The sequence below is a fragment of the Hyperoodon ampullatus genome, assembly GCF_949752795.1.
Source record: "Hyperoodon ampullatus genome assembly, chromosome: 4".
Lineage (NCBI taxonomy): Eukaryota > Metazoa > Chordata > Mammalia > Artiodactyla > Ziphiidae > Hyperoodon > Hyperoodon ampullatus.
Window position 1 is genome coordinate 152838814 of NC_136917.1, and position 144179 is coordinate 152982992.

General features: G+C 34.3%; 1 pseudogene across 1 annotated transcript; it reads left to right on the forward strand.

The window, feature by feature from the left end:
• The first annotated feature begins 21664 nt into the window (after nt 1–21664).
• LOC307051326 (casein kinase II subunit beta-like) lies at nt 21665–100224 on the forward strand (annotated as a pseudogene). Its single transcript has 2 exons — nt 21665–21711; nt 99594–100224. The product of its transcript is annotated as a casein kinase II subunit beta-like (transcript).
• Nucleotides 100225–144179: the final 43955 nt, after the last annotated feature.

Sequence of the window (144179 nt, forward strand, 5' to 3'; positions counted from 1 at the left end):
AGGCACATTAATCTGCATTTTTACCAGGTTAAGCCACAATAACTTAACAGATCCATATACAAACTTGCACTGAGCAGCACATTTTTCACACATGCTCTTTTTCTTACAATAGAATCCAGTCATTGTGAAGGGCAGTAGCTCAATGCTTTTCTTTTTATTGCTCTATCATAACTGTTCAACCTTATCAAGGACAAGTCAATTTTTTTTTTTTTTTTTTTGCGGTATACGGACTTCTCACTGTCTTGGCCTCTCCCGTTGCAGAGCACAGGCTCCGGACGCGCAGGCTCAGTGACCATGGTTCACGGGCCCAGCCGCTCCGCGGCATGTGGAATCTTCCCAGACCGGGGCACGAACCCGCGTCCCCTGCATCGGCAGGCGGACTCTCAGCCACTGCGCCACCAGGGAAGCCCCAATTTATTTTTAAATGTTGAAAGTAGGGTGGCATATGTCACTGGCCCTCTGATATTTTGTGAAGCCCTAGTAATATTTTGTTCTTTTTGTTCTCATATTTAGATTTATGTAAGAAATGAATAGACCTGGAATCAAGGGAAATTTTAAACTAGCTTATAATATTTTCAGTGCTTATAAAAATATACAACGAAACCTGAGATTTTGTCATTTTAAAATAGAACACCAGGCAAGCTTTGACAGACATATTTCAGGTGTGCCATGCCATTCTTCTGAAGTGAGCCATCAACTTTATGTCGACCTAATATTACTCCTAATCACTAATAATCCTTGTATGACATATCATATCAATGTAACACAAAGTGAACTAAAGCACGTGCTTGTACCTACAGAGTCTTAAAAAATGAAATAAAAGTGTGAGGTTTGACCCTGGGGTAAGCCTCTTGAGTATGAGTTGTCAAAGGAAAATTTTTTTTTAATTGTTTCAAAAGACACACAGCAGGCTTATTTTTCTCTCTGTAGTATTTTGACAGTGGTTATAAAATGTTTGATATTTAAAATTTTGTATTTACAAAATAAACTAGGGGATAAATTTAATTTTAATGCAGTGATAAACATAAGGCATAGAGTATTCATTAAAATGGCAGGGTTTTGTTTGCATATAACTACTTACCTTTAAAATAGCAGTATTCCACAAATATATCTATATGTATTTATTGAGGGCCAGATAATTATATTTTTGTCCTAATTTAAATATAAGAGACATCTTTTCCCTTCCAGTTGCTGACAATTCAGACTCAATTGTGCATTTGAAGGTAGGAGAGCTGAGGCATTCATATTTTCATGCCCAATAATTCTTTCATATAAAATTTTAAAATATTGCACATAAAGGAAATAGCAAGGCAAGATTAATACTAATAGAGAGGAGAGACTACATTCAGTGAAGTCTTCACAAAAAATAGCATATGATTTTAGAAGGAATTTTAAATAAGAGATGAGAAAAATACATGTAATAAGGTACATGTTATCAGTCTGTGCAGCAGTTCAAGACATGCCACTCCAAAACATGCTGCATTAGTTTACTGATTATTTTGAGCGAAAAGCATTTGAGAAAAACAGCAAATGCAGGGAAAGTCTTTCTCTGAACTCCTGTTATTGGTCCAAAGACAAATCCCCTAAAGGAACCAGATTGTCACAAGTCCCCTCTCCAGGTGTTTCATCAACCGGGAAAGATTGATACTTATCACAGAAGAGGAGACTAAAAGTTGATCCCACACCCAGACAAATTTTATCACAAACGCTTATATCTCCTGTCTATCCTTCTAAAGGCCCCTTTATCTTTCCTAAAAGTGGTATATTCTCTCCTAAGTTGCTTCCATCTCCCCTCCTGCTCCCCTATTAAGATGGTACATAAGCTCTCCCATGTTTCTGCTTTTTGGGGGGTATTCACTTTTCTTCTGTAACGCCCTTGTGCATGTGATATTAAAAATTAATAAACGTATGTATCTTTTCTCCTGTTAGTCTGCCTCTTATCAGTTTATTTCATAGAGACAGCTGTTGAACCTAGGAGGGTAGAAAGAAAGTCTTTCCTCCCCTACATCAGCTAGGGCTGCCATAACAAAATACCACAGACAGGTAGCATAAACAACAGGAATTTATTTTCTCAGAGTTCAGAAGGCTGAAAGACCACAGTCAAGGTGCTGGCAGCATTGGTGTCTCTCCTTGGCATGAAGACAGCCACCTCCTTGCTGTGTCCTCACATAGCCTTTTCTTTGTGTGCCTGTACCCCTGGCATCTCTTCCTCTTCTTATAAGAACATAGTCTTATTAGATTAGGGTCCCACCCTATGATCTCTTTTAACCTTAATTACCTCTTTAAAGACACTATTCCAAATAGTGTCACATTCTACGGTAATAGGGATTAGGGTTTCAACATATGAATTTTGGGGGGTGACATAATTCATATGTTGAAACCCTAACAATACATTATAAAGAAATGGACAAAGAAGGATAGTAATGAACTTGGAAAGTTAGGCAGTGATAATGTATATAAAATGGGAAAGATGTAGAGGAATATAAGAATGATATTATTTTACACAGTTTGGTTATAATGTTTTCTGTTTTGCCAAGGTGTGTATGTGCGTGTATACATGTCCATGTCCTTTGCATTTTTTAAAAATCAGAAACAAGAGCTGAATTTTTATCAAATGACCTTTCATTCATGTAATATGAGGTTTCTTTTCTAGATTGCCTATTTTCTTAGTAGTTATAGATATAAATTTAACTATTCACTGAATTTCATTTAATATTTCACTCAACATGTCATCATCTGCATTTATAGGTGCTTTCATTTTTATAATTGTTGGTTTTATTTTTATGATAAATACTACTTCACAAAACACACTAAATCATTTTCCATCTGCTATTATCAAAAATAGTTTACATAAACTGGCAATTGCTTCCTTTACCTATGACTGCATAAAAAATCACCACAGCCTGAAGTGACTTAGAACAACAATTTACTATTTCTCATAATGTTGTGGGTTGTCAGTATGGATAGGTCTTGTGTTGATCATGCCTGACGTTGCTCATATGGCCATAGTCACACGATGACTTCACTAGGATTTGAGTGTCTCAGATAGCCTGATTCACAGGTCTGGCAGTTGAGACTGATTGTTGGCTATGGTACCTCTGTTCATGTCCATCTTCCAGGAGACTCTTAAATTCATCTCCAAATGAATTCTGTTTTCAACCAGGCAATTAGTGACAAATACAATTCTTTGTCTTCTCTCAAAAAACTTACAGTCCAGTTTGGGATAATTATATGTATTTAGATAAATTGTTTTATATGTTATGATAGAAGGATGCATGGTAATATTTTAGCAAAGATAAGAATTTATTTTTTAACTGTTTCATAAAGAAGGCACATTTAAAATGAATTATGAATAATGAGTAGGTTTTCAACAAAGAAACAATGGACATAAAATTAGTTTTTTTGCTTCTTTCCTCTTAAATTTTAGCTTTTCTTGTCATTCTATCATTGGCCTACTTATTTCTATTTCTGAATTCCTTATAATAGGAGCAATTATTGGAATTCAAAACTATAAACCAGTGCTAAAAGCTAATTTTATGTATATACAGACATATAAAGAGGTGAGCTTATGGGCAGAGGGATTGTTTTCCAGCCAGGACCTGCCTATTAAATATAGATACAATGATATCTATACCAAATCATACTCCAGAATGTAATAACCTCCACTAGATTTCTGTAAACTTTAGAGTACTTACAGAGTGAATAACCTTACTTGCACTAACTTATTCTTTCATGTTACTTTCTTACTATCTGATATGTGGCTTTTGTGTGTTGCTTTTTTTTAAATTATTGATGTCTGGGTGTCAACCCATCTTGAGCCTTTTATTTAAAAGAGTCATTGTTCAATTAATTTCCATAAGTTTGTATTTTGCTTAACATTATTTCAAATTATAAATACCTAATCATGGTTTTGAATACTAAACAAAGTATTTCAGGTAATAAGTAAACTTTAAAGGTTGCCAGATGCACAGCCAATATGATTAAATTAAGTATATTTCTGAATAGTAGCATCAAACAATTTAAAAGTAAAATTTTAAACACCATTAATAACATCAAAATAATAAAATCAGCAGAATACATTTGAGATGATTTCTATAACCTCTACAATAAAGAGTACAAAACATTGCTATAAAAACATTAAAGAAGTTCTAAATAATTAAACAGATACTAAATTTGTGAAAACATTGTAAAAATATCGATTTTCCTCACATTCTTATATAGTCACTAAAATCTCAATGAAAATGTCTAAGATTTTTTTAACTTTTGTATAAAGTGAGAAGGTGATTCTAAGATTTAGTTTGAAATGCAAAGAACCTACAATAGTCAATATATTCTTGAGGAGGAATAAAATTGGAGGACATACATCCCAGATTTGACAAATTACTGAAAAAGCTAGTTATTAGCATCATAGTGTACTGGCATAAGAATAGACAAACAATATCAATAGTACTAAAATAGATCTATATATTTGTGCACTTGACTTATATCGAAGATTAAACAGGTGAAATTATGTTGAAGCAATAAATTAATGAAAGATAATTAAATCAAGTAATTTTATCTCTATAATGGTAAAAAATAAATAAAACTTGACAACTATCTTATAGCATTCAATGAAATTGACAAAACTTAGTTCATAGGCATAATTGTGAAAAGAAATCTAAAGTCTCTATAAGAAAACACAGAGGGATATCTATATGACCCTGCAATAGGTAAAGATCTCTACTATAGGAATCAAAAACACTGAAGAACTAGTCATAAAACAAAAAAATTAAAAATTGGCTTTATAATAAAGATTTTTTTCCTTTGTCAAGAAACCTCATGAAGGAAGTGAAAACACCAAAGAAATAGTAGAAGAAAATACATATTTGCTGTATGTATGAGCTGTAGGACTCATATTCAGAATACAGAAAAGACTTCTCCAAATCAATAAGGAAAAAAATTAAAATAATGGGAAATGTCCCTTGAAAAGAATTTTCATATAAATTATATTTAAATAGCTAATAAGCATAATAAATATAGTCAACATCACTATTCATCAGGAAAACACAAATTAAAAATACAAAGAAATACTGTTACATAAATACAAACTAAAAGGACAAATAAATACAGCTACTAGGACAACTATAATTAACTAAGAAAGAAAGAAATTACCAAATGTGTGGAATAGGTGGAAAAATTGAATACATGGCTGGTACGGATGTAAAATTATAAAACTGCTTCAGGATAGCTGGCCATTTCCATTATTTCCACTCTTAAATGTATACACAAGAGAAGTGAGTCTACACAAAGACAACAATATTTATAACATATTTATTCATAATAATAAGCATCTGGGAAAAACCCATATGCTTAACAATAAAGAATGGATAAATTGTGGTAAATATTATGAAGGAATATTAAGAGAAGTACAGAAGAATACACTTCGAATATATACAACATGAATAAACCTAACAGACATAATACTGAGTGAAATCAACTCAAGACAAAAGTAGTAACTGCTATATGATTCCATTTATGACAAGTTCTAGGATAGTCAAATCTAATTGATGAGGAGAGAATTCAGAATAGTAGTTAAATCTAGGGGCTAGTTTAGACTGAGAAAGGGCAAGGAAGTGCCTTCATGGGTGCTGAAACAGTTCTGTATCTTGTTCTAGGTGGTGATTACATGGGAGAATACACATGTAAACATCATCATGCTGTATTTGTAGATTTAGTTCACTTCATTCATTTTACCATATGTATTTTGCCCCTTGATTTTCATAAGACAAGTAAATACTTACATATATGGAAAATGTATCTCAGGCAACTACTGTTATAAACAAACTCATTTTTTATCCTAAGAAATGTAATATTCAAAAAGAAGAAATAGTCTGATTTCTTCATTATCAAAACAATAAATCCTTATTCTTGTCCTTAACAATTGATATAAAATAGGTTCATCTTGTTGCTAATAATCAATTTGGAGATAATATTATATAATAGAAATTGTATCGTGTATAGTCTCCTAGAGAATTTGCTATATGAATGCTGGCAGAAGGGTGGACTTAAGTATGTAAAAAATATGAAGAAAATAATCAAGAGTATTTCCACAACGATATTTGAACACTAAAGAGTAGCCAGATGATCTAGAACTTTAAGTAGTTATGCCAATTCAAAGTTATGTTCAAAGAGAAATACACAGTTAAGTAAGTCAAGTTCATTATCAGAAAATGGCCTGTCTGTTCAGACATAATATGTAGTTTCACACATTTTTGTTTCACCTTTTGAAAATTTCTGTCATTAATAGAGTCTTCTCAAAAAGCTTTAATCCATTGTGAGATTCTTTTCCTGATAAAAAGAGTATTATAATTACAAACTTTGATGTGGAAATTAAAAAAGCACATGACAGACATAGTTGCAAAGTATGTCTTCTAATTAGTCATTAGGGATGCTTTGGCTAATACTTCCTCACTAATGGTCTGTCTTTCTACAAAGTTTCAGACTTTATGGAAGGAACTCTTCACCATAATGAGAACCTGCCAGCACATTAGTAGTACTTACCCTATCCTTTTAGAAGTTCATAATTAACACATATATTGTCCTCTACATTTCATTGTTTCATTCTTTATGTAATATTAAAGAAACCCAAAGGATAATTATTTTACTTATAATTTTTTTTAACTAGGGAAACTGGGGGTCACAGAGGTCAAAAATTCAGGATTACAGTTAAAAGGAAGTGGCAGTAAGGCTTGAAATCGTTTAGATTATGTTTCCAGAAGCTAAGTTTTATGGGAATGAGAAGATATTGTTGCTAATTTTTCTCAAATCATTATGGAATTTTAAAAGACAGTCTTTTATATCAATTTTCCACCATAAGCCTGTGAATCAGATCTCACCATGCTGAGCGAAAGAATTGATTTAGGGTCAAAAGTCACAGATTGGATGTGACCTACATTTTTCATGAGTTCTTTAGTTACTGTCTCATTTATTGTGATCATCTACCATGAAAGATATTAAATCTGTTCTTGAAGTACTAACGATAACCCCTGAAAGATGCTGTTATAATTTAAGCAGTGTTTTGATATTCATAGAAGGAATAAGTGATATGTAGCAAGGGAAGAAAGGCACCTTCACTGTGAAGGATCTTACTTATTGTCTCAAACTACATTATTTAAGAGACAAGACTATAAATCACACAGAGGGAGTCTAATGAAATTTACCAATCCACATTTTTTTTGAGCACTTGACTTAACTATATTGAGGTTGATTCTGAAATATAAAGAATTTACTATCTAGTACACCGATTAATAAAAAAATCATAGTCTAATGATGACGATTAAATACTGAATGTAAAAAGAAGAAATACAGTGTTATTTTGAGTAAGGTGATAGAGATGTTAAGAAAAAATCAAATGGAAATAATTAATGATTTTTTACTCTTCCATAACAGTGAAATTGTGCTAAGTACTTAAATACCAACATTAACGAAGTTTTCTTTCACCAAATTAAAGATTTTTCAAAGATATTGATAGTGACAAAACACTAAAATAATAATAGTAATAATAATAATCTTAATATTATTTCAATGTCAAATAAAACACAATATTATTAATTTAAAATCATGGTCAACTACTAATGTATGTCTTATTCTCCATGTTTCTATATCTTATTACCTGAACATGAAATAAACATTTAATATTTAATGCAAGACAAAAATTGGTATTTTGGACTTAAGGAACAAAAGCTAAGACATGAAAATTTAAAACCCTGTATACTATTAGAACTTAGTATTAAGACATTAATTGATTTGACTTTATTTATATGATTCTTTTATTTCCAAAAAGCCAAAAATTAAATTAAGAAAATATTTTAATTGAATGTAATCATAAATATATATGAATATATTGAATTATTTATAACTTGAATTGAAAGGAACATCATAAATTACTTAAATATATATTCTTGTCTGTCTGAATAAGCTTTTGCAAAAAACTATACTTCATGTATTTAGCTGTATTCTTTTCTTAAAGGGGTTTATTTTTAAAAACGTATTTTCACAGTGTTTGAATTTTCTCTCCAATTGTTTTACATCTATCTCACTTATCTTGAAGAATATTGGGAACAAGTCAAAACTGGAAATGCTTTATACTTTTTCATTACACATTTATATTTACCTTATACATTATTCACTAATTCTACACAATGAAGTCTATTAAAGTGACATGAACAGGGTACAAACATCTGTCAACTTACTTGGGTGATAGATATCATTCCTGCACTACTTCTGGGAGCTTTTATACCCCAGCCCTTCTAAATCAATCTCTCTCTCAACTGTCTGTCTTTCATTCTCTTTTGCACATATAACACATAAAATTCTTAATCTTCCCTTCCATTCACACATAAATTTGATCAACAAACGTAGTTGCACCTTTTGCATATTAAAAAAATCTTAATAAGATCATTGTATTTGCATGTGCTTTCATAAGCTTAACCTTAATTTTCATGAAGCAAATTTTAAAATGTAAAAAGCATTTTAAAAACTCAAAAATGGGAAAATATAAGAACTTTCTCTAAAGGGATCTGTTTATTTTTTTAATAACTGGATCTTTGTAATAGCTGTTTAATTTTCTGCTAAGCACTTATTATGATTTGTATTTACTTACCTTTAATATTGTTTTTCCTATTTTCTCCCAGAATTGTGAGCTCAATGAGAGCAGGATTCTTTTTTTGGCTTTTTAATCACCATAATTCCATTATCTAGAACAGTGACTGACAAATAGTAGGAACTTAGGAAATCAGTGACCAGATAACAGGAGATAGCTAATAATTATTTGTTGAATAATAAATAAGTAAACACACAAATAAATCTAAAATTAGAACTGGAATTCCTACTAAAATATAATCTATAGAAACTAAGGAACTCTCTTTTTAAAATTGTCTAGAGTAACATTGAAAATTTAGAATTAGAAAGACCTATCTTTTTTTTCAGTCATTACAAATCTGAACTGATATTCTGAAATAAATATGAATCTATCACTTACATATTCTTAAACTTGCTGAAGTTAATTTAAAGAGCATTCTGTGTTTTGCTCTAATTTGAAATGAATCATGCTACTGGAAATAACAACTAATCTTTATTAAAATAAAATTATTTAAATTAAATTTCTATTGTTTCACTACTTATGTTTGTAAATAATAATTGTGAGTAAAATCACATGCAAATTTATTATATCAATAAAAATTCCATTCTTCTTAGATAAAGGATAGAAAAGTATCTAGATTGAAAATTCACTGAATTGAGACTTATAACAAGGATTAATGTTTTACTTCTGCATTCCCAATGTTTTATGCTCCTTCTAATACTAAATTAGAGTGACTGGAGTATTAAACTACCAATTGGGACACCTTAATTCCAGCTATAAATTCCCACAGTTTATTCACAAATCTGTAACAGAAATAAACAAAAAAAGTTCTCCCTAAATATAAAAAAGGGAAAGATACTATAGTAGCTATGAATATACGTATTCTTAAGTTACACTTTATTTTATCAATACTATAGTATATATCATTTGACATTAATATGCTATATTTATAATGACATTGTTTTACAACATTCTTAAAATATAGGGTTTCACTTTTTCAATTCCTTATTCTTAATCATCAATAAGGTATTAAATTAGATGCTGGAGTAAAATGTCAAAACATCCTAAACACTTTAGAAGGAGATAATTTTGTTATAGTTGCAAAACTAGTCTCTTTAATGCATCATATTAGGTTCTGACATTTCAATCTATTACAAGAATCCTTTGTTGACTGGATTTATCTCTTTAAATCCAATTTATCTCCATCTAACTGCTACTTTTCTTGACACATAACATGATTTACCTGGATATTAGAGATAAAGTCTAATAATATATCTTCACTTGCTTAAATATTTGCTACATGATATTAAATTTTCCTTTATTACTTTGGAAAAAAACATTATATAAAATTTTATACTGAGTGAGTAAGGAAAAGATTCATAGTAAGTACCTAATATATTTTCCTTTCCCTTCATATTTTACAATTTTAGTTACCCTCCTCACTAAGTTTCCCAAAAATCACATGGTTCATTTAGTACTATCAAGTTTTCACTTTTCAAAATACAGAACATTATTTAAGTAATCACTAAAAGAAGGAAGAAGTAAAAATAGAAACTATTAAAAGTATTTGTCTCTAGGAAATTGGGCTACTTTCAGGGAATGGTGAAGTAGGGGATTATTGCTTTCATTATAAATTGATTTTGGCTTTATAACTTTAAAAATCTGGTAAAAATTCTACTTACAATAACAATTATAAAAATACTAATTCTCAAATATCTGCAATTCAAAAGCATTTTAAAATTTTGTATTATGTGGCTCATGGAAACAGACTATGAAAAACATGTGCAAAAATAAAATGAACAGAATTATTTTAGAAAGGCATAAATGCTAAGAAAGCAATAAAACAGCACATATTCCTGAGAGTGATAAAGGATCAGGAGTTCAATGGTCAAGAAAAACTTAACAACAGTTCTCTATTTCCTCCTTCCCTGGACTTTGCTAACCAGAATTCTACTCTCTACTTCTATGAGTTTGATTATTTTAGGTACCTTATGTAAGTAGAATCATGCAGTATTTGTCCTTTTGTGACCAGCTTACCTCACTTACCATAATGTCCTCCAGGTTCATTCATGCTGTCACATGTGGCAGAATTTCCTTCTTTTTTAAACCTGAATAGCTTGATTCATGAAAGATGAATAAGTTCTAGAGATCTGTTGTACAACAAGTTGCCTATAGTTCACAATACTGTCTTGTGCACTTAAAAATTTGTTAAGTGGGTAGATCTCACATTGTGTCCTTACCACACTTAAAAAAAAAAAAGAAAGAAAAGAAACGAAAGAAAGACATGTTGGAAAGGTGAAATGGAGCAGATACATGAATGAGGGAGTCAGCCTTCAGAAGATCTGGTGGCAGAATATTCCATAAGAAGGAAAGAGAAAATATATATTTAAAGTGGAATAATAAAAAGACAAGTGACTATGGGAAAAGGGGAAATGAAAGTGAGAACAGAGAAGTAAACCAGGTCGGACTGGGCCTTGGAAGATGTGTTTAAAACTTAATCTCTTTGAGAATTCTAATAGGGTTATAATTCCAATGGGAATTGAATGTAGTGTTTGAAAAATGAGAATGATGTTACCTAATACATATATTAAAAATACAAAAATATTCTCAAAAAAATGAAGAAAAATTCTAGAGGAAAAAAAATTGTACATAGACGTGATTGATTACTTCGTGGGTCTTTGTAGATTTCACCAGCCAGAAATTTTCAAGGATGCTCTATAAATGGGGTTCTATTAATTACATCTTTCCAATCTTGGATGGTGTCCTTGGTTGATCATCTTATTCCTGGATGGTGACATTGAATTCCTAAATAAAGTCTGTCACTCTATTAAGGGCATTTAGTTATTGTCAAAATAATTGTGAATAATTCCTCACATCTAACCCAAGCTCCAATAAAGTTTCTAGATAAAACAAAAAATGTCTGAGTTCGGAGCTGCTTTCCAGACCATTAAAAAAAAGTATGAATCATTAATATAATTTTTTTTCTAAGATTCCCTCAGAGATAAATGACACATAGTAAATTGTTCCAAATGACATAAACCTAACTAAGAAAATAGAAGAAAGTGAGAAACGACTTGAGTTGAGAGTCAGGGGCTAAATAGCAGAATAACACTTTGGAATCCAACTCTAGAGCTGTAGATGCAAATGATGGAGAATAATCTCAATGCTGAACTAAGAGATTTGAAAATCGTTCCCAAGATAGAAGGGTACATTCCATCTGTCATGTTTTGTGCTTCCTGTTCATAGTATATTGTGAAGAGAGAGAGAGAAGAGGAGAGAGAGAAAGAGAGAGAGAGAGAGAGAAGAAGGAAGGAAGGAAAGAAAGAAAGAAAGAAAGGGGATGGGAAGGGTAAGAATGGGAAGGGATGAGAAGGAGGGAAGGAAGGAAGGAAGTTAAAAAAATAAATTAAATAAAGAGAAAATGGGCACAGTATTTTTCTTCAAGAATTAGTCTTCCTGATTAAAGGAAAAATTTAAAGTATGTATTTAAGATTTATCCTAAGATAAGAACAGCGAATTACCTGGAAGTATAAGGTTTTGGAGTAAATATTTGAATTTTTTTACTTTTCTGTAAGTTCTTGAAAAGTTTCACCTCACTTCTATTCATATACTAATACACCAATTCATGTTAATTAAAAAGAACAACAGTAAATATAGTAAGAGTGAGTTTCACCAGAACTTTAACTAAAATTAGGACGTAAGCTCATAAGTTAAAATGTAGATATTTGTCTATGATATCACTATCTGAAATTTTACTGCTGAATATGTGTGCTTTAAACTGACTATAACTCTACTAAAAAAATAATTGGAGGCTTGGATTTGTGAAATTTCCCACAAAGAGAATGCTCTGATTCTTTCATAAATTTTCATTATCTGCTCCTTCACGCTGCTCTGTTCTACCTGGCTGTCTCCAACCATTACACAATTTTTCAGGCCCAGTTTAAAATACATCTCCCCTGTAGTAATCATTTAGTTCCATTGCTTTCATAGTAGACAACTATAAATTAATATACCCTCTTTCCTTAAATATATTTATATCATTTTACCTTATACTGTAATCATCATTGGCATGTTTTTCTAAACCCCACCTTCCTTCCTAGTGCACACAGATCTGAACCAGGTCAAATAACAAGGTTCTTTGTGGTAGATGATACCACTGATATAGTTGGATGAAAGCTGTAGGTTTCCTCTCTCCCCTAAACATTACCAGGTGGATGCTAAAATTAAAGCAAGTACCAGAAAAAAATCCACAACCACACACACTTATATTTATGGGTAAAAAGACACAAAAACTCGTACAATATTTTCTTAAAGATTCAGTAAATTCCTAGCTTTCTAGCCTTTATCCACCTTCATTCAACTTATGTAGGGTTTGTTTCTGAGAGAAGTAAAATTATTTTAGTGTAAGATGAAATTAATTTCAAGTGGCAAAATCCTCTGAATCTAAGCCCTAGGACAATAACACCACTCAAAAGTGTGTATTATATTAGGTTTTTCTGTAAATTCAAAGTCAGATATGTTATAATATTTCTAAGAAATCAGTATATCTTGAACATCATTTATTAAAACAAATAAAAAAGTATTTCTTGTAAAATTTTATTCTGATTAATAAATCTCTAATATTCATCTAGGAAATCTAGAATTTCTGTAGCATAGATACAACTGACACTTTTCCTCTCTTCCTCTCTGACCCTCACCCCACACTTACATTCAGCTTTCATTATTGAATAGGACACTTAAAAGTAATACATTTTGCATGTTGATTAAAATTCACTAATAGATTTATCTATAATTTAATTGCATTTCTGCTAGAATACTTGAAAATAAATTTTAGATAGCATATTTCACAAACATCATATATAAAATTTCTTCAAGTCAGTATTGTACAAATTTATGATTGTAAAATCCTACAATTTTAGGATTGTATTAGTTTACAAAATATTTGTTGTCTCTTCACTATGAGAGGACTTACATTCTTATATCATTAACTCCAGGCTTGACTATTGTACTTACACTGAATTTGACCAATAAAATATGAACAGAAGAGGGATGAAGCACTTCCAAGGAAAATCTTTAAGAACCTTTGATGGTTCCATCATTTTATCTTTTCCATTTCCCATGAAAACAGAAATACATTTAACTGGGACTGGTCATATAACTCAGTTCCTTTAATAAAAATGAGAAGAACATCCACAGGCAAACCATCATGAACATGTCACAATAATAGGAAATGCATCATTTTTATTTCCTTTTTTGTATGTGTCCCTGAAACTTTGTGGTTTATAACTTAAGCATAACTTAGCTAAGGCTGACCAATGTGAACACACAATTTTTTGTTTATTTGTTTGTTTTGCATATATATTGCTCCAAAAAAAAGCAATGTTACTTTTCAAATTTTAGGTGCTTAATAATTATTTTTTCCTATGACTGAGTTTTGCTGACATGTATTAAGTACAAACTTGCCATAGAATATTTAAATAAATTGTTTTTCTCTATTTTGGTATTTAGGTTAAAACACAGTTACTCATATCTCTCAAACCTTATTATATCCCTAAGGAGTGTGTGGATGCATAGATAGATAGAGCAGCTCTATTTTGAAAATTGAATTAAAATCTCTGAAAGAGGGACCAGCTATTTGCATATTCATCAACCTTACTCAGATAAGTATAATGCACACCAAAGTTGTAGAACTGTTGTTAAATGCGATGACACTTAAATCTTTTAACCATTCATGAACATAAAAATACAATGTGCCAGAAATAATTTTAGTTACTTGCCATGAAGAGCAAAGACAATTAAAATGTATATGCAATGTATAGGTGTTTTTTATTCAGGACTATTTATCAAATATATATAATTTTTTGTACATGTAATTTTATATATAAATTTCAAAATTTATGCAATCTATATATAAAATTTTAGAATCTATAAGTAAATTCTGGTATTCTCCACATTAATGCATTTATCACTTGAATCTTTCAGAATGGTTTGTCAGAGTTTCTCTTCCATATCCTTTTTTTTCACTTGGAGTCATTTTCATTTTTTTTAACTAAAAATTACAGATTATTTAAGAAAAAGATTTGTCTTCTCATTAGGGAGAAAAAATAAAGATTTATTAATTGCAAATTCCTCCTAATAAACATGTGGGGAAATTTACATTTTACAAGGAGATATCAATGTTTTTCCTTCTCTTTTTTAACTGTCCACTACTACTGTCCAAATAAGAATGACATATTAATTAAGAAAAATCAAGATGTTACCTATGAATCTCACATTTTGATAAAGATTGCCGTTCTTTTGATTACATTCCTCCTCAGCTTACCATTAACTAATCATTCACCTTCTCTCTTAACCAGATATGACATGTTATGGAGATACTACTACAAAGAAATGACACAATTTAGAAGAAAATGCTGGATAGGTTTTAGGATGGGTTCTGCTGCTAACAACAACAAAAATGTTATATACGTTTGAAAAATTGTCAAAATAGCAAAAATTGTCAGGTCAAGATTTGAGTAAAATAAGAAAGCCACAGAGGTAACATACAAAAAGATAACATACAAAATATGCAGTAGATTTTTTTTTTTTTTTTTTTTTTGCAGTACATGGGCCTCTCACTGTTGTGGCCTCTCCCATTGCAGAGCACAGGCTCTGGACGTGCAGGCTCAGCGGCCATGGCTCACGGGCCCAGCTGCTCCGCAGCATGTGAGATCTTCCAGACTGGGGCACGAACCCGTATCCCCTGCATCGGCAGGGAGACTCTCAACCACTGCACCACCAGGGAAGCCCAGCAGTAGATTTTTAAAATTATATTGAGATATATCACAAAACACTTTAGACCAAGGTTCCTCAACCTTGGCACTATTAACATTTTGGATCAAATAAGGTTTGGTTGATGGGAAGGTTGTTCTCTATATTGCAGGATAGTTCGCAGCATCCTGGTTTCTACCTACTAAATGTCAATAGAAAAAATCCTGTTGTGACCAAAAAAAAAAAAATGTCCCTTTGAGGGCAAATTAGCCCTCATTTAAAAACCAGTGCTCTAGGTCAGTAAATAAAATTGAGGTTAAAAAAATGTTTTTTAATTTCTGGAAATACATAACCTACAAAAATTGACACAAGAAGAAAATGAAAACTTAAACAATCCTTTACTCATAGTAACAGATTAAATAGTACTGAAGCCACTATCCTCATCCACAAAAATTCTCCCCCCAAAATAATATTTCTAGATGGACCATTGCATAGAGGATTTCTACTGTGCCAACAGAGCTAGGCTGATGCTGTCTTTTTCCAGAATTCTCTTTCCTACATAATTACAGGTTAGCATGGACCAAATGAAGCACTTTGCAAGAAATTTGGAAGGGAGATCTATGTAGCAGACGCATTACTTTTACATAAGGAAGGTTTTTTTGTTTGTTTTTGTTTCTTTGCTTTTATGACTTCCAAATGGGCTGTGAAACTTGCAGCAAAAAAAAATGATGAGTTCACAACACTAATTTTCCTGCCCAAATATCTTATAAGGGAGATGACTACCATAAAATAAAACCTCATCTTCTATAGACATAGTGCTCATATTTATAAAAATCATACCTGCATTAAAGAGTGTTTTTCCTATGTTTTCCTCTATGAGTTTTATAATGTCTGGTCTTAAATTTAGGTTTTTAATCCATTTGGAGGGTATATTTGTGTATGATGTTAGGAGTGTTCTAATTTCATTCTTTTACATGTAGCTGTCCAGTTTTCCCAACACCACTTATTGAAGAGGCTGTCTTTTCTCCATTGTATGTTCTTGCCTCCTTTGTCATAATTAGGCAACCATATGTGTGTGGGTCTATCTCTGGTGTTTCTATCCTGTTCCATTGATCTATATTTCTGTTTTTGTGCCTGTACATATTGTCTTAATTACTGTAGCTTTGTAGTATAGTTTGAAGTTGGGGAGCCTGATTCCTCCAGCTCCACTTTTCTTTCCAGTATTGTTCTGGCTATTCAGGGTCTTTTGTGTTTCCATACGAATGTGGTACTGATAAACCCAGTGGCAGGGCAGGAATAAAGATATAGATATAGGGAATGGAGTTGAAGACACAGGGTGGAGGGGGAAGCTGGGGTGAAGTGAGAGTAGCATTGACATATATACACTGACAAATGTAAAATATTTAGCTAGTGGGAAGCAGCAGCATAACACAGGGAGATAAGCTCAGTGCTTTGTGACAACCTAGAGGGGTGGGATAGGGAGGATGGGAGGGAGGCTCACGATGGAGGGGATATGGGGATATATGTATGTATATGGCTGATGTACTTTGTTGTACAACAGAAACTAACACAGTATTGTGAAGCAATTATACTCCAATAAAGATCTATAAAAAAATCATACCTAAATTATAAGATTACAGAATTGAATTCTCAAGCTTGCAAGGCTTCTTATGATAAATTTAGGGTATTGATTGGGAAGGATTGGGGTCCTAAATATTAGGATAGAGGCATATGGAAAAATTCCAAATAAGATTGGAAAGTTGAACCTTTAAACTCTGCTAAACTGCCTTTCTTTTTGAATTATCTCTTCAACCTCTTGTTTTAAAGAGATTAGTTTCCTCTTGTTTGAAGAAACTATAATTTCCTCCCCACTGAGACAGTTCTCTTGCAAGAAGAGACTGCTTATCCTCTCCATATCCTATCTCCAACAATTCTTAATGTTCCTAGATCTATAACCAGAGTCAAGTTCCAACAGGACCCAGAAGGTAATGTACAAAGTGTGACATGGAAAGTATTACACATACCAAAAATTTTTCACAATGATTTTAACATTCTACATTTACCAAAACCTAGGTAAACAAGTGAGAATTAATCCTAAGGTTGTTAGATTAAGGTAGAAGAAATACAAATTTGGCTCAGGCTGAGTAGAGCGATAAAGTCTCACTTAGCCAAGATTCTGGATTCAATATGTTAAATCAAGAAGATAGGAGTAGCTTTAACATTTTCCTTTGCAAATGACTAAAATCTGAGACCAAAAAGTGCTTACATTTAATTAAATCAAATGCTAGAAATTCCCTGTCATATTACTGAGGGATATAACCAAAGTCTTAGTGAGATTGGAACTGTAGAATGTATTTATGATGTCATATTTCTTTGTCTCCTAATGTACCCCTCAGGTGGACCAGAATACACTCCCTTCATTAAGTCTGGAAGAAATAGATTCATGGGGAGTCCCCAGTGTCCTTAATGAGCTCCTTTGTGATTACATATTTTTTTCTTTTTAAATATTTATTTATTTAGCTACATCGGGTCTTATTTGGGGCAGGTGGGACCTTCACTGCGCCCTGAGGGATCTTTCATTGTGGTGCATGAGCTCTTCATTATGACGGGCAGGCTTCTCTCTAGTTGTGGATCACAGGCTCCAGAGCACACAGGCTCAGTAGATGTGATGTGCAGGCTTCTCTCTAGTTGTAGCTCATGGGCTCCACAGTGCACAGGCCCTGCAATTTTCAGCACGTGGGCTATCTAGTTGTGGTGCATGGGCTCTGGAGCATGTGGACTCAGTAGTTGCAACACACAGGCTCAGTGGCCCTGTGGCATGTGGGATCTTAGTTCTCCAACCAGGGGTGGAACCTGCATTCTTAACCATTGAACCACCAGGGAAGTCCCTGTGATTACTTTCTATTCAGAAATATAAGCAGAAACTACTGTCATGGATCTGGGCTCCCAGAAATCAATGGGGATAATGGAATTCCAGGGTGGCAGGTGGCAAATAGAGGCACTTAATCCCCAGAGACAAAATAGTAATGGTAACTCCATTGCAGAGCAGAGCTGAAGCAGGAATCAGAATGTCTATGCTGCAAAGATTTTGGTGTTGAATAGTTCATCAGTATGTACCTAGAACTGAAATAAATGAGTAGTCTGTTAAATTTGTAAAAGTAAAGATTCCCAAATGTGTTAACCGTGATCTGTTTTAGAACACAATACAGTAACAGATATCCCTCAACCAGTTTACAGTAACCAGAGTCATTTTAATGAAAAGAAGACTGAGTCCTCTTGAGGAAAGACCTAGCTATATAGCCCAAAATGGATATTGTTAATATTTCTCCTAGCTTTTCCCCAAAGACCTGCAAATATTTACCATGGTTACTATGAACTGGTGAAGGTGAAATCATCAGACTTTTCAAGGACATTTGACATTGACTCTGACCTCTCACTGATGCCTGGAGATAAAAATAAAACTGTAATGTACTAGTCAGAAAAGAGGCTTATGAAGGTCAGATAATCAATGGATTGTGTCCATTTCATAGTAGACCCAATGGACACCTAAACCCACACCATGACTATCTTCTGAGTTCCAAAATACATAATCAGATAGCACATGCTCATCAGCGGACTTGGTTCTTTAACCAGTGGAAAGGGCATTGTTATGGTACGGAAAGCCTAGTGAAAACCCCTAGATCTCCCTTTACATATAAAATATAAAACCAGAAACAACACCGCATCCCAAGAGGGATTTCAGAGATTAATGTCACTATCAAGCCCCTAAAAATGCTGGAGTTTATTCCTACCACAGCTAATTCAACTTACTTATTTTGCTTGTGCAGAGGACAGATGTAAATAACCATTATGAAATGAGATTATTGAAAATATAACCATGCAGTGACTCCAATTGCATCTGCTAATCTAGAAGTAGTTTCATTGCTGGAGCAAATCATTACATCTCCTGTCAACTGATAGGCAATGATAGATGTGGACAATGCTTTTCTTCTCTAAACTTTTGAGCAAAAGGTAGTTTGCTTTCAGCAGATAGAGCCAGAAACACAATTGTACTATTCTAGCTCAGGGGTATATCAACTGTTAAGCTTTCTGTCATAGTCTAGTCTGTAATGACCTGAAACACCTCTCAATTCAAAAGGATGTCATGTTTATACATTACATTTATGACGTGAATGATTTTGCATCTGATGAACAGGAAGTATCAGCAACTCTAGAGACTTAGGTAAGACATGCATGTTAGAATTTGGGAATGCATCCCGCAAAATTCAGGGACTTGCCACCTTGGTGACATTTCTAGGAGCTCCACCTCATAGGAATGTTGAAATATCCCTTCCAAGATGAGAGATAAATTGCTGCATCTTGTCCCTCTACTATTGAGAAAAGTTTTAACAGTCTATGGGTCTCTTTAGATTTGGGATGCCACATATATCTCACTTTGCTGTATTATTCTTGCCCATTTATTTAGTATAAAAAAAAAAAAAAGCTGCCAGTTTTGAGTGAGACTAAGTTTCTGCAAAATGTCCATCTGCCAAGAAAGCTGTTCTGCTGCTTGGACCATATGACTCGACGGATCCAATTTTGCTTTAAGTGTTTATGGCAGAAAACAAATGTTGTATTGAACATTTTGCAGGCTGGTATAAATGGTTCATAATATGGAGTTTTGGAATTTTAGAGAAAGCTATAACAGTTCCTACATATAACTTTCCTTCTGAGACATCACTTCTTTTTGATACCTTGCCTTAGCAGAGATGAAGTGCCTTAACACAGGGCAGCCAGTTATCATAAAGCCTGAGATGATCATCATGAACTGGATTTATCTCAAGGAAACCAATTACTGCTAAGAAAGTACACACATACAAAAATTCAAATTTACAAAGTTCTATACAGGATGGAGGCTGACTTTTACAAATAATACTTTAATTTTTTTGGTTAAAGGAAAATCATTTTTATATTCAAATGCATATAAGTCTTAAGCAACTTACAGAATTTATCTTTGGAGTAAAAATGATTTTGGGAGCAAGACAATCACCTCAAAGAAGAGAAGCAAAGATTAAAGAATTGGGAGCCTCTGTAATCAAGGCAGGCTCTGCCTCCCAGATACCCTGCTCCTGAGCTGTGTCCTTTCCCAATAAAGCCTGCTGCCTGACATCACCAGCCTCTGTGCAGAAAAAAAAAAAAAATTGGTTTATTTGTTTTGTTTTGTTTAAGTAAATCAATAAATGACATATTGTCTTGAATCAGGAGGGAAGGGGGCAGGGCACAACCTTTAAAAGAATGATATAGCCATAGGACATGACAAAAACTGTTTAGAACCAACCAGGTCCAAGATGGCAGAAGATTTGACTCCCAGGGGACCTTGGGCTTCATTATATGCTCATTGTAATATATTAGCATGCTAAATGACACACCCACCAGCACCATGACAGTTACGAGGCTAACTATAAAAGACCAAAAAGTGGGTGTTGGCCCAATTCCTGGAAATCCCCACCCCTTCCCCAAATAGTTGGAATGATCCTCCTACTCATTAGCCTATGAAATTACTCACCCCCATGAAAACTGACAACCCTGTACCCTGGGGCCTCTTACCTTCAGAGATGGCCCACACTCTGTCTGTGGAGTATGTATCTCAATGAATAAACCTTCTTTCACTTTACTATAGCCCCCTCTTGAATTCTTTCCTGTGTGAAGCCAAGAACCCACACTTGGCAGCCGTCCCAGGGACTCACCTGAGACCTGGGACGTGACCATCTTCTCGCACTCCACTTTATCTCCTGCAAGTCTGAATTGAAATAATAAATATTATATTAGCTTTCTTCTAAAGGGATATTTATATTTTCTTTAGTTTATGATAAGCCTAGAATGTGTGGTAACTTGGAATAAGGAAAAAAAAAAAAAGATTTGAACACAAAAGGCTGTGATGAACTACAAGGGGATGATTGGGTTCTATGGATAAACTGAGGAAGATAAGGACGCCAAAGATTCCACAGTTAAGTCATTTGCTGTTTTGTGTTTGGTTATGAGTTCTCTCCTGTGTGGTCAGGTCACTGGAAGTTGCTGTTCTCTTGCTCTCTGTACATCCCCAGCTAGACCAGTGCCTGCTTCACCTACACCCTGCTCACATGACTGACCTTCCTACATACTGTCCCCAGGTCCCAGCTAGAGATTGTTCTTATCAAAGAGGAGGTGAGGGGCATGTCCGCTGCTAGTTTCCCTGGTAACCACTGAGCTAACCTGACTTCAATTCCCCCTATAACTGGCAATCTCCTCTTCCCCCCAGGAGCAAAGACTGGCACCATGTCCTGCCCGCCATCTGCTGCACATGGTGGGGTGTTGCTTCAGAAGTATAAGATCCCACTATCCATTAAACCATTGATGTCTCTGTCACTGACTCCGGGCTCTATCTTTGTCTTGAAGTTGGGCAACTACAGGCCTTGAAGGCCAGTGGGGTGCAACCCAACACCTCCTTAATGCCCATATCTTGTTTACTGCATACAATCAAAGTTGTTATTGACAATTTAGAGAGTAATGTAAAGGACACATTAGTGGTAGGATGTCAGCAGTTGCAAAAAATAAGCCTCAAGTTTGGTGATTTCAGATTGAGCTGGAATAGAACACCCTTGGAAAGTTTAAAGTATATTTATAATAATAAAACCAACAACAATAGTGGTAGTTGTAATGATATAAACAATGATAATGACTGCCAACATTAATGCACACTCTCTGACTCAGGTATTGTTGAAGTGCTTTACCTGGATTATCACTTAATTATCACTATAATATATGAGGTAAAACTATTGTTCCCTCTGTTTTCAGTGAAGAATTTGAGTCACCAAAAAATTTAAGAAACTTGCCAAAGATCAAACTTCTTACAAATGAAAGTCACAGAGAGTCAGATTTGGTAGACTTAGCTAATCACCCTTACACTAGTATACTCTCCATTCACAGAAATGAGGGGAGAAGGTATTTAGCCTTTGATTTATATTAATTGATAGAGTAATTCTAGAACACTGAGCTTCTTTGGGTTATGAATGCTATATTTGTGTTTATTTTGTATTAGTTTCCTACCTTTTAAGATTATTTTTCATTTTATTTATGTGAGACACAAATGTGCCATGAAATAAATGTCACTAGAAATATATTTCTCATACTGTCAACTGGTTGTCAAGTCACGTACTTATGACTGATTAAAACTGAGCAAGTACTATTATGTAAACAGATGTTTCATCCTCCATAAGACTGGTGATTTATGAAATACATTTTGTAATAAGTTAAGAAGACTGTAGAAATATCACTTCCCCATAAAAGAAACAAAAGAATCAATTTATTACACAGAAAGTGGGTAATGTGGAAATTGGCTTCTGTGACAACCCATTGAACAAACAATCATGAGCAACCACAATAAAATGTAATTTCCTTTACCTTAAATTCTTTAAAGTTAGCAGTTAAAGCTGGATTCTCATATATGCCATTCCATATCTTCCGAGCAAATGATTTTGTGTGTCAAATATCTGTAGCAAGGAAAATTCATGAGCTGATATTTTAAGGGTGAAGAAAACAATGAAAAGTTGCACTGGTGTTCCTTTGCTTCAAACTTATAACTGCACAATGTTAATTTATTTTTCAGTTTTGTGTGAGCTCATGTAGTGGCAGGAAAGCATAATATAATCAAGACAGCAGGGAAGCGTCTCTCTACAACTAGAATGATTTACATTTGTCCATTATGTAAATGATTCTTCACCATTTTCCTATTTGCCTATTTGAAGTAGCGTCAGAGTGAATTTCCATGTGCACTTATGAAAGTGTTTTCAAGGTCTTTCTACAATGATAAAAAAATACTAATTTTTTCATTAATATTAAGATAAGTTACTGGTATATTTCTATCAGAAATAATAAATTGGTCAAATGTGTTCTTATTTTCTTTATTTATCTTGTATATGATTTATCCTGCAAAACTAAGTCTGTTAATAGATTTATTTCATAACCTGAATTAGCCATGATTATAGTTTTAGTAGTTGGAGGTCATTAAATACTTTTTATAATGTTTTTATAATAATTAGTAAATCCTCTAAATTTTTCACTTAAAAGGGTGTGAAAACTATGTGTTAAATAAGAACAAAAATAAAATAAAAATATTATCACATCTATGACAGATATCTTTAATCAATAAGTTCTAGAAATTTATCAAATAGAAAGTTTCCAGCCTCTGCAAGTTTTGAATTATATCCTTCTGGTTTTATTCTCTTGTAAGATAAATATAGTTGAATGAATTTTGCTGTAAATATGAAAAATATTTTCAACCCCAGAAGTTAAAGTGCATTTTAAAATGAATGCTTTTCAACATATTTCATTTAACAGTCAACTTTACTTTTGACTCAATGAATGCCATATATTTTTTATTCCTGAAATTTAGTTCATTTTATAGCAGTTGCACAAGTAGTCACTCACTCAGTCAGTGCAATTAATAACATACAGCAGGCAAGTAGTAAAAGTGTTTAAACCATTTATTTTCTTTAGTGCAGACTTGGGGAGGTTTGCTATGGCACAGATTTTTCACTAGTAAGCAAGTTTCTGTTGAGTAGTGTATATGACATTTTTTTCTGAGTTTATTGTCCAAGGAATAGTCTAAGCTCACAGCTCCATCCTCCTCAATGAATACTTCTCCCAAATTGCTCATCTACTTTTATGCTTTAACTATCACATTTGTGGCCACAAACCTCATATTAACAACCAGTGCTCTAATTTTTTGTTTCTCTAATCATCTATTCAAAGCTACCTTCAAGGTATCTCCACTTTTAGTTTCTCCCAACCACACAAATTTAATAGTCATAAACAAAAAGCTGTCTTTCTATTGCTCTTGTGACTCTTCTTTCCCTAGACTTTTCTTTTGCATCTGTAGATCATGCCCAGTCTGTCCTCTGCCCAGACTTGGAGGCTTCATTTCTACTTCAGTGTCCACTTACGTCCAGTACCTTCCATTGCTCTACTCTTGGCTTGTGTTCTTGCTTTAATTTGTTTCATAAAATGCCTTTGTTTTGTAGTACCTCTGTCATCAAACTAAATCCCTTAGGCATCTAAGACTTTTCCGTAACTAGCAGAATGAGTTCTTTTCAGAGTCATGCTTATTTCTTATAACTATGCAAATCAACACCTTTAGTTAAGTCATCTTTATCAATACTACTTCTCCCCTTGTATCTCCTTCTACACACACACACACAGACACACACACACACACACACTTTATTCATATTGGCAACTGTTCCTTTCCTCATTTTATGCCTCACATGGGCAACCGTTTCTAATATGCTCAATTAATTCAAACCATATATTTTACTCTAAAGGTTGCCTAAGAATTTTCTTGCAAATTCTGAATTGCTTATGCTTAAATATTTCAATACTTGATATTCTCTTTTTACTACCTCATCCACTGTGTGATGCATGGTGACCTAGAATTTAAGGAAAAATTCTAGAAGGAATTTCTAGAGGGTGGATGTTTTCTTTCACTTCAATTTTAATTAAATACATTGACATTATTTTAACACAATGGCACTTGTTTAAAAATGTTTCCTTATTTATAAATTAGTTAGATATAATAGTAAAGGTCGTAAAAACCAATTGTAATAAAATTATAAACTTCAGGATTTCTATGGGGACCTAATGCAAAATGTAATTCAGAAGAGGAGATATGAAAGCAGATTCTGTAGGAATTCTCTGAGTTCAAATATGTCATCGTAGATTTTCACTCTGCTTCCAAATGACACAAGCGTGATTTAAAGTAAACCTCTTTAAAATTTTATCATTTAAATTTGTGAATTGATTATCCATTCCAGGTTTTTAGTGTTTTTTAAAGACGTGGGTGGGATGCAGGCATTACTTCTTGCACCAGTTTGGCTTCATACCACTAGATTTAAGCATTTAACAGTTGGAAGCCTCTTACATGTTCATTTGTAGAAAATGAACTAGGGAGGATGGTTTCACAGTGACTCTCCTGCCTTCTCTCTGCTCCAAGTGGAACATCTGCTGGAGGTATGTGCATTCTTTCTGCAAAGACATGATGTCCTTGTACCCATTTTCAATTTCTTAATGATTGTCAGTGAGAACTGGTGAAGCGTGAAGTAGAGAGTGCAAGTTTGGTTGTCAGGAACAGCAGTGATCTGTGCTAGATAGGAAGGTTAGATAGGAAGATACAGGTTAGATAGGAAGAACAGAGTTGATGTACTAAAAACTATGCTGGATTGAGGTCCTCTGGAAACCAAATCAGAGACATTTATTTGCATGAGATGTATCAGACAGTGCTCTTAGTCACAATTGTCATAAAGGAAAGGAAACAATGAGAGTTTGAACGTTGATGTAGTTGAAATAGAGGTTTCATTCACTCCTATGAGAAGCTCTAGAGTTTGTATGGCCAAATAGAGTACAAGATCAAAATGAAAATTTGCAATAATGACACAGTCAGAAAATTAAAAAGAGGAAAGAAAGAAATAATGAATGAAAGGGAGAAAGATTGACAAGAGACTAGTGAATAGCTGTAAAACTAATCAAATTGAAATGGAAAAAAAAATTTAAATGAATAAAAAATCATAAATATGAAAAATAAATTAAAAATCATAAACTGTATATCTTGGCAGAGCATAACAGGAAATATCTCATAAAACTTTATGCACTGCACTAAATTTGGGTATCTTCACATAGTAAAAATTTATTTTAGTATTAACATAAAATTTCATGTTGTAAAGCCTCCTAAATAACCATCAACAAGATATAAGGACACATTTTTAACAGAATTAACTTATAAGTTTTGATGCCTGGATTTAGGAATAGTAAAATAAATACTGGGTTTTGATAAGCTCAGTGGAACACCAGGATATTTGAGAAGATAAAAAATTATTAACTTTAGTCATGAATTAAATCAATCAATACATAAAATATCTACTACAACATTAATAACACTTAAATAAAACTGATTTTTTTCAGGCAGTATAGACATTTCTTCTTTCTTATTTTCCCTATTTTGCAACTTTTTGCTCTTTTTCAATTTTTTAAACTTCTTCTCTTGTTTTTTTCCATCTGCCTCTTTCTAATGTTTATTATTGAAGCTAGATTTATGGATGTCAAAGGAACATATTAAAAACCACAAAATTTAGTAATAATGACTCTTCTGAAAATATGAAGTAAAGGCCAAATGCTGTTGAGTGACATGTAGATGGAAACTCAAGAAAAAAATAATATTTATTATAAAATTAAACTTATCATCAAATTTGTCAACATGTAAATGGTGTTAGAGATGATTTTCTGTCAGTTTCTCTATATCAGTAGAAAAGTCAACAAGTGCAGAAAAATAAACAAGCAAAAACGATGACCTTCCACATGCTATCTGCACTCTCAATATTTTTGTACTTATTTGACATAGCAAACTCTTAATGAAATGCCTGCTAGGGTAAGGAATGGTGCCGGGGCAGATCATTGTAACACTCTGCTGGTAAATAACATTGCTCCCCTCCTAATTCTAAGAATCATTCAGTTTCTCTAAGGAAATATATATATTTTGTTGTTGTTATTGTTTGTGGGAGGAGGATGAGATGTCAATTTTGAAGCCATGGAAAAGAAGGAAAGATGTAAAGATAAAAAGTGGAAAGACTAATTCCAGAACTGATCTTCAAAATTGCCTGAGAGAAATAATCTATATTGTCAGAAATCAGGATAGTGATTTCCTTGGGGAGTTGCTACTAGAAGCAAAGATGAAGGAGGCTCCTAGACTAAAATGTTTAACAAAATTAGTGTACCCCCTAAAACAGTAGCTCATTTTTAATGCTTCAAGAATACTTAAAATAATTTTTAAATGATTAATGTAAACTATGGAAATAGCACACAAAATAAGTACAAAACTAATCATGGTAACTCATACCTGTTTTTTTTCTTTTGTTGTTGTTGTTTTTTGTTTTTTTCGGCTGTGCCATGCGGCTGTCAGGATTTTAGTTCCCTGATCAGGGGTTGAACCCAGGCCCCCTGCAGTGGAAGTCCAGAGTCCTAACCACTGGAACACCAGGGAATTTCCTCATGTCTGTATATTCTAATCATGTGATAGAGAAGATTCTAAGGTATTCCCCTAAGATCCCTGCACCATAGTGTAAATGACTTATATAATCTCCTTCTCTTGAGTGTGGGTGTAGTCTGGAATATAATGGGATTTCACTTCTGTGATTAGTTTACTAATAAGCTGACTGTGTGTTACGCAAAAGGGAGATTATTCTTGTGTGGCTGACCTAATTATGTAAGCTTTTAAAAGAAGGTGAAACATCAGAGATGGAAGAACACAAATGAATATGGGAATTCCATCAATAGTCTATCGTAGAAATCAATTAATGAAATTTATTTTGAGTTCATAGATTTTTATTTTATTGCATTTTCTCTTTAAAATTTTAATCTAATTATTATTATTAATTATTATAGGTACAATTCTCTTATTTTATTAATTTCAACTCTTACCTTTCTAATTTTCTCTCTTCTACTTTCTTTGGGTTTAATTTGATTTTCTTCTTCCAGAATCTTAAGGGAATAATTTAAGTCATTATATTCATAATTCTTTTTTTTCCTAATATAAATACTTAAAGACACATTTCTCAAGACTGTTTTTGCTGTATTGCACAAATTTTGATCTACTGTGTTTCCATATTTACTCATTAAAATATTTTCTATATTCCTGAGTATTTTTTTGTCCTAAGTGTTATTTGTGGGTAAATTGTTTAGTTTCCATACATTTGAATATTTTAATATGTCCCTTTTTATGAATTACTAATTTAATTATGTTGTATAAGTGGACTCATACAATATGTCATATTTGTGGATATCTTTTTATATCTGGAATAAAATTTACAAGGTTTTTCTATATTGTAGCATGTATCATTACTTAAGTCTTAAAATGAATAATATTTCATTGTATGGATATAACACATTTTATTTGCTCATTTATCAGTTGATGGACATTTAGATTATTTCTACTTTTTGTCTATTAATAAACCATGCTGCTGTGAAAAAATGAAGAGAAGTTATGGTAGACATATGTTTTTATTATTCATAGGTATATACATATGAAAATACCTAGGAGGGGAATTTCTGGATTATATGGTAACTCTATTTTTAACATTTTGAGAAACAGCTGAACTATTTCCAATGGAGTCTATATCATTTTACATTCCTACCACCAATTTCTCAACATCCTGGCCAGCTAGTTTGATGATCTGTCCTTTTGACTTTAGTCATCCTAGTAGGTACTAAATAGTGAATATACTGTGAATATCCTACTATATCAGTATCAGAGATGATCATGTGCTGTGTGTCATTTAATCTATTAATAGAGTATATTATATCAATAGTTTTTATGTGTAAAATTGCCAATGCATTCTCTGGATGAGCCCATTTAACTGTATATAATTATTTTTATATATTGTTGGATTCAATTTTCCAAGTATTTTTTGAACATTCTTTGTCTATATTCATTAAGAATATTGGTCTATAGATTGTTCTTATAATGTCCTTATACTAGATGGAAAATAGCCACCTGTCTTATTTCTATAGCAAGGAAACATTTTTTCACACTAATTCATGAACTCATTCTGTTCTATCATGATACATGCAGAAATAATGCAAATTTATATTAGCATAGGAAAATTAATCATCATTATCATGAGGTGTTTCTTTTCAATGAAAGAGAAGCATGTAATTTCCATGTGAAGATGCACATTTAATGGGATCAGCTGTATGGTGATGGACAGAAACTACATTTTTGGTGGTGAGCACATTGAAAAGTATGCAGAAGTAGATAATATCATGTTGTACACATGGAACTTATATAATGTCATAAACTGACATTACCTCAATAAAAAACAAATCTAAAAAAAGCACACTTAAGAAGAAAATTATGGTCTTGTTTTATGGTGCTTTTAAAAATGATTTTCCTCCTTCAGTGTTTATACTTCAAATCTAATAAATTTAAGATGTATATATAGGGTAGTGTTATATCTCATATGTGGTTGGCCCATAAATATTATTTAAAATATGCACAGTTTTACATTAGGGTATTATTTCCTGACCTGTCAACTAACGTTTATAAATAACTGATTCTGACATTCTGTACATTGTAATATAAATGAGCATGGGGTACAATATCAACCTCTTACCATAACTAATCATTAACACTCAAGAATGTTTTATGTTGGAGTGGAAAAAAAGTTGACTATCATTGAATGGAAAACAGAAACATGATTATACTTAGAAAATAAAGGCAGTAAATGGTTCATTTGCTCTCTTTCCATTTGCAGAATTGTAATAAAAATGCCAACTAGATTGATATTTAGGCAAAAGTACATTGCAATGAAGTTAAGATTACAAGAGGAGCTGCATTAATATACAACATTCTTGTTTGAGCCTACTTTTCTACTTCAATTTCAAGAGTACTTGGGTATTTTAATTTCAGTTATAGAAACCCATTTAGCTACTGATTTAAAGAGAACTCTCTTTTCTATAAAATAAATGTTAACACTTCTAAGTTATTCCATTTTACCATGTTTTCTTAGATTTTAATCTTAATATTTAAAAAAAATCACAACACTTGAAAGAAGTTACAGTCCTGTATATCACACAGAGTACTGAATGCCTTCTAGTTCACACATTATTAAGCTGCTGTAGCAGCAGCTGCATAGGATTTAGCACAACATATGGTGTTGATTCTTTCTCTTTTTTAATGAAAATCTGATTTATAAATCTCTTGCAACAAACTGGTGATGAAATGTTTAGCAAAGCTATAACACATATTACTTGATATTTAAAAATGGCACCTTTTTTTCTCATGAGCAAAATGATGACAGACTTATGAAGGTATGCTAAAAGAGGAGCAGAAATAAAATGGAAGGAAAGAATGAGAAAAAATGTAGAATTACAAGAAATAACTAATACTTCCTAAAATGAGTCTCATAAAATAATGTTATTTTTATTGGTTAAATAATTATTTGAGTTGTAATTTTAGAGTTTTTAAAAAATTTAAACGTAGTAAGGATGTAGTAGGGTGTTTTGTGTGTTTTATTGAAGGAGGGTAGAGAGGTAGTACAGCAGCTAAAGAAAAACTACACTATTTCAGGATGTGTTAGAATGCTATGTAAGACATTTCAAATAAATGTTCTTAATATGAACAATATCAATTTTTAAAATATAGAAAAATTGTATTAGCAATTAAAATAAAATGAAAAGTGTCACACAGGCTCTAGCTATACATATTCCAAGAAACAAACCTTGATGAAGATTGCCTTTCTTATTTATCAGTTCCTATTTTTCTATGCCCATGGCACTTATTCTTTCTAGAAATTAACTAGTGACTTGATATCATCTCATGTAAGAAATGATTCTGATTAAAATATTTTCCTTATATTCTTGAAGATTCCATGTTATGGTACCTGGAATCTTTCCACTTAAATGTGGGACCACTTAAAACATCTTCCAATGAAAATATATTTATCAAGAGGAGATTTAAGAGGGGAGAAAATCATCCTTTACATCTAAAGTGATATAATGCAGGTGTTTTAAGGAAAAATAGATTTTCCTTATACATACATATATGCAGAGAAGCTTGATTCTCAAACTAAGTTCTAAACCTCATTAAAACACAAAACTAATATTTTGTTTATTAAGATGCTATCATAAGCTATACTAGCAGCTGTTCTCACAAACAACACTTACATCATCACCAGTGGTGGTATCTTATTTTTAAATGTCACTGGTAGATTACAGACTGGGAATTACATGTGTTTTTTAATAACCATTTACTTAGTGCCAAGTATTCATATGTTCATGCAGTCTGAGCTTGAGAATATTGGAAATGACAGTTTCTATTTTCAGGCTAATCTTTTCTCTCTGTTGACCAAGTAACCTTTCCAGTCTTCACTTCCTCTTTATTCAGAATAAGTCCCCATCCCCCAATTCCTGCCAAAAGAGAGCCTTCATATTCTGGAATAATCTTCCTCACCCTAATTTAGATGTGTCAAACCATGTCTGAGTACTAGAGTGAGCGTGATTCAGCCACAAGCTGGTAACTCCACTAAGACTAGTGAAGTCAATATCAGACCCCTAAGAAATAAAGCATTTAGGGCTAGCAAAGAAGAGATTTTTGAAAAGAAAAATACTAATATCTATTGCTGACTAGTGAATTTTTATTTATTTTATTTATAATAAACAGCTTAGATCTTATTATGCCAATTGATCTTATTAAGCCAATTAATAATGCTGGTACAATATTTATAGGTGTTTCTAACAGAATTCATTTTCTGTATAAATGGCCAGTCACTATTCTTGTTCTCATTATTACTACCGTTATGCACATCCTCACTGAACACAAATAATTTACAGTAATCTGTGATCTCTCTAGAAAAGGAAATGGCATTAAGGGAAATCACAGATCGGCAGAGAGGAAATTACTTAAATATTAAATTAAATCTTGACAGCAAGCTTTCAGAGGCAGCAAAAAATCTGTGTTGATGATACAAAGCAAATGCACTTAACACCTTTCCTCATCTGTAGTATTGCAATAGATACTATACAGATCTAATACAGACCTAGATAACAGATCTAATGATCTGTCACATGAAACACCTGCTCCAAAGTTTCTATTCTCCGAACTCCTAAAAACATGAGTTCTACAACCCAAGCCAGTAGGTAGATTTTTGCCCCTTTTTTTTTTCTTCTCTCACAGTGCTTAAGAGTCTTTCTACTTCAGTTGTCTGTAACTCCAGAGTAGTTTAAGTTATTCAACTTTTTCTGAATTTCATTTTAGTGCATCTCAAGAGGTTGACATTGATCAGACTCAGAGAATCTATCTTTTAATTCAAAGACTGGGTAAAAATCTGTAAATGCCTGTGCGTGAATGCATAGTTAGGGTCAATATTACTTTTTCAGTTCCCATATCTTTACACTGCACCTGACCTGTTGTACTGATAAACACAATCAGGTATTCTAGTTTGAGAAAAATGTAAGGACCACTTCACATGCATCTCTGGGGAACTAACTATTGGAACTGTCCTCAAATTTATCCTGCTGAGGCCAAAGTTTTCTTATCTATAAAATACTCTTCAGGGACTTCCTTGGGGGTCCAGTGGTGAAGACCCATGCTTCCACTTCAGGGAGAACAGGTTCAATCCCTGGTCAGGGAAAAAAGATCCTGTATGCCATGACATGCAGCCAAAAATAATAATAACAAAATACTATTCATTTTATTCATTACTTAATTAAAAAAATAATGGAGGAAGCAGTAAAAGTCCTCAATTTCAGAGGGTGAGAAAGTTTGGAGATAGAGAGCTGTGAAGTTCTTTTAATTAATCCAGCACAGAAAGACTGATTTACCTAGAAATACCATTTGCTTAGTTTTCATGAAGTGCTTACTTTTGTGTCTATGACCCTTTCTTCCAACCCCAGGCCCTCTTTGCCCCCCTGTTATTTTTTGTTTTTGTTTTTGTTTTTGTTTTTGTTTTGCGGTATGCGGGCCTCTCACTGTTGTGGCCTCTCCCGTTGTGGAGCACAGGCTCCGGACGCGCAGGCTCAGCAGCCATGGCTCACAGGCCTAGCCGCTCCACGGCACGAGGGATCTTCCTGGACCGGGGCACGAACCCATGTCCCCTGCATCGACAGGTGGACTCTCAACCACTGCGCCACAAGGGGAGCCCTTTGCCCCTCTTTGACAGATGAGTCCTCTTCACTTGGTTCTGAATTCCAAGGCCAGGACAGTCTAGATGGGATTTCTCTCACCTGAATATGAAAGTGATGATGACTCATATTGGACCTAACTCAGTATACAAGAAGACACCGCTGGTAGGATCTATGTTTGGCCATAGTTTGGCACCTCTGGTAGAACAATACTCAGTAGTCATCCAGATTGCACTGACCATTGTGCAGGATTTTTGTTCCAGAAAGTTGGAAAACTTACAGCAACAGTAGGCTGCTGGCCATCTTCTTCAGATTTACCAGTCAAAGTAACTATGTGCAAATCAACTGGGACAGAGTTGAAAAAAGATATAAAGAAAGCAGGAAGACCTGATTCAGAAATGAGCAAATAAAGCAGCACCTGAAATCAGTGATATAATTGAAGCAGCAACAGAATTTATCAAACAGGACATTGTGATGTTCAGTGGATTTTTTGCCTCTTAAGGCCATGAATGTTCTGTCACAGTGGATTCAACCTGAGAGGAGAAGGGGTGGTCACATGATGATGTCCCTACAGTTCCAGACACCAGATTCTCCAGGGTGTGAAGAAAAAAGTAGTTGGGCAAAATGGAACTCACAATTTACTGTTTGTCTTCTGACAAATCCTGCAGCACAGCCAAAAAATAAATAAAGTGAATCCACTTTAAAAAATATGTATGTTTGCAATAAACTGAAAGGATTGTAATGCCCTTTTGTGGAAGGTCTTAGAAATAATAGAATTATTGAATCTATTAAGTAGATTCTACTGATATAAAATAATAATAATGGGGGAAAAATCACTGCTGTTCTAGTCTCTGTGACATAATGAGTGCAGGTTGTATCTCCCAAATCTTACCATTCTGTTTATCTTGCAGGGCCAGAATACGGTGCCGCCCTTTGAATTCTCTGCTTCCCAGCACAGAAAACACTGGTAAAGAACAGGCAAGGTAGCTGGACATTTAAGCCACTCTCAACTACAGATTATTCTTGAAGGAGAATCTTTTAAGGAACTGAGATTTTGGTTTTACATAGATAGTAATGAATGTATACAACTGAATTTTACAGTTATTTTTTTTAATTTTTATTTATTTATTTTTGGCTGTGTTGGGTCTTCGTTTCTGTGCGAGGGCTTTCTCTGGTTACGGCGAGCGGGGGCCACTCTTCATCACGGTGCGCGGGCCTCTCACTGTCGCGGCCTCTTTTGTTGCGGAGCACAGGCTCCAGACGTGCAGGCTCAGTAGTTGTGGCTCACAAGCCCAGTTGCTCTGCAGGATGTGGGATCTTCCCAGACCAGGGCTCGAACCTGTGTCCGCTGCATTGGCAGGCAGATTCTCAAGCACTGCGCCACCAGGGAAGCCCCTCTACAGTTATTTTTAAACAGTTGTATAAATGTTTCCTTAACTGAGAGATGACTAATTTTAGTTTTTCTGTTTTCACTTGTATTCATTACAATGTTTTTTAAATTATAAGCCTTGAATCAATATACTTATGTGAGTATTGATAAGAGTAATCATTTCTAAGCTTGTTTGTCTCATGCCATAATATGTACACATATTTCAAGATATTGAATTTATAGAAAATATATAGAAAAATATATGGAAGTGAATATTTAGAGAAAAAATCCCTAATGGTCACACCTCGTCAAATTATAAGATATGACAATTTCCCCTAACTATTGTCAATACAAATGCTATTAATGCATTTGTATATGCAATGAAACTTTTGAAAATTCATGTAGGAAAATTATATCAGACAGCTCACAGATTAGATTGTACAAATATTGAGTACATTAATGATTATTCATTAAAAACAATCCTAGGTAAAAACAGTAATAAGATGTCAGTATTAAGCCAATCCTTTGAAGTAAAACGTAATGGCATATAGGGTGTTAATAGATATTAGAGACATAAATTAAAGTGATTGGGCTAACTAAGGCTATAATGCCACACTAGCAATTCAGATTATTATGAGTGTTTTGTAGTGCCAGCCTGGGAATGCTCAAGGAAGTATATTCCAAACTTCCTTAATGATAAATGTCACCAGACTAGATAGCTAAACGTAATGATTACCAGACCTCTGCCCCAAGAGATTCTCATTCAGTAGATTGTATTGTGACATTGTTATCAATAGTGTATCTGTAGTCCTCCTGGGGACTCTTCAGGCAAGCTTGAAAATCACCAAGGCTAAGAGAAGGTCTGTGACCTTGGCACACTCTGAGCCTTTTAATCTTCCTCATTTGTACTTAAAGTTTGTGAAATAAGTTATAATTGTCAGATTATATAAACTATTTGTTTTATTTTACATTTGCTCACTTGGTCTTATTTGTGACTAACAACTCTGTGAACTACTTGATATATATTTCATATATTCTTTACTTGGATTTAAGAATGCACATGCATTCTCAAACTTAATGTGCATAAGGATCACTTGGACAAATCATTAAAATGCAAATGCATGCTCTGCCACATAGATTTCGATTCATTTGGTCTCTGGTGGGACCTAGGAATTCACATTTGAAATAAGCACTCCTGCTGATTCTGATGAAAGTGCTGTACAGATTACATATTCAGAAATCCCACTGTAGAGGACTGATGAATTAAAATCACAGTAACTGTTGGAAACCCACCTAAATCTAAACAAACACTATGGAAATACTTCTGTGTGTGGAGCTTCCTACCAGCTGCCAGCGTATTACCTGAATCTTACTATAAATGGTGCACTTGAATGTCATAAGACATTATCTTTATTCATTGGAATTATTTTGAGATTCATTCTATTTAAAAAACACTACAAGGACAGAACTTCTAGGTGATTTAATTAAGACAAAACTTCTATTATTTGTTATTTAGGTAAACTTTTTTTTTAATTTCTAAGTAAAAACTTGTTTGCAATTGTAATTATACTTTTTACCAATATATCAAAAACTCCACAAAGAAACTGGTATTATATTTTCCTACAGGAAATCTTGCAGTTTTGCAGTTCACATTTTTAGTTAGGTAAAATACAACTTTCATTACTATGCACAATGAGAATAGAGAATTTAGATTCATGTGAGAATTTAAATGTTTCTGATCCTTTCTGCAATAAAATGTTATGTACATGCTTTAAGACAGTTGAATTACCATGCTTCTCACTAATGGTGGAGTAAAATTTTACATGAATGTGTTATAATACTTCTGAATCTCATTAAATATTACATTCATAGAATTTTATTTCAGAACAATAGCTATCATCTTTTAATTGTTATGACCCTAAAACACACCAAATGCATTTCACTTGGTCAAATTTGCATTGTAACTTATTTTAAATGTTTAATCTTAGACATCTGATTTATTAGAACGGCTGATTCAAAAATAGAATGTGTCTGGCTTGCAGAAGAATGAAACTGTCAATCTTATAATGATTAAAATAATGGATTAACAAATGTGCTAGCCATATAAACAGTGGCTTTTTATATTGGTTTATCAGTGTTTTAAATTAGGTAAAATTTGTCAATGTGATCAGCTTTATGTTTTTTACTTTCAGATGATATAGTCCAATTTAATGAGGAACAATAACACTGGCTTTCTCACAGAGTTATTACCACAATGCAATCCGCAATGTATATTAGCAATTTGTATAATCAGTCCTTGTGTGTGTGTGTGTGTGTGTGTATGAAAGTGCACATATGCCTGTGTGCACACAGAGTACATGTTTATTTATAACATTGATATTTTAAAACACAGTTATATTTATCTGTGTGAACATATTTTATTTCTATTTTGAACAGTGCTAATAATTCAACCATGCTACTGACCATCTATTTCTGATCTGCTAAATAATTATTTTAAACAGAAGTCATGTTCCTTTATCCTGGTTGGTTTTCCTCATCAAAACTGTGTGTAGAAGAATAATATCTTGATGAAAAAAAAGAAGAAAGACTGTACAGTTTAACCCTAATTTGAGAGAGATAGCTTTATATCTTCATCCCTGACATCAAAAGAGGAGGTATCATAACATTTTAAAGCTTGAGCTTTTTTTTTTTTTTTTTTTGCTGTACGCGGGCCTCTCACTGCTGTGGCCTCTCCCGTTGCGGATCACAGGCTCCGGACGTGCAGGCTCAGTGGCCATGGCTCACGGGCCCAGCTGCTCCGCAGCATGTGGGATCTTCCCGGACCGGGGCACGAGCCCGTGTCCCCTGCATCGGCAGGTGGACTCTCAACCACTGTGCCACCAGGGAAGCCCCAAAGCTTGAGCTTTTTATTTGACCGAGATTAGAAAATAAGGAACTCTGGATTTTGTACTTGTTTACCTGAAAATGTCAAATTTAATACAACTCAAAAGATGTATTATATTCTAGTTTACTTGTCATATGCCATTGTTATAGTCAAATGTTCTCTTTTTTCCAAGAAGATAAAGTTTTCCTTTTTGAATATTATTTTTTAACTTTTCATTTTATATTGGAGTATAGTTTTTTGTTTTGTTTTGGTTTGGTTTTTTGCCACACCATGTGGCTTGTGGGATTTTATTTCTCTGACCAGGGATTGAACCCAGACTCTTGTCAGTGAAAGTGCAGAGCCCTGGGCTTCCCTGGTGGTGCAGTGGTTGAGAGTCCACCTGCTGATGCAGGGGACACGGGTTCATGCCCAGATCTGAGAAGATCCCACATGCCATGGAGCAGCTGGGCCCATGAGCCATGGCTGCTGAGCCTGTGCATCCGGAACCTGTGCTCCGCAACAGGAGAGGCCACAACAGTGAGAGGCCCACGTACTGCAAAAAAAAAAAAAAAAAAAAAAAAGAAAGAAAAAAAAGAAAAAGAAAGTGCAGAGCCCTAATCACTGGACAGCGAGGGAATTCCCTGGAGTATAATTGATTAACAATGTTATGTTAGTTTCAGGTGTACAGCAAAGTGGGTCAGTTATATGTATACATGTATCTATTCATTTTCAAATTCTTTTCCCTTTTAGGTTGTTACATAATATTGAGCAGATTTCCCTGTGCTATACAGTAGGTCCTTGTTGGTTATCCATTTAAAATACAGCAGTGTGTACATGTCAATCCCACGCTCCCTAACCATTTCTTCCCCCCAACTTTCCCCCCTGGTAACCATAAGTTCATTCTCTAAGTCTGTGAGTCTGTTTCTATTTTGTAAATAAGTTCATTTGCCTCATTTGTTTTTAGATTTCACATATAAGGTATATCATACAATATTTCTCTTCCTCTGTCTGACTTACTTCACTCAGTATGACAATCTCTAGGTCCATCCATGTTGTTGCAAATGGCATGATTTCATTCTTTTTAATGGCTGAGTAATATTCCATTGTATATATGTACCACATCTTCTTTATCTATTCCTCTGTTGATGGACATTTAGGTTGCTTCCATGTCTTGGCTATTGCAAATAGTGTTGCAATGAACATTAGGGTGCATGTATCCTTTCAGACCATGTTCTTCTCTGAATATATGCCCAGGAGTGAGATTGCAGGATCATATGGTAGCTCTATTTTTAATTTTTTAAGGAAACTTCATACTGTTTTCCATAGTGACTGTACCAATTAACATTCCCACCAAAAGTGTAGGAAGGTTCCCTTCTCTCCACACCCTCTCCAGCAATTATTGTTTGTGGATTTTAAAATTTGTATGGAGACACAAAAGACCCTGAATAGCCAAAGCAATCTAGAGAAAGAAAAACGGTGCTGGAAGAATCAGGCTCCCTGACTTCAGATTATACTACAAATCTATAGTCATCAAAACAATATTGTATATACCCTGAGAAAACCATAATTCAAAAAGAGTCATGTACCACAATGTTCATTGCAGCACTATTTACAATAGTCAGGACATGGAAGCAACCTAAGTGTCCATCAACAGATGAATGAATAAAGAAGATGTGGCACATATATACAATGGAATATTACACAGCCATAAAAAGAAACAAAATTGAGTTATTTGTAGTGAGGTGGATGGACCTAAGTCTGTCATGCAGAGTGAAGTAAGTCAGCAAGAGAAAAACAAATACCGTATGCTAACACATATATATGGAATCTAAAAAAAAAAAAAAAAAAGGTTATGAAGAACCTAGGGGCAGGACAGGAATAAAGATGCAGACATAGAGAATGGACTTGAGGACACAGGGAGGGGGAAGAGTAAGATGGAATGAAGTGAGAGAGTGGCATGGACATATATACACTACCAAATGTAAAATAGATTGCTAGTGGGAAGCAGCGGCATGGCACAGGGAGATCAGCTCGGGGCTTTGTGACCACCTAGCGGGGTGGGATAGAGAGGGTGGGAGAGAGACGCAAGAGGGAGGAGATATGGGGATATATATATATATATATATGTATAGCTGATTCACTTTGTTATAAAGCAGAAACTAACACAACATTGTAAAGCAATTATACTCCAATAAAGATGTTAAAAAAATAATATTGTACTGGAACAAAAATAGAAATATAAGGCAATGGAATAAGATAGAAAGCCCAGAAATAAATCCACACACCTATGGTCAATTAATCTACGACAAAGGAGGCAAGACTATACAATGGGGGAAAGACAGTGTCTTCAATAAATGGTGCTGGGAAAACTGGACAGCTACATGCTAAAAAAGTGAAATTAGAACATTCTTTAATGCCATACACAAAAATAAGGTCAAAATAGATTAAAGACTAAATGTGTGACCATAAACTATAAAACTCTTAAAGGAAAACATAGGCAGAACACTCTCTGGCATAAATTGCAGCAATATCTTTTACGATCTGTCTCCCAGAGTAATGGAAATAAAAACAAAAATAAAGAAATGAGACCTAATTAAATTCAAAAATTTTTGCACAGCAAAGGAAACCATAAACAAAATGAAAAGACAACCCACAGAATGGAAGAAAATATTTGCAAATGATGTGACCAACAAGGTATTAGTCTGAAAAATTTACAAACAGCTCATGTGGTTTAATATCATCAAAACAAACAATCCAAACAAAAAATGGACAGAAGACCTAAATAGATGTTTCTCCAAAGAAGATATACAGATGACCAAGAGGCACATGAAAAGATATTCAACATTGCTTGTTATGAGAGAAATGCAGATCAAAACTATCAATACAGTGAGATATTACCTCACACCAGTCAAAATGGCTATCATCAAAAAATCCACAAACAATAAATACTGGTAAATATTATTTTTATTTTGTATTATAAGTAATTTTTGTTTTGTTTTGTTTTGTTTTGTTTTTGCGGTACACTGGCCTCTCACTGTTGTGGTCTCTCCCATTGCGGAGCACAGGCTCCGGACGTGCAGGCTCAGTGGCCATGGCTCACGGGCCCAGCTGCTCCACGGCATGTGGGATCTTCCGGGACTGGGGTACGATGTCTCCTGCATCGGCAGGCGGACTCTCAACCACTGCACCACCAGGGAAGCCCTAAGTAATTGTTTTTAATAGCTAAGAATTAATACATTTATAACAATGTCTTAAAAACAGAGAAAATCACAATTTGTGGGAAATTAAAGCCAAAATAGAGCTATTTATTTCTCAAATATAAAATTGAAAAATGATTATTATTACAAGTATTCAAGTGTGGCATGAGCAGTGTTTAAAATGATTTATAGACTTGTATTTCATCTAATATAGGATATCATTCTAGATACTTATTTGTCCAGGGAATTAGTTAAACAAATGTCCCTAACCTATTTAAATTTGTCATCTCAATTGAAGACAGGGCTCAAGAAGTGAATTGGTGGACTCAAACACATGCACATACTTTGTGGCCGTCCTATTATTAGAAGCTGAAAGGTAATTAGAAATCACAGAGGTGGCAGCAGCTCGAAGGGGACAGGTTAGAAAGACAAGGAGAAAAATTACGGTCTAATTTTTTTAAAAAGGGATGTGTGTTTAAACCCAATTGAGTTATTTAATGAGTAGATTTAGAGAAAGGATGGTACCCTGTCACACCATTTTAGCGTACTGAATAGCTCAAGGGGAAAACGTTGCTAGGAAGCTTTAATTAATTTCCTTCATCTAATCCTCTGTTAACACTAAACAAGCCTCTGTCACATGCATCATATGAATTCCAAGGACAAAGTAAAAGTCATTTAAAAGTAGTCATATCCCAATAAGGTTATTAAGAGACCATTTCTAAGTTCCTCATTAAAGTTAATGCATTTAACACTAATACTGTTCAAAATCCATACTACAGTCCAGCAATTTCATAAAATATTGATTGCTTTGGTGTGTCCTTATATACTAATGTATTATAATTTTAAGTAACTTAGTGAGGCAAAAGTCCAGGTTATTTAGTTTCAGCTTGTTGTGAAAGATTGCAACTCCTGTAACAGCTTTAAATTACAATAGCTCAAGCCTCTGGGTATATCAGTTTCTGTATCTAAAATTGAGTGCCAGCATCACAGCCTCTGTATTTTGTCTAGAGCTTTTCTTTCTCAGGGTTATACAAAGCAATACGAGATTAATGGGGTAACATATTAAAAAGTTTTATGAATGATAAATATTATCCCTATTTTTCTGTAGGAGAAATGGAGTCATATGTAGGTTAAGTAACCATTAAAACTGTTATAGAAAAGGATCCATTTATGCTGCATTTAACTGCATTCCAAGCACTTATTCTTTGCTAATCTCCTTAACTGTCACTTTGAGTGCCAAAGGTGAGGTAAGGGTATGTATCCTGTATAAACATATGCAAATTTTGAATCATTTAAGCTGTCTTTTCAAATATTGATCAATATATCAAGTTTGATGATCAAAAACCAGAATTTTGCTTACTCTTTGCCAAAAGGCCCCTTTTAGTGAGATTTTCTTTAATGTAATGAGGCGGGGTTGGGGAGAGGCATAGCTTTGCATATAAATGTATTTCCCATTAGTAAACTTACTTCCCCAAACATCTAGTACTATCCTCTCAATTGAAAAGCTGGTGTAGAAAGAGTGTCAAAGTCCATGCTGGAGAGTAAAATACTTCCCCACTGAAAACTGTAGAGCAGGTCTGAAGGGAATGACAACATCTCTCGCTATCTTAAGGAAATTCTTTTATTTTTTCCTGTCAAAATGCAGCTTAATTCAGTATGAAGATTATGTATAGTGGCTTGTTGCATAAGGTCCTACAACGTTTTTTGCATAATGGTAATAAAGTGTTTTAATGATACATTTTTCCATTAAGACTTTGGAAGAATATATTGTTGGCATAATGGGTAGAATGAGAGAGTATCTTACAGTGTACGGCAAGAGGAGTTGGGAAAGTTAAAATAAAAGAAATAAAAATATCATTATATATTATTTTACATGAAATAAAATTTAATTAATAACAATAATTTGTAAAGTGATGAGCATAGCAAAACATGAATGTGAGTGAAATGAAACTAATATCAGAGACTAAAGAGAAATCTTCATAGATTCACTCTTCTGTAGAAATTGAAGACAGATAAAGGGAAAAGGGCATGGGGAGAATCAAGTTTTTAATTTTCATACAAAACATTAAAAATCCATTGATATCAGATAAGTTCTTTGTATTTAGACCTCCAATGTGAGTGGTGGGAACTATTTCAATGTCCCTAAATTCTTTCTCAATGAATTTCAGATTTCCTCTACATATACTGAAGAGAAATGTCATGAATTTTTTAAAGAAATTAGCTCAAATGGAAAATAAGAAGAAATGGAGAAGAAAGAGAAGACAGAGGAGGTGAAGGATGAAGAGAAGAAGAACAAGGGAAAGCATATCATTAACATCTATGAAAACATATGGTCAAGAGAAAAATATACTCCCCCTACAAAGAACTGGGGAGATCAGTGTCTGGCCCTCTTTCTGCCAGTTTACTTTGTAATTGTTTTTTCCAATTTACCTTAGGCTAGCCATGTATTTCCTCCTTACTTTACATATGCATGGAAATTGCACATTTTCTAGGACTGGACTGAAACAAGTTGTGTCTTGAACATGTGGCAAATTTCCTACTCTCTTCTAAGCAAAGTCAAAATATGCCAAGAAAATATACCACAGGGAGGTATAACACAACACATGGTAAGATGCATTTGGAAGCAAGCAAAGAAGACTTTCCTAACAGATGAAAAACTTTCTAGAACCCAGGCCTCCTGAAAAAGAAAGTTCAACATGAATATAAAGAGAGGAAGAGACTGTTATGGAATGAGCTTAAAAGAGTAGGAAGGGATCATATCAAGAAAAAAAAAACTGAAATTATTCTTAGTTTGCGATTTTATTAAGTAGAAAAGAGAAACTGTGGAAATACCTTACATGTGATAACTGTAGGATGAGTTCGTGTTTCTGTAAACTGTTTCCTTTGCAATGTGAATACTGGATTGGAAAGCAAGAAAAAAAAAAGGAATTCACATCAACAGGTTAAGGGTCATTTCAGCAGTTAACAGAAAGATAGTGGCAGCTGGAAAGAGGTGACAGTAGAAATGGAGAAAATAAATAATGTAGGAGGGAGAATAAAAAATTTTTGGTGCTTTGTGACAGATGGGCAAAGGTGTCTTGCATGATAACTGTATTAATGGAATGTCGATCCATTTACTAAGAAAGAGATTCAGGAATAGGAGAGATTTTGATGAAATAATATCACAAGTTAAGTTTGGGACAAGTAAAATTTGAGTGGAGCTCTCCAATTGTCTGCAAGATATTATCAAGTAGAAAAAATAAGATTTCTGGGCTATAAAGAAAGTGTGTGAGTACAATGGGCTTATAGACAAGAAGAGGTACTGGATAAATTGGGTTTAAAAGCTTGACCATTTACAAACAATTTTCCTAATCAAAGGATTATACCTCAGCTTCTTCATCTGCAAAAGTGGAATTGCAGTGGCACCTCTTGACATTGATCTTAGAGGATTATTGTGGAAATTCAATGAGATATTATATGCAAGACACTTGTCATACATCTAGAGTTTTATACATATTCACAAATGTTAGCTATTATTGTCATCACTATCATCACCATTTAAATATCTGGGAATGTATGACTCTCTTAAGAGGAGAGATGTCTCGAGATTAAATGAGCAACCTCAGCATTGGAATACAGTTAGAGGAGGAGAATCCAGAACACAAAACTGAGTAATATGGGCAGCATTGGAAGTACATATGTAACTATGAAAATGTTGTGCAATAAATATGAAAAAATTTCAGAGTCGAAAGAAAATGGGGGTTGAAAAATGTCCACTTTATTTAATGATAAGGACATATTAAATACACTTGCAAAGCAAATAAAAATATATAAATGTATCATTAGCATGCCTAAGGCATTAAATTTTTGGAGAGTAGCTATGCATAAGTAGCCACCAGTAGTAGATAGCTAATATTAGCACAATTTTTTTTGTGCATAGCAGATGGCAGAATTCTGGGAATTGAAGAGAACAAAAGGAGAAGAAAAAGAGAGAAGCTGACAAATTTATCAATTAATTAATTGGAGAAATAATCTTTCCATTTTTTTGGAGGAGAGCAAGCTTAGGGTTATAAGAGAGGCATATGGTCAAATAATCCTTTAGATATGCAAGTATTGACAATGGCTTTCTCCAGTGGAGTAGAGATGAGTAATATGATCTCTCTATGAACTGGTAGGACTAAGAAAAATTTCTGTTGAAAGTTGGAACAACTTATTTGGTCAATGATCCATATTGTGTCATACATGGAAATGCTGTAAAATATCAGCCAGATATCAATCATAAAGATCCAACATCATTCCTTAAAGAGAGACATTTTACAATGACTCAATCTTGGAATATTTATTCCTCCATATTTCAGAGACCATCTCTCCTTCAAAAAGAATCCTCCTCATCAGCAGTTGTTCATGTTTGTCTCATCAAATTAACCAAAATCCTGCTTATTAGCAAACCTTGCATAAATTATCATATTATTTCTCTCCTTTTCTTCATTAACAAACATCTTGAGAAAACTTCCTACTTTTAATTTCTTCTACTCTTTCTTTTTCACCTTTGTTAATTTTTCTCCATTTGCCTCTTAAATGTGAACATTCCAGTAGATTTTTTTTTCTAGCTTATAGTCTCTCCTCATTCTACATATTCTCATGCAGCAATTTGTTCTTCAGACATGTTTTCAGTCTGGATGATATGCAGACACATTCAGCTCAGACTCAAATCCAACTGCTAACATTTTTAGTTCCAAACCAGGAGGTAGGAGGCTGACAGTGCAAATAAGTGGAAAGTCAGACAAGTAAACTGCCTCTGAAGCCAAGGCTTCCCTGAAGGCCTATGATGGTATATTTATCCCAGATCCCAAGGTTGAATAGTCTTAATGGGAATAGGAGACAATATTTTGTGCTGACACAAGATGGTCAGCTGGAATCGATATTTTGGATGAAACTGGGACTTTGAAAGGGTTATATCTTTATGGAAAAATCAGCAGGAAATAAAAAGTGCATTTGTTTACATGACAGAAATCTTCTAAAATGGCCTGAATGCTAGAAGGAGAATACAAGGCAAGCTCTCATGAAAAATCATATACTGTAAGTCTACTATTTTGTAGGATTTGGGTTTTAAATTTACATTATTCATAGAGTCAAGGAAATGCAAACTCAAAAAGTTAAAGATATGACTAATTGCTATCACTCCAGAAACTTAATAGAAACAAAAGAAAATATTTTCCAGATTAGCCATTCTGATTGGTATAAAGTGTTATTTTGCCTTTTCCCCAACATCTAGGGAAGTTAAGCACCTTTTCATATATGTATTGGTTATTTGGATATCTTTGTTTGTAAAAGGCCTGTTCAAGTGTTTTGTTCATTTTTTCTATGATTTATTCATAGAAATTTATTTGAATAAATTCAAATTTATTCAATTTCTTAGTAAATATTTATGTGTGTCTTACAAATATATGAATTGAAAATATATCTTCCCATGCTGAAGCTTGCCTTTTTAGACTCTTAAAGGTGTCTCTTGATAAGTAGAATGTCTTTATTTTATGTAGGTAAACTTGTATTTTTTTTCCTCTATGCTTAGTGGTTTCTGAATTTAAGAAATCTTTCACACTCAACAGAATAGGTAAAATTAAAAGAAAAACAGTATCAGTGTTGGCAATTTTATGGAACAACTGAACATCTAGCGTTCATTGACCCAACTGCTTTGGAAAACTGTCAGTATTGTACTAAAACTGAAAAATATTATTCCATATTACCCAACAATTCCACTGTTAGAAAAGTAATTTATTTATAGAAATTACTATACATATTTACCTAAAACCTTGAACAAAACTATTGGTATCAACACTGCATATAATGTAGCCAAAAAATGGAAACAACCTTAATGTCCATCAATAATAGAATGAATACACAGAGTTTGCTACAGTCACACAATGGAATGATAAGGAATAAACTGGGTACACACATAGTAGTTCAATAAATTATTATTATTATTATTATTTTGTCTTGAGTATGCTAAGACTCTATTGAAAAGGTCTAATAATTTCACTTTGGATATATCTTGACATTGATTATTATGACTACATTTACTTGGCAGCTTTAGATATTTCTTTATTTCAATAAACAGTTACAGGAGTACACAGGTTTGAGAATATTTTTGTTGTTGTTTTTGATTTATTTTTTAAACACTATGGGAAATACTTATGTATTTTTATACATACAGAGAAAAGAGCAACTGATAAGAGAACTGAAAATGTAGAAGAGAGAAAGTCCTAAATATAGGGCAATATTTCAGTACTGAAACAGATGGAAGAAGATAGAATCCAATGCAGAGACAGTTGATATAACCTTGCAAAAGAAATGAGCACCCAGGCTTTGGAACTGAGGAAAAGGAAGCATGTAGTTGAGTTTCTGAATAAAAACTACAATGTGATTGACAAAGAAAATACCTATCTGGTGTCTTCTGACCCTAATAATTCTAGTGAAGTACAAGGCAAGGTCAAGAGCTGAGAAAGAGGATAGCAGTGACATAGAGGTTACTCTATATTGATGACATCTTGCAATAGATAATTCGTGGGAAGCTTTAAGGTATGAGGAATTTGAGCAGAAGGGTAGTTCAAATGATTGGTGAGGGTTTAATAGAGAGCTGTGATCAAAAAACAAGTCTCGAATCAGATTGAATTGGTTTGAAACCCACTTCTACCACTTCTGTATTTTGTGACTTTGAGTGTCAGATTATTCATCTGTAAAATGAGAGTAAAAAAAATGGATATTCCTATAGGATTACTATGAAGATACAAATAAATAATAATAGGTAAAATGATAGACACACTATCTTAATTAGTTACTTGCATTTTTTTTTTTTTTTGGTTAGTCAGTGGATCTATAGTGACAGGATAAGAAAGTAGAGAGATTAATAGAGTAGGAAAATGACAATGAGTCAAGACTCATGATATATTCACCTTTATTTTTATAGATCAAAAGTCAGTGAAGTAAGGAGTGAAGGAGATAAAGGGGTAAATGGTTTTAGTAAAACAAAAAGAAGTAGATTAGCAGTCATCATTTAAGATATGGCAAAATTATGCTTGATGTCAATGTGTAAAATGTAAAAAAAAAAAATTACTAGAGAATGGAAAATTGTAAAGATTCTTAGTGGATTCAGGATGTCTTCACCTACATACCTACTCACTTTTTAACCAACCTCTATGTGTGCTTTGCACCTAACCCTCAAATGACTTTGCTTTGCTAAGATCTGATATCTAATTTTATTTGGTCTAGCAACAACATTCAATACAGTTGAACTTTTTCCTTTTTAAAATACTCACATTTCTTGACTGGCCTCCAAGTTTGTACATGTTTTTCACAGTCCTCCTACATCCTTGTCTGCTCCATCACTATCTTCTATGAAATTATGGCTGCCTTTCCAATGATCCCAAATACTGAATTTGGGTGTCTTCAGTGTATAGGTTGTATAGTTTACTTAGTTCTGGGGAAAAAGTGTGAATTGAGAACAGGAGAGCACAAATCTATATGCAGAGCCAATTTAATATTCAGAGTTGCTTAGAATGGAAGAGTCTATCTTTCTCTACCATGATGCTGGCTGCTTGAATCAGTAAGAATAGCCATCCATCTCCATGGCTTCCTCTTTCCCATGGTAGGGAGAATAATCATGATTTACTCTTTTTGTAGTCTCCATCACAGTCCTTACTAAAGTGTTCTAAATAATCCATATGTATTTCCCCTAGAACTCCTTAGCCCTAAGCTTCTTGCATTATTCTTTTCAGGCCATTGACCTCATGACAGAGTTCTCTACCACAGCACAGAATTTAGAGTATTTCCACACATCAGACATACATATTGGATAACTAAGTGTATTGCTTGTGTCTTTGCCTATTAGGAGTATTTTCCATCACCAAAACCCTGGTCAGCCCAGGGAGAGAGGGGTCACTGCAATGAAATAGTAGTTAATTTTCCATAGTGGCACTAGAACATGCCAAACTTTCAACCAGGCCTTCGTCTTTTCCACCTCTATCTATACAACTTCTGGTTGTAGAGAATCCTTTAAAACTCTGCCTAGCATCCTTACCTACCTCAGATATATTTATTACCATCAGATCTGCTGGATTATATACCTAAGTGGTAGGCTGCAATATCATGTAGCACCCTCTCTATGCTTCACTCAAATCAAGTAACCTTCTAAAATACCACATAAAAACACCAGAACAGTAACCACAAGCCCTCTAAAATTCAAGCGGTCCACTAAAAACCACACCTCATTTTTTATAAGCTGGAAATTCAAAGTATAACAAGTATTATAAATTAGGAGAATTTCCTCTAATATCACAGAACACTAGACACATAAACGTCACAGATAACTGCAGATCGATGAATCTTTGAAACTTTATCTCTCACCCTCTGGTTTGCCTGTGTCTTAGTAGATAAGACTACATGCTACTTATTGCTTCCCTGGTCTAATGAGTATATCACTAATATAGTGAATCAGCATGTTGTTTTCTGGAATATCAAAATGGTCTAGGTCCTAGAACTACAGAGCAAGAGACTTAACAGTGTCTGATGAAAGTTAAAGGTTTGAAAACTGAGTGGTAGAAGTAGGAAAATTCTTATCAACAGTCTTATGCCTCAAGAGATGAAATTCTCATCACTCCATCAGATAAATGAGTAAGAATAAAAATGTTGTCCAAAGGTGAGTGAAATCTAGAATGAATGGTAAAGGAAGTATAAGATAAATATCAACTTTGATTCTAGGATCACCTGTAACTTCAAGAAATATATTGACATTGACCTCTACTCTGAGGGATTGTACTTGCTCCTTCTTTCTTGAGATAGAATTAAGGGCCTCTTTTACTAATAACAAATTTGTATATCATAAGAGTGTATGCTATGTAATTGGCATGAAGGTTAAACTGTTACAGAACGAGTCAATACACCACTTATAGTTACTTGGGTCTCATTCATTTCTCTCACTTCCAGAGTGAAGGCAATGATTTTAAAATACTGGCTCCAGTGACTGCCTCTCATCTCTGAACACTGTAAATTTTCCCTGGGTGCCAAAGGACCAGGGATGGATATTAGACATGACCACCTGTGTGCCCTCCAAGGCATGAGCTACAGCAGCTACAGCATCCAGTCCACCTGAGCTGGACTCATGTCCAACTGCAAATTCCTGCCTTCCTAGTGGTCCAGTTTAGGTGAATTAATGCCTCACAAAGATTTTGATTACAAGAGACAGGAGGTGGAAAGCAACTAACAGAAATGACTTTCCTTTCTTCCTTCAAGGAACTGCTCTATGTGGTGCTGTGTAATCTCATGGAGATGTTCCATAACTGAGCAATCGTACTTGTTTTTTTGAAACTATGTTCAGTTTGATAAAACATGACATTTTATTTCCTATCCCTCTTTTTCTACACTTTTGCTTTCAGTTGATTACCACTCCTCCAATAATAATTGAATATGTAAGATTTTCCTCATGTTCTGCTTTCTAGGAAACCAAGGCTAAAACATGATGCTTATCAGACAGGTGGATAAGATAAAACTGAGGGCAAAGTAGAAACTATTTAAGCATTTTATAATCCTATGATTATCTGAGGCACAGAATTTGTGCCTTTAGTTACACTTACATTCCAAGCCCCACAATATTATTGAGACTATAGGCCATACCTAAAACAGCAGAACTATGAGTCTTTACTACAGGAAAGACTTTTATAATTATGTTTTCCAAAAACAGTTTTTCTAGTGTGAACAGATGCAACAAATTAATTTTTCTTCTTGTAAATCTATAAAAATATTGCAAATAACCTGTCAGTTATGACCTTTAGAATGATATTGACCTTTTAATCTCATAATGGTGAAAAAGTGATAAAGTAGAGCTGCACATAAATTATATTTCAACCCCACCCACCCATGAGAATTCATAAAACAATAAGCAGAAAAATACAGAGTTGTTCAGTACAATCACATACCAGGATTAATAGACATTGGGAGTGTTTAATGGACAATTAATTATTTTTCACATCCAGAAAAGAAACATGTGTGTGAGAATCTTGCTGCTCTCATCTGTATATAAAATAGGTTTTTACACAATGTTTGACAAAATGCAGACCTAAGTTCAAAAGGTCTGTACTACTGTTAGAATGAATGTGAAGAAGACAGTGTTATAATGAGAAATATATGAAACAGTGAAAAGTTCATGCCTACTTAAAGGCAACCTTATATTACATTGAAGTTTATGTACCAGTACTAATGAAAAGGGGCAATAAAAGAGGTTATTTTATGCTAAATTAAAGAAGAGATGTATATCAGAGACTCTTTCTTGTTAATGCTTTAACAGAGGATCACCAAAATGATCTCTCTTTCAAGAGAATACCTGCATTACACATAGTCAGCAACTGGATACCTGTGTATCTATGCTAAAGCTCCAGACATGTTTCCTTCAAGTTCTCTGACAAGGATAGAGGCTCCAAAGCCACCTGTTTGAGCTACTAAACCTCCTTTATGTCACACCAGGTTCAAGGCTCTTGATCAAGTAGTCAGTTACTTCTGGAAGGTAAAGGAATTGTGCAACGATATAAAGGGTGCTTATACCTTTCTGCTCCCAGTCTCTTAAACTTCAGAATTTTTTTTTTTTTTTTTTTTTTTTGCCACACCACGTAGCATATGGAATCTTCCCCAACCAGGGATTGAATTCGCAACCCCTGTACTAGAAGTGTGGAGTATCAACCACTAGACAACCAGGGAAGTCCCCAACTTCAGAATTAAAGCCTTGTTCCAACCCACAGTCCTGTCTCTAGCATAGTTGACTCGATTCATAGATATTTTAACCAGTGAGTCAGGGAATTTTTAAGAAATAGCCTTATAAACTTTGGGGTAAAAGACCTGGAATCAATGAGATATGTGGTGTTAAGTCTTTTCTGGATGGAAAGGTAGGTAGGGGCAACTCAATTTGAACTCTTGGCCATGTTAGAGTGTGATAAGGAAATAGGTGAGCCAGACAACTAGAAAGGAGCCCTGTAATATAAATAAAATAATCTAATGTGATAGCAATGAACTGCTTTACTCTTATAAAAATGACAAACTGTAACTTAGGCCCACTCTAACCTAAACAGAACACATCATTAAAGACAATTAATGTTCTTTGCTAACTCCTATTTCTTCTGTTGGCTTTTCACATTTCCCAGTCTCAAGCTGCATAGTCATGCAGAGCCTGATTCCTACACCAGCCGCTAACAGAAAAGAGGAGCCAGTGGGCTCAGTCATTTTTAATTCCCAAACATGTTTAACAAGAATGAATGGTATATTTAATTATTTACATTTAAACCATTACTATGTTTTTTGAGAAAAATATATCAAATAAAATGCAAAGAAAAATTAAGAGAATATGGAAACTGCAGTCAAGTTTAAAACATTTTCCTATTGAGGTAAGTCCAATTACAATTACAAAATAAAAGAAAAATTTCAAAAGCAAAGTTTCAAATTTACCCGTAGAATAAAATTTGGAACCCTGCATATGTATGTCACCTCTAACTTTAATGAGTATGGGTGTTTTCTGACTCATGCGTTCCATGTATTAATAATGGATAAATGCAAAATTATAAGCAGTACCAAATAAGCAAAACTGCTAGGATACATTTAAATCTCTTAAGTATTTATAAAGGAATTGTTATAGTAATTTCATTAATTGAAAGTCAATTTATCCATACTCCCACCAAAAGAATTTTCAACAATATCAAAAGACTATGAGTTTGAATTAGGATTTTTAAACTATTGTGCTATGACAAAGTTAACTCATAGTGTGTAATCCAGGAAGTTCATTGCTTCTATGAAATATTTCTTGCCTACAGCTCCCACATTATAATGAGAACTACAATTGCAATATTCCTCTTACTTATCCCTTTTCATCTATACATGCTTTTTTTTTCCCTTAGAAAGTGATGACTTCTTCTGCTTGCCTAATCTTTTAGTTTGTTTAATTTGATATGAATGTATCTTTCCTTATTAGATTGTTCTAAAAGACTATATTTTATGTTACATTTCCAAATTGTGTGTGTGTGTGTGTGTGTGTGTCCTCAATTATCTGCATAGTTTCTAAGGCCAGTAAACAAACCCTTGAGGCATCATCTGACCCAAATTCTAGAAACACCTCATTGTCGTTTGATGGATCATAATATTTTACACCAATGACTATAGGTTGTTTTGTTGTATATGTTTTTTTTGTGTGTGTGATACACGGGCTTCTCACTGTTGTGGCCTCTCCCATTGCAGAGCACAGGCTCCGGACGTGCAGGCTCAGCGGCCATGGCTCACGGGTCCAGCTGCTCTGCGGCATGTGGGATCTTCCCGAACTGGGGCACGAACCCGTGTCCCCTGCATCGGCAGGCGGACTCTCAACCACTGCATCACCAGGGAAGCCCTGTTGTATACGTTTTATTTGTTATATACATTATGTGAAGTATGATAATGATTATAAGAAGGCATGAGAATTCTTTTATTAAATGGACTTTTCCAAATGTCATCATTAATAAATCAATCTATAGATTTAACACAATCTAAGTTAATACTGCAGAAAAATATTTATTATTTTTGTAGCAATTGACAAGTGAGTTTAAATATTTTATGAAAATGCAGAGGACCTGGAAAAGCCCAAATGATTTTCAAAGAGAAATAAAAAAGTTGGAACACATGTACTACCTGATTTCAAGATTTACTCTAAACATACTTTATCACATTGGTATGGTATTGGTGTAAGTATAGAAATATAGATTAATGTAACAGAATATCAAGAAATAGATACACTCATACATGGTTAATTAATTTTCAACAAAAATGCCAGTGAAGAAAGGGATGTATTTAGAACAAATCCTTTTGGAACAAGTAGATATCCATATGAAACAATAGGTAAATAACCTCAACTTTTACCTTAATAAAACAGAAAATTAGTTCAGAATGGATCATAGACCTAAACAGTAAAAACTAGGAATAACAAGTAACTTTCTAAACTGGATAAGCTACTGCTAATATTTTATGTAATGGTAAAATTATAAAATTTACTCTTATGTTTGGGCACAAGAAGGTTTTTCCACTCTCACTAATTCTTTTCAAAAATGAACTAGAAATACTAGTTGGTGGAATTAGGCAAGGGAAAGAAATAAAGACTCTGTAGATTGGATAGAAAGAAATACAACTCTCTTCATTCACAGCTAACCTGTTTGAATATCTTAAGGAATCTATTTAAAAAGCTACTAGAGCTTGCAAATTTGTTTAGCAAGGAAACAGAGTATAATATTAATATACAAAAGTCAATTGTTTTTCTATATACTAACAAGGAAAAATTGGAAATTTGGTATTAAAAATACCATTTAGAGTAGCATCAACAAACAAGAATACTTTGTGATACATTTGATAAAATATATGTAAGTGCTGAGGACTAGAAATTATGAAACATTGTTGAGATAAACTAGAGAAAACTAAAATAAATGGAGAAACAATATTATGAAGTTATCTCCAACTTACTCTATAGACTTAATGCAGTCTTTTTACAAAGAAATAATCAAACTGATTCTAAAATTTATATATAAATACAAAAAATCTAAGATAGCTAAAACCATTTTGGAAGAGAACATACCCTACATAATTTCAAGATTTATTATAAAGCTACTATAATTAAAATAGTGTAGTATTAACATAAGGATAAACAAACAGAATAGGGAGTCTAGTTATAAACTCATAGATATATGGTCAAAAATGCTGATATCGTTCAGGGAGCAAAAGATGATGCTCTAGCACATGTGATGATGGAAGATAGGAAAATGCAAAACACACATAAAATAGGAACTACTTTGAAGCTGGTATGATATTAACATACATTTTTGAAAGTGAGCTTTTCAGATCTTTATGTAGGTGTCAGTGTGGCAGGCTGGAGGGATTCGTAGGAAGAGAAGCACATGAAAGACATCGAGTAACAGAAGAGTTAAAATAAGCTGTCTTTCCAAAAGGAACAATACTCTGTGTCAGACCAAAGGCACTAAAGGCATGGTTTGATTATTTCACAACTTTGCATAGGATTGATACTCTGTAAATGTTAAAAGCTTTAGGAAGAAATCAGATAAGCAGTGTTGCAAATACTATACCAATCCACAATTTACTGACTACAAGCTCTGTGTTTGTGGAAGTGTGTGTGTGTGTGTGTGTGTGTGTGTGATTGAGAGAGAGAGACTATCTCTGATACTCCCTTCTAGTTACTTAGAAGACATCTTAGAAACTTTGGGTCATCTTTTAGGAGTATATATACTGTGGCATTGGCAGCTAGAGGGTAATGTGAAAAAGAGGTCTGAAAGATAAAGTTTTCTCCTGAGAGCTAACATTTTCAGAACAAATCCGGCAGCTGAGAAATATTCACTCTCCAGACCTCAGAAGATAGTTAAAATCAGTAATCTCAGAGTGGTCAAAGAAAACAAATACCAAAGGCTGACTCAGAACCCAAACACTTGTGACTCTCTTCAAATAACTCTTGGGTGATATTTTTATTTAAATCAATGTTTACAGATTTTGTCAAGTACACTCAAGCACTTTTTCAATAAATAATTGGAAAATTATTTATTTTCAATGTAAATGAACAAAAATAGTCCAATCCAAGATAAAAATAGAAAAAAATAAACATGATTTGAATCAAATCTATATATTCTTTAGTACCTGGCATGTATAGTATATATAGTTCAGATTGTTTATTCTTATTCATATATTTTGTTTTATTTTATTTCACTGAATTCTGAAAACAATCACTCTGCTCTTTATCAATAAGTATTTTCCATTTAATAGGAGAAGGAATGATGAATTTCTAAATATAATCTTATTTATCTGCATGTTCCCTACTCTTAAAAGAAAGGAGTTTGTCATTTTTCCACTCACGTTATGTATTCAGGTTTAAGAACACAACAGAGAGGGTACTGAGAATAAATATTTAAGAATATTTATAAGATTTCTAGTAAGTTTGATATTCTTGGAAAAATAAATTTTTATACCAAATGGCATAGCTTGAATTCTTAAGTGGAAGAACAATGAGAATTTGAAGTGTTGTTATATTTGTTCAAGGACATTGCTCTTAAAAATTGGAGAAACAGTATTTAGTGTAATTGTTAAGAGCACAGATTTGAGGTCAGACTATTTGGGTAAAATAAATACATCTGCCTTTTATTGGTTGTGTTTACTTGAGCAAGCTATTTAATGTCTCTGGGTCTTTGTTCCTCATCTGTAAAATGGAGATAATATATTCATATCTGTTGTCAAGAATAAATAAATACATGAGAAACACTTCGAATTCAGCCTTATCTACATTAAACTACTGTGTGTTAGTGATTATATTTAGTCTATTTTCCTATCCAGTGATAAAAACTTTCATTTCACACTTAAATTCCTAGGGGCATTTTATAACAACTAGAATCCACAATAAAAACAAAAAAGTTCTCGACACAATTATGTTCACTTTCGCAACATGCTTTCCATATGTATGCGTTTCCCCCTTGATTGATCTACATTCTATAGTTGTTTAACCTACTTTACTGAGATTTCTCCCTGATGATATTGTCCTCTCAAATTTCATTTCAGACATTCCTTCCTTCATCCTAAAGCCCAACTAAATCCCCTGATATAAATGATCATCTCTCCATCTTAAGTCCCATAATAATTATCACCTCAGTTGTAGCAAAGATTGCATTCTGCTTTGACTTTTTTTCATCCTCATCCAGATCTTAAATAACTTATCTATGAGCTTTGAGTTGAATCATTCTCCATCACATGTATAACTTGAGCTTTTTCTTTGTTGTTTCATAGGTAATTTTTAAATTATAAAACTAATGATTTTAGAATATTCAATGTAACTTATACTTTATATGTATATGTATATGTAATACCTTATGTAATGTATAGTTAGAATTCAGATTCAATTATTTTCCAAATACTTTTATTTGTGGATATCTATATAAACATTTGCCCTTGCTCTGTTTTCTAATTTTAACTTTATAAAAAGGTAGTATTTTTCCTCTGTATTTACCAGTGGTTTTACAATATTTTAAAATGTATTTTTCTCACATAGTGCTCATCCATAATATTATAAACATTGGGTATTGCATTAATATGACTAAGTTGCTGTAACTTAGTTTATTAACAAGAATATATTACAAGAAGTATACTGTCCAATTAGTTTTCTATTTTAATAATTTACAAACCTGAAAATGGATAATAGTGAATAATAAAAATGTCATACAAATTAGTAAGACTTCTCTCTAATTATATAACTATATGATATATTCTAAATCTTTGGGCCTTAAACACACGATAAATCTAAAAACCCTTATAATTTAACTAAGATACATAATAACAAAAACAACAGCAAAGACAAACATTCCTATAGTTCCTACTATTTATCACACAAATTAAGAACTTTACTAATGCATCTATTTGAAGGCAAACAAAAGCTTAACACTGACTATTTCTAGTTCTATTAAATGTGATTATTTCTCCTTATACTTTTTTGTTTTGTGCAATAATTTTGTTAATAAATATGTTACTTTGGGGCTGAAAATTTTTGCATTTATGCCTTTTTTCTTTATTTTATTTTAAGAAGTTACTTTTTGTTTTTCCAAATAATTGTATCAGAGTGTGTTTTTCATAATTCTGATATTCAGTGGAGGAGACTCTCATACACAAATGTTTTTTTAATGATTTTATCTTAAAAAATCTTACAGGATTTTTAAAATTTGAAATACAGGTATTTATTTCTAACTTAACCTCAAGAGAAAGTCAAAATAACTGCAACTATAAGATATAAGAAATAGGTATACATGAAATGAAAGAGAAAAAGAAATTCTTAAAATCAGCAACTATCAAAAAATCTTATATATTTACTATATACCATTTTCAACATATATATAATCATATGCCTCATTTTATGGAAAAAGTTGGCAATATTATATATAGTAAAAATGTAAAAGCATCAGCAAGTTCAATGTGAGTCTTCTTTATTTATAGAAAAATTTCAATGAAATGTTTTCTATCTCATGATCTATCCCTTTAAAGAGGTTCTCTGGTTCCACCTTATCCCCACTCCCATCTGTACATGTGTGTGTATTTGAAAAAGTTTTAGATTTTTATTTGGAAGAAATTAAAATGGTGTGATGTGTCTCTCTAATGTGGGTCTCGTTTTCCAGACTTTTGTATACTTCAGTCTGAATGCAAGAAATAAGGTCACTGGTGTTATACTTTAAGGGTTTGGGGGCTTATTTTTGGATAACTGTGAGACTGGGACCATTTCCACATTAGCAGTGACTTGAAAATTATTCCACTGGGTAACAGACATATTCAAAAACCACAATCAATAAAATTAATATTTTAGATATGATCATAATAAAATATTATTAATAAGTCATTAGGTTTTGGGGGAAATATTTTATGTGTATTTTGTTAATAAACAAAATATAACATACATTCACTTTTAAGTGAATAACCAGTAGCTCAAAGTACTGCCAGTATTGCAGTTTTGAAAGAAGAATTTCCCTTCACCAAATAAATGTTAGTCCCGGTATATTTCCTGAAACAATCTAACTTTTTATTTTCCAAGTTAGGTTTTTAGCCTATGAACTTCAGCATATTTTTGAATGTTTTTCTTTTTTTTTTAATTTTATTTATTTTATTTATTTATTTTTGGCTGCATTGGGTCTTCGTTGCTGTACGTGAGCTTTCTCCAGTTGTGAGGAGTGGGGGCTACTCTTCCTTGTGGTGCACAGACTTCTCATTGCGGTGGCTTCTCTTGTTGCGGAGCATGGGCTCTAGGCACGCGAGCTTCAGTAGTTGTGGCTTGCGGGCTCTAGAATGCAGGCTCAGTAGTTGTGGCGCATGGGCTTTGTTGCTCCATGGCATGTGGAATCTTCCTGGACCAGGGCTTGAACCTGTGTCCCCTGCATTGGCAGGCAGATTCTTAACCACTGCGCCACCAGGGAAGCCCAAATGTTTCTAATAATGGTGTACCATGAACTAATTCAACACCGATCATTTTCACATACTGAATTTTGTTGTTTAAAGCAATAAAAGCCACTTAACCACAAGGACATCCTTTATTGAGAAATAGGATACCACTTAGAAATGCAACACAATAGTTGCAGAATATATATTATCTAATATTCACTGTGCTCACTGTGAGACAGACTTGAGCTAGTAATAAAGCAACCTATTTTAGTAATTTTCATTTACTTAAGGGTCATTTAGTCCAAACTAAATATAAATTATCATTAATTCATTCAACAATATTTATGGAACACTGATTTAGGGTCAGGCCCTTCTCCAAGCTATGGAATTTCTATAAGTTTCCAAAAGACATCAGTCCTACACTCATGGAGCTCAGTCCTATAAATCTTAATTACATTAAAAAGTCTTTTGTAAAGAACTTTTGTTGTTGTTTCTAAAACAGACTCAATTCAAAGAATTAAAGATAAATTATATACTCATATAAAATTTCAGGTTGATTTAAGTTAAGAAAAGAAAAACAAGAGAGAGAAAGTATATCTTTCAAATTTCAAAAACAAAATTATCCATTTCTCATTAAAGCATTTACCTTGTGTAAAATAAGGATGCTTCAGCTTTTTCTCTCACTTCCATAGGAAGGGATTTCTCTTCTTTTAAGACAGAATTTCCTTTTTTTACTAAAAAGAATCTATTCTTATATTTTTTACCAGATTTTCACAGCACCAGGACCCGGGGTAATCAAAGTCATTCACCAGAATGACCGTGCATTGTAACAAGGCCTTCTACTGCTGTCATCTGTCAAGAATGGAATCATTTTTTTAATGTAGAGAAGCCAGGAAGAAATAAAATGAAATGTCTGCCCTTTAACATTTCAGAACTGGGAAACTGATTCACTCTGCCCTATTCCAGTTAAATGTAATAGATGTATTTTTGTACTTGTTCAAACCACAGAGCTTCTGATGAACATTCTTTTAAAATACTCCTATAGATAGAATATATTCTTCCTCTCTGTTTATTTTCTTTGGAATGGCAGCTGCCTCAAGTTAATGAGATTGAGACCATTTCTCTGAGGATCAGGTGCTAGTTCAGTGAGATTAATGAACAGTATGAAAGCTTAGTTTGATATTTGAAAAACTTATTTATTTATTTATTTATGACCACTACTCATGGAATTCTGCTCCATAACCAGCGAATTCTATTTCCCCAGGCCTGATTCAGGGTAACGTGTAGACTTTAAAATATGACCAATACTATATTTGTTCTAATTTTCCCAATATTCAACTCTAATAACACTGGGCTTTTGTTCATTTCAATAGCTAATTCTAGCAATAAAAGGTTATTTTTCTTTATTTACTATTTTAGACCCTCAATAATTATCCTCCTATTCTGTCAATTTGTTATAATTTCATCATGATGATATTTTGACATCCTTGACTCTCTAGTAGAATCAGTAGATTTTTAACAACATTTATTATTTGTTCAGAGATTTAGAGTTCATTCTTTTGCGTTATCTGTCTTATCACAGTGCCTGAGTGAAAAATGATGGTGATGGTTTCTATAAATACACATTCTCAGTTGAAGGAAACATTTTTTCTAATTCTTTCCTATGGTCATTAAAAATATTTTGAAAGTAAATATTAAATATTTTCAATACCAGTTAAAGTTAAAGTATTATATCTCTGTGTATCTATTAATATTGTAATTGCATCGTAGTAGGCTGAAAAATGTCTCCCCGCAAAATATTCACATACTAATCCCTGGAACCTGTGAATGTTAACTTATATTGCAAAAAAACAGGGATATTTGCAGATGTGATTAAATTGAGATCTTAAGATAGAAAATTATGTTGGATTATCCTAAATGCCATCACATGTATCCTTATAAAAGGGTCTCAGATTTTACACAGATGGGGGAGAAGGCAACGTGAAGATGGAGCAGAGAGATACTTAAAGACACTGGAATGATGAGGCCACATTTGACGGGATGCCTGCAGCCACCAGAAACTGGAAAAGTCAAGGAAAAAATTCTCCATTAGAGCCTCTAGGTGGACCACGGCTCTGCCGCCACTATGACTCAGATTAAGTAATACTGACAGAACTGTGAGAGAATAAATGGAACACATTTTGCTTGTTTTAAGCCAAGTATCTGCTGAATTGTTACAGAAACTTTTTATGACTTGGAAAAATATTCTTATGTTATCTTCTTGATTGAGGGCTTAACTAATTTATTTCTTAGTTTTTAGTTGATTCTTGAAACATCAATGTCTTTCTGAGAACTATTTTTATCATATTATATATTCATCAGCTCATAATCCATATGGTTGCCATTTAAGCAAATTTAGTGAGATTTTTCTTAGTGCCCATATTCTATGTGTGTAAAACATTATAGATGTTTGAACAGATTCAATGTTATTCATATCGTAGACACATATATTATAGGTTAATATATAGAGGGGTATGGATAGATAATTTTTAATATCAAGTAAAACCAAGTTTTATTATGATATAATTCCTTCTTTATTTTTTCCTCTTAGTTTTTTGCTTGCTTTTCTATATTTGAACAAAACTGTTTTCTATTGACTTATTACTTATACATGTCATACAGTTTGTAATGATTTCCTGTGAATTTAAAATATACATTGTTATGTCTTTAATTAATATACCATTAGTTAACCAGTTTCTACCTATAAGTGATATGTTGTTTCACCTGTCATATAAGGTATTTAAAACTGGCCTTAAAATGCCCTAAGACCAGCATCACTGTTTTTTTAGCTTAAGAATTTTGTCTTGTGGTGGAAATAAAGGGGAAGCATCAGGATACATATACTTGTCCCACCCACGTGGCTGTGTTCCCCTCTCGAGTCTGCATCACTAATAAGCATTTCTAGTTGATCTTTCAGACCTTTACCGTGAGAGGCCAATGGGGTTCATGAAGAAAGAGTCCTCCAGGGCATGCAGACTCTCCCAGTTTCTTCAGTGCAGGGTTGTTTCACATGGCATTCCCAGCCTGCAATTAAGCTTCCTCAAGGGTCTGTCCTTCTAGCTAAATTCTTCGTACCAGTGTCCTGCTGTGTCTACCAATTTTGTTTACTTTTGTGTTGTTTTAAGAACGTGTTTTATCTGTATGTAACAGTACTGTAGTGAAGAGATAAATTGGACTCCAGGTTAGATCTGTTTCTTTGCTTTTCATTGCTTTTGATATTATATCATACATAATGGCCTGCCTCAAGGAACACTGCCCCTCTGCCTGAATGTTAAACTAAACTGCCTTTGTTCAGCTCACAGGGAGCCAATCTGATCCTGCCCACTTGTGAATGGCTGCAGATAAGAAGAAATTAACATATCACCTCCTATTTTGCAAGATAAATGGCCTTTTTACTTTACTTCTTCACCTCCTCTCCCTCTCTGTTCTATAAAAGAAACTGGCATCCAGACCCCAATAAGATAGTTTTCTGGGGACCCTAGTCCGCCATCTTCTCGGTCTGCCGGCTTTCTGAATGAAATCGCTCTTCCTTGCCTCACCACTTCCTGCCCCGATTTATTGGCCTGTCGTGTGGCGAGCAGAGCGAGCTTGGATTCGGTAACACTATTGCATTATTTGGAACATTAGTTACCTCTTAGATGTCATTTTCTAAGAAAGACAGCTTCACATCTGACTCTGACAAATTGTAAATTCTTAAGTATGTCTTAACTGCTAGAATTTTCTATTTTCTATTTCTTATTCCACTTTTTAGAGTATTTCCCTAATTCACATGTGTGTTATATTGTCCAAGTTTTACACATCTGTGATGTTTCTCTGCTCTTGTTTATCATAATTTTTACTGATACAAAGCAAACCCCTTGATTTTAAAATCATTTTTACTGTAAATTCTATTTTGACTGAGATTTATATTGAAAATCTTGTTTTAATCTTGCTTAAAATTTCCAGATCTATAAATGGAGATACTTTTAAATATCTTAAATTTAGGTTTTGATTTGTCTACTATAAATAATATAGTGATTAATGATAGAATTTTAAGTAGTCAGTCTAGGAAAATTTGTCTTAATGCAAGCTTTATATCAATTCACAGTTATTATGATCCATAATATACTTCATCTTATATCTGGTTTTCATTTAAATTCTTTTGCTTTTTCCCTTGTTTCTGCATTTTCTTGTATTCCAATTTAAAAACTTTTCTAGAAATAGCTTGTGTTTTATACTTATGGTTCTTATTTTTCTCTAATACTTAAAAATGTCTATCCTCTCTTTATAAATGGTACATGTGAAACCGAGCAGGGCCCTTTTGAGGCTCCCAGGCACGGAGGTCTCTTTTTTGTCCCCTATTTCTTGTTGGCGAGACTCCAGCCTCCATGACCTTCCCTGAGTTCCAAAGGGAAGATTCAAACAGTTGCTAATCAAGGGAGGAGCAGTCAAGAAACCACTTGAGTCGAGATTAAAGGGAGCAGAGAAGCTCATGGAGATTAGGAGACCAACCACTGAGACCCTGCACACACCCTAGTCTTGTCAACAACCCCACCCTTGGGAAGCGTTGTTATAAAACTCATCAAATCCTCCTGGGTGGGGACACACAGTTTTTTGAGGCAGAAGCCCACTGTGTCCCCCTGTGCCTGGCAAAGTTATAAAGTTATCTTCTTCTATCTCATCCAAAACTCCATCTCCAGGGTTTGATTCGGCACTGGTGTACAGAGAAGCTGAGCTTTCGACATCACAGGTAACTGAAATGACCATATCTAATGTAAAACAACTTTAACTGCAGCATAAACATCTATGTATATACCCCTGGTTAATCAAACAAATAACAAAAATATCAATATGCATAACTTCTCCTGTAACATAACAATACATTTTGCATGGAATTTCTTGATCCTTCTCCCCTCCCTACGTATAAACCCAAGGGTTGGTCATACGATCTAAAATATCTCTTTTTTTATAAGTTTTTATAGAGACAAACAAAAACTGCAAACAACATGAACATTCTTAAATGGCAAAAATGCTGAATAAATGATAGTACATATAAAAACAGAAATTTTACCGTTTTTTATGTGACATGTATATCCGTCCTCACATGATATCCTGACTGTTGTTTAAGTGGGAAATGCAGGTTTCAGGGTACTGTTCATGGTTTGCTTCCATTTTTTATAGAAATAAACAGCAAACACATCTACATATGTGTTTGTGTGTATGTATGTTTTTGTATGGGTACGTGGTATTGAAGCCGAATCCAGCCTCTGTACCCTGACACCGAATTGAATCTCAGAGACAGAGTTTTGGATGAAGTAGAAAAGAATAGCTTTATTACTTTGCCAGGCAAAGGGGGACACAGCAGTATAACGTCCTCAAAACTGTGTGTCCAAAAAGGGAGGGGGAGTTGTGAGGAGTTTTATAGTCAAGGGGGCAGGGTTGCTGATAAGGATCTGGCTGTGCATTCCTTCAATCCAAATTTCATCTGGCATCAGGTGGTGATGGGCAAACTGTTACCTTCTCCGGAATAAAGAGTGCTTCATCAAGTAGTTAACATCTTCCATTTGGTAAGGGTTTTAGTTCTGCAGAAGAGCTCAAAGATATTGTTAAGAATATCCTTTGTTGGGGGTGGGGCGGGACAAGGACCCTGCCCCTCAAGGCTGTACAATTGTTTCTTGACTGCTCCTCCCTTGTCTCTGCATGCCCCCCTCTCCTGATTAGCAACTGTTTGAACCTGGCCTTTTGCGCCCAGGAGCCCCATAGGGTCCTGCTGGGTTTCAGTATCTTTTTAAATTCATGAGGAAAGATGTAATAAGTTATATATTTAAAAAAATACCTCATTGCTTGAAGGAGCTAGAAAATGTTTTATTTCTGTGATTGCATTGAACTTGTATTATTTTGCAATACAAATATTTAGTACTTAAATTGCATTACATTCCAAAGCAGTGTTGTCAAAAAGTATTTATGTTTTAGTCAGTTTTCTCCAGAAAAACAGAGCCTGTAGCAGATATAAAGATATACAGAGAGAATTTTTTTATGAAGGTGATGTGATTATGGAGGCGGAGAAGTTCCGTGATATGCAGTTGGCTTGCTGGAGGCCCAGAACACTGGTGACGTAGTTCCTCTTCAAACCCAAAGGCTAAGTGGAGGGGAGTCAATGGCGTAGGTCCCATTCAGAGTCTGAAGGCCTGAGAACCGAAAGAATTGATATCTAAGGGCAGAAGAGGTGCCTCCTGGCTCCAACAGAGAGTAAATTCACCCTTCCTCTGCCTTCTTGTTCTATTCAGGCCCTCAGTGGATTGCGTGACGCCCCCCTGCATTGGTGAGAGTCATCTTCTTGACTCAGTCTACTGATTCAGATGCTAATCTCTTCCAGAAACATCCTCACAGACATACCCAGAAATAATGTTTCACCAGTTATCTGGGCATCCCTTAGCCCAGTCAAGCAAGTTGACACATAAAATTATCTATCACAATTTAGCATGAGCTGTGTTTTGGTATTTACATATATATGTACATACAGATGTAGTTTTTTTATATATAAATTTATTCTCAGTTTTAGTGAGCTTATCTACGTGATTAACTTTTTCTGAAAAAAAAAAGTATGTAGTTTATTTTTTAATTTTTATATTTCTTCAATATATTTTGTTTTTTTATACTTGCATAATTAGTTACAGAGCTGTTTTTGCAATAACTTTTTTTGACCACACTTTCACATGTCACTATATTGTTTTGGAGAATGGGGTCATCTCTCAATACATGTTTTATTACTTCATCGATAATAAAGAAAATGTGACTGTTTTAAAGTGTAAATATTCCTTTTCTCTAGAAGTTTGTAGGAATTTATTATTATTATGTTTGTTCATTAATTTTGTCGGAATGTTTCAGATGAAAGCACCATCAATCTTAACAGGGTTTTTTGGTTTTTTTTTTAATTCAGTGAAATGTTCTACTATTTATTTATCTAAATACTTTTTTCTCTTATATTCTCTCTATCCCTTAGTAGAATATATGTTACTAAGGTTGCATATGCATTTATTTTAAATTCCTAAGCTCCATTAAAGAAAAGTTTCATATTCATATTTTGCAGGAATGCTATCTCCTCAAACATTACTAAGCATATTTATTGTTATTTGTGTTTATTTTTCCATTAATTTCTTTCCTTAATAGATAGTCCTTGGGGCTTCCGTGGTGGTGCAGTGGTTGAGAGTCCATCTGCCGATGCAGGGGACACGGGTTCGTGCCCTGGTCTGGGAAGATCCCACATGCCGCGGAGCGGCTGGGTCCGTGAGCCATGGCCGCTGAGCCTGCGCGTCCGGAGCCTGTGCTCCGCAACGGGAGAGGCCACAACAGTGAGAGGCCCACATACCGCAAAAAAAAAAAAAAAATAGATAGTTCTTTCATTAGCTCCAGCCAGTGTTCCTCTTCTATGTTCCCCTCAGATATTTGGTCATTATGGATTTTTCTGTGTATATTTATAACAGTAGTTAGCATTGATCAATATTCGTAGTTTAAGTGGCTTCTTTTTATTCACTCAGCACAACACTAAATATTTTTCTTTTCCAAACAGCAGATGCACTTTTACTTTATGTGATTTCTAGCTGTGGTTGTAATTATGAACTTGAGTCTGATCTGGTTTTTCTGTTGAACAGGAAGAAATAGCTTTTTCTATGGTGATGACCAGAAGTTTTCCTGAGCACACCTCTCAGCTTCTCTTTCCAGCTTCAACACTCTTGGAACCTGCCATACTTGATCTCTTTGGAGAGGTATTCTGGGACAAATCCTCTAGATACAGAAAACGTTAAGAGGTAACTGGCACAGAATTAACAACTTTCATACTTGGCTACAAGACAGTCTTCTCTAGTTTCCCAGATATTTCTTCACCTGATGCATTTAAGGACGTTTGAAATTACACTATTTTGAAGTGTCTTAATTTTGCTTATATTGGGTTGTGGAAGTTTCAGATTAGGTTTATCCTCTCAAGGCAATCTGATCTTATTGGCTCTGTATCCTTCAGAAATAACTGAATAATTTATTCTTACTAGGGACTTCTCTTGGTTTTTCAGGACCTCCAAGTCTTTAACTGCTTACTTACTATATTTTGTGATTATTCTATAATCTCAATGGGATTTTTGAAGGAAGAACAGATTAAAACATGCCCTTAGTCAGCCATTTTGAACCCCCAAGTCTCGCTTTTTTTTTAGGTAATATTATCACAGTGAGGGAACAGAAAAAACAGTTAATAACAATCAGAGTTTAATACAGAGTACGGTTCTGTGAGTTATACATGGACTTATATAAACAGCTGTTGAAATCTAATCCCTATTAGAAGGAAATGCACATTCTTTTTTTTTTCTTTTTTTGTGGTACGGGGGCCTCTCACTGTTGTGGCCTCTCCTGTTGTGGAGCACAGGCTCTGGACGCGCAGGCTCAGCGGCCATGGCTCACAGGCCCAGCCGCTCCGCAGCACGTGGGATCTTCCCGGACCGGGGCATGAACCCGTGTCCCCTGCATCAGCAGGTGGACTCTCAACCACTGCGCCACCAGGGAAGCCCCCCACATTCTTAAATGTGATATTTTAACTTCATTATGATTAATTTTAATAAAATTACATACAGTTTTCTGGAATCCAGTTTATCATTAATTAAAATGAAAGGTATGATTAATACATCCACATTAAAAGTGTTTTTAAAAATTAAGCAAGAAAAAATACACTAATAAAGTAAATGTGAATTTTATTAGTAAATAAGGAAAGTTAATTGGTTTGAAATAATTAGAAATAGACATATCCTAGATTTAAATTGGGTGTAGAATAGAAATCCCACAGATAATGTAACTTTAATTCAAAAGGTGAGTTTTACAAATCATAACTTGAGTGTGGGTGGAAAATCACTTCAGTTTCTTTTTAAAGTGTGCATTCCTGGTCCTTATTTCCAGATCATAACTTGAGTGTGGGTGGAAAATCACTTCGGTTTCTTTTTAAAGTGTGCATTCCTGGTCCTCATTTCCAAATATCCTAATGAGATTCACAAGAAACTAAATTCCTAACAAGAATCCCCAGGTAATTCTAATGAGAGACACTGTTCCAAGACAGTATGTACTCATTTTACCACTCAATTAAAGAGCTCAACAGAAATAGTTAATCAGATTTGATAATGTTGCAGCAATGCTAACTATAACAGTAATAGTAATAATAACAATTACAAGAGTAAACATATTAATAGCTTTATAGTTGTCAGTCTCATATGAACTTTCTTTTAATGGTTTCTACTAATCCTTATAAAAATCTGATTTCCTACAAATTAAGTTCATATTCCTGATAAATAATTTAGTCTAAGAAAAGAGAAGCTATTTGTCTGATGTCCTGTAAGTAGCAAGCATCAGCACTCCCTGACAGCAGAGACTTCTCCCATAATCCTCCCTGCTAGACACTTCTATTTAAAATCATATTTTAATAGTGCAAGCTGAAAACAACATATATTTATATAATTACTATGTACCATGTTAATGTATCACATGACTAATAGAAAGACACCTTTCTGATGTTGATTCCTCCCATACAAGAACAAGGTATTTACTTCCATTAGTCATATCTTTTTTTAAGACTCTCCATAATGCTTCAATATTTTATCAATTGAATTTCTAAAATTTATTGAATGAGTTATTTCTAAATATGTAAATTTTTGTTCTATTGCAACGGAGTTTATTTTTTTCTTTCTATGATGTTTCTTATCAATTTTTATTAGGAGAAGTAATTTTGATATATGATTAGATCACCAATTTAACACATTGCTTATTTTAATTTTTTTGTTACATTATTAAAATTTTCTAGGTAATGTATCTGTAAATTGTTAAAATTTTACACCACTTATGACTCTCATATAATCATATGATAATTGAAAAAATGCATATTAATCAAGAACTGTGTCAAGCACTGCATTGAGTGTTGGAGTGAAAAAAACAAAAAGCAAAACCTTGCCTCATTAAACTTACAATTTACTGGTAATCTCAGGCATTTGCCAAATAACCATACAGAAATATAATTCCAAATTGAATAGGTTCCATTAAGAAAATACAGAAATTTTTTTTTCAATAACTTTATTATTTTATTTATTTATTTTTGGCTGTGTTGGGTCTTCGTTGCAGCATGCAGGCTTTCTCTAGTTGTGGCGAGTGGGGGCTACTCTTTGTTGCAGTGCGAGGGCTTCTCATTGTAGTGGCTTCTCTTGTTGTGGAGCACAGGCTTTAGGCACGCAGGCTTCAGTAGTCGTGGCTTGTGGGCTCTAGAATGCAGGCTCAGTATTTGTGGTCCACAGGTTTATTTGTTCTGCATGTGGGATCTTCCTGAACCAGGGCTTGAACCCCTGTCCCCTGCATTGGCAGGCAGATTCTTAACCACTGCACCACCAGGGAAGCCCAAGAAAATACAGAAAGCTTTTAATGTATGCCACGGGGCATGTGATTAGCAGTTCAGATTTTAGAGAAATGCTGCAGTTAACTAGAAGTGTTACAGAATATTATTTTACATGGGTGGCACTATTTGAAAGTTCCAGACATGAGGGAAGACAGGGCACAATGGAGAGCCTAGGGCCTGGTGACTGAGGCAGAGACCACAAAGGGGGATGAGATAGGAGAGTGTATTATCAACTGCTGTATAAGAAATTACCCCCTTATTTAATGGTTTCTAACAATAAAAATGTATTTTCTAACAGTTCTTGGGAGTCAGGGATCAGAGTGTGACTTAGTTAAGTGCCTCTGTCTAACATCAATACTGAAATTATAGTCTGTAGGCCACCTGGGGCTCTGGTCACACCTATAGACTCAAAGTGAAGCGGGATAAATCCAGTTACAAGTCCATTCATGTGGTTGTTGGCAAGTTTCTGTCCCTCGACACATGAGCCTCCTACAGGGCTGCTCGAGAAGGTGGCCTAACATGGTGATCAAATCCAAGAAAGCATGAGAGAAAGCAGCCAAGATGGAAGCCAGTCTTTTTACAGCCTAATTTTGGAAATGACAAGTCACCCCTTCTGCTATTCTATGTTACAAACGACTCCATAAGTCCAGCTTCCACCACTCACAGCCCCTCCCTCCCCGACCAACACCACCACACATACGCATGCACACTCCATCCTTACGATCTTCTCCATCTCACTGTCTATTGCTTCTGTGCCCAGGGTGACCATAAGCTGCGGCTGAACCATAAAAATCTTCACGTATGCACAACCTGACAGTGCTTTGCAAAACGCCCATACTGTGCCCCTCTTACTCCTTGAGTAAGTCTGATGACTTCTTTGTTTGAGCCGTTATAGGACCTCATTTGGCACATTCCTTTGCACAACCTGAAAGTATGTGGGAGTTAATGCCCTAAGGGATAAACCTTGAACAGTAGGATTCAGTAATTTGTGGGTAAATTTATTCCTATTTATCCCTTCCAATAGAAGGACCCCAAATGAAACTAGTATGGATTTTTTAGAGTAATCATGGTGTTCTGGAATTTGTCTTACTTAGTGGTAGGTAGTTCAATAATCTATACTTGTATTGTCTGTCCCTTCCTCCTTGCCACTTTGTCTTTCACTTCTGCTCCCTAGAAATGAACATAACTCCTCTGACTCAGGCTCAGCTTTCTGAAAAGACTAAGCTACCAGTTTGTACTTAGAATGCTAATCTTCAAGGTGGAATTTCGAAACTGAATTTTACCCTCAACTGAAAGCAATAGGAACACCATGTAACAGCACAATCATTAAAGATTTTATGTGTCATTTGGATTAAGTATAGGTGGAAGGTGAAGAGTTCAGATTTATAATGGCTAAGGCACTTGAGCAGTATGACAGCAAAAAATTATAAGGACTGTGAAGTGGGTTGGCTTTTTATAAACTGCTAACCATAAGAATGTACTGTAAACTTTTGTTATTTTAACCCAAATTTTAGTATAAAAATATGTGACCTTCAAAAATTAGAAGTTTTGCATTCCTATATTCCTTATGTAGAGTTTCCAGGTTTCATTATTTGCTATATATCCTTTATCTCTCACCCTCGGTCTACCTAAACATACACTCACAACAATACATATTTTGATTACATATTTATCAATTATTTAAAACTGAGTTTCTGATACTTCACACAAATATTTTAGCTTGTATTTCATTTTTTAAAAAAGATATTTTATCTAATTGTAATGTAATTATCACACCCAGAAAATTTAAGCCTGATATAAAAAAATGATCTTTAATATGTATGTCATGTTTTTAATATAACAAAAATACAAAAAGAAAGGTAAAAAACTTACAAAATGATATAATTTGAAGAAATTAGGAAGAAGTAACAGATAATGAGGACAGAAAAAATCATCCATTTGAAAGATAATTGGTATTTCTAGACACCTTAACAGTGAGAAGAAAAGGATTTTTAAATAACATATTTTTTTTTCTGAAAGGAAATTCATAAAAGAAGGAAATAACTGAATTTGAAGCCTACAAGAACACACTGGGAAATGATACAGATAATTGACACCAAGACATATCCATTTTAAGTTGTAGAACTTCAAGAATAAAAAAAATAAGTTAAGCAACGAGGCAGAAAAAAGCAATATGATTTCATGAGGTGAAATTCAAACTGGGCACAGATCTCTTGTGAGTGCCATTCAGAGACAGAAGATAAAGGAGCCATTAGCATTTTCTTCAGGTAAATAAAATATGACCCTATATTATACCTAGTTAAGGTTTTGTTCAACTATGAAACCAGAACATGTACATTGTCAAACCTGAAAAGCTAAAAACTAAGACCTAACACCCACTGGTCTTTCTTGAAGACAAAATCCAACCAGACAAAAAACTCATAGAGAAGGAAGCGAAGGACTAATGTGATGTTTCTTCACAGAAGACAGAAAAGTTATGTCTGAAAACTTCTGAGAGAAATTGTGAAATAAAAATTTTCTACCCAGCCTTTTTTTTTTTTTAAACTGGATAAAAGCAACACTCAAACACTCACAAACATGCAGAAACTCAGACACCTGCAAATGGCTTTCACAAATATTAAAAACAAAGAGGGAAAAAAACTAGACAATTAAATCCAATGAACTAAGACATAAATGTGAAAAAGTTACTCATGACTGGAGAAGCTTTGACAAAGAAACTGGTGGTCCTGCTGAATTATGGTGAGGACCCAAACATGTTCACTACAAAGGAAAACTAAGAAATGTAAGACTTCAGTACATTTGAATTGATATTGATATAATAACAGGAAATATCAGAAACATTCTGGCATTTTTTATGCTTATTATAATTGTTAGAATATTTCTAAAACAGCTGTGGATGAAGTGATGTAGATCCTAAAGCAATCTCTATTTGACCTTATATCGTGAAAGGACTTTAGTCTATTTTAAAATATAATTTATATAAAACATTTGTGGAATTTAAGGCTATAGCAGAAAAATTTAAGTAACAGAAATGATGAAAGTTGGAAGAGAATGGGTGGAAATGTGGGAGGAAAGGTAGGTGATCTAATTCTCTGATCTTTCAAGAAGGATTCAATCCCAATTCAAATTATGCATCTTTTTATATGTATAAAAAGATAATGCTCCAAACTCTTAAATTTTCTTCACAGTCTACTTTCTTTTAACTACAAAGTAATATTTAGAAGAAACTTATATCTGAAAAACATACATTTGTATCTAAAATTCACCATGCCTTTCACTATCATTTCAGCTTCCTTTAGTACTTCAAATCCAAGTATAACTATTTTATTAATATAGCATGCATCTCATAGCAACTCGCTAAGAAAGAACAGTTTAAAAAAAGGTATATGTGAATACATTATTGAGGAGGTGATCTCAGGGAACAATGGTGAAAAATAATAGAAGGGAAACAGAACTGAAGGTAGGGCCAAAAGAAAGGTATTCTGAATATTTCCATCACTAGGGGCTGCTACTTCCATGATTCCAAGGGACTGCCTGAGAAGCAGTGTGAAGTGTATTTCAGGACCAAGGAGCAAAAAGAAAAATCATTGATCCATCAGTTCCCATTGTATGTTTTTCAAAGATTTACTCCATAATATGTTGCATATGTAAGGCAGCCAGGTTGTATTTAGAATGATTAAATATCCTGGTATTCCTGGGACTGAGGGGTTCCAGAGAGCCTTTTCGTGTTAAAAATAGGAAAGACCAGGAAATACTGAAACGAGTTGGTCTAGTCACCTTTGGTTATACCTTACCTCATGCCTTAGAGTCAACAGAGAAACCACATGGTGAGGGGCAAAAGTCATCTGTTGTGACTTGAGGCAAGACTCTTCTATGCTGAAGAACAGTTCCCTTCAGTGGTGACTGGAATAAAAGTGAGTAAAACAGCTCCTACAGTGGTATATAGAAACAGTCCACCATTTGTAACACTAAGATATCATATTCCTCCAGTAGTTCTATCTCTCATGTCACAAAATGGGTCCTGCCTTGTTGGGAGAAAAATTTACCATCACTTCTTCTCTAAGAGAGGGGAAGTACGAGTACCATCCATCATGGAGACCATTTAAAATTAGTATCCATCCACAATCTTTGAATGGACTCAAGGCAAGAGGATTAGTGAAAAAGCAACAGTCTACACTGTTTTAAGTGGCTCAGGAATCTAGGTGACTTATACATGCAGCTGGTTGGATCCTTTCATAACTGTTTGGCCTAATCCTGAATGTATCATTTTCATTATATAGTCAAATTCTGCTGTGCCTGCTTGACTTTATGGCTTAATTATATGATTATGCCCAGTTGATGATGAGTAGCTCTGGTCATAGGATCACCTGAAATCCTAGTCATGTTTAAATAGAACATAGTGGCATGTGAGAAGCTCTTACTCAAACTAAGAGTAATTTACTGCCACAGAAACCAAGACTTTGTCCCTTAACTTCAATTAGGCTCTCTAATTAGGATATGATGTTTTAACATAATATTTCATTCCTCTCAGATTTCCTATCTTTGGTTGTAGGACCAGATGGTTTCACTGGTTAATTCTACCAAATATTATAAGAAGTCATACCATTCCTTCTCAAACTTCTCCAAAACATAGATGAGGAAAGAATACTTTCAAACTCATCTTACAAGGCCATCATTACCTGATACCAAAGCCAGACAAGGATATACAAAAAAAATTAAATTACAGGTCAATAATCTGTGATGAACATATATGCAAAATTACCCAAAAAAATATTAGTAAATCAAATTCAACAGTACCTTAAAAGGATCATACACCATGATCAAGTGGGCTTTGTTTCTGGGATGCACGGATGGGTCAACACTTGCAAATTAATCAATCTGCTTCACCACATTACAAAATAAAGGATAAAATCCTGTGATTATCTTAACAGATGCAGAAAAAGCATTTGACAAATTCAAAATCTTTTCATAATAATAAAAAAAAAACTCTTAACAAAGTGGATATAGAAGAAATTTATCTCAACGTAATAAAGGCCCTATAGAACAAGCCCACAGATAACATCATAATCAGTGATGAAAAGCTGAAAGCCAATGCTCTAAGATCTGGAACATGACAAGAATGCCTGTTCTCACTATTATTTAACACAGTACTGGCAGTCCTAGCCAGAGCAATTAGTCTAGAAAAAGAAATAAAAAGCATTCAAATCAGAAAATAATAAGTTAAATTGTCTCTGCTTGCAGATGATATGATATAATATTTATAATAGACTTCACCAAAAGACTTTTATAACTAATAAACAGTTTCAGTAAAGTTGCAAGATACAAAATCAATATACAAAGGTCAGTTGTGTTTCTATACACTAATAATACCTATCAGAAAGATAAATTAAGAAAACAATCTCATTTACAATTGCATCAAAAAGAATAAAATACTTGGTAATAGGTTTGATCAAGGAGGTGAAGGATTTGTACACTCAAGAATTGTTCCAGATTGAACGTTGAGCATCTTTTCATGTACCTGTTGGCCATTTGTGTGTCTTCTTAGGAAAATGTCTACTTAGTTCTTCTACTTATTTTTTAGTTGGATTATTTTGTATTGAGTTGTATGAGTTCCTTATATATTTTGGACATTAACCCTTTACTCCATATATGGTTTGCAAAAATTTTCTCCCGTTCTGTAGGTAACCTTTTCCTTTTGTTGATTGTTTCTTTAGCTGTGCAGAAGCTTTTTAGTTTGATATAGTCCCACTTGTTGATTTCTGCTTTTGTTGCTTGTGTTTTTGGTGTCAAATCCAAAAAATCATTACCAAGACGAATGTTAAGGATCTTTCCCTATGTGTTTTCTTCCAGATGTCTTATAGTTCAGGTTATATGTTGAAGTGTCTAATCCATTTTCAGTTAATTTTTATGAGGAGTATAAGATATAGGTACAATTTCATTTTTCTCCACGTGGTTATCCAGTTTTCCAGACACCATTTGTTGAAGAGAGTATTCTTTTCCTAGCAAAATAAGGTATCAAAGAGGTATCATCACTTCTGTCATTATTGCAACTTTATTCAGAATAACCAAGAGATGAAAAAACTGAAGTGTCCATCAATGGATGAATAAATAAGATGTAAAATATATATGTATGTATATGGATAATTATATTATAATTAATATATATATATATATATATATATATATATATATATATAATTCAGCCATGAGAAAAAATGAAATTCTGCAATTTACAGCAACATGGATGGACCCTGATTTATTATGCTAAATGAGCCAAGTCAGACAGAGAAAGATTAAATGCTGTATGATATTACTTATTTGTGGATTCTAACAAAGATAAACTTGTGAAAACAGAGAGTAGAATAGTGATTACCAGGGTCTGAAGGTTGGGGGATTGGGGAGATGTTATTTAAGGATACAAACTTACAACTAGTAGATAAATAAGTCCTGGAGTTCTAATGTAGAGCATAGTAATTATAGTCACCAATACTGTATTATGAACTTCAAATTTACCAGGAGACTAGATCTTAATTGTTCTCATCACAAAAAATAAGTTATAATTATATGACACATTAAAGGTGTTAGGTAACACTATGGTGGTAATCATATTGCAATATATAAATGCATCAAATCAACACACTGTACACCTTAAAATTACACAGTGTTATATGTCAATTGTATCTCAATTAAAAAAAGAAAAATAAAGTAATTGGTTGAATAATTTAGTTATCAGAATTGATGTATGTGTAACTTTACCACCTCAACGTGAAGCCCTGATTTCTTTCTAGTCTAAGCTTCAGAATTCAGTTTTACAGTTGTAAATTAGAAATGAGGATTTTGAAAAGTCTACACATAAATCCATGTAGATACATATAACATGTGCACACACACACACATCATACTTTGTATATTTATTTTGAATAGAAAATGGAATAAACAGGTGAGTAGCTTCAAAGTTGAAGATTTATTCATTTTTAGAAATGTTTAGGTAATTTTAGTCAGTTTGATATAAATATCAATATACTATATGTTGGCTGCCATTGGTCTAAAAATCTACCAGATCTCCCAGCTCCATGCTACTAATAATATCTAGTACTGTTGTGAGCTGAATTGTGTCCCCCTGAAAGATATATTGAAGTTCTGAACCCAGGCACCTGTGAATGTGACCTTATTTGGAAACGGGGTCTCTGCGATTTAACCAAGTTAAGGTAAGGTCGTATTGGATTGAGGTGGGCCCTAAGTCCAATGACTAGTGTCCTTATAAGGAGAAAGAGACACAGAGAGGTAGACACGCAGGGTAAAGGGCCATGTGATGGTGGAGACAGAGGTTGGAGGGATGAAACTTCGAGTCAAGGCACGCCAAGTGTTTGCCAGTGATCATTAAAAGTTAGGGAGAGGCAATGAAGGATTCTTCCCGAGAGTCTCCAGAGGGAGCCTGGTACTGCTGACACATCAATTCCAGACTTCTAGCCACCAGAACTCTGAGAAAATAAATTTCTTTTGCTTTAAGTCATATACTTGTAGTATTTTGCTATAGCAGCCCTAGGATATTAATACACATACTATATACAGTAGTAGATAGTAGATTGGCCAGTGATATTCCAACTGGGTAAACATTTCTTTGACATGTTCTTACACAGATGGGCATTCAACATACCTTAATGACTTGCAATTTATAATTTTGCTTCTGTGACAGACCCATGATATGAACTTTGGAACAACAACAACAACAAAAAGTACTGTGTGAAGGAACAGTATTGTTTCTCCTGAGAGACAATTAGAAACTGGTTTCAGACAGGCTGGAAGTGGAGAATGCAAATTTCCTGTTAAAAATCAGTGGAATAAAAGCGTTTTATTTCAATCTTATCTTTTCAACCCCTGGCAAATGCCCAAAAGAACAAAAGAATAGTAGAAAATTCAAGATTTAATATAATAGAAAAAAATTTTTCAAGGTACAAATATAATTATACTAGCCAAAAAATGTGAAATATTAACCTAAACAAGAGTGCATGATATTTATTTTCACAAACTTCCTCAGTCTCCAAGATATTTCTACATTTCCAAAAAATTAAGTATCTTATTCTTCATAATCACCACAAAGTGACAGTTAAGACATCAAGAGTTATAGGAAGGCTCTGGGTACTGTGGAATATATCCTGTTGGGACCCAGATATTTGCAACAGAAAAGCAGATACCTGGCAAATAAAAAATAAATAAATAATAAAAATAAATAAAACCATCTGTACACTTTCTTTCCTAGCCTGAAAGTTGTTTCACTGAAGGCTGAATAGTGGAGAGAAGGAAAGGCATTGCCATAGACTAAATGTTAGTGCCCCCATTCATATGTTAAAACTTAATTTACAGTGGGATGTCACTTAGAGGTGGGGCCTTTGGTTGGTGATCAGGTCATAGGGGCAGATCCCTCATGAATGAATGACACCAAACCTGCTGGCACCTGATCTTGAATTTCCCAGCCTCCAGAAGTGTGAGAAAGAAGTTTCTGTTGTTTATAAGTCACCCAGTCTATGGTAATTTGTTATAGCAGCCTGAATGGGCTAAGACAGGAATAGAGGCAATCCATGATTTTATAAGTTGAGGGGTGCTCTGGATACTCTAGCTTACAAAATGATGGGCTCTCAATATTACACTTTCCTTTCTGCACTTTCTTCTGTACTTTTGAGGGATAAACCTGCAAGCCACATATTTCAGACAACCTAGCTTTCTGAATTTCTCTTGATTTCTGCCAATTGGAGGCACTAAATGGAATTTAGAAGGAAGAAAAAAGAAACAGAATATTACTTTGCTATTTCAGTTTTTCAGCACCTAGGGGCTATGAGAGTAGTAGTACCATAACGACAAAAGAAGGCATCTTGCTCATGTTCTTCTTGGCATGGAACCTCTATTCTAGGAGAAGAGTATGCAGGGGTGGAGGCAAAGAAATGCAGACCAGATCTGCAATATACAAAATTTATTGAATTAAATGCTCGCGAAATGGGTGAATTTTATAATATTTAACCTATATTTTATAAAACTGTTTTTTTAAAGGTGATTTTAGGCAGCAGTGAATGTCAGCAACTTTGAGAGTAATTTAGCAGCAATGGGAGAGTGGGCTCCTGGTTTTTGCTTAATAGCAAAATACATTTCTAACAGTAGCAGACACAGACAGAGAGCTTACCCCTCATACTGTCAGCAGCTCTGGGGCGAAAATGGTCACATGAGTTGTAGTCTAAGGCAGTGACAGTTTCTTGAGCTATGAAGAACAGCCCTCCTCTTCCCTTAACACCTTTAGCCATTCCATCACTCTAGTCACCAGTGATCAGCTATAAATTTCCCCATCCTTAAATACTGAATGGTTTTCACATCCACCAAATGTATGCTGAATACCAAAGAAGATTTTTCTGTCACCCAAGCAATTTGTTGAGGAAAAGTTTGGAGTCAACACCTCTGAATCCACGCCCCAGATAGTCTCAGTTACCACAGTTGTCAGCATCTCTGGCAAGCAGCAAAACTAATTCAAAGATGGATCATACTTAGAAAGAAAATGATATGTGCTCTGTGCACAAAACATTTTTCTTTAAATCAGTAAACGGCCATTTCTGATGAAAAGATGGTTACAGTAAAACAAAGGAATGAATGAAATGCTTCTCATTATTCTCACAGAATTTATAGATAATTTCATCTTTATAAATAATAAATGAAATTTGAACAATGAGAAAAAAGTATTCCAAAGAGACTTTATAGGATGTCCAAAGAATATAGAATTGAGTTTCAAAATGTCACAATATGACAAAAAATGAAAAGCCAGTGTAGAGACTAAATGCCCATTATAGGCGGAAAAAGTTAGATGTTTATAAGTAGTTATGAGGGTGACTCAGAGAGAAAGAAAGAGAGGGAGGGAGAGAGGTGGAGCGGGGAGAGAGAAAAAGGAATGTAAACATGATCACAGAAGGAACGTTAGACTTTAAAAAGGTATATCTAACATGCATTATTGATATTTTTGAGAAGAACTAAGCAAATGAAAATATAGAAGGAGTCTAAAGTATATTTTTTTCAACATTTTTCTGAAATAAAGACAAGTTGAATGTGTAGACTGAAGGGGCTCATAGATTTCCAAGAAATAATGAAACCTAACATTCATACATACCATTCCAAATCAAAGCATATTCTGGTAAGGATGTTAAAATTCAGGTACAAAGAAAGAATCCTAGGAGTAGGAGGGGAAAATATCATGCCCCCTACTAGTGTGAAATATCAAGATGGATTCGACATCTTCATAGTAATATTCATGCAAGGAGACAGTTTGATCAGTATCTAAAATATACTGAGAGGAAGAATATGTGATGCAAGAATTTTATAATCAGCCAAGTAATCCTTTGATTTTAAGGAGAATTTTTGAGTAAAAAGGAAAAGGGTGCACGAAGTTATGCCATTTATGAATAACAAGGTCTGAAACTCCTAGGGGACAATGCTAGGCAGTGATAAAGAAAGAAAAGAGACAAAATGGAACTGAAATCAACTGATTAGGTGATGAGAACTAAAGGATATATTTTTAATTGACAGAGTAGACACCCATGCCAACCCACCTCCACCTGCCCAAATATGTTAAGATTAATTTTTATTTAATGAAAGTGACAGAAACGTGAGATGGTCACATGATCAGAGCAAAGGTAACGGGAATATTCAGCCAGCCTCCTTTGGGTTGCAGAGTCTGTTAATTTTGACTCTGTTCCCATGTGAGGACTCTTGTCAATACGCAAAGTTCATTTTTTCTAAGCTCAAAGCTTTTTCAGAATCAAGTCACTAACACCATTCAGAAAGAACTTTAAGCAGCATCTATGTCCTTCCTGTGAAATATTTATGAGCAACTTGGATTCTGACTTTCCTGTCAAACCCACCAAAACCTAGTCTACATTCTCTTTTAAGGACATGATGGATGTTGGAAATGGAAATCCTGTTTATCCCCAGCACACATCCATCTTTCTATTTTTGTTCTATTTCTATAGATGATAGATAGAGAATAGAGATATAGTTAATTTCTCACCGAGCTTATTAAAAAATCTATTTTCTTACATGAAGTTACTTATATTATTTAATTTGATTTCCCCAATACTGTTAATAGTTGACATCATAATTCCCATTTTACAGCATAGAAATTTCAATTCCATTAGGTTAAGTCAATTTGTTCTAAATTACACAGAAATTCAGTTTTGTGTCTGATATTAGAAGAATCCCTTTGTACTTCCACACCACCCCTTACTGTAGTTGTAAAATTCACCTATTGGCAATCAGATATGATAAATGATCATATGATTCCAGAGAATAAATTACAAGCGTTAAACTTAAAAATAATGGTTAGATAGTTCCCTATCCCCACATCTTTAATGACAGAAATCACAGATCTTGTTCATGAGGATCACAGTTTTTGAAGTAAAATACTGGATTTTTATTTCTATTGCTATGACAGTATTATTACAGTAATACCAAAACAAGAAAAAGACAATACACAAAAAGAAAACTACAGACCAATTTCCATCATAAAATAAATGTAGAAATCCTTAGCAAAATATTAATAAATAGAATTAGAAGCATATAAAAATAATTATATAGCATTGCCAATTGATATTCATTCTCAGCATGTAAAGCCAGTTCAATATTCAAGAATTATCAATGTGATTTACCCAATCCTAAAAAAAAAATTGCATGGTCATATAATTCAATGCAAAAAAAGGGTTTGACAAATTTCACAACCATTCATGTTGTGAAAACAACAAACAAATAAAAAGCTCACAGAAAAATAAGAATAGAGAGTAACTTCTTCCATTTGATAAACAACCTCTATGGAAATCAAAAACAAAAAGAAAACCAAAACCCAAAATCCCAAAGTTAACATTATACTTAATGATGAAAGACTGAATTATTTCCCTCCTCAAGATCAGGAACAAGGCAAGGATATTCACTCTCACCACACTCATTTAACATAGTATGAGGTGTTCTAGCAAGTTCAGTAAGGCAAGAAAAATAATTAAAAGACAGATATGTAGGTAAGAAAGAAATGAAATTGTCTCTATTCACAGATGATATGATTATATACAAACTGAAGCCTAGGAATACACATATACTCAAAAAAATATCCTTTTAGAATTAATAAGGTAAGCAAGGATACAGGATATAAAATAAACATAAAATATTAATTGTAAACCTATTTGCTAGGAATTAGCTATGGGTTATTTGATCAAATATGTTTCATGCAAACTGCCTAAGAACATCAAAACAATTAGTCAGACCCAAAATTCAATCTGAGTTAGCATTCATATTCAAAGATTTGAATTCAAAGGTAAGTTCATAGACCAAATATCATATTTTTATTTGTTTTGAAGTGTCCATCTGCCCATATGAAAAAAGCTACTACAACAGTTTGGCAGGCAGTTTAAAGAACCAAAAAAACTACTCTGTGCAGGTCAGGTTCACAGGCAAACGGTTGTTGACTTGGAAAGCACAAAAAGTAATAATCACAGCGTGTGATACTTTACCGAGTAGCCAGCCAAAAGTGTCTGTCTAAATAGTCAAAAATTTCAGCTGTCATAAGAATCCTTTGAGAAAACATTATAAATACCTATCAAATTTCAACTATCAGTGGCCAACATTTTTAAAAACAGCATAAATATCTAATAAAACGTTATAGAAAAGTTATAATAATCCTGAGGTACCCATAATTTATATCCTGGCACATTTAAAATGTCCCTTTTGTTTAAAAATGGGCTTTAAAGATATCAATAGTTTTACTTGTGTATTTTATAAATATTTGTGTGCTAGTCAATAGTCTGATTTTTAATTGTTTAAAGCAAATCCAATGTCACAAAGAGCTACTTTAGTCATGCCTTGCAGGAGTTCAAGGGGAATATCCTCTATCTTCACCCCTCTGTCCCTCCCCTACCTTCAACTCTTCTCCTCACAGGTCTCTGCCTGGGAAAGGCGGACCTTTGCTGCTCCTTTTCTTGGAAGAGTGGCTGTTGAAAGGAGTTAAATATGGCTCTTGGGTAAGTAAGTCTGGGTTAGAGGACCATGAAGAAGGGTCAGCAAGAGGACAAGCTCCCTTGGTGTCCAGAACTTGTAGAATACCCTGCAATTGAGTGGACCACCAGCTGAGCTCCTTGAAGTGAGAGCTACAGGCTGGCAGGGAGAAGGGTGACCCCAGTGTCAACCAAGAAAAGTTAGATGTGGCTGCACTTCAGAGAGCTCACCAACCAGGTGATGGTCACCAATAACAGCAGGAGGATGTTCCCAGTGCTGAAGTTGAGTATGTCTGTCCTGGACCCGAACACCATGTGTTGTTTCAGCTTGGAATTTGTGATAGAGAGCAACCACTTCTGGAAGTGTGTGAACAGAGAGTAGATGCCTGGGGGGTCAGTCCAAGCCATATGTGCATATTGAACTCCTTACATAAATAAAAACTCTAAATTCATATAGTATGAGTTGAGGGTCTACAGGGGATGATTACCAGCCACGGCATTCTCAAGACTCAAGGCATATCTGTCAAGGCTTATCAGAAAGAGATTATGGTTCTTAAAACTAAATACAACTGATTTGCAAGGGCTTGCTGTGGTGCAAAAAGAAACAGGGATCACAAAGATAAGATGGAAGAACACAGAGACAAACAGCAACCTGGGTATTACTAATGGAAGTAGCTTATCCCTGGACTCAGTTCCTTCTATCTGCTGTCAACCCCCATCCTCAGTTTGGAGGTCCTGTCTCACTTTTCTCCACCCATGGTTGTGAAAAATGCTCTATGCTGAGGAACCACAGTTCACCCATCCCTATCCCTGTCCTCAAAGTTGTGCCTAGGCCCCCTTCCCACTTGGAGAAGCTCATACTTAGCCCATACACTCATTGGAAAAATTCTCCAACCTATTCTGATAATTCATTTGCAAGTTGTCCATGATCTGATCCCATGAACTTAGCCCAGCCTCAGCATGTGTGTGCATACTATCATGTTACTCCTGAGCACAACAAGACTGCATCAGTGCCTCAACCTGTGGTCAGCTAGCAGGGCACCTTCACACCAGGGTCTCAGGCAGCATAGCTGCCTAAAGGGCTGGGAGTCCAGTCCTTCCCAGTGAACACTATCTTACCCAAAAATCTCAGGTCCCTTCTCCTCAGGATTCTCACTCTTTAAGAACCATGTCATGGCCACAGATATTCCTGACAGCCAATATCACACCTTGGCTTCATAACCTCATGGATATCCCCGTCAACACCTTCCATGTAAACCAAAGCCTTTCCTTAAAATATACACTATTTTTTTTTTTTATGTCTACCAGTGTTGATTTGATCTAGGTACAAAATGACAGTCTCATGGGTCAAGAAAGAAAAAAAAATCTTATTAACTTCACTTTAAAATATGAAAAGGAATATATGTTCTGCTGTTCATCAAAAAAATAACCCCGCCCATCATCTGCAACACAAGTGTAGTCCTATGTTGTGTTTATATGCTACAGATGAATTTAAGTATGGAAACAAAATTCAGTTGGACTATTAAATCACCATTACTTGATCATAATAAAATTTTGTTTGCTAAGATCCAGAACCTTATTTTTTTGTGTCTCATACAGCATATAGAAGGTTTGACACACTAGAATTAATAAACTCAAATCGTCTTATTTAGTGAAATAAAAAGCATAATTTCAATTGCATTCCTAGTTGCTTCAGAGTAGTTTTCAGGTCCCTTTTGTGACAGCTATAATACTTATAGTTAAGCTGTTAAGGACAAAATAATAAATTCATAGTTGAGGAAAACAGACTTTAATTGAAATGGAAATTTCACTGTTCTGCCCACTAGAATGTGTTTATTTTGAGCATATGTAATTGCCTCTTGTATTGTTAAACCTACAATGGCAATATTTTTCTTCTGAAAAAAATAGCCAAAGACAATCAGCAAAACATTTTCTGCAAAATAAAGGAAATATGCAAAAAAAAAAAAAAAGAAACAACAACAACAAAAATCTAAATACAGTTCTAAAAAGATCTAGTGAGAGGATTCAGTACTAGAAATTAGTGAAAAATATAATCCACTAAAATTTTCCAAAGTTACATAGCTCAGCATTCACTCCAGGAAAAAATAAATTTTAGGATGGAGAACTCTTATTACATATGTATATTTTTTAAAAACCTAATGAATGATTTAAATGACTTTTCTTATTAATTATCTCCTCAATCTGCCTCTTAAAGACAGATTAAAATGCAGTAATTTTTCCTTAATTTTTTTAAATTAATAGACTATTTATAGAGACTATTTTTAGTTTAATGAAAAAAGTAAATGTAAAATACAGATTTCCCAATTGCGCCCTTGATTGTGTTTAGCATTTTTTGTCTGGACTATAAAAGTCTCTGACTTAGTAAACTTCCCTTTTTAATCCATCCATTGTTAAAACTGTAAAAGAAATCTTTTTAAAAAGAAAATCTTATCTCCTGTCATATCTGTGTGGTAAACTAGAGTTGAAATATTGAAAAATATACCAATCCATTAGTGAACATCCCTGACTCTACCACTTACATAAAGACTTCACTGTGGTCATTGTTCTCACATGCAATGGGAATCACCTGAGAGCCTGTTCAACCCTGGGTTGCTGATTCAGGTTGTGAAACAATGGGTCTGGGTAGGTCTTGAGAATCTGCATTGCTGACAAGTTCCCAATTGATGCTGATACTCCTGGTCCCAGAGCCAAAGTGTGAGAACTACTGCCTTATAATTTTCCTATTTCTGATACGTCTTCTCTTCTTCCTTCTGTAAGTGTTTTGGTTTTTTATTGCTGCATTAAAAAATTCTGATATTTAATGACAAAAAATTAGTTTATTTAGCTCCCAAATCTGAATTCCTTTATGTCTCTTCTAAAAGAAAACTTTTTCTTCTCTACTTCCTCAGCCAGTATATTTCTATCAGCTTTCTGTCTATAATATCTTATTATCTTGTCCACTGTTCTTCCACTCCTGTTCCCTTTGTATTGTAAGTTTGTATCATTTTAGTACTGAATATCATTGTATTGGGATGTCTGAAAAAAAGATAAAACAAACTTGTTAGGATCATCATTTTGGGTAAACATATCTTTATGATTATATCATATCTAAATCTATAAATATAACTGTAGCATAAAAAGAGAAAAACATGAGGATGGATAACAAAAAATCTTCATATTTATATTTAGGAACTGGTTATAAGAGAAAAGTGACCAACAGGAACAATCAGAGAAAATTTGGAGTTTGTATTTACATTAAAATCAAGAGAAGAGAGAAAGGAGTAATAACAAAATAAGAATAGAAAAGTGATGAGCTGGTTAGTATCTTCATGTATTATTTTGGCAAGAAGCTATAATTTTAAAACAAAATTTTTAAGGCTACATGTCTTGCCCCTTAGGAAATATTTTCCTCTCTTCATGTAATACAAGGAGTAGAATTATCTGGAGAAACTCAAGGAGCTCACTCTGGGAGAAAGGGACAGTGAGTCCACTGGGACGAGGGTCTCCCATTTCCTTGCTCAGCTCCTCCTATGGGAAGTGTGGCTTTATTTCATGACAAGAATATCTATAAAAATCCTTTGGGCCCCAAAATATCTCTGGATGCTGGGAAACTCATTTGTCCAAATAACTCCTGTAAGTGGTTGGCACCTAGACTTCTTGACACCAAGCAGTCTGTTTATCCCAAAGTGACAAACTTTCAAGTTTGAACTATAAAAAGGAAGAGTAACTAGGGGTGGGTCTTTCCAATGAAAATCAGACTGACCATATTGGCCCACCAGCTTTACCATACATCTCTCCCTGTGGTAGTGGGGGAAGGAAGACGTGTTCTCTTTTTTTTTTTAATTGTGATAAAATATATATAACACCAGAACTTTTTCATCTTCCCCAATTGAAACTCTGTAACATTAGATATAACTCACCAGTCCCCCTCCCTGTTTCCTCTGACAAGCTCCATTTTACTTTCTGCCTTTATGAATTTGACTACTGTAGATACTTCATATAAGTGGGATAATATAATAATTATCTTTTTTGTAACTGGCTTATTTCACTGAGCATAATGTTTTCAAGGTCATCCACGCTGTGACATGAGTCAAAATTTCATTCTTTTTTTAAGATTGAATAATATTTCATTGTATATATGCCTTGTTTATTCAGTTATCTGTTGATGGGCACATAGGTTGATTCCACCATTTGGTTATTGTGAATGATGCTGCTATGAACATAGGTGTACTGATATCTTTTTGAATCTCAGCTTTCAATTCTTTGGGGTATATGCTCAAATGTGAAATTGCTATAAAATATAATAATTCTATGTTTACAATTTTGAGGAAGAGTTATACAATTTTCCACAGCAGCTGCATCATTTTACATTCTCACCAGCAATGCACAAGGGTTAAACTTTCTACACATCCTCACCAACACTTGTTATTTTCTGTTTTTGTTTCTGTGTTTTTTTTTTTGTTTTGTTTTTTATTATAGCCATCCTAAATGGTACAGAATGGTACCTCACAGTGGTATTTATTGATTTAGCCTCCTTTACATTGGCAGTCATTTCTTTATGCAAGTTTTCATTTCTTCAGTAAAGCTTATTTCTTAACCCATGTTATGTAACATTGAGAAATTTATCCCAAAGCTGGTGCATGATAGGTAGCAACAAAAGAGAGCACTGCTTTTTATTACAAGTGGAGACCTAGAAAGACCCACTTTGCACACAATACCTGTGACAAAGGGACCTACCTATAGGTCACATCAGAACTATCTAGTAAGAAAATGAAAAAGTTTTTGACTTTTAAGAACCAACTTTTAGAGAGGACCTTCAAGATGGTGGAGTAGTAAGATGTGGAGATCACCTTCGTTTCCACAATACATCAGAAATACATCTACATGTGGAACAACTCCTACGGAACACCTACCGAACACTGCCAGAAGACCTCAGAGTTTCCAAAAGGCAAGAAACACTCCACGTACCTGGGTAGGGCAAAAGAAAAAAGAAAAAACAGAGACAAAAGAATAGGGATGTGACTTGTACCTCTAGGAGGGAACTGTGAAGGAGGAAAATTTCCCACATTCTAAGGAGCCCCTTCACTAGCAGAAACAGGGTGGGGGGTGGGCAGGAAGGAAGCTTAGGAGCCACAGAAGAGAGTGCAGCAACAGGGGTGCAGAGGGCAAAGCAGAAAGTTTCCCGCAGAGAGGATTGGTGCCAACCAGCACTCACCAGCCCGAGAGGCTTGTCTGCTCACCTGCTGGGGTGGGTGGAGGCTGGGAGCTGAGGATCAGGCTTTGGAGGTCACAGCCCAACGAGAGGACTGGGGTTGGCTGCATAAAGACAGCCTGAAGGGGGCTAGTGTGCCACAACTAGCTGGGAAGTAGTCAGGGGAAAAGTCTGTACCTTCCAAAGAGGAAAGAGACCATTGTATTGGGGTGTGCGAGGAGAGGGGATTCCTTCTGCATGTACCCACAGAAGGCAGAGAACTGCCTCAGCAACCTCTAGAGATGAGCATGATCCTTGGCTATCAGCTCGGACCCCAGAAATGGGCATGAAACGTTAATGCTGCTGCCTCTGCCACCAAGAATCCTGTGTGCAAGCAGTTCATTACCCAAACACCCCCACCACCCTGGGAACTTGTGCAGCACACCACAGCTAGGGTCCCGAGATCCAGGGACAACTTCCCCGGGAGAAAACATGGAAAGCCTCAGGCTGTTGCAATGTCAAGCTGGCCTCTGCCGCTTCAGGCTCACAGCGCATTCCAATTATGACTACCATACCCCTCCCTCTCTTACGCCTGAGAGAGCAAGAAAGACCTAATCAACTGCCGCTATAACCCCTTCCTGTCTAGGTGGGGAAAAGTCACCTGAGGGCAACCTACATGCAGAGGCGGGGCCAAAACCAAACCTGAACCCCAGGACCTCTGCAAACAAAGAAGAGAAAGGGAAATTTCTGCAGCCTCAGGAGCAGTGGATTAAACCCACACAATCAACTTGATGAATGCTGCATCTGTGGAATACCTAAATAGACAAGAAATGTTCCCAAAATTGAGGCAGTGGACTTTGGGAGCAAGTGTAGACTTGGGGATTGCTGTCTGTGACTGACTTGTTTCTGATTTTTATGTCTATCTTAGTTTAGTTTTTAGTGCTTGTTAACATTGGTGGATTTGTTTATTGGTTTGCTTGCTCTCTTCTTTTTTATATTTTTTATATTTTTATTTTGATTTTTTTTAACTTTTTTTATATATATATATTTTCTTCCTTTTCTTCTAAGCCATGTGGCTGACAGGGTCTTGGTGCTCTGGCCAGATATCAGGCCTGAGCCTCCAAGGTAGGAGAGTAAAGTTCAGGACATCAGACGGCCAGAGACCTCCACGCCCCACATAATATCAATCGGTGATAGCTCTACCAGAGATCTCCATCTCAACACTAAGACCCAGCTCCACCCTATGGCCAGGAAGCTCCAGAGCTGGATGCCCCATGCCAAACAACTAGAAAGACAGGAACACAACCCCACCCATTAGCAGACAGGCTGCCTGAAAATCATACTAAGTTCACAGACACCCCCAAAACACTCCACCAGACGTGGACCTTCCCACCAGAAAGACAAGATCCAGCCCCAACCACCAAAACACAGGCACCAGTCCCCTCCACTAGGAAGCCTACAGAAGGCACTGAGCTAACTGCATCCACAGGGAGCCAAAACCAAAATCAATGGGAACTATGAACTTGCAGCCTGCAAAAAGGAGACCCCAAACTCAGTAAGTTAAACAAAATGAGAAGACAGAGAAACATACAGCAGATGAAGGAGCAAGGTAAAAACACACCAAACAAATGAAGAGAAATGGACAGTCTACTTGAAAAAAATGCAGAATAATGATAGTAAAGATGATCTACAATCTTGGAAATACAATGGAGAAAATACAAGAAATATTTAACAAGGACCTAGAAGAACTAAGGAGCAAACAAACAATGATGAACAATACAATAAGTGAAATTTAAAATTCTCTGTTCTTCTGCTTCAGTTATTCTGCTATTGATTCCTTCTAGAGAATTTTAAATTTCACTTATTGTATTGTTCATCATTGTTTGTTTGACCTGGAGAATAAAATAGTGGAAATAACTGCCAAAGAGCAGAATAAAGAAATAAGAATGAAAATAATTGAGGACAGGCTCAGAGATTTCTGGGACAATATTAAACATACCAACATTCGAATTATGGGGTCCCAGAGGAGCAAGAGAAAAAGAAAGGGCCTGAGAAAATATTTGAAGTGATTAGAGTGGGAAACTTCTCTAACATGGGAAAGGAAACAGCTAATCAAGTCCAGGAAGCACAGAGAGTACCATACAGGATAAATCCAGGGAGAAATAAGCCAAGACACATGTTAATCAAACTATCAAAAAGTAAATACAAAGAAAAAATATTAAAAGCAGCAAGGGAAAAGCAACAAATAACATACAATGTAATCCCCAAAAAGTTAACAGCTGATTTTTCAGAAGAAACTCTGCAAGACAGAAGTGAGTACCAAGACAAATTTAAAGTGGCCAAAGGGAGAAACCTACAACCAAGATTACTCCATCCAGCAAAGATCTTATTCAGATTCAGTGGAGAAATTAAAACCTTTACAGACAAGCAAAAGCTAAGAGAATTCAGCACCACCAAAACAGCCTTACAACAAATGCTAAATGAACTTCTCTAGGTATGAAACACTAGAGAAGGAAAGACCTACAAACACAAATCCCCCAAAATTAAGAAAATGGTAATAGGAATATACATATTGATACTTACCTTAAATGTAAATGGATTTAATGCTCCAACCAAAACACATAGACTGGCTGAATGGATACAGAAACAAGACCTATATATATACTGTCTACAAGAGACCCACTTCAGATATAGTGACACCTACAGACTAAACGTGAGGGGATGGAAAAAGATTTTCCATGCAAATGGAATTCAAAAGAAAGCTGGAGTAGCAATTCTTATATCAGAAAAACTGATTTTAAAATAAAAGCTATTACAAGAGACAAAGAAGGACACTACATAATCACCAAGGGATCAGTCCAAGAAGAAAATGTAAAAATGATAAATATTTATGCACCCAATATAGGAGCACCTCAATACATAAGGCAAATGCTAATAGCCATAAATGAGGAAATCAACAGTAACACAATAATAGTAGGGGACTTTAACACCCCACTGTCCTTTGGATGATCACCAAAGGACAGATCATCCAAAATGAAAATAAGTATAGAAACACAAGCTTTAAATGACACATTAGACAAAATGGACTTAATTGATATTTATAAGACATTCCAACAAAAAACAACAGAATACACACTCTTCTCAAATGCTCATGGAATATTCTCCAAGACAGATCATATCTTGGGTCACATATTAAGCCTTGGTAAATTTAAGGAAATTGAAATTGTATCAAGTATCTTTTTCAACAACTACACTATGAGGCTAAATTATCAATTACAGGAAACACACTCTGAAAAATACAAATACATGGAGGCTAAACAACATGCTACTAAATAAACAAAAGATCACTGAAAAATCCAAGAGGAAATTAAAACATACCTACAAACAAATGACATTGAAAACACAATGACCCAAAGCCAATGGGATGCAGCAAAAGCATTTCTAAGAGGGAAGTTTATAGCAATACAAATCTACCTCAAGAAACAAGAAAAATCTCAAATAAAAAACCTAACCTTACACCTAAAGCCATTAGAGAAAGAAGAACAAAAAAACTCCAAAGTTAGAAAAAGGAAAGAAATCATAAAGATCAGATCAGAAATAAATGAAAAAGAAATGAAGGAAACAATAGCAAAGATCAATAAAACTAAAAGCTTGTTGTTTGAGAAGATAAGAAATATTTAGTTTTTTGTCCAATACTGACAAATTTTCGTCTTTTGCTAACTTGCTCTGCATCTAGAAATATTTATTTTGGAAAATATTCGCAAACTTCTTTTGCCCAGAATGAAAAACTTTAAAGTTTAAGATGGATTATACAAAAGAACACATGCTTTTCTTTTCAAAGGAGAGTGATTTTAAGAGCTTATAATTACTTAGTAAAGCTTTTCTGAAGATCAAATGCTTTTTAAATGCCCCTTTTTTGGTAATTTCTAAATTAATTGGAAGCATGTAAAATTGTTCTAAATTAATGATAAAAAAATCAACTTCAAATTTTTTAACTTGCTCTTTAAGTTTTATATTAACAAATTGTAGTTCATGATATACCTTAAAATATTCTGATAAAGTATCCAGATTAAGTTCATCCAAAGAAGAGATACTGTATTTCTACATTTGTTTGTGACAATTGGAGTGAAGACTGTATTAAATTAATAATGATACTTTGACAGTGTAAAGGTGCAAATGTACATGAAAGTAATATTTTGCCAATGATGAGAAGATGTATTTTATACTAGACCTGACTTAAGGCTTTTGCACAGGATATTTCTTTGTCTGGAAATGGCTTTCCACATATAATCTCCTGGCTTAGTCCTTCAATTTCATTCCTCATGGAGGCCACACCTGACCACTCCACATCAACTGCCCCAATGTACTATGAAAACACTTGCTCTGTTAGATTTTTTTCATAACATGAATTTTTATCTGCTATGTTTATTCTTTTATTTTCCAAATTGTTTACTGATTGCCTCCCTTGCCCCTGCCAGAATTCAAGTTCCTCAAGTGCAAGAACTCAAGTTTTTCTTGCTAGTTGACCAGTCCCCAAGACCTAGAATCATTTTTGGAAAATAGGAGCCCAGTACATATGTGTCAAAAAAACACTCAATGACCTAGGAGGAATTTCAGGAAGACTTTTGTTGTAAAAATCACATAAAAATACATAATGCCTATAAAACAGCAATAACTAATTAGATGGGAAGAACAGGCTGGAATGAAAAAGGAATAATGAGCCAAAAATGGGTTTAGGTGAGATTAAAAAATACCGCTAAGAAAGTAAAAAACACAATCTAAAAATTACGGCCACACCAGAGGTCATAAGACTACAAGAAACATTAATATGATTATAAATGTCACAAAAATAATCGTTTTTTGGTTAAATTCCTGAATCAAAAGCAAAGTATAAAGTCTTAGTTTTAAAGATGAGATAACTACATGTACACAGAGAGAAACAAATTACCCAAATATTTGATAAAAATGTTAAAAAAATAATTATATACAAAAAATATTTAAAAAGTGATGAAGAATGAAAGAAATGTCAATTGATATTTACAAACATACCAGTCTAAATTAGGGATATGATTAGTCTGAAACCATTGAGTGTCAGGAAAAAATGATAAGAAGGTAAAAGAGAAGTTAATAAGAAATCAATGATAGTATGAAAAAGGAAAAAATTTCAACATAAAAAGAAGATAATAAAAAAAGGATATTGAGGTCATTTAAGTACTAAACAGTAGGCTGTTCTTTCTATGTAACTATGTTCTCACTCTATCCACTTTCTGTCTCCTATTTTTCCAACATACTTTGGACATTTTAAAATAAATTGCAACACACTTGAAAACAGATAAATTATAAGGGTTTACATCACATTTTCTTACCACAATGTTATAAAACTAGTAATTATAACAAAATGTGATAAAATATTTTGAAGTTAAAACACACATTTCTGAAAGTTTGTGTAAATAGGAAAATAAAAGCTGAGTTTTTAGATTTCTTATAAATATCAAAGTAAATTATGCACCTCAAAACTCAAGCACAGGGGATGAGTCAACATGGTGGTGTGGGAACATGCACAGTTAATGTCTCCCCACAACTAGGGTGCCTGCTGGCCGCTGGTAGGGGACTTTGACCTGCAAGGAGACAGAAGGAACCCCAGAGTGAACCAGTGGGATGTAGGTGGACCAAGGAGGGAGAAGTGGAGCCCAGACAGGATTGGCGTCCCTTGGGCTGGGGAGCTTGCTGCATTCCCAAATCAATTCCCCCTCCCTCCAAAGCCCCATCCAGGCCACGTGGATCCTGGGGACATAGGAGGGAGGCCACAGAGATCAGGAGTGGCAAGCAGGAGGGGCCATCCAGGAGAATCAGGAGAGGAGCAGAGGATGATTACCCTGCTCACTCGGGCACAGGGAGCCTGCTGAGCACCCAGGCTGGTCCCCTGCCCTCCAAGACCCCCATTTCCCCCTACCACATTGGTCCTGGGGCATAGGAGAGAGGCCTGGGAGATCAGAGAGACAGGCAGGAGGGGCCCTCCCAGACCCCAAACCAGAGGAGCAGGAGAGGAGAGGAGGGCATTTGCTCTGCCCACTCGAGCACGGGAAGCCTGCTGGGCTCCCAGGTGAGGTACCCTGCCCTCTGAGACCAGGAGTGGGTGGCACGCCTGGGTCCCTACTGTTCCTTGAGTATAAGCCCCACCCCCCACAGCACTCAGGACCTTTTCCAGCCTTTGGGTCCTGAGCATTGGCCCCATCCGCCACCCAAACCTCACCCTTGCTTAAGCCCCACTCTCCACAGCCAAGGCCTTCCTTCCCCCACCCTTTTTTTTTTTTTTCCTTTTCCCTCCTCCTCTTTTCTACTATTGGGTACAGATGTACATTCCAGTTGTTGATTCATATATATTTTTATTTTTACATTCTTTCTAATAAATCTGTTAATTTCCTAGTTTAATTTTATTTTTTACTTTGTTACTGTTTTTTTTTTTTTTTGTGCTGCCACACGTGGCTTGTGGGATCTTGATTCATGACCCATGGGTCAGGTGGAAGCTCCTGCAGTGGGAGCTCCGAGTCTGAACCACTGGACTAACAGAGAACCTCAGACCCCAGGGAATATTCATCAGAGTGAGTTCTCCTGGAGGTCCTCATCTCAGCACAAAGACCAACTCTACTCAATAGCTTACAAACTAGTGTTGGAAGCCTCAGGCCAAACAACCAGTAAAAGAGGAACACAACCTATTCATTAAAAACAAAAAAAAAATGAGACAGCAAAAAAATATGTCACAGTTGAATGAGCAAGGTAAAAACCTACAAGACTGAGCAAATGAAAAGGAAATAAGCAATCTACCTGAAAAAGAATTCAGAGTAATGATAGTAAAGATGATCCAGAATCTCAGAAATAGAATGGAAGCACAGATTGAGAAAATACAAGAAATGTTTAACAAAGACCTAGAAGAACTAAAGAACAAACAAACAGAGATGAACAACACAATAACTGAAATGAAAAATACACTGGAAGGAATCAGTAAAAGAATAGTGGAGGCAGAAGAATGAATAAGTGAGCTGGAAGACAAAATGGTGGAAATAACTGAGGAGGAGAAAAATAAAGAAAAAAGAATGAAAAGAATTGAAGACAACCTCAGAGACCACTGAGACAATACTAAATGCACCAACATTCAAATTATAGGCATCCCAGAAGAAGAAGAGAAAAAGAAATGGTCTAAGAAAATATATGAAGAGATTATAGTGGAAAACTTCCTTAACATGGGAAAGGAAAGAGTCACCCAAATCCAGGAAGCAAAGAGAATCCCAATACAGGATAAAACCTAGGAAAAATACACCAGTACATATATTAATCAAATTAACAAAAATTAAATGCAAAGAAAAATATTAAAAACAGCAAGAGAAAAACAAACAAACAAAAAAACATACAAAGAAATCCTCATAAGGTTATCAGCTGATTTTTCAGTGGAAACTCTGCAAGCCAGGAGGGAGTGGCAGGATATACTTAAAGTGATGAAAGAAAAAAAACCTACAACCAAGATTACTGTACCCAGCAAGGATCTAATTCAGGTTTGATAGAGAAGTCAAAAGCTTTCCAGACAAACCAAAGCTAAGAGAATTCAGCACCATGAAACCAGTTTATAACAAATGCTAAAGAAACTCCTCTAAGCAGGAAACACAAAGAGAAGAAAAAGACCCACAAAAACAAACCAAAAACAGTTAAGAAAATGGTAATAGGAACATACACATAGATAATAAACTTGAAAGTAAATAAACTAAATGCCCCAACCAAAGGACACAGACTGGCTGAATGGATACAAAAAAAGACCCATATATATGCTTTTGTAAATCAATTGTAAATCAGTTACAGGAAAAAACCTGTAAAAAACACAGAAAAAAACGGGGGTTAAACAGTGCTCTTCTAAATAACCAAGAGATCACTGAAGAAATCAAAGAAATAAAAAATACATAGAAACAAATGACAATGAAAGCAAGGTGAGCCAAAACCTATGGGGCCCAGCAAAAGCAGTTCTAAGAGGGAAGTTTACAGCAATTCAATCTCACCTCAAGAAACAAGAAAAAACTCGCATAAACAGTCTAATCCTACTTTTAAGACAACTAAAGAAAGAAGAGCAAAGAAAACCCAAAGTCAGAAGAAGGAAAGAAATCATAAAGATCAGAGCAGAAATAAATGAAATAGAAATGAAGAAAACAATAGCAAAGTTAAATAAAACTAAAAGCTGGTTCTTTAAGAAAATAAACATAATTGATAAACCCTTAGCCAGACTCATCAAGAAAAAGAGGGAGGAGACATAAATCAATAAAACTAGAAATGAAAAAGGAGAAATCACAACTGACACTGCAGAAATACAAAGGATTATAAGAGACTACTACAAACAACCATATGCCAATAAAATGGACAACCATGAAGAAATGGACAAATTCTTCGAAAGGTACAATTTTCCAAAACTAAACCAGGAAGAATTAGAAAATATGTACAACCCTATCACAAGTAATGAAATTGAAACCATAATTAAAAATCTTCCAACAGGGCTTCCCTGGTGGCGCAGTGGTTGGGAGTCCACCTGCCGGTGCAGGGGACGCGGGTTTGTGCCCCGGTCCAGGAGGATCCCACGTGCCGTGGAGCGGCTGGGTCCATGAGCCATGGCCACTGAGCCTGCATATCCGGAGCCTGTGCTCTGCAATGGGAGAGGCCACAACAGTGAGAGGCCCGCGTACCACAAAAAAAAAAAAAAAAAAATCTTCCAACAAAAATATGTCCAGGACCAGATGGCTTCTCAGGTGAATTCTATCAAACATTTACAGAAGAGCACATTTAGAGAAGAAGAAACGCCGATCCTTCTCAAACTCTTCCAAAAAATTGCCGAGGGAGAAACACTCCCAAATTCATTCTACAAAGCCACCAGCACCCTGATAACAAAACCAGAAAAAGATATCACACAAAATTAAAACTACAGGCCAATATCACTGATGAACAGAGATGTAAAAATCCTGAACAAAACACTAGCAAACAGAATCCAGCAGCACATTAAAAGGATCACACACCATGATCAAGTGGGATTTATCCCAGGGATGCAAGGATTCTTCAATATGTGCAAATCAATCAATGTGATACACTACATTAACAATTTAAGGAATAAAAACAATATGATCATCTCCGTAGATGCAGAAAAAGCTTTTGACAAAATTCAACACTGATTTATTATAAAAAACTCTCCAGAAAGTGGGCATAGAGGGAACCTACTTCAACATAATAAAGTCCATATATGACAAACCCACAGCAAGCATCATACTCAATGGTGAAAAACTGAAAGCATTTCCACTAGGATCAACAAAAAGAGAAGGATGTCCACTCTTGCCACTCCTATTCAACATAGTTTTGGAAGTCCTAACCATGGCAATCAGAGAAAAAAAAAGAAATAAAAGGAATACAAATTGGATAAATAAGGATTAAAACCATCATTATTTGCTGATGACATGATACTATACATAGAAAATCCTAAAGATACCACTAGAAAACTATTAGAACTAATCAATGAATTTGATAAAGTTGCAGGATACAAAATTAATGTACAGAAATCTCTGGCATTCCTATACACCACAACAAAACATCAGAAAGAGAAATTAAGGAAACACTCCCATTTACCATTGCAGCAAAAAGAATAAAATACCTAGGAATAAACCTGCCTAAGGAGGCGAAAGACTTGTACTCAGAAAACTATAAAACACTGATGAAAGAAATCAAAGATGACATAAAACAGATGGAGAAATATACCATGTTCTTGGATTGGAAGAATCAATATTGTGAAAATGACTATATAGCCTAAAGCAATCTACAGATTCAGTGTAATCCCTATCAAACTACCAATGGCATTCTTCACAGAATTGGAACAAAAAATCTTACAATTCATATGGAAACACAAAAGACCCTGAATAGCCAAAGCAATCTTGAGGAAAAAAAAAAAAAAAAATGGATTTGGAGGAGTCAGGCTCCCTGACTTCAAACTATACCACAAAGCTACAGTAATCAAGACAGTAAGGTACTAGCACAAAAACAAATATAGATCAATGGTACAGGACAGAATGACCAGAGATAAATCCATGCACATATTGGCACCTGTTTTATGACAAAGGGGGCCAGAACATACAATGGAGAAAAGACAGCCTCTTCAATAAGTGGTGCTGGGAAAACTGGACAACTACATGTAAAAGAATGAAATTAAAACATTACCTAACACCATATACAAAAATAAACTCCAAATGGATTAATGATTTCAATGTAAGACCAGACACTATTAAACTTTTGGAGGAAAACATAGGAAAATCACTCTTTGACATAAACCATGGGAAGAACTTTTTTGACCCACCTCCTAGAGTAACAGAAATAAAAACAAAAATAAACACATAGGACTTAATTAAACTTCAAAGCTTTTGAACAGCAAAGGAAACCATAAACAAGACAAAAAGACAACCCTCAGAATGGGAGAAAATATTTACAAATAAAACAACAGACAAAGGATTAATCTCCAAAATATACAAATAGCTCATGCAGTTCAATACCAAAAAAACAAACAATCCAGTTAAAAAATGGGCAGAAGACCTAAATAGACATTTCACCGAGGAAGACATGTGCCAAGAGGCACCTGAAAAGATGCTCAACATCACTAATTATTAGAGAAATGCAAATCAAAACTATGAGGTATCACCTCACGCCAGTCAGAATGGCCATTATCAAAAAATCTAGAAACAATAAATGCTGGAAATAGTGTGGTGAAAAGAGAACCCTCCTGCACTGTTGGTGGGAATGTAAATTGATCCAACCACTATGGAAAACAGTATGGATGTTCCTTAAAGAACTAAAAATAGAACTACCATATGACCTAGTAATCCCACTACTGGGCATATACCCTGAGAGAACCATAATTCAAAAAGAGACATGCACCCCAATGTTAATTGCAGCACTATTTACAGTAGCCAGGACATGGAACCAATCTAAGTGTCCATTGACAGGGGAATGGATAAAGAAGATGTGGCACATATATACAATGGAATATTACTCAGCCATAAAAAGAAACGAAATTGAGTATTTGTAGTGAAGTGGGTGGACCTAGAGTCTGTCATACAGAGTGAAGTATGTCACCATATGCTAATGTATATATATGGAATCTAAAAAAAAAAAATGGTACTGATGAACCTAGTTGCAGGGCAGGAATAAAGAGGTAGACATAGAAAACGGGCATGATGACATGGGGTGGGAGGGGGAACCTGGGGCAAAGTGAGAGTAGCATTGATGTATATACACTACCAAATGTAAAATAGTTGGCTGGTGGGAAGAAGAAGCATAGCACAGGGAGATCGGCTAGGTGCTTTGTGATGACATAGAGAGGTGGGATAGGGAGGATGGGAGGGAGGCTTAAGAAGGAGGGGATATGGGGACATGTGTATGCATATGGCTGATTTGCTTTGTTGCGCAACAGAAACTAACATGGTATTGTGAAGCAATTATACTCCAATAAAGATGTACTAAAAAAAAAAAAGGTATCAATAGAAAAAAAAAAAAAAAGAGAACTCAAGCATAAGGACATTTTGAAAATCTGCAGTATTTACAAAAGCTGAAGATACACAGTTCCAAAGATAATCAGCTCCACTCCTATATATATATCTAAACCCAACAGGAGTGCATTCATAAGTTCACTGAAAGGCATGCACTAGAATATTCATTATAGCATTATTTGTAAGCCCAAACTGGAAGCTACCCACATACATGTCCACTCATAGGAGAAGCCATAAGAATTGTGGAACATTCACACAATGGGAATTGACCATCTATAATGTACATAATGCATAATTTATCAACACTAAGTACAAAAACAGACAGGACTAATCTCTGGTTTTATTAGTCATGAGAACAGTTAACTGGAATGGTTTTTACTGAGATGAGAATGTGCTAGGTTATTGGTATTCTGTTTTTGATCTGAGTCTGACTAAGCAGGTATCTTCTGACATGTGAAATCAATCCATTGAGCTGAACTCTTTTGATGTGGTCACTAGTCTTTACTGATACTATGTTCAATAAACACTTAAAAGTACATAGAAATTAAAAATATCATTCCCATGATGTTTTTATTTATTAATTCATTAAAATAAGTAGAAACACATTTTTTTTTTATGTGGTACGTGGGCCTGTCACTGTTGTGGCCTCTCCCGTTGTGGAGCACAGGCTCCGGACGCGCAGGCTCAGCGGCCATGGCTCACTGGTCCAGTTGCTCCACGGCAAGTGGGATCCTCCTGGACCGGGGCACGAACCCACATCCCCTGCATCGGAAGGCAGACTCCCAACCACTGCGACACCAAGGAAGCCCAGAAACACATTTTAATCATGACATGCTTCACAAAACAAAAGAAAAAAAAGACCCCTACTTTCAAAGACTTTTATGATCACTCAAGAAAACAAAATTACAGAGACAAAGAAGCATCAGGAAATCAGTAAGGAAAAATAAATGATAAATTTTTAAAAAATGATTTAAACCTCAGGAAGTGTTATTTATACTGGTTCTATGGGCTCCATGACTATGAATTATCCTGTGAAGTGGATGAAGACTCCATCCAGGACAAATTTAACCTCAGTCAACTCAATGAGCAGGTGCCTCACAGTAGATAAGCTCTAGACATGATCTTGGACCTGGAGTCTGATGAAGAGCTGGAAGACAACCCCAACCAGAGAACCCTGATTAAGCAGTCAGCCAAGATGTTGTATAGGTTCACCCAGACCACCTATATACTCACAAACCATGGCACCACCCAGATGTTGGAAAAGTACTGGCAGGGAGAGTTTGGCTACTGCCCCATGTGTGCTGTGAGAACAAGCCAATGTTTTCCAATAGCCTTTCTGACACCCCAGGTGAGGCCCTGGTGAAGCTCTACTGCCCCAAGTTCATGGACGTTTCCACACCTAAGACACCATCGAGGCAGCACCACACGGAAGGCCCCTACTTGGGTACAAGTTTCCCTCACAATGCTCTTCATGGTGCATGCTGAATGCCGGCCCAAGCAGCCCACTAACCAGTTTATGTCCAAAGTGTACAGTTGCAAGATCCATCCACTGCCCTACCAGGTGCAGTTCCAAGCCACCAGCAACTTTGAGTCCGTCAAGACCGTTCACTGATTCCCAACCCCACCTGTCACTCAGTCTTTGACAGTTCCAGTCCTCCCTTGCCACCTTTAAGGAAACCTCTATGGTTTATATTTTAAATTAAAAGAGTCATTATTGTGGTGTGAATATGAAATAAAGTAGAAAAAAGGCAAAAAAAGCATTTACTCAAAATTTATATAAAATCTTACCAGATATCTTCAGGAAAAAATATTTTAGGGCTTGATGGCTCCTAATATAAATGTTGTAAAATCATAAGGTATTTTTAAAATAATTCTATGGTAAGTTATTTAATTACTAAATAAAATTAATTATTTATATTAAGATACTTTAGCTTCATTGATTAATGTATGAGAAGAATACTGAATAATACCATAATAATGAAAAAAATTTTTAAAAGATCTACAAAAACTACCATGTTGAAAGGTACAAGAATCACAGGTCTTTAGAAAGGAAATTTTCATATACCTAAAATCAAATAATTCTCATATTATTTAAATAGTTGTGGGCTATAAATTGAAATAGACTTTGCTCTGTCAAACCACAGACTGACTCACATTATTTAAAAAAAGCAAATCTCAAATATCACTAACATATAGCAATTAAATCTTAAGAGAGAATATATTTTTATACTTGATAAAATCAATTAAATGCTTAATAAAATTCAAAGAAAGCATAAGTACCAACAGACGTATCTAAACATGACAAGAATGTGTATCTCAATCCACCTATATTTCAAAATGTTCTGGAAATTAATTTAATAGATTTATGATTATAAATGTGAAAAGAAGTTAAAATTTAGGTATTTGATCTAGCAACTACTATAATGTACTAAAAAACCTTTTATATTTGCCTTGGAATAGAGAGTCAAGTCAAAAATAATGAATAATCCAATGAAATCAGAGGGTATACAAAATTTATGAACATCAGTGGGGAGAGATTGGATGACACATTAAATTGAGAATTGGCTAATTATGTCAAGTTGGGTTGATATAAAACATCTCTTAGTTGGAGAACTGAAATTCCAATCCCATCTCAGTGGAAAAAATCAAGATGCCTATTTGGAAAGTGTTGTTAGCCATCAAAATCTAGCTAGGCTAATTCAATGACTAATGATAACACCACACTGCTATGTCAGTGACAACAAATATAGACACTGTAATATTCATATTCTTCTCAGTATATTGTTTGCTAAGCACTGCATGTTGTTCTAGTTTTTTTTTTTTTCATGTTATAAGTGTTAGTTTTTGTTAACTTGATCTTTCTACACCTATCTATCCTTGAGGTGCTTGGATTTATCCTGTAGATACTATGTTGGAATCATGTTAGCCACCTCAGGGTCAGATACCATGAAACATTTTTGTAATCCACAATGGAGACTTTGTAACAAGCTACAGGAGTGGAGAGTAGCAATTTATTTAAGTATAAGGTATAAATGAAGCAGCAAAATAATAACACTAAAATTCAAACAAGACCCTTTCAAATAAGCATATTTGTTGAAAATATTTAATCTAAGAGGCAAGTAGACAGATGATTAAGGGCAAGGAGCAGAAAACTATGGTGTCTTGGAAAACCATATCCATGTGAAAATTGACTACTGTCAGCACCAAGTTATTTCATGTAGTCTTGAATTCAACTGTAATTGAAGCACAGATCATAAATCAGAAAGGTTTTTCAATCTGGCACCCTTAGAGGAAAAAAGTGACAAATGTATTTTCAGATTACAAAGCATTAGTTTATCATTGCACTTTGTTGTGAAGATATAGAACAAAGTTGGAGAATATTTATATGCCACATCCTAATGACACATGGAATAAGAAAGTTGAGCTCACCATTCTGAAACTTAATATCTCTTTTGTTTACTAAAAAAAGCAAAACTGTGATAATCAGATATGTTTCACTTATATCTAGGGATAGTTATATTAAGCATGGTGTTTGTAATAAGAAGCTGCTGTTGCTCAAATGGATATTGCAACATATTTTTCTTGTCCACTCTATTTTATAATCTATGTTAGACAGAATATTTAGCTTACCAACTTACTCTAATTATCCATACGTATACCCCAGTTAACATGTTTTAATTAATGTGAACATTATATAAGTTATATAAATCATCTTGAGTTATGAAAAACTTTTTAAACTATCTTTCTAGCATATTGTTAAGATAAAATTAAAATTTTATTTATAGTCAATTCACTTAAAAACATTTTATCTGAAGATTTTGAGTGGAAAGAAAAAGCATTACCATTACCTGTACCCTCAGAAGGATTGACTGAGTATCTTAGTATCAAATAACATTTACATAAAGTATGAGATAACTTGTTTCTTAATCATATGTATTAGGAAGTATATGCTGCCTTGCTAAATAAGGGTTTGAAAACTCTTATTCTGATGCTTTCTAGTTTCATAATCTTGAGAAAATATACCTAATCTGTATTAAACTCAATTTATTAATCTGTGACATTGACAAACATTGAGTGACTCCTCATAGATTAATTGAAGAGATTAAATAACATAAGCCACATAAAGTATACTACTATACATAGAAAATGATCAAAGTGTATTGACTACTATTGATATTAATTTAATGTAAGTAAGTGTATTTGGTAATTCCACCCAAACAATCTCTCTATAGTGTTCCTGGCTTCTGGAATATTATGAGAGCTATTTTCACTAAAGATGGGAGATGATTCCACTTCAAATACAACATATTTCTTTCAAATATATCTTCAATCCTGTTTCTATTTAGCATCCTTTGAAGTACAAATAAATTTCCAAAGGGAGCCAACCCTCTTTTGCTGAATGTTGTAAACAGATTTTTTCTTATTTATTTACTTATTTTTTGTAAACAGATTTTAATCTCAGTACCTGACAGGACAACACAGCTCTTCTCTTCAGCACACCATGTATTTGTCACTCTACTCAGTGTATCCAGTTTTCTGTGCACTGTAGATCAGTAGCTGTATCTCCATCTCCAGGCATATTTATTTCTGCACTTTTTGTATCACCAAATGATCCTAAGTATGCATTTATTGTTTCCTGAATTTTATATTTCAAAGGCACTAGTTATTGATTGGACAGCTCCAGAAACCTAGATTTATGCCCTTGTCTCCAATCCCCATTCAGGGACAGCTAGAGCAGTGGCCTCTATGCCATTCTTCTCAAAAGCCTAATTGCTTCAGGTGACTATACCTATTATGTTCTGAAAACTCTGAGACTGAATTCAGAGAGTTGAATTCCGTTCTTTTTTGACATGTTCTAACTACATTCATAGAAGGAAACTTGTACACATTTTCAATTTTTAAAATTACCTAAAATAGTAAGACTTTAACTCCCCCTGGATGCCATGCCTCACAATCATGGTTGTTTCTTTGGGACATCAGTCTGGGCAGGAATCTCCTTCTCCTTCTTTGTCAGGAGGTAAAGTCATATATTTGTGCTTGCGTTTGTTCAGTTTCTCCACACTAAGTTTGGAAAGGCTGTTTTGATTATTTTACAATCCTGACATTCAATTGTGATCATGACTAACTTCTTGCAACCAAAACTATAAGAATCCAGGAATAAATCCTCATCTTTCTGTTCTCAGAAGGACAAAGAGTGCCACACTCAAAAGGAAAATTGTTTTTAGTAGACCTATACAATTTTTCAGAAAGGATGCAATTAAAATGTAGACTACAAACACATATTGTACATATTTTACTGCATTGTGTAAGGAAACAAAAACACAGGTAAATAAAAGTAAAATTTCCTTCAGAGTTTTCCAGTTCACTAAAATAGCACTATAAAATGTCTTTGTGAAAGAAGATAATAGGTCTGTTGTTGGTTTCAAAACAGTTCTAGTAGGGTAAAAGTATCTTGAACTGTCAACAAATGTGGCATCCATCTTATCTATTAATGGTCTTGGGAAGACCATTTTCAGAATGCAAAAGTTTAAAACTGAAATTCACTTCATGGGGTTAGAGCTTTTAATGGACTGTCACTGATAAGGAAATGATGGAGAGCACAATGTTTCTGCAATCTCATTAGCTGGATGTGTTGTGTGAAGTTGAATTTCCCAATCTCCAGAATACGAACATATACTACTAGTGAGGAGAGAAGAAAAGCAATTCAAAGTTCTATATTGAACTTTTATTCTTTTGAATACAGCATTAAAATAACAATTTCCATGGCATTGTATTTTCCTTATTTCTTTAGTGAGCAATAAAAATAAATCTCATATTACTTTAGCATAATAACATTCTTCCCAAGGAAATCTATTTTGAAATGACATCTCATGTGGTCAGAGAACTTCCCTTAGTTCATATAAAGTTGGCAACTACACTGTTTTCTTCATTAGAAAGAGACAAGATAATATATTCAATCATCAGTGTCACAGGGGCATGCTTCACAAGTATTTGCTTAAAACTTTTAATGCTGTGCAAATGTGACATTTAAGAAATATTTATTTAGGGTAAACCAAATAAATTTGTTGATTCATTCATGATGCCCATGGAATATGATTTTCTATCGATCATTTATATTAAAATGTCAATGTGTAAAACTAGATCTCAAAGTGCAGGAATATCTGTATATGAATGCAAACTATGTCAATCATGTAGAATTGGTTGACAGGTACACAGATGTTTGGTATACTTCAGCTTAACTGGCAAAATTTCCCTATAAAAATAATGCTTTTCTCTTGTTAATGTAACATTTTTTTCCAATTTAATGGAAAATTTAATTTTAGTCCCAGTTCTGCCACTTTCTTATTTATTTATTTATTTATTTATCCCAGGCAAATCACTCAATCTCTCTGAGTTCCCATGTATTGATACTTTTGTGCCTAGTAACTAGATAATTGCTAAAGACACTTATAATTGTATGATAACTTTAAAAAGACCAGAAACGGGGTAATCTCAAAAATACATTAAATATGTGCAGCAGTGAATAAGAATTCTGTTTTCCTCTATGAAGATGGTTGCTACAAAAGTGCAATGTTTCAGGTGGGAGAAAAATGTGTCTTCTGACATCTGCAGCAGTATTTCCATGCAAACCAGGAAAAAAGAATGACTTCAAAGGACATAATGATAACTAAGATGTATGGAACACTTTCTATCACTGATAGCTTTAAAGATTTCCTTAAAAAATCCTCATAGTAAGCCTCTGAAGTTGATCCCAAAATGACCACTATTTTCTAGATGAAGAACCTGGGACTCAAATTTGGGTAAGACACGCAAGGTGAAGTAGCTAGTAACATCAGAACTGGATTCAGAATATGAGAGTCTGGCTATAGAGGTGATATAATTTAACCATGCTTACAGTGACAATTTTGAAAAAATGTGAGAATTCGTTCAGAGATTTGGAAGAGATATGGAAAGAGACCATCTATTTTAGGCAGAAAAAAATGTATTGAAAGCAATATCCCTTTGTTTCAAAAAATACCTGTATTGCTGTAATTTTAAAATAAACTTTTAAATACTCTTCCCCTTTATCAACTGAGAAACAATTATTTGATTATTGGGAAATATATAAACAATCATATTAGCCAAATGATTAGAGTTGCTTGGTCTTCAACCAATGGCTTTTGGAAGAAAATAAATTTTTCTCTTGATGCTCCTCAAGGAAAAATTGGCATAAGAAATAATTGTCACTTAAATATTTTCTAAATGCTTTTAAGGACTTTGATTAAAATTGGGGAGGGGCAAGACCAAGGTCAAGTACATAATGCTTTTTCTGTTCATTTAACAAGGAGGAACTTCCTGACTTATTTGATTCAGCTCACAAGGACCTTTTTTTTTGTTAACATTCAACACTCAAAAATTTAGAGAGCTCACATTAAAATATGAATTTCTTTCTTTTCCACAAACACTGGAATATCTGCCAAACCTGGTTCTGAATTCTAATGTGGCAATGATCCATGGTTGCTGGGTAGCAGCTGCCACCTTTAGGCAGGCCATGCACTTTGCAATGCTTCCAACCACCTGGGGCCTGCTTCACTCAATTATATTTCCAATCTGGCATTTAAAAAAAAGAATGTTCAGTGCTTTACAATCTCCTCCTTAATGCCACCATTTAATACTTTTTTTTTCCCTTCCCAATACTCATTAGGGTCTTGTGAAATGCCCTGAGTCCAAAGCAATGAATAATTTTTGTTACCATTGGAAAGAAGGATGGATTAATTTGATTAATTTCCTCTGAATGCTTTGAAGTAAAGCATCAAAGAATCACTGTTTACCTCTTGAAATGCTCAGATTTGATTCTATAGCAAAGAAAATGTGATTCAACTTTCATCCAAAGGACAATTGGAGAGCTTTGGAACTTTGTGCTTAAACAAAGACATATCATAGTCCATTTTATTCTTTTATTAAAATATTTAGCATTAATATTATTTACCCCCTGGCATGTATCAGTAAAAATAGTTTCCCTTTAATACGATTTTTTAAGTGTAGATTTATAATTAAAATACATTTGCACTGTAAAAGAAGCTTTTATCCAAGGAAAATAAAATTTGAAACTATTTTAACATACTCAAATTTGTGCTTTCAGAAAACTTCCCGAATTATTGCATTACAATTAGTTGCTATGAAATCATCTAGTCCTTGCTGTTCTGAAAAGAACCTTGCACAGTAGCCCTATAATTATATGTGCAATTTCTGAGTGGATTGAGAACAATAAAAATAATAAATTATATTAAGTTTATGAAAGTATAATTTGTATCATTTAGGGCATAATTTTGATTTTTCAGAATATAATTAGTACTTTGATTCTTTATATAGCTAAAAACTGAAAATGAGATAGAGTCATGCCGCCTTTACAATCCTTAGTATCTCTCTGTCTTTGTCTCTGTCTCTGTCTCTCTTGCTCTCACAAGCACAGAAAACACACAAACACAAGCACACACATACACATAACTGCAATATCTTTTCTACTCAAAGTCTGAAAGGTTATACTTACATGATGTTTTGAAACAACAACACAAAAGAAAAATTAATGTTAAGCCATACTCTCTTAGAGATAGTCTGTAGTATACTCACACATACTGATGGTTAAAATGAAAAATATTTTTAAATGATACACAAGACAGCAATTTTCTATGAGCTTTGATAATGCATGCCTTTTGCCTCTCAGTTCAACTTTATAGACACTATATTGAAGAATCTTAAAAGCAGTTCAGATCACCTTTATGCATAGAACTGTTCATCATAGTTTTACAAAGTGAAAACCTGGAAACAGAATTTCAAAACTAGGAATTAGTAATTTTTTATTTCACAAAGTATATTATTTCACAAAGTATATTATTCTAATGCTATTAAAGTAATATATAAGGAGTGTGTAAAAAAACAAATTCCATCAAATGTATTTCCTTTAATGTTAAGTGACCAAAAAGTGCCAGACATTTCAAAATCCAGTTGTGTTTGTGTGTTGGTATGTGTGAAAACTGACAAGTAGAATATTTATATTAAAAATCAAGTAGCTGAACATAGCCAAGACTACCTTATTAAATAGAAAAAAAATGGAATGACTTACATTATTGAATATAAACACATATCGTGTTACCATCCTCTAAAACACAATTTTTGTACAATCTATACAATCTACATGTAGGATATATATACTCTGTAAAAGTTACTTTTAAATGCTTTTGAGAGCTGTGGTTTTCCCCACTTTATCCTATTCTGATTCCATATTTTTCCAATATTGACCTCATATTGCATTTGTAATCAGAAATAAATTTTTAAATAATAAAGTTGGAGTGAGTCTCAGTGCATCCTGCAGGCAGCTTCCCAGCAAGTACTGTGGGACATCAGTTAAGCAACATCCCAATGGGTGTTCCAGCCACTTCCCTTCGAGTCCAGGACCCACCCCACCTACCCCAAATGTAGCTCCCCATGAGTTTCCTCTACATAGTAAGGAGGAAGTTCTCTGCTTGCTGGCATCCTCCTGTGGAACTTCAGTGAACTTCTCCACTATCTGCTGGGCTACAGCCATGCACCACCAGAGGGGTCTGAGCCTCAGTTTGGGGTGGGGTGTGGTGTTTAGGGGGTGGGAGTGAGGGAGGAAGTTTTGCACTGATATCACCCCTAAGAGTAGTGGCTGTTTTCTCTATTAGGTAATACTGCATTCTTTACTCCATTCACTTGTTATTAGGTATGAATTCTTTTGATAAACTGCACCCATTCCACGTGCCACATGGTTTATCTCCTGACTGAACCGTGACTGAAAAATCAGCATTATTTACAGAAGACAGATTAAAAGAATCCAACTGTTAAAATGTAAGGGTAATATTTAGGTCAAATGTGAGACACAGGGTAACATGAAAAAGCTGTAAATGAAACCTTCCTCATTTGAGAAGAAGAAAGTGAAAAAAAATGTGACTTTGGATATAATGACTAAGCTTCTGAAGAGGAAGAAAAAAAATTATCTTACTGAACTAATTATACAAATAATTGCAACAGTTAGGCATAAAGGTAGTTTTTTTTTAGTTTTTTCTTTTTTTTCTTTTTTTTTTTTTTTTTTTTGGTGAATAGTTGATTTAAAATGTTGTGTCAGTTTAGTTCCAGGTATACAGCAAAGTGATTCAGTTATACATATACAGATATCTACTATTTTTCAGATTCTTTTCCCATATAGTTTATTAGAGAATATTGAGTAGAGTTCCCTGTGAAATACAGTAGGTCCTTGTTGATTATCCATTTTATATATAGTAGTGTGTATATGTTAATTCCTACCTTTAAGGCAGTTTTTGAAATCTATTTTTTTAATGTTTTTCTTTTTTAACATCTTTACTGGAGTATAATTGTTTACCGTGTTGTGTTAGTTTCTGTTGTATAACAAAGTGAATCAGCTGTATACATATGTATATCCCCATATCTCCTGCCTCTGTGTTTCCCTCCCAACCTCCTTATCCCACTCATCTAGCTGGTCGCAAAGCACCAAGCTGATCTGCTTGTGCCATGCAGCTGCTTCACACTAGCAATCTATTTTACATTTGGTAGTGTATATATGTCAGTGCTACTCTCTCACTTCATCCCGGTTTACACTTCCCCCACACCATGTCCTCAAGACCATACTCTACATCTGTGTCTTGATTCCTGGCCTGCCCCTAGGATCATCAGAACCTTTTTTTTCCTTTTTTTTTGAGATTCCATATATATGTGTTAGCATATGGTCTTTGTTTTTCTCTTTCTGACTTACTTCACTCTGTATGACAGACTCTAGGTCCATCCACCTCACTACAAATAACTCAATTTTGTTTCTTTTCATGGCTGAGTAATATTCTATTGTAAATATGTGTCACATCTTCTTTATCCATTCATCTGTCAATGGACACTTAGGTTGCTTCCATGTCCTGGTTATTGTAAATAGTGCTGCAATGAACATTGTGGTACATGACTCTTTGAATTATGGTTTTCTCAGGGTATATGCCCAGTAGTGGGATTGCTGGGTCATATGATAGTTCTATTTTTAGCTTTTTAAGGAACCTCCACAGTGTTCTCCATAGTGGTTGTATCAATTCACATTCCAAACCAACAGTGCGGTTCCCTTTTCTCCACACCCTTTCCAGCATTTATTTGTTTGTAGATATTTTGACGATGGCCATTCTGACCAGTGTGAGGTGATACCGCATGGTAGTTTTGACTTGCAATTCTCTGATGATTAGTGATGTTGAGCATCCTTTCCTGTGTTTGTTGGCAACCTGTATAACTTCTTTGGATAAATGTTTATTTAGGTCTTCTGCCCATTTTTGGATTCGGTTGTTTGTTTTTTTGATATTCAGCTACATGTGTTGCTTGTATATTTTGGAGATTAATCCTTTGTCAGTTGCTTCATTGGCATATATTTTGTCCCATTCTGAGGGTTGTCTTTTCATCTTGTTTATTGTTTCCTTTTCTGTGCAAAAGTTTTGAAGGTTCATTAGGTCCCATTTGTTTATTTTTGTTTTTATTTCCATTTCCCTAGAGGGTGGGTCAAAAAGGACCTTGCTGTGATTTATGTCATAGAGTGTTCTTCCTATGTTTTCCTTTAAGAGTTTTATAGCGTCTGGCCTTACATTTATGTCTTTAATCCATTTAGAGTTTATTTTTGTGTATGGTGTTTGGGAGTGTTCTCATTTCATTCTTTTACATGTAGCTGTCAAGTTTTCCCAGCACCACTTATTGAAGAGGCTCTCTTTTCTCCATTGCATATTCTTGCCTCCTTTATCAAAGATAAGGTGACCATAGGTGCGTGGGTTTGTCTCAGGGCTTTGTATCTTGTTCCATTGATCTATGTTTCTGTTTTTGTGCCAGTACCATGCTGTCTTGATTACAGCAGCTTTGTAGTATAGTCTGAAGTCAGGAAGCCTGATTCCTCCAGCTCCATTTATCTTTCTCAAGATTGCTTTTGTTATTCGGGGACTTCTGTGTTTCCATACAAATTGTGAATTTTTTTGTTCTAGTTCTGTGAAGAATGCTATTGGTAGTTTCATAGGGATTGCATTGAATCTGTAGATTGCTTTGGATAGTATAGTCATTTTCACAATGTTGATTCTTCCAATCCAAAAACATGATATATCTCTCCAGCTGTTTGTATCATCTTTCTTTCATCAGTGTCTTATAGTTTTCTGCATACAGGTCCTTTGTCTCCTTAGGTAGCTTTATTCCTAGGTATTTTATTATTTTTGTTGCAGTGGTAAGTGGGAGTGTTTCCTTAATTTATCTCTCGACTTTTCATCATTAGTGTATGGGAATGCAAGAGATTTCTGGGCATTAATTTTGTATCCTGTTACTCTACCAAATTCATTGATTAGCTCTAGTAGTTTTCTGGTAACATCTTTAGGATTCTCTATGCATAGTATCATGTCATCTGTTATTAGTGACAGCTTTACTTCTTCTTTTCCAATTTGGATTCCTTTTATTTCTTTTTATTTTCTCTGATTGCTGTGGCTAAAACTTCTAAAACTATGTTGAATAATAGTGGTGAGAGTGGACAACCTTGTCTTTTTCCTGATCTTAGTGGAAATGGTTTCAGTTTTTCACCACTGAGAATGATGTTGGCTGTGGGTTTTTCATATTTGGCCTTTATTATTTTGAGGTAGGTTCCCTCTATGCCCACTTTATGGAGAGTTTTTTTCATAAATGGGTGTTGAATTTTGTCAAAAGCTTTGTCTGCATCTATTGAGATAATCATATGGTTTTTATTATTCAATTTGGTAACATGGTTTATCACATTGATTTGCATATGTTGAAGAATTCTTGCATTCCAGGGATAAATCCCATGTGATCATGGTGTATCATACTTTTAATGTGCTGTTGGATTCTGTTTGCTAGTATTTTGTTGAAGATTTTTGCATCTATGTTCATCAGTGATATTGGCCTGTAGTTTTCTTATTTTGTAACATCTTTGTCTGGTTTTGGTATCAGGGTAATCGTGGCCTCATAGAATCAGTTTGGGAGTGTTATTCCCTCTGCTATATTTTGGAAGAGTTTGAGAAGGATCGGTGTTAGCTCTTCTCTAATTGTTTGATAGAATTCAGCTCTGAAGCCATCTTGTACTGGGATTTTGCTTGTTGGAAGATTTTAAATCACAGTTTCAATTTCAGTGCTTGTGATTTTTCTGTTTATATTTTCTATTTCTTCCTGGTTCAGTCTCAGAAGGTTGTGCTTTTTTAAGAATTTGTCCACTTCTTCCAGATTTCCATTTTATTGGTATATCATTGTTTGTAGTAATCTCTCATGATCCTTTGTATTTCTGCAGTGTCAGTTGTTACTTCTCCTTTTTCATTTCTAATTCTGTTGATTTGAGTCTTCTCCCTTTTTTTCTTGATGAGTCTAGCTAGTGGTTTATCAAATTTGTTTATCTTCTCAAAGAACCAGCTTTTAGCTTTATTGATCTTTGCTATTGTTTCCTTCATTTCTTTTTCATTTACTTCTGATCTGATCTTTATGATTTCTTTCTTTCTGCTAACTTTGGGACTTTGTGTGTGTGTGTTCTTCTTTCTCTAATTGCTTTAGGTGTAAGGTTAGATTGTTTACTTGAGATTTTTCTTGTTTCCTGAGGTAGGACTCTATTGCTATAAACTTTCCTCTTAGAACTGCTTTTGCTGCATCCCATACGTTTTGGGTCATTGTGTTTCCATTGTCATTTGTTTTTAGGTATTTTTTGATTTCCTCTTTGATATCTTCAGCGATCCCTTGGTTATTTAGTAGCATATTGTTTAGCCTCCATGTGCTTGTATTTTTTTACGGTTTTTCTCCTGTAATTGATATCTTGCCTTATAGGGTTGTGGTAGGAAAAGATACTTGATGTGATTTCAATTTATCACTCACAATATGGTCTATCCTGGAGAATGTTCCATGAGCACTTGAGAAGAAAGTGTGCTCTGTTGTTTTGGGATGGATTGTCTTATAAATATTAACTAAGTCCATCTTGTCTAATGTGTCATTTAAAGCTTGTGTTTCCTTATTTATTTTCATTTTGGATGAACTGTCCAATGGTGAAAGTGGGATGTTAAAGTCCCCAACTATTTTTGTGTTTCTGTCAATTTCCCCTTTTATGGCTGTTAGCATGTGACTTATGTAATAAGGTGCTCCTATTTGGGGGGGGCATAAATATTTACAATTATTATATCTTCTTCTTGGATTGATCCCTTGATCATTATGTAGTGTCCTTCTTTGTCTCTTCTAATAGTCTTTATTTTAAAGTCTATTTTGTCTGATATGAGAATTGCTACTCCAGCTTTCTTTTGATTTCCATTTGCATGGAATATCTTTTTCCATCCCCTCACTTTCAGTCTGTATATTTCCCTAGGCCTGAGGTGGGTCTCTTGTAGATAACATATGTACAGGCCTTATTTTTGTATCCCTTCAGCTAGTCTAGGTGTTTAGGTTGGAACATGTAATCCATTTATTTAAGGTAATTGTCAATATGTATGTTCCTATTACCCTTTTCTTAATAGTTTGGGTTTTTTTGTGTGTGGGTCTTTTCCTTTTCTAGTGTTTCCTGCTTAGAGAAGTTCCTTTACAATTTGTTGTAAAGCTGGTTTGGTGTTGCTGAATTCTATTAACTTTTGCTTATCGGTAAAGATTTATATTTCTCCATAGAATCTGAATGAGATCCTTGCTGCATAGAGTAATCTTGGTTGTAGGTTTTTCCCTTTCATCACTTTAAATATGTCCTGCCGCTTCCTTCTGGTTTGCAGAGTTTCTGCTGAAAAATCATCCGTTAACATTATGGGAATTCCTTTATATATTATTTGTTGCTTTTCCCTTGCTGCTTTTAATATTTTTTCTTTGTATTTTAATTTTTGATAGTTTGATTAATATATGTCTCGGTGTGTTTCTCTTTGGGTTTATCCTGTATGGTACTCTCTGTGCTTCCTGGATTTAATTAACTATTTCCTTTCCTATGTTAGGGAAATTTTGACTCTAAGCTCTTCAACATTTTTCTCAGACACTTTCTTTTTCTCTCTTCTTCTTGGAGCCCTATAATTTTGTCTGTTTACTGTTGTCCCAGAGGTCTCTGGGACTGTCCTCAATTCTTTTCATTCATTTTTCTTTATTCTGCTCTGTGGCAGTTATTTCCACCATTTTATCTTCCAGCTCACTTTTCCATCTTCTGCCTCAGTTATTCTGTTATTGATTCCTCTAGAGTATTTGTAATTTCAGTAATTGTGTTGATCATCAGTGTTTGTTTGCTCTTTAGTTCTTCTAGATCCTTGTTATATGTTTCTTGTATTTTCCCCATTCTGTTTCCCAGATTTTGGATCATCTTTACTATCATTACTCTGAATTCTTTTCAGGTAGCTCACCTATTTAATCTTCATTTATTTGGTCTTGTAGGTTTTTACCTTGCTCCTTCATCTGTAACATATTTTTTTTTGTCGTTTCTTTTTTTTGGGGGGAGGGTGGTTTTGTATTCCTGTCTTACAGGTTGTTTGTCCTGAGTTGTCCAGCACTGGAGTTTGCAGGAACTTGGATAGAGCTGGGTCTTGGTGCTGAGATGAGGACTTCTGGGAGGCCTCACTCCGATTGATATTCCCTGGGCTCTGAGGTTAGCTGTTAGTCGAGCTGTTTGGACTCAGAGATCACACCACTGGAGCTTGGGCTTGACATCCAGCTGGGGAACCAAGATCTTGCAAGCTTCATGGCACAGTAAAAAAAAAAGGAAGAAAGAAAGAAAGAAAAAAAGGAGCAGTACAATATCAAAGACTAAAATACAAAATAAAATTAGAAAGATAAAAAATCTATTAGGATAAATAAAACTATAATTGAAACAACTGTAACAAGGTAAAATAAATACATAACAGAAAAAAGAAAAAATAATTGGAGGGGGGAACATACCAAAAGTAAAGATCACTAACAAAGTATAAAGAATAAAATAAAATTAGAAAAATAAAAGATTTAGTATGAAAAATAAAAATATAAAAGAATCAACAATAATGAATCAACAAGGTAAAACATAACCCCAATCTGACAAAGCAAAAAGGAAAAGAAAAAAATAAAAGAAAAACAACCTTGGCCCTCTGGGTGGAGCTTGGGGGGAAACTTAGGCTGGGGTGGTGTTTAGGGTCAGAGGGTGACATTTGAGCGTGGGGTGGGACCTACATGGGGTGATGTCCAAGCATGGGTTGGGGCCTAGGTGGGTGGGGGGTGTGACTTTAAAGTGTGGGATGGGGCCTCTGCTTAGGACCTGAGCAGAAGGGGAGAGGGAGCACATGGAAAGGAGGGCCTCTGGATTGTGGGCTTCCGGAGTTTGGAGGTAGGCCCCTGACTGAGGGTGTGTGGGTGGGGTTTAGGCCCAGCTCATTGGAGGGGGTCTCTGAGTGTAGAGGTGTGGCCCTGGGTGAGGGTGTAGGAGTGGGGCTTGTGCTCTGCGTTGCAGGAGGGAGGCTCCGAATCCAGAGGATTAGGCCTGGGAGCCCAACAGGCTTCCTGGTGCTTATGTGTACAGGGAAAGCTCCAGCCATGTTCCCTTCCCTTCCTTCATGCCCCTCCTCCATGGTCTCCCCCAGGGTCTCCCCCTCATCGCCTCTAGACCCCTAACTGTGAGTAGGTCTCGCTGGGTGTAGGAACTCCTCCCCTCACCCAGCCGCCCCTCAGGGGTGCCAGTCCTGACTCGCTTCCACTTCTCCTCCTCCCTCACTCCCTTCATGCCCCACATTCTACCCGGTTACTGGGGGTTCCTCCCATCCTCTTAGGTGTCCGTGGCCCCCACTGTTGCCTGGTAGGTGCCCTAGTTGTGAGGAGACATGAATTTTGTGTCCTCTTAGTACACCATCTTGACTCCACCCTTCTCTCATCTACTTGATCAATCGGTCCTGCATGAAAAAAATCACAACTCCATAAAAATCAAACTAACAGAAGAAGAAATTTATTAATATTGAATTAGAATAAAATGGTTGAAACACCAGCTCCAGTTCCAGGGGTCAGGGATCACCAAGGCACGTGATGTTCTGGCGGTGAGATCACGTGTGCATTTACTTGACAACCAATAGCTTTCAAGATCTTTCTGAACATCCCTTCTGCACCGTTCATCCCTAAGTCTACCAAACAACAAATTCCACTGACCTACATAGGGCCAAAACTGTCTCTTCACACATTACATTTTAAGGCACAAATTATTAATTATAAACTGGAAGCCACTTTAAGAAATCTGCCAAAAGGTGGATTTTATGGTTGAAAATATGTCTGTGAATTTATATCAGGTCTCCAAGGTAATCAAAAAGAAAGAGGAGGTCAAGTGAGTTCTCAAAGAAACAATTTTTCTTGTCATTCAAATTTTCAAAATTTATGTGTGTGTTCTTCTGAGCCAGTAAAATAAGTAAAATGAATTCTCCAGTTTCATTTATGGAATCTCTTCCTCAAATTTTGACATAATATATTAATTTAATTCATCCTCAAGGCAATTTCAAGGTTTTCACTGTAAATTCCTTAAAGCAGAACTCAAATGTAAAAATTTCATGGATTTCTATAAAACAAGGACATTTTGAATCAAATTACTCCTAGAGCTATATACTAGTACAAAGCATTACACATTATTTGTTTATATACACCTTCTATACAGTGTCACTAAAGAACTTTGAAATCGTGGTTTCCATATTTCCCATTTTATTTAATTTTTCCACACAGTTTCACTGTTTGTTTTATTCCTGAGTGTGAATTTTACTGAAAAATTATTTAAAATGGAATTTAGAAAGAATTCATTCATTCATCTCCCATTCCCAATTGTACAAAGAAAAAATTTTTTCTCTTCATTTGATTCTAAGAAATGGAATGATAACCTTAAACTTTTCCTTTCAAATCCAGTCCTTGTGCAAATTCAAGCTCAATATATTTACAACAGGAAGCAAGATATGAGCTAACTTCACATTTTCAAAACAGATACCCTTTTCTGCATGTTTTTTTTTCTCTGTAAGGATTTAGAGTTAGTACCCATGATCATTAAAAATGTATATATATATATGAAACTCAGCATTCTTATTCAAAAAAAGTGTTCATACAAAAACCTGCCACTCAACTAGATGACAGTTTTATAAGTTGCTTCTTTTTTTTTTGACAACCTATTTATCCTACTGTATAAATCCTTGAAGGAAGGCTTGCTATATATTATAGTGTATTTCACAGGTCATGTAATTTGAAATTTGTCACTCTTCATTTTGCAGGAAATGGTTCATGATGTAAACAAAACATGAGCAATACAGTAAAATGTTTTGCTGTCTTTCAGTGTGAATAGATTTTTCTCTTAATTTTGATCACAGTCAAGGCAAACTATACATTGTTCTGGTCAACTATGGCTTGTAAAGAAGAAGATATGTATTAAATTATATATGTTGTTATGCTGTGGTATCTCTAATTGTTGTGCCTTGCTTGTTTGGTAGAGGTAGATTCTAAACTTCTAGAAAGAAACTTACTTTTGATTATTCATTCATTCATTCATTCATTCATTCATTTAAATACTCATCAATTCTGTCAAAGTGCTTATATTAAATGCTTAATAAATTCAAGAAAGAAATGCACTGTTATTGCACTGAGGCCAGAAACTGGTTGTTTTCTATTTTTAATAAATGATTAAAGTTATTGCTTTGAGAACATAAATTTTGAACGTTTTTCAGATATTTGGGAGCTCTCTGCATGTCTATTTAGTCTAATTTTAAATTTCAGTATAAAGCTATTAATTCAGACTTGTACTTATACTCTTCAAAATCTATATCATTTTAAAATTTTTCTATGGACTTGCTTGAAATCATTTTCAGAGATGAGTCAAAGATTTCCACTTACATTATAAGACCAATATTAATCATCTTCTCATTATCCTAAAAGTGTTTGCTATCATATTATTATATATTCTTTGTGGATCATGAATTTGTCCATTTTAATATTGATATTGCCCATTCTCCTTTTTTTTTGGTTATTTTTGGTATTTATTTGTTTGCTTTTATCAAGTAAAGAAAGGTCCCTTCACCATTTGCCAGTCAAAATCTCTTCAACACAGACAAGCTGTACAGGAAAGGAATAAAACCCAAGGTCATAGGCTTATTCCAAGTTTCAGAGAATAGTCATATTCTCTCCAAGTATTCTTTTCTTTAACTGAAGTATATTTGATTTACAATATTGTGTTAGTTTCAGGTGTACAGCAAAGTGATTCAGTTATACATTTGTATGAATAAATTAATATATATTATTTTTTCTCAGTTATTTCCATTATAGGTTATTATATGATACTGAATATATTTCCCTATGCTAGACAGTAAATCCTTGTTGTTTATCTATTTTATATATGGTCTCTCCAAGTATTCATTTAAGCACATGCCTGGCAGCCTTGCCCAGTCAGTCTCTCCTTGACCCAGATAGAAGTTTTCCAGATTGACATCACTAACAGGTTTGACTTTATTTATGGCTATGCATACTCAGTGCAAAATGAAAATGCAGTGCTCCTTATTCAAAAGTTCTTCAGAATTTCAAGATGGCAATAATAGAGCATTAAACAAAGTGTGTAGTCCTTCTGTCTGGGTCTGAGTGGATGCACTTGGTGCATGCCCATAAAGCTGGCTCTTCTTGTACCTTCTTTTTCAATGGTAATGTTTCCATCTTCTACTTCAGCCACTTTGGGAGAAACATGGGGAAAAAAACGGGAATTATTTTTTTTCTTGCAATCACTGATTTTCAATTTTAACATACAATGGAATAAAATCCATGGAGATAAAGACACAGTTGAAGTTCAACAGTCATAATAAACCACGAAGGTATTATATACTTCTGATTTTATAGTGTATACAGGATTATTTTTTGTAATGCATCCCCAGATTAAGGAATTTAAATAATTTAATAGTCAAAATTATATTTAGGATTTAAAGAATATATTTAAGAATGCATAAAATTTGCCTTTTATCCTTATCTGTAATTTTATTATATTTTTACTCTCAATATTAACTTACAATGTTTTTTCTTAGTTATATAATTTTTTACATTTTAGTAATGTGATATTCTTATTGTTATTCATTTGAATTTTATTCCAAAAACTCTGCTGTATCGATGACAATGATGATGATTGATGATGGGAGAATAAAATGTACATTACCCATGAATTATTTGTCTTAAGATTATCTACATGTAAACATCGATGACTCTAAGAGTTAGTTATGAAGTTCATAAATTAATCATTTACCATTTACTCATTATGTTATTTTTGTTGATATAATTTTATTGATAAATGAATCTGTTGCAATTTCGAAGCTAGAAAAAATGTATTGCCACTTCTTCTCAATGTAAGTGTATTGCTTAATTTTTAAATCCAAATGCATCAAAATTCAAAGGTAATTGCAGAGACTTTTTGTTAAATTATCACAACTTATCTTGCTCTTTAACATTGCATGTATTCAAGATATCAAAGTAGCCTTAAAAGCTTATTACAAATGATAGCTTTTTTACTTAGATTAATCTGCTACTATGATACAAAGGGTGTTTTATTAAATATTCATTTTCTTCTATCAGCACTGATACCAGTAATTTAAGTTTGTCCATAGAGTAATTAATTAAAGTAAAGCATGCCATGTGAACACTAAACCTAACACATTAATTTAGTCTATTTTGACTACTCCTGCTGTCTTGCAAATAATTCCTATGCTTACAACACATCTATCAAAGTTTCTAATAGAAAAACATTCCATGATGACAAGGCCTATACTAAATAAATATAAGATTTATGGATAATAAATATATTTAGATTTAATTTCATAAATTAAGTGACATTTTCCTAATATCACAGAACACATACAATAAAAATGAGCTAAATACACTAAAATTTTCTTTAAATTATTGTGGAAAAATGACTGTGTAAGGTTAATCATAGAAGATGCACAAATGATTATACAAGAAGAGCATAAAATTTAATTAACTCTGTGATAAATTAAGGATACTGAGCAGGCAAGCGATATCTTAGAGCTGGCATATAAGTGAAATTTTGTCCAAGTGTCACCTTGGTTGGAGCTTTTTCATATTCCTAGTAAGCAGGTGTCATTATTTCAACAGAATAAAAGGACAAGAGACTTTAAAACGTTGTCTGAACTTTGGAATCACTATTGCAAATACTTAAAATGATAATATAAATGTGACTTTGGTAAATGTACTTGTATTGTAGGGAATTTAACTTTACCCTAAAGAGGTCTGGGCTTTGCCATTGCTCTCAGGGAGATATATCCTTTGGAAGGTCATTCCTGAGAGGAGCATCTTTGTATAGGGGTCTGACCACACCAGATTAAGGTAGGGGTTGACCAGGATAGAAAGACCAACAATGTGATACAGAGTAGGGCTTTGGGTCATACAATATCACTTGAAATGGAGACTGAGCTCAACCAGGGGGCAAGTAGAACCCCAGTAGCGACTGAATACTGGGGTGAGCTTCCCTGGTTCATAATGCAGAAACCTTAGGGTACTGTCTCACAGGGATACCAGGAAAGCAATATCTCCTGATTCCACAGAGAGAGGATTTTGGAAGCTCTGCATTTAGTACTTCTCCAGACGCTGCCCTATGTGATTTTTCCCTTGGCTGATTTTAATCTGTATCCATTCTTTGTGATGAACCATTAGCAGCCTCTAGTGAGTTCTGAGTCCTTCTAGGAAATCTTGAAATTGCAATTAGTGTCAGAAGGAAGGATAGTCTTGTTTTATTTAGGACTGAGTTTCCTCTTAGTATTTTGCCTAAATACAAAAATTAATTTTAAAAAATTGGTTTAAAAAAGGTAAAATGTGTTATTTTTCTGACCCTTGACAAAAAAGAAACTTAAATCTATTAATATAAAATGATCCATGAAAAATTGGACAAAGAATCATATTCATAAAAATAAGTGATATATTAAACATGACAGATATTTCAAGTGGTTTTAATCATGTCATCTAAGCCTATTTAAACCTGAATATTCACCGCTGAAAAACTAGGAGGTTGGGTTTTAAAACTCTTGTTGTCTTATTAAAGAATTTAATGCCTCTATGTATAACAATTGTAATGCTCTCCACTCCTAGTTCTTAGTTTCCTTTATATCTATTTCATTAAACGTTTGTAACTTTAGCTGAACTCTCCATGGACAAGTCATAAATCAGAATTTCTATTAATATTTCACTTTCAACTGTAGACTAAGTATTTCAATTGTACTGTCTTCTCACTGGATTTTGAAAGAAATTAGTGTCTTTGATCAGCTGACAGCAAGTTTTGTTTCCTGCCATGATTACCTTGTACATATAGAAAATAATTTAGTACACCTTTTCATTAACATTCTTAATTCTCTCTCCCCTTCATCCTTTGCACCAGCATAAAAATCTCTTATAACTAAATGTATATTTCCAGAAATCTCCTTCTGCTTTTTAAATTCAAGCCTATAGTTCTTTAAACTATAAAGCATCATTGTTCATGTCCTTTGGTTTGAGTGTTTTGGTGGGCACAATGCTAACCACAATGGACATAAGCTCTGTCTTCTGCAGAAGTCTTTTTTGGGGGGGAAATCAGCAAAAAATTACAGAGGCTTGTAATAATTTATATGATGGGTTAAATAGAGAGAACATGTCAGGATGATCTAGCCAAATCAAGGACAATGGAAAGGTCAGTAACTACTTCCCAGAAAAAAAATGCCATCTAAGCAACATTCATTGGCAGCCTGTAAAACAAGTTGTAAGACACAGTCCTAGTCAATTAGGTAAGCTTTGAGTAACATTTGCCTCTGATTTTACACCTATGGCTCCCTTATTCCATATTTCTATACTAAGAGTTTCCATAATAAACTATATTCTTTTCTAACCCCCATTCACTTCCCAAACAATTACATCCTTTATTTCCCTTTCTAGTTCACCACTAAAACTATTTTGATAAAGATAATTTTCTATTTTCAATATTCTGACTATATTAATTCTTGGAAATATTTTAGGTATGCATTTATTCTTTAAAGGTTTGCATATCTAGAGATAAATATATAGTCTTTCAATAAAAAGGATTTGAAGTTGACCCCTGAGTCCTACTATTCCTGAAAACATATTCATTATTAACTTTTTTTTAATTGGGGTATAGTTGTTTTATAATGTTGTGTTAGTTTCTACTGTACAGTGAAGTTAACTTCTTAATAACACATTTAATATTGATTTCCATAATATCACTTTCCTAATTCTTCTATTTCTGTTGAAGAGTTCCTTATTTTTAATAATGGTAAAATACAAATAAAATTTACCATTTTAACCATTAAGTGTCCAGTTCAGTAGTGTTAGGTATATTCACATATGTCACCAATCTTCAGAATTCTTTCCATTTCAAAAAATTGAAACTCTATAACCATTAAGCAATGACTCCCCATTCCAAACTCTCCCAGCCCCTGACAACCACCGTTCTTCCTTCTGTCTATATGAATTTGATTAGTCTAATTACTTCATGTTAGTGAAATAACACAGTATTTGTCTTTTAGGGACTGGCTTATTTCACTTATCATAATGTTCTCAATGATCATCTAAGCTGTACCATGAGTCAGAATTCCCTCCCTTTCTAAGGCTGAATAATATTCCATTATATGTACAACGTTTTGTTTATCCACTAATGAATTGTTGGTCAGTTAGGTTGTTTCTACTTTTTAGCTATTGTGAAGAAAGGTGCTATGAACATGGGTATACATTCCTGAGTCCCTGCTTTCAATTACTTTGGATATATATCTAGAGTGGGATTGCTGGATTATATGGTAAAGCTATTTTCATTTCTTTGAGAAATCACCATACTACCTCCCATACCAGCTGCACCACTTTATATTCCCATCAGCAGCATAAAGGGGTTCCAGTTTCTACACATTCTCAGTAACACTTGTTATTTTTTTTGTTTTTATGATAGCAGCAATCTTAATGGGTATGAGGTAACATCTCATTGTGTGTTTAGTTTGCATTTCCTTAATGATTAGTGATGTTGAGCACCTTTTCACCTGCTTCATGGACACTTGTATATCTTCTTTGGAGAAATATTTATTCAAGTCCTTTACTCATTTTTTAACTGGATTTTTTTTTCATCTTTTAGTTTTAGTCTCAAATTTTAGGAGTTCTTTACATATTCTGGATATTAACCTCTTATTTTATATGATTTGAAAATATTTTCTCGCAGTCAATTGGAAGCCTTTTCATTCTGCTGATTGTATCCTTTGATGTGCAGTTTTAAATTTTGATATAGTTCAATTTATCTGTTATTATTTTTATTGCCAGTGCTTTTGGTGTCTGCTACATGAAATCACTGCCAAATACAATATCAAGAAACTTTTATCCATGTTTTCTTCTAAGGATTTTGTAGTTTTAGCTTTTATACTTAGACGTTTGATCCATTTTGAATTAGTATTTTTTATATGGTTTAAAGTAAGGTTCCAGCTTCTTTTTTTTTTTTTTTTTTAATGTGGATATATAGTTTTCCCAACACTATTTGTTGAAAAGACTGTCCTTTTCCCTGTAAATGGTCTTGGTCAAAAATCACTTGGCCACGCATGTGAGGGTTTACTTCTGGGTTCTTTATTCTATTTCATTGGTCTATATGCTTGTCTTTATGCTAATGCCACATTGTTTTGATTCCTGTAGCTTTGTAATTACTTGAAATTAGGAAGTGTAAAACTTCCAACTTTGTTCTTCTTTTTCAAAGTTTTGATTCTTTGGGGTCCACTGAGATTCTATATAAATTTTAGGACTTTTTTCTGTTTCTACAAAAAATATCATTGGAATTTTGAGAAGGATTGTATTGAATCTGTAGATTGATCACTTTGGGTGATATTGATATCTAATAACATTAAGTTTTACAATCCATAAACATGGAATATTTTTCTATTAATTTGTCTTCTTTAATTTCTTTCAGAAAGGTTCTGTAGTTTTCAGTGCACAATTCTTTTGCCACCTTGGTTAAGTTTACTCCTAAGTATTTTATTCTTTTTTATTCTATTGTAAATGAAATTATTTTCTTTATTCCTTTTTTAGATTGTTCATTCTTAATGTATAGAAACACAACGATTCTATGTGTTAATTTTTTATCCTGCAACTTTGCTGAATTCATTTATTAGTTCTGACAGATTTTTTTGTGGAATTATTAATGTTTTCTACATATAAGACCTGCCATCTGTGAAGAGTTAAAATTTTACTTCTTTCTTTTCAATTTGGATGCCTCCCTTAATTCTTTTAATTCACTGATCCATTTAGCTTCCTTCCCTTTTCTTTTTTCAAGTATTGCTCTCCTTTACTTCTGACTTTAGCCTTCCATTGTTTTTATTCTAAATAAGCAGTGCTTTCAATTACTTATTTATGATATTGAATCCCTTATCAATGCCTTTAACCCTGACTTTGTTCCAGCAATACATTTCCAACTGACTGCTAGATCTCTCCAAATTGATGTTTACTAGAAACCACATATTTAGCATGATAAAATATATATATATATATTGACCATAGCAGCTCTAAACTCACCAGTGGACAGTTAGCTGTGGTTCTAGAAATGTGTTAGCTCTACAGTTGTGATGTATTTCTATAGGTTTTTCCACAACCTTCCCTTCATCTCCCGGCTTCAGCAGGGGGATGGACATGGTTTCCCAGATTCCCCTTCAATTTCTGACTTATCTACCTATACTCCTCTTTCAGGAGTCTTCTTACTGATTTTTTTCCCTGATTCTCCACATTTCCCAGATTCTGAAACAGTTATATAAGGTTTTATATTAAATTCCATATCCCATAATACTCATATATGTTCTGCTTCCCTGAATGAACTTTATCTCATACAAAAATCTAAGAAATTTTACATTGCATTGCCTGTGAAGAAACAAAAAACGTTGGAAAGGCAATAAGAATATTGTTTGGGGAGGTTGAAAATAAGGTGGCTTATGTTATGTATGCAGGAATGTTGACAAGACTATGTCTATTTATTGTGAATGGTAGAAAATGTATCTAACTCAGTTCTTGTGATGTTGCAAAATAAAGCTGTTTCTCACACTCAGCTTTGCTAGCAGGATAGGAAAATAATTTTCAAAGTAAAGCAAGGCCTTAGGGGGAAAAAAAGACCTAATCCAGGGCACTGCCAGCAAAATATCAAGGTAAAGTTAAGGGTGTTTTAATAAAGCATTTTATTAAAAAAATAAAATTAAAGTATTGCATTATAGACACACTCAGCTATTTAAAAAGACTGCAAAGATTATAAACAACAAATAACACAGTGCCCTGGTCCATAGCCCAAAGTGGCCTGTCTCAGAAGGATTTGTTGTTCTGGTTTTTGTCTAATGGAGAGAATGCCATTAAGATATCCCAGAGCTCTATATTTAGTTTTTTAAGGAACCTCCATACTGTTATCCATAGTGGCTGTATCAATTTACACTCCCACCAACAGTGCATGAGGGTTCCCTTTTCTCCACATCTCTAGCATTTATTGTTTGTAGATTTTTTTGGTGATGGACATTCTGACTTATGTGAGGTGATACCTCATTTTAGTTTTGATTTGCATTTCTCTAATAATTAGTGATGTTGAGCAGCTTTTCATGTGCTTCTTGGCCATCTGTATGTCATCTTTGGAGAAATGTCTATTTAGGACTTCTGCCCATTTTTTGATTGGGTTGTTTGTTTTTTAGATATTGAGCTGCATGTGCTGCTTGTATATTTTAGAGATTAACCCTTTGTCAGTTGCTTCATTTGCAAAGATTTTCTCCCATTCAGAGGGTTGTCTCTTCTACCATATGACCCAGCAATCCCACTACTGGGCATATACCCAGAGAAAAGCATAATTCAAAAAGATACATGCACTCCAATGTTCATAGCATCACTATTTACAATAGCCAGGACATGGAAGCAATCTAAATGTCCATTAACAGAGGAATGGATAAAGAAGATGTGATACATATATACAATGGAATATTACTCAATGATAAAAAGGAACGAAATTGGGCTATTTGTAGAGACATGGATGGACCTAGAGACTGTCATACAGAGTGAAGTAAGTCAGAAGAAGAAAAACAAATATTGTATATTAATACATATATGTGAAATCTAGAAAAATGGTATAGATGATCCTATTTGCAAAGCAGAAATAGAGACACAGACATAGAGAACAAATGTGTTGATATCAAGGAGGAAAGCGGGGAATGGGAGGAATTGGGAGATTGGGATTAACACATATACACTACTGATACTAAGTATAAAATTGATAACTAATGAGAACATACTGTATAGCACAGGGAACTCTACTTAATGTAGTGGTTACCTGAATGGGAAGGAAGTCCAAAAGGGAGGTGATATATGTATATGTAAGCCTGATTAATTTTGCTGCACAGTAGAAACTAACACAGCATTGTAAAGTAACTATACTTCAATAAATATTAATTTAAAACATTATAAAACATGCTGAACATATTTTTGAAATAAAATACATTTATTATAACTACAAAAAGAAAAAATAAGATATCCACAGAGATTTTAGGAGAATTGTGTAGACAGAAGTACCATCAGTTTATACTAAAAGAGATAGAGGCAATTTAAAATGAAAAGGAGCCTCAGGGTTTCTAAAGGATGAGAAAACTAATCAACCCAAAGTATAGGGCTTTCTTTGTGGGAAAAAAAATAAATAAAAGAAAACAAGAATAGATAATAAGACAGAAGTAGGAGTCCAAGGTTGGTGCAAAGTACCTACAACAACTATTCTGAAGGATCAGAACAGCACCCTAAGTAATGTTCACTACCTTCCTTCAGAGCAGGGGGAATTGGTAGCATGTGCCAGGCTCAATTTCAAAAATACTATGAAACAATGCCAGTTATATGCCTTCTGTTTCATTTTTTTTTAAATAAGAGTATTTACTGCAGCTTTCCTTTTCCTATATGTAGTGGTATGAATAGTCTCCCCCACTCCAAAGATATATCCACATCCTAATCCCCAGATTGTGAACATCATCTTATATGGCAAAAAGTAATATATATCTTTTGGGGCAAAGGTTTTGAATAAGTTAGGGATCTTGAGAGGGGAAGCTTGCCCTGGCTTATCTGGGTATGCTGTAAATGTCTTCACAGGTATTCCCATAAGACAGAGACAGAGGGGGATGAGAGAGAGAGACACGTGGAAGGGGGAGGTGATGAAAATTTAGGCAGAAAGAGATATAGACCGAGGCAAGGAATGTCTGCAACCACAAAAAGCTGGGAGAGACAGAGAACAAATTCTCCCTGAGACACTGTGGAAGGACCACTGCCCTGCCAAAATTCAGATTTCCAACATCCACAACTATGAAAGAAAAAATCTCCATTGTTTTAAGCCCCAAAGTTTGTGGAATTGGGTTTTTTTGGCCTGATTTTTGTTTTTTTTTTAATTTTTAAATTTAATTTAATTTATTTTTTATATAGCAGGTTCTTATTAGTTATCTATTTTATACATATTAGTGTATACATGTCAATCTCAAGTGGAATTTGTTACAGCAGCCACAGGATACTAATTTACTATCTCACCTTGTACATTGTGTGGGGATTGTTTCAAGATCACTTGGTTTTTTAGGTCACAGATCTCTGTTTCTGAAGATTTGTATCAAAAGACCCATTCACGAAGTCTTAATTAGATGATTTGACTTTGTGCCTAAATCCTGAGCTTGTGCCATGGCTGGATGAGATTTTTGAGGTTTAGGTTATAATTTGCGCTTGGATTATGTAAGCTTTAGGCAGAGGCCATTCCACAGTGAAATATAGATAGCCCCAAATCTTTGCCACTCCTCTAATCTAGAGTCGGAGTCCATTTCCTCTTGACATACAACGTTGTCATTATAATTGCTGGTCTCCTATAAAATTATTCCATTCTGTGCTACCCAGTCTCATGCTGTTTAAGATTGTTTTCTTTGTCACTGTCCCTCCTATTCAAGTTCTCTGTTGGGGAAACCACATTAAGGAAAATAAAGATCCTGAACTTGCAGTTCAGTTAGGGGAGAGTAAGTACATGATCACACTAACACACACACAAACACACACACAGTGAAATGACATATGTGATATTTGAAAGAAAGTACCTGATATTACAAAACCATGAGGAAGATTAAACCTGGTTATGGAGATCAGAAAGGTTTTGTTTGTTTGTTTAACTAATAATATGACCCTTTGGCTAATGATTCAATTTTATCTTGGTAGAAATAAGAGTAAATAATTGTCTGAAGAGGGAGCATTATGTAGAAAGGCCAAGGGGTGAATGGATCTAATAATCTGAAAGAGGACCCCTGGAGCTACAATTAAGAAAGCAAGAGATAACTTGTTAGAGGAGGAGAAAGAAGTAAGTAGGGCCCAGACACAGGGATCTTTGGAGAACATGTTAAGATTTTTTTTTAAAGCCTAAGAGCAATGAGAAACCGTGAAAGGATTTTAAATTAAAAGTGAAGCACACGGGGCTTCCCTGGTGGCGCAGTGGTTGGGGGTCCGCCTGCCGATGCAGGGGACGCGGGTTCGTGCCCCGGTCCGGGAGGATCCCACATGCCGCGGAGAGGCTGGGTCCGTGGGCCGGGGCCGCTGAGCCTGTGCGTCCGGAGCCTGCACTCCGCAAGGAGAGAGGCCACAGCAGTGAGAGGCCCACGTAACGCAAAAAAAAAAAAAAAAAAAAAAAGTGAAGCACAGGGAGATCAGTTCTGTGCTTTGTTACCAGCTAGAAGGGTGGGATAGGGAGGGGGGAGGGAGGGAGACAGAAGAGGGAAGAGATATGGGGATATATGTATATGTATAACGGATTCACTTCCTTATAAAGCAGACACTAATACACCATTGTAAAACAATTATACTCCAATAAAAATGTTAAAAAAAAAGTGAAGAACAGAATATGATTTGTTTTATGGAATGATTTTATTTTTAATTTTGGTAAAAAATTATGTTTAAAACCAACCAAAGTCTGTTGGTTTAGAGAGTTCCTTCTATTAGCTTAGATGAAAGCTGAAGGTAGTTTAGGATAAGGTGTTGGATACAGTGAGAAGTCCATATTGTAGAAATATTTAAATACTAAGAGGGAATGCTCTATCCATATAATTTTAATAGTTTCAGGAAGATTAAGATCACAAGATTTGTTCTCTCAGTTGGCATGGTTAGTATTGTGACAAAATCAATCCCCCTTAATTGAAATGGCCAGAATATATTGCCACAAGTTATGATTTGAATTCCTCCTTAAACTTAGTCAACAAAGGTATATCTCCCAAAACACACGTGCACGCGCGTGTGCGCACACACACACACACCCCTAAAATGTAATATTTTAAAAAGAGAAATAATCTAATGATTTGAAAATACACATTAAAAATTAAACATTTATTGCAGGGATAAACAGAAAAATATAATTTATTAAACTGAAAATATTCTTGAATTTGACTAATAAATATAACGTTATTCCACCAGTAATCAGAATGATTTTAAATAACAAATTTTGGAAAATTTTACCGCCTATCTTAACATGAGTATTTGAAAAATGAATGCATTCATGATTACACTATAAAGTCTAGTGATATTTTAAGCATTTTTATGATAATAAGTGATTCAGTCTCAATTTTCTCTTATTTTAGAGAGGATGTAAATTTAGTCTCCTAGGTTTTCTAAGGACAAAATTATTAGAAACACAGAGACACTATTTATATGCCATGTTTACAATTCTAACCTTTGTAACTTTTGCATATAAAAGACACTTTTCTCTAGTTGTTCAGACATTGAGCTCAAACACTACACATTTTAAAGTTTTTGAAATCTTTCAAAATGACTGAATAGTGATGCCCACATGGAATTGTGTAAATATTCCTAGAGATTAAGTTCTGTCTCCATATTGTTGCTTTAGACAAATTACTGAAGAAAAGATTGTGTAACTAAACTTTTTATATTATTAAAAATAGGAAAGCTTAAAAAAAACTAGTAATTTGTGCTCTTTTTTAAAGTTTCAACAAATGAGCACACATAATTGTTGAACTTTAAATAGGACTTTCCTTGAGACTGTTTTCAGACACACCATTTGTGAATCTCATATGAGTGAAAAAATAATGCCATTATTTACCAGATGAAGAATAAGGGCAAGATTTAGCAAAGATTCATTTATGCCTTTCTTAATGTTTAAAAATCAGTAAATATTTATACTAAACACTAACCATTTACTTTATTTGCAGAGACACAGTTACCACAACACATGGACACACATCCAAAACAAACTACTTTTAGGTGGAAGATTTGCTTTTCACATTAAAATATCAATTATTTGACCTGCTTACACACGAGAAAATAGATAATTATGAATTGAGGCATGGAAGATATTAAACATATTAAGTTTAATATGTCTTAAAGGATCATTTATATGTAACATATTATTTCTAATATTAATATAAATTATATAATATATGCAAATTTATTTCATACAGTTATAATATTAGTATAAATTAGATATACAGTATTTATTTTACATATAATTTGTTTGATCAAAATTGTTTTAAATAAAAATGTTGGGATATAATTATGAGATCAATTTGACAGCAAAAATAATTCAAATATTATTTTCTCTCAAATTATTTTGTATAATAAGAATGTTTTTTGATTGCTAGGTTATGTTTATCAACTATGAGTGAAAAGTTTGAGAAGTTCTTCATAGTATTTTTGTTTCTGCAACATTAAAAATTTTTAAAAAACTGATACTATACCATGTTTTAAAATTTAGCCATTGTCATAATAACAAATTCAAAATGTACTGTCACATTTTCCATAAAAATCAAGTAACTTAAATTTTATGTTAAACAAAATGAAATATTTATATAATGGGCATGTTGCTGTAGCACATTCATGAAAAAATAAACAATAATTATTAAAACATTTATATATAAATACTATATTTTTAGATTGCATTTGTAGAACATTTGAACACGTTTGGTTTTTAATTTCATAAGATATTTCACCATTTTTTAATGAAGGAAATGCAACTCCCTTGGCTTTCCCTTATTTGTGTGTATTAGCATCAATATAAGTCAGATCATTGCAATCAAACTAATTTACCCACAGAAGCAAGCTTCCCACTGGTAGTTGTTTCTTCATTGGAAATGTAGCCAGGCATACAGATTGGGTGGCCTATACTTGTCCCCAGTTATGTCCTCTCACTTACTTATCTCACTATTGGAAATCTGGGAGAAAAAAAGCAAATCTTGATAATCCTGGGAAAATATACATACACTTTATTTAGTCTCAAATAATGCTTTTGCCCTTTTTTCTTGAAATTATGAGTTAGTTCTAATTCAGAACAAAAGAAAGGACTCTCTGGAAGAATTTTAATTATTTCCAAATGCCTCTGTAGCATATAAATGCTAAACTGTGTGACTTTTCCATTTATGGGCTGTGAGAAATAAACAGCTGGGATAAACAGCAGGCATTTCACGATATTTTATTTATTTCTCAGCAGAAGTTTAAGCATATGTCATAATGATGGCATTTACATCATAATATATGTTGCTTCATACAGCTCTGCAAACCCATTGAAGTCTGCACAAATGACTGTGGAATGGTAGAATAAGAAGAGTCTATCAAAGAAACTTCCATCTGTTTCAATTCCAAAAGTTCAACTTTTATTATAAACTAAGCAACCGAAAATCAAAGTTCTGAAAACTTAATTGCTGTCCTTAAATCTTAGTTTTAGTTTAACTTTTAGAATGATCTAATATGCCATTGCATAGGCATTTACATTTTCTGTGTATTTTTCCTTTCCTCAAAATCCTGTTACATTGGCTTCCTAATAGTTAATCAATGACATATATCAGTTTATGGAAAAAAAATACTTATGTTTAAGATCAGTCAATATCCTGTTAGCTCCATAATAAAATCGTCCTTTTGAGATTTATTAAGAAAAGGAAGAAGAGAGATTTTTGAATAAATGTAGCTCTTGTTAGCATATGGAGGACAGGTCATATGGATAACTGATCATGTAATAATATTTTATTAGATCATAAGCCAGGGACAACTTAGGGTAGAATGTGACTGTAATCATACTTTGCCACAGAGGAAGAGAAAATGGAAAGTCTTTTCCTTCCAGTTCAGAGAATTGTAGGAAGGAAGAAATTGATAATGATTTTTACAAATATTTGGGTTCTGTGTGACCTGAATGCCTCATTCCTGAAAATAATTTAGTAAGGTTTAAGGTAAGATGCTAGGTAGATATGGCTCTAAAAGCAGGGGGGCTTTGCCATGTTCTGTTTGTACCCCTAGAATACTGCCATTTGGGATAGGATGGTCCTGAGACATCATTCAGCCTGCCATGTTAACATTATTTCTATGAATTCTCATGATAATATTTTCATAGACTAAACATTTCCCTTTGTCCACAAAGTGGCTACAAGATACAAATGTCAGTTCCAATGCTATAACACAGATGATCCTGGAGTAGAGGTGGCTTTGCTACTTGTATATCTTAAATAATCCATAATGTTACAATATTTTGTATGTAAACTTATCTGTTCAACACTTAAGGGAATTACCCCCATAGAGCATATTGTTTGCAATTTGTTTTTTTATATCATAATGTTCACTGTATGATAGGACAGAGCTTCTCAACTGTACTGGGCTTAGGAATTCCTTGTTAAAATGAAGATTCTGATTAAGTGTATCTGCCTGGTTGGAAGCTGAGATTCTGCATTTTTAATAAGATACTGGTGATGCTGAGACTGTTCTGAAGACCACATTTTAAGTGGCAAGATGTAAAACATTATACTAAATACTGAGAAGCTACCATATTTGATAAGACCTGTTGTCCAATTTCAGGAAATTCATAAGCTAGAAGTAAATCAGACATAATTAGTCATGGTAATTTCTCTGAAATAAAAGTCACCTGCATATTAAATATAAAACAATCTCAATGATGAGAAATACAATCAGAGACTACCAAAATTAATTCAATTTCTTCACAGCTTAGAACATGTGCCTTTTCAAATCTCAAAATAATTGTTTAAATAATCTATCTGTTTAAATAAAATACCTGCTTATACATCTAACAAGAAACAACAACAAGGACAAAACCCATTCCTTTTTATGGGAGGTGATGGGGAGTGGTAGTGGTTTCATTCATGCAGATGAGGGTCTGCAATCTAGGATCTGCTGGCCAAATCCAGGCAACCATAGTTTTTGTAAGGACTTCAAGCTAAGAATCGTTTTTACATTTTTTAATGATTGAACGCAGTTAAATTTTCCTGATGAGTTGAAATTATATGAAATTCAAAATTAAGTGTCATAAATGTATTATTAGCACACAGCCACACTCATTCATATAGGCACTGTCCCTGGCTACCTTCACGCTTCTGAGGTAGAATTGCATAGTAAAGACAGAAACTATATGGTCCACAAAACATAAAAGTCGTATCATCTGCAAATTTCATAAAAGTATGGAGAACAACCAGTGAAACAATTTGTGCCTGCATTTATTTTTTTCTAGTGTGGTGTCATGTAAATATACATCTTCTGTTTCCTAAAAGAAGGTACCTTTGAGTTAGGAAAAGCCAACCGGACTTGGAGCTAGAAGTCATGTCTTTAAGGTCTCAAAGAATCCATCCAGCTTCTCTAGACCAGTGGCTCCAACTCTGTTAAATGAGAAGTTCACATCACATGCTGCTGTGCTCTTTTCCTGGCCAAGCATACATTTACATATTAAGCTTTTATTTATCTCTTTCTGCTAATTTGCCAACTCTGTGGTGTTTCCATAAAAAAAGAATATTAGTACTATTTAAACTGCTTTACACATAACTTTCCTTTCTATCAACCTTGAATTTTTTTCCTGTTTAGAAGTGTTTTATTATCTTGGCATTGTAAGCTTGCTTCTTTTGCATACTTTGGAAGTTTCAGTTAGGTTATTTGTGTAGTCATCTGATCAAAGCTAATGAAGTTTTATTGCTATAATAAAATAACATTTAACACAAACTTCAAATTTTAATAAAAACCACATCTATACACAGATATAAAATGCAGTGTGCAGCTGAGTTATAATTTTTCCCTAAAATATGTGCTAAAGATTCATGAAGGGAACCTAAATAAATGAAGTATTTAAATAGCCACATTAGAGAGAGAATTACATATGCTTAAGGACATACTCTAGGAAAAGTAAAATAAATGAAAATGTTTAGTAGTTTTGAAAACTGCATTTGGCATTTAATATGAAGAAAGCAAAACAATGTGAATCTAAAGAGCAGTAAAAAAGATCCATGTGTTACTGGAAAATTTGTTATATAGAAAGGAATCCATAGTGTATTCCATAATGTATTAAATAAATAATCCAATGAAAAAAGTTCTCCAACAATTCCTAGTCTTTAGGCAAGTGTTGTATACTTTTTCTCAAGTTATAATTCCCAGCACTTACTGGCTGGAAGATTTAGCCTGAAGAACTTATGTCTTTAAGCCTCAGTCTCCATATATATATTTTTTGGTTAATTATCAAAATAAGTTTGTGTGTATTTAATGAAATAATTTATAAAAAGTAGTTATGTTTATATCATCAATAATAAATATTTGATAAACATTAACTATTATTATCAATTTTGCAGGCAAGTACTTTCCAGGGAAAAAAGGGATCAGATTTAGGAAAGATTTTCTAATGTATATTTTTGATGAAATTTATACACATATTTTAGCCATTATAATGTTTGATATTATGTGATATTTTATAAAATGTACCCAAGCATACAGAAATAAACCACCCTGAAAAGAAATAATCCTGCAAAGGATGTTTCCTATTTTTTATACTTTGTTGATATATAATTGTATACCAAAAAATGCACATGTTTAATGTATAAAATTTGATGTTTGGAGATATATATATATATATATTTCCACACACTTGTAAACCATCACCACAATCAAGATAATAGATATAGCTAACACCTCCCAGAGTTTCCCCGTACCCCTTTGTATTTATTTTATTTTATTATTTTTTATGTGAGTCATAAGAGCAATTAACATGAGATCTACCTTCCTAAAAAACTTTAAGTGAACAGTATCACACTGTCAAGGACAGGCACTATGCTGTACAATTGATCTCCCAAACTCATTTGTCTTTCATAACTGAAACTTTATACCCATAGAACAACAAATCCAATCCATTCCAAGGAGCAGGTCTTTACTCAAATAGCCATGTATGTATCCCCATTTATTTAGCTAAAACACATTTATTCTATAAGTAAGTAGTTTTCCAGGCAACGAAGGACTTCTCAAGTTTTATTTATACCTTTATTTGTTTAACAAAAATTTTTAGAGCTATTGATATGGGACAGTCACTTTTCTAGAAGTTAGTAAATTAGTAGTAATAAAGCAGAAATGTCCCTGCTTTCATGGAACTCATATTCTAGTGGGGAGAATCAGGAAAATATACTGTAAATGGAAAACTGATATCATTTTTCAGTTATACATTCTATTAACCTTAAATAGAGGAAGAAGAGAGTAACTGGAGGAAAGGAAATGATATGAGAACATTGTTTACATGTAGTTGTGTACATGAATTTGGAGGGCAGAAGGAATATCTGAGTCCAAGATATGAATGGGAATATAATTAATACATAAATGATGAAAGCATTAGACTAGTGGACTAGAAGAGATCATGGAGAGAGGAGAGAATTAACCATATCAATTTCATGAGTGTTGGAGAACAAAAACCTGAAAAGGAGACTTGAGAAGGCATAGCCTGTGAGGTAGGAGGAAAATATTAGTAAGATTTCGAGAAGAAGACATGGTCACTGAGTTACCATTTCTGAGAAGTGGAGAAAGATTTCAAAGGCATGAAAGTTCTGGAAATTTTGTATATGGCAGTTTGAGCAAAGAGGTGGAATCAGAATCTGAATGTTTTGAGAAGAGAATTAGAAATGAGGATATGAAACAACAAACCTAAAGAACTCTCAAGAAGTTTTACTGTGAAAAGGATAAAGAAATGGGCATTGCTGTGAAGAAATTTAGTTTAAGGAGGATATCTTATGATAAGGAAGAAATACCATATTCATCCATATTAATATATTAATGGAGTTGTTGACTAGCAATTGATGATCCAGTAAAAAGATATACTTCCAGTAACAAAGTTCCTGAGAAACTACGAAGAATGGGGTTTTGAATACAAGTTGAGAAATTGACTTTTGGTACAATGTAATAAGACAGAAAATGAGTATGGATTGATATATACTTGGATATAATTGTCCGAGGAAATAATTCCTGTCTGAATGCTTCTATTTATTTTTATTATTTAAAAATTTTTCAAACTTATGAGGCAAGAGAAGGTAAGAGCAAACACTAGGGTATATTGAAGTATATAAAGAACACGGATGACAATACCAGAAAAATGAGAAAACATTTTTAGGACAGTTGTGAGTATGAATTTGAGATTTTTCATCATGAATTTAATGTTAGCCCACCACCGTGCACAACTGTATGCTTCTCTAGTAAGATTCAGGCAAATGAAATCAGTGAGAATCATATAGCAAAAATTATATAAAGGTTTTAACTGACACTTTCTGCCCTTCTCTTGTGTTTAAACAGGAGTTAACTCCTGAGTGTAACAATGTTCACATCTTAAAGATTTTCACAGTGTGTGCTTAATTGCTTCTTCTAAAATAAGGGAAAAGTGAAAACCACAATACCAAGTATAATTCTTGACCTCTCGTGAGAAAGTTGAGCACTTATTCCAGGACCTCTTTCACCTTCAAATGAACCAACCCTTCAGGAGGATGTTCTTAGCAGAGACTGGGCTTCCTGACCTACAATTGTGTTGATTCAGTAGCGACAATAATGCAACTTAAGTCAATATGGACACTTTCCTCACCATGACAAAGAAGGATATTATCCTGGTAATAATTTTCTGTCTTTGTCCTTCATTGTCATATTGTCTGTGCTTGAAATGTCCTCATGTTGATTCAGTAGCAGTTATAATTTAATGAAAAAATCAGGGTTTGTAGAAAGATTCCAATAAAACTGAGAGAAAACTTATAGGACTAAATGATTCCACACTTATTCTTAAGGAAATTATGCAGTTAGATATTCTATAATATATTCTTTATTGGAAGTTAAAATGACCTATTATTAATTGTATAAACATATATTCATATATTTGGCTTTAAGAAAGCATATTGATGTGGGAGATAATGACATTTCTGTTTATGTAAAAACAAACAAAATGAAATATATTTTCCAGAGAAGATGGAATAAAAAGCAATTACTGGGACTTCTCTGGTGGTGCAAGGGTTAAGAATCTGCCTGCCAATGCAGGGAACATGGGTTCGAGCCCTTGTCCAGGAAGATCCCACATGCCACGGAGCAACTAAGCCAGTGCATCACAACTACTGAGCCTGCACTCTAGAGCCCATGAGCCACAACTACTGAGCCCATGAGCCACAACAACTGAAGCCCTCATGCCTAGAGCCTGTGCTCTGCAGCAAAAGAAGCCACACAAGGAAACACCTGTGCACCACGTCAAAGAGTAGCCCCCACTCTCTGCATCTAGAGAAAGCCCGCGTGCAGCAGCGAAGACCCAATGCAGCCAAAAATTAATTAATTAATTAATTAATTAATTTTAGAAAAAAGCAATTGCCAGGGAACAAATATGCGTTAACCAAAATGATAAAAAGACAGGTCATGGATTTATAACACCTAACTAGGAAGAGGTTTAAAAAACAAAACTTTGAGTTTTCTATTTGCTCCAGTCATATAATAATATTAGAATGATAAACCAATTTTGTTTCCTCAGATGGTTAGACACTAAGTTGAAATAAGCTCTCTAAAAGAGCTGAAAATATGTAAAATTTATTGCAACATTTTATCAACCTGAATTCATTATCCTGTCATCTGTTTTCCTAATTTCTTTTACTTGGGTGTCCTAGAATTTATGAATTACTCTACTTTGTAAACCAATTCAAACTCAAGTTAAACAGTATTTAAACAGGTTCAGATTAGTACTCAGTCCGGGTTGTATCATCCTATGTTTTATTTTAAATGCTTTGGAAATAAACAGTTCTAGTAAGTAAACACTAATTTGTACCACTTCTTAATGCAATAATTGCATTGCATCATTGCATAATGTATGTTATGCTTGGTACCCCAATCCAAAGAATGGGATAGATCATTTAATCTGCACTTGGAGTCTCAAAACCAACAAATCCTCAGGCAGTTATCCAAGTTACTTTTCCACTTATTGAACTCCCAAATATGACAATTTTTAATTACCTGCTTCCTTATTCTACATATCTGCTGACAGAATCCTCTCCTGTTTTGGGTTCAACTACTTAATTTTTATTAAAACATATATTTTACTTGTCAGACGAAACTTTCTTTTCTTCCTTGCTGGGTGGCTTATGCGAGGTCCTGAACCCCTTCCCTTTAATTACTGCATGTCATTATGAGTAGATGACAAGCCTTAGACATATAATGCAGCATTCAGTAATTTCAACAGGTAAGTCCTCTGAACTATCGCTCAGGAGAAATGTGCCTTCTTTTAACAATAGGCTCTGCATTCTAGAGTTACATTAAAATTAGCAAATCATTTTTTTTCTAGAAAAGATTAAATTCATTCTAAGTTGCATATCATTCCAAACTATAAGAGCTCCCCGTAATGTGATCAGCAAAATTGAAATTTGAACGTTGATGTGCTTTGACATATTAAAAGCAGAAGTTTGGAAGAAATAAGGTTAAAACAAAACATCATGATGACAATGACATTCTTTCAAAACAAAGATAACAACTTGATTTTTATTCAGCCTCTCACCTGGTCAAGGTCATATGGGACAGGTACCCACAAGTTGACATTATCTTGGTGAAATTACCTTTAAGGCTGAAAATCCAAGCCTTCAGCTAAAACTTTGATCTCATCAGGGGCCCAGGATTGAGCAGATTCAGGGTATGCACTTATGTTATTTGGAGAAAATAATTTATAAAATTGCAAAAAACAAAACAGTTTGCAATAAAAATATGTGTCAGGCACAGTCAGCATATTGGTATCTGTCACTGTCTGTAGTTGGTGAATGGGCAATCAGAATATTGACAGTTGCTTTAAGCAAATGTGTGATGACATCAAGTTGCCATGGCATTTGTTATCTACCACAAGTTAAGCAACATACCTGCCAGGTGGGTCAGCACTGCCCTATCTACTTTGGGTGGTGTTCGGGTAGATCCTGCCAAACACCCATCCCTCCCCACTCTTTTTCATACTGATTTGAACCTTTCTATGGCTATTCACGACTATCCCTCGTGTTTAAACCATAAACTCCTTTGTAGTGATATTAACTATTTTTCTTCTGACAAAAGATCTTCTGTCCTGCCTCATTTTCTTCTCAGATTTATTCATATTTATATTTCCAGTTTTTCATGGGCAATTCTCTACATTTGTATCCCCAAGGCAATGTTTGGATTAGCCACTGATACAGTTCTGTGACTTGTACATAGCTCAGCAGGTGGCTTCCAGCTCACTTTTAGAATCTCTCAGTATATAATTTTATCACATTTAAAGTGTATTTAAATTTATTTTGCTTTCTCAACTTTGATGCATTGTTTTCACTTTCAAATAGCACTCCTTTTTTTTCTTCTTTTAAAGTTGTTATAATTTCTCCATGGGCTACTTATAAAATAAAACTTCAATTATTCTAAACTCTACATCTAAGAATTTTCTAACTCTAAATACTAGCTATTATTAATGTATTATGTATAGTCCGATTTTTTTCATGTATTTTATACTCAGCTTTAAATATGTAGATGTAATGCTTTATTCAGATATATCATGAATGTTTTGGTTGAATCATTTGTTTGTTCACTGTGAAATAATTAATACCTATCATTTCATGAACTTCTATATCATTGATATTTTACATATTCAACAAAATCATTTGTGATATAAAAATATAAACCTCCAATAATTTTATATTCAACATGCAGAGTTGTAGAAAAGTTTACTTTGGGTTTTTAAAATTCTTTTCAATCCTTCTCTTTTTTATATTTTAAATACTCAAGAGATTAAATCTGTTAAAATGAAGCTCATCTTCAATTAGCAAGAAGAACATATGTATGCTCTTCATTAAAATCCCCAGGTATCACGAGTAACAGTTCATTTCGGGTTTTCAGATAATTAAAACCTCATACACATTTTCTGATATTCCATCTGGCTTTAGAATGTATTCAACTACAGACCACTTGAGTTACCAGATAGCTGAAAAGCTTAATAACAAACATTAATATTGCGACCACCTCCTTTTTGACCTTGTACAGATAAATGCATTATTATAACCTCAAATATCCTCAAACAAGAAAAAAATAAAAGATGGTGGATCTTATCTTCTTTGATAACCTTGCTAGACAGAAACAGAAGTCTTGAAAGTTTAAGTTTAAATAGATTTTATATGGCTGCTAAAATGGAAATGCAGATATGAAATAAGGTTTGAATATTTATTTTAAGAAATACTGTTTCTATTCCACCCTCCAACTAAAATGCCCCTCACCGTCATAGCCACTGAAATATGTATGTCATAAAAGTAGTGATCTTCTGACACTTATTCACTGAGTAAAATCTAGTACACAATTTGTGCCCAATAAATATTGGTGAAATATTGTCTATTCTTAAGCATTGTGAAATGTAGGACCTTTAGATTATGTGACTCATGTGCTACCCACTGTGCTAAGGAAATTGCAGGTAATTTTGTTTGTTACTTGACCCATTTTCTAATTTGTATTATTATTATTATTATTATTTTGGTACGTGGGCCTCTCACTGTTTTGGCCTCTCCTTTTGTGGAGCACAGGCTCTGGATGTGCAGGCTCAGTGGCCATGGCTCACCAGCCCAGCCACTCCGCGGCATGTGGGATCTTCCCAGACCGGGGCATGAACCCACGTCCCCTGCATCGGCAGGCGGGTTCTCAACCACTGCACCACCAGGGAAGCCCTCTAATTTGTATTATTAAGTATATTATAAAATGTTTCCTATAATTAAAATTGTATTTTATAATTACAAAATATCCCAGGAAATAGGAATCTTGATTTTCAAGCTGAGTCAGAATTTCCCTTGATGATCAGATTATTTTCATATAATGGCTATCTGTTATATATTTAAAAAACAGTAACGTTTTTTAAAAAATCACCTAACATTGAATAATCTTTCATCCAGTGTTATGTACCAACATCTGATGAATCATCAGAAACCTATGGCTAAAATATCCTTTTCTTTAAGTGGAAGATGAAGAACTTAATAGTAATGGGTGTCCAGATAAAGCCTCAAGGGAAAAAATGATAAACTTTTAATGTACATTTGTCTTAAGACAACAGTAATTTTACTGGATATATTTACATGAGTTAGCTGCATTCCCCTCAGAGATTTAGAGGTTCATTCTAGAGCCTGTTTTTGCACTGTGATCAACAGGTTTCACTGGCTCACTACTGCTCAGCAAGGATAGGGTTTCAGGGTGGACCTCTTGATATTCTTTCTCCTCCATCATTTTAGTTGGGAAATGTGCACTTGCCATGGGAAATTGAGAAGGTCTGAATTACAGAGGGAGAGAGTTAACTGGTTCAATAGTGAAGTGTGACCTAATATGTCAAATGTAATTGCTTAAACTGAAGTTTCTACCTGGATCAAAGTCAATACAGTTATTGTACTTACTATAAGGGTCTGCTGTATTTCTGGTGTTTTGGAAATTAGTGTTTTGAAATATGGAGAAATGAAAGCTGTAAACTAACTTCCATGGAAAGTTAGAGTTGGCATTGACCACCATCATAAATATGATTAATATTTTGTGGCCCAAAATAGCAGCTCCTACAAATATCATGAATGCAAGTGATGTTTGTTTGTTTATTTAAAAGTGGCTAGATGGTATGTCAATACAGGGATGTGTGGAGGAGTAAGACAGAATGAGAATAAGATAAAAATAGAATGATGAACTAAATAGATAACTTTTTTTTTTTTCTACCAGAGTTAACAGGCAAATTGGAAACAGGCAAATACTGGATAACATAGGTGATGTCCAAATATGGTATCATGGAGGTAATGCAATTTCTACATCAAATTTTCAGGTTAGTCAAGGCAATCTGATCAGTGGTATCAATGGGAATAAACAGAATTTAGAATGAAGACTGGAAGGGTAAAATCATCCTCAGGCTCTGTTACAGATTGAAAGAATATCAAGAGAGGAGAGATGATTTTGTTCTTAAGAATATATGTAAGAAATTTAGGGTGATTTTCTTTTCTTTTGGATAATTTTACTTAAAGTACCAAACAAAATACTACTTCTCTTAACATTAAACCACTCTTAATTCACAGAGATAAATGTATATGAACATTTTTCATTACTATTGATAATATATTTTGGTACTATATTTTTCTTGGAAAAGTTGAGACATTTTATATTTCAGAGGAATTTTCAAATTAAACTAGCATTAAAATAAGCGACTATATATGGAAAGGTTTATACTTAATGCAAAATAAAATTCAGGTTTAAAATTTTTATCTGTAAAAAACAACTGCATGGAGTAAAATTAGTTCTGAGTTTTGATTTTTAAGAAAGGTACTTAAAAATTTCAAGTAATGGGGCTTCCCTGGTGGCACAGTGGTTGAGAGTCCGCCTGCTGATGCAGGGGACACGAGTTTGTGCCCCGGTCCAGGAAGATCCCACATGCCACGGAGCAGCTGGGCCCGTGAGCCATGGACACTAGGCCTGCGTGTCCAGAGCCTGTGATCCACAACGGGAGAGGCCACAGCAGTGAGAGGCCCGTGTACCGCAAAAAAAAAAAAAAAAAAAAAAAAAAAAAAATTTCAAGTAATGAACTTATGAAAAATTGGTGACAGGAAGAGATCATAACACTATTTAAAATAATCTTTATTTTCTAATAAAGTAGAGATAAATATCTCTTTAAAATGTGCAACAAAATATGTGTTTCTATGAGGGATATTGAATTGAGGTAAAGATGAAATCTGTTCAGTTTTAGTTTAGCTTGATAAAGTGAATTTGTATATTGGGACCCACCAAATGGAGGCCGCTGTAGTGGTCTGGCCCAAGTCACAGATCTAAACGTATATCAGCCTGCATTTATGGGAAATAGCACATTGTCAAGGAAACCTAAGAGCTATCACAATCCTTCAACTCAGCTTTAGCTAGTTTACCTTACCCTAGAAAAGAGGACCTGTTAGCCTTATAGGAAAATCCCTGACCTCCTAACCAATCATGCCCTGTTTCTGCATTACCTTTTCTAATGCTCTCTATATACTCTCTTTTGCCAAAGTCCCTTGGGAAGAGTGCTCCAGTCCTGTAAGGCACTGTGCTCCCTCATCTATGGATTATTTTCTCTTGAATAAAGGACATCAAACTCTTACCTAAATTGTATTATTTTTGTCATTTGACAAGCTATATTTGCGTAAGAATACTGATGGCATTGATCATTTACCAAATACTTACAATGAACTAAACACTAACTTAAAAACTATATATTCTATTTCATTATAATTTCACAATCTGTCAAGAAATATGTCATTATCTTCACTTTTCAGATGAAGGCATAAAGGCTGTGAACTTTTAAAGTGGCAATGGACTGAATAAGGATTTAAACAAAGTTATTTCTGACATTAACGGATGTACATTTAACTACCACTGATACACAGAATAGAACAGAAAATGTCGTGTGTGTGTGTGTGTGTGTGTTTGTGTGTATGTTTTCTGCTGTGCTCCTGGGCTTTTTGATCAGTATACTTTGCCCAGAAATGTATCACTTATGACATTTTGCTCCTGGAATGAATCAGGCCATGCCTAGCATGCTATAATCCATTTTATCAGCTTCATGTAGACAGGTTTAGAGTGTAATTCTTGTTTTTCCCTCTTTCCCATATGTCTTTAGAACCTCCAGGTCTCCAGCAGTGGAATTTACCTTTCTCTTCTGCAGCAAACCCTGAAGGTTGGTGAAAAATTGGTTCTTTTCCCGTTGCCTGATTGAAAGGGGTATGAATTCAAATCACTTCCAAGTTTAAATTGGCTTTTCATTGATAAAGTTCTTCCTCACATATCTGTCCTGGCCGATGGCTGAGATTTTTCACAGCTAAAGGCTTTGGCTTTCTTCAGAGGAAAATCACTACCTAAGTGCAAAATGTTACAATTAATATTAAAATGAGATTCCACTGGGTTTAAAAAGACTCAATTTAAAAGAAGCACAAGAAATTGCAGAAGAAAAACAGCATATGACTCTTTGTATTTTATAGATATGCTTTTTTCACAAAGTGAACATGGTTTTTCAACATATGTAATTTTTAGAAGAGAACTGTAAAAAACTACATATGCAAACAGATACAATATTAAGAATTCTGAAATATTAAAAAGGAACTCTGTAGTTAAGATATTTTTCATATTACTACTTACATTTAAATTTAAACTGACACAGAAATTTCACTTTGCTCTTTTTTATAGCTTTTATAACTGATCATACATACACTTGACTATAACTATTGCATTAACAGTTTTGAATAGTAAGCAAGTATCTCATTGTTTCTTAAATACAGTAATGATACTGAATGAGGCAGTGAGAAAAACATCAACATAACAGCA